We start from the raw sequence: 123,059 nt of genomic DNA on the forward strand, positions 1-123,059 counted from the left end.
CCCAGAGTTAAACAGGTCTTTAAATGTACGTGTTCAGTTCAGCCTCGATCCAGCAAAATGTTTATGCTTGCAACCTGCTATAGGCTCATTAGTTTCAACGGGGCTGTTTGCAAGTCTCTGCCTGCTTGGCAGCCTCGGGACCATTGTTTAATGCTGTGTTTTGGCTTTACCTACTTAGAAATGAACCAGCTCATGAAAACAATACTCTCTATGCCATCCGTATAAATATATAACCTCCCATTTCAAAACACTTGCACTTAATTCTTTAGCATACACACTAAAATATTACTGCTGCTATTTTTATGACATGAGCGTACCCACCGAAGGCATACCCAGCTCCATTTTCATCTGCAATGCTATGGAATAATAAGTCCTTCCTCCTTAGGGTTTCTCTCCTTACTTTAACTATCTGGAAAGCCAGTTTAGTCCTTGGAAGAATTTTATACACTAACAATCTTTGTCTCAGCTGTTTTGGAAGCTCACAAAGAAATCATTTTTTGAAACATTTCACTGTCTCTACGACTTGGTTTTCTAACTCATCATTTCCAAACATTTCCATACATATCCACCTGTTTGGTAATTAAAAAAGAAAATTTGCTACTAGCAATTTGTTAGACTTCTTTAAGTCTGTAAGAATTTGTTTAATGCAATAGCTTAACTGTTACAGTGCAATAATTCCCATTAGAGAATAAATATTTATATGATACATATACTTTTAAAATCTTAACATTTTTGTTATATAAATTCCAGATAAATAATTCTGACCCTATGAGAAATCAAAATGTTGCAAACTATTGTTTTCCTTTCCTGTGCAATTTCATTAGTTTATTTAGCCGGTGGGTGTTTTCATAGAACAACAGCAAACATAATCTCCCTTATAAAGATAACAGTATTGTATATAAATAAAAATAGGCGAGGAAGTTAGACAAAACGATGCAGAGAAGCTTTTTTTCACTTTCATTAAGCAAGTAGTTTAAAACGTTAGCACGCATACACACACAGGCTTTTTCAAAGAGATTTTTATCAGTGTCTTGAAGCAGATCCTATTATGCTTGTTTTAACTCTAACTTCAGTAATTATATAATTACCCTCACAACCCAATACATAATTTGACTCCAAAAGCACTATACTAAAGCAACATGACAGATAATCCTTTAACTGTAGAAGAATCACTGAATTCTTTATCTGGCCTATGGAATACTCTTAGAGTGTTCTATCACTCTCAACTTATTGCATTCATTTCTGTGTGTGCATCAAAGAGGAGCCACACACACCAGAAACATCTTCTCACTGCAGTCCAGGCACCAGAGAGCAGAAGAAACAAAAGGCTAAAAGGGCATTCATATAATTTGGTGAATATTAAAGCAAGATTTTTTTTTCCTATTTACAGGTTTATACAAAAGGAAATAAGGACTCATTTGTGTTCTCCTGAGTACACATTCTCTAGATCAAATCACAATGTCTGATCACTGCCGGTAACTGTACTTCATACACCAAACTCGGGCCCTGTGGACAACAACTCCCAAGCACAGTGCTTAGGTGAGCCCTGAGAGTGAGCATTTGAGCATAGTGAGTGCAGTTCGGCTTAAGAAATACGTCCAAAAATTGAAAAAACATCTTTCCATCTTTCCATCTTTCCTTCTTTCCTTCTTTCTTTCTTTCTTTCTTTCTTTCTTTCTTTCTTTCTTTCTTTCTTTCTTTCTTTCTTTCTTTCTTTCTTTCTTTCTTTCTTTCTTTCTCTTTCTTTCTTTCTTTCTTTCTTTCTTTCTTTCTTTCTTTCTTCTTTCTTTCTTTCTTTCTTTCTTTCTTTCTTTCTTTCTTTCCTTCCTTCCTTCCTTCCTTTCTTTCTTTCTTTCTTTCTTTCTTTCTTTCTTTCTTTCCTTCCTTCCTTTCTTTCTTTCTTTCTTTCCTTCTTTCTTTCTTTCCTTCTTTCCTTCTTTCTTTCTTTCTTTCCTTCTTTCTTTCTTTCCTTCTTTCCTTCTTTCCTTCTTTCCTTCTTTCTTTCCTTCTTTCTTTCTTTCTTTCTTTCTTTCTTTCTTTCTTTCTTTCTTTCCTTCTTTCCTTCTTTCCTTCTTTCCTTCTTTCCTTCTTTCCTTCTTTCTTTCCTTCTTTCTTTCTTTCTTTCTTTCTTTCCTTCTTTCTTTCTTTCTTTCTTTCCTTCTTTCTTTCTTTCCTTCTTTCTTTCCTTCTTTCTTTCTTTCCTTCTTTCTTTCTTTCCTTCTTTCTTTCTTTCTTTCTTTCTTTCCTTCTTTCTTTCTTTCCTTCTTTCTTTCTTTCTTTCTTTCTTTCTTTCTTTCTTTCTTTCTTTCTTTCTTTCTTTCTTTCTTTCTTTCTTTCTTTCTTTCTTTCTTTCTTTATATGAGGATATAAGTGATGAAAATACATATCTAAGAATGAATTATGAGGAAGAAGGGAATGACTAACAGCATAGGTGACTATGCAGAGGGTAGGCAAGTGATGAGCTGAGATGATAAGCTATTATGCCAAACATATGTTGTCCTCAAAACACCCACTTCACCAGCTTTGTTTACTTCTTGCATCATACCCTTGGATTATTGATTCTCTAGAGACATTTTGATTAGCTTTTATTTTTGTTGCAAGTACACCCAGATCAACTACCGGTCTGTAATCCACAAGGTCAAAGTATCGTAATTAACTGGTATATTAGAAAGACCATCAATCAAAAGAGTATATTAAAATATTAATATGAACAAAAACAATAACTAACTACCCCGTACTGAATTATTCTTATTATTAATAAGGATAATTAAGCCAATGTGGAATGCGAATGCAACACAGGATCTTGTGAATGCAACACGGACACCAGTACAGGCTGGGGACCAACCTTCTGGAGAGCAGCTCTGCAGAGAAAGACCTGGGTGTCATGGTGGACAACAAGTTGACCATGAGGCAGCAGGGTGCCTTCATGGTCAAGAAGGCCAATGGGATCCTGGGGTGTATTAAAAAAAAGTGTCTCCAGCAAGTCGAGGGAGGTGATCCTGCCCCTCTACTCAGCCCGCGAGAGGCCACATCTGGAGTGTTGTGTCCAGTTCTGGGCTCCACAGTACAAGAGGGATGTGGAGCTGCTGGAGAGAGTCCAGCGCAGGGCTACGAGGATGATCAGGGGCCTGGAACATCTGCCCTGTGAAGAGAGGCTGAGGGAGCTGGGCCTGTTCAGCCTGGAGAAGAGAAGGCTGAGAGGGTCTAATCAGTGTACATAAGCACCTCAAGGGAGGCAGTGAAGAGGATGGGGCCGGCCTCTTTTCAGTGGTGGCCACCGACAAAACTAGAGGTAATGGTCACAAACTGAAACACCAAAACACAGGAACTTAAGGAAAAATTTCTTGACAGTGAGGGTGACAGAGCACTGGAACAGGCTGCCCAGAGAACTTGTGGAATGTCCTTCTCTGGAGATCTTCAAAATCTATTTGGATGCAGTCCTGTGCCACGTGCTCTAGGTGACCCTGCATGTGCAGGGGGTTGGACTAGATGACCTCTAGAGATCCTTTCCAACCTTAACGATTCTGTGATCCTGTTTGAATGCAATGCGTTCTAGGGTGTTTTCAGCCTTCATGAAGTGAAGGAGTCCTTAATGCAGTCCCTTCCTAGGGGAAGTTGATATGAAAGTTCAGGCTAATCAGCCATTTTATGGTCTCAGTTAAGAAATTAAAGATTAACGAGCACCTGTTTCATAGAAAGCATGCATTAAATCACACATAAAACTAAGGCTGAACTTCTCCCGTGAGGACAACCAACCACGTTCTCAGCTATTGAAAAAAAAAATAAAGCAGCCCAAATAATTTATAACACAGTCCTGGATAAAGAGATTATTGGTATATCTTACTGCCTGCAACCAGCCAACTCTTTCCTTCCACTTTCCAGCATTCACCCTTATCACAACTAGCAATCAGATTATAAGCTGTGGAGCAGAAGCTCAGCCCTCATCTTTTCATGGGAAGGAAACTGGCAGCATCCTTGGGATTTAAATCTATTTGTTGTGACTTGAATGATGGTCTTTGTTTTCCAAATTGTTATTACATCAGTACTTGGTACTTGCTTTTTTTCTGATCATTACTGAGCACAAAGTACTGAGATTTCCTGGAACATCTATAATTCCAAGGTCTCTTTCAAGAACTGCAATAATGGGCCAAGGGCCTGTTATTCTGTCTAAACATTTAGGCTTCCTTATCTCATGTATCAACACTAATTAGTCCTTTTACTGCTGTACCATGTGAATTCTGAGGTCCTTTGGCACTGCACATTTTTTATTAGCCTGAATAATTCATCAATATTTTTTGCTGCACCACAATCCATTTTCCTTTCCAGAGCATTTCTGAATATGTTGACCAGCCCCGACCTTTGCACAAATTCCTGTGCAGCCCAATAGGTTCGGCCATGTCATTGAAAAAAAGAAATAGTTAATTCCAACCTTCTATTCCTGTCTTTTCACCAGGTGTTTATTCATCTGAAGATTTTAACTGTTATCCCATGGCAATTTAGTCTTTCAAGAGACTATGATGAAAACTGTTAGAGCTCAAAAGCCTTTTGGCATCAATCAGGCTTTCCTTGTCTGCATGGTCATCTAGGTCCTCCAAAAGATTTCAGGTCCTATCATGATGACTTTTCTCCCATCTATCATCTTTATGTATGTTCCACTCACACCAGTCTTCATTCTCCTTTCCACTTGTTTCTTCAACACATGCATGAAACCTACTGGTTTTCAGTTCTGCAGATTCATCATGGAACCATTTAAATTTCTGTCCAATTTCTCAGTCCTCCAGCACCAAACCCGCCTTAAGCAAGTGGTTACACATCATAGTCAGCAGTTTACCCAATTCCTAAATTCCTCTACGATCCTTGAATAAAGGCCATCAGATATTGCTACTGATTATTTTCTATCACAACTTCTGATTTGAGATAGCTCTTCCAACACGTTTCTCAGGAACAGTGGCATTGCGGCATGACCATCGACCACCCGGAGCTCATCCTTGACCAACACGGGTGCAGAAGCCTCATTTCTTCTCCATGGTATACCCTTATTCACCAGAGCGCGGGTCACACCTGAGCATTTCCTAGACACGGAGCCTCTGGCCGATGTTGATTTGTTCCAGAAAGGATTTACTGTCCAGAAAGGATTTATTGCGAGCTCATCCACAAAATCGTTTATTTTGGGGGAGATGCTTTTACACTCCCCACTCCCCGCGTACATCTCGATTTCCCCCCTTGGGGCTCCCCTTCCTCCCTCCGCCTCGCTTAGCCCGTTCCAAGCCCGGGAATTCCAGGGGCACCCCCGGGCCGATCCCCACAGCGGGGGCCACCCCCGCCGCCCCGGGCGGCTCGGGGGGCACCGGGCGGCCGCGGGCTGAGGCGGCCCCGGGCCCGCCCCGCGCGTGGCCCGGGCGGAAGCGGCGGCGGCGCCCGCCCTGCTCCTCCTCCTCCTCGTCCTCCTCCTCCGCCTCCTGCCGCCGCGGCCTCGCTGCCGCTTCCGCCGGGCTGCGGCGGGCGTTGCTGCCGTTCCTCGCTGCCGGGAGGTACGTGGCGACGCGGGGTGTCCCCGCTGCAGCGCGGCCGCGGGCGGGCCCGGGGGGGCAGCCCTGGGACGCCGTGGGGAGCCCGCGGCGGGGCGGGAAGGGTTCCCGCGCGCGGGGGCCGCTGTCGCTCCCGTCGGTCCCCAAAGCAGCGTCGCTGTCGGTCACGTAGGCGCGAGGGTGGCTGGTGGGGAAGAGGGGTGTCCGCGGCAGGTCCGGGGAGCGGGGAAAGGGGCGACATGGGAACGTGGAAGGAAATGAAGAGGGTGATGGTGATGATGAAGCGGTGCTGGGGCATGGCAGCTCTGGAGGGCTTCTGTCCTGCCAATGTTGCTGTGGCAGTAATGAAACAGCTTCTTTGGCGTCTTCAGTGCAAGGTGGAAGCTACATCCCTGAAAGGCTTCAGCTGCTCAAGCCTCGTTCCCCGAGGTGCAACACGGTTCTGGCCCTCGGGAACTTCATGATGTGCAATTAAGGGCTCGGAGACCGTTTGTGGACCTCTTGAAGGGTCCAGATGTGCATTTGTGCCTTGTGTGGCTGGAGGCTTATAAAGCTTTCAATTATTAAGATTATTGCAGTTCCTTGTTGTCACAGTGTTATTTTTTTGAGGTGCTTGCTCATGGTGCCAGTGAAGGAAATGCATACTTAAAAAAGTTGCTAAGTCATAGCACTAATACTTAGTGTTTTCCGTCACAGAATTACTGCAAATGATGTATAAAAGCAATCAAACTAGAGGTCTGCCAACAATCTCACTTTGGGCAGTGCCCTAAGCAGGTGTTTATGAAAGAGGCAAACACGTGTGTTCTACTTCACCCAATCCCATGCCATAAGTGTTCGTTCAGCATCCAGTCACCAACCTAGGATCTTTCTGGAACAGATGTACTAAACACATCGCATTTCCCAGTAGATTTCCTCTCCATTAATGAGTTCTTGCTTTGCAAAATGTCACCAGTGTTCATGGCATTCAGTGTCACGCAGCCCTGTGGGTCAAACACCCACTGAATAAGGAGGTGCCACGTTTTGCTCTGAACTCACCTCCTGTTCGTTGTATCTGGTGCTTTCTGTTTACATTGAAGAGACGCTGATCTACTCCACGTGATGCATGAAGGCAATTAGAAAAAAAATATAAGCATGCAGTTAGTAGTGGTAGGACTACATTCTTTTGTGCTCTTGATAATCTGCTGTATAATATTGTGAATTTTCATTAAAATGCTTGACCAAATTTGCTTCCAGTTTGGACTTTGAGCGATGATGTTTAGATGTGGAGCTGGGTTCATAAACAGGTTATGGCGGGGGAAGTACATGAGAGATTTTAAGACAGGCCATGGTGTTATACGTTTGTTTTGCCCTTCATTTCCCAAAACATTGATACTGTGTCCAACATGATTGATACAGAAATAAGCATTTAAACAAATTACAGATTTTGGAGACTGTCATCTTTGTGATTTTTTTTTTATCATGTTATTCACTCCCAAAAATAATTTGTTTCCCTTTGGTCTGCTGTGATAGAATTTTTGCTTGATTTGCTTGCAGGCAGCTGGGAAAGCTCATTTACAACATGCTCTTGACATAAGTCTGCTGCTTCTGTAAAATTTTCTTCTCAGATGAGACCTGGCATAGTTTCCTCCCTAGAAACCTTCTCTACCATGAAGACTTTGCGCTTCAGCTCCAGCATTTTACATTCTGTCATATAGAAATACTGTCTTTACTTGACTGATTTTTTTTTTTTTTTGCTAAGACTGCAGGCTAATCCCAGATCATATATCTAACATGCATTTGCTATGTCCACCTGTTATTTGTCTCTCTACCTTCTGTGTATTCCTTAGTGGGATTTCAGTTTTAAAAGTCAGGATTTTCTTTTGAATCCAGAACACTCTTAATGCAGTGTTCAAAGGGAATGATGCCTTTAAAAGTGGCTTTATCTGTCCAGTAGATCTCAAAATTGCATTCAAGGTAATGACTGCTTCTTCCTTTAGGATTAAATCTAAAAGCCTTCCATTTTTCAGAAATCTCATTTTCTATTCTGGAAAATGACCCATATTGCACTTTGCAAATTAAAGCATTAGTTCTTTAAGCAACTAGTTTATTGGTTGTCTGTTTTATTAGCTTTAGCATCAGGTTAAAATCTTGCATATTAACTGGGATTTGGGGGAGTTTTTAGGGGTCTAGCTACAGCTTTCTTGTAATCTTTGAGGTTTCTGCCCCATAATCATGCTTATAAAGTAAATTCATCTATTTTTTAATTAAAAAAAAAAAGATTTTGTGATGCTTTGTCTCTTCTGAAAAGGTACTATTGTATGGAAGCTACCAGATGGGTATGATTTAACAAACTGATAGAGCATCACGTGTAGGACCTCTTCCACCATAAATGTGGGAATTTTTGTGGTCCCCTGTACAGAAATGAGAACCGCTTCCAGTTTTCATTCTGTATTTCCTTAGTTTTGTTAAATCATTACAGTCCTAGCTGTGAATAACTTGCAGTCTGTACCCCATTTCCACATGTCAGAGGTGCCTTTGCTGTCACCTGTAAAACTCTAGCTGTTTTACTGCTCAGAGGAGGGGACAGGAGCAGAAGAGATTGAAAGCATCGGATTGCTAGAAGACTGAGCCATCCCTCAGTACAAGGCCTTATAGTTATTTATTTTAGATGAACACAACCTACTGCTTAGAGCTGCCTGAGGTATGCCAGGTTGATTTTTATTGCATTTTAAAGGGCATTTCATGTTACTACATTTCTTCATTTGGTTTTTGTACAGTGTTAGTGTAGGCTTGTGTGTTTTTACAATAATGCTTCATAGGTTTTGTTTAATGTTTCTGGCCTAGCACAAAATGGACTAGTATGTTCTTTCCATCATACGCCTTTGACTTGGGTTTGTAGTTTAGAGCATGAAGAAACATTTTTATTTTATCTACTAATGGCTGCTTTTCTCCTGCAGAATTGTTCAAGGTTTGTGACTAGTGTCACAACAGCCTGCAGATTCCTTGGCCTACTTTTTCTGTTTTTCTGTGAGAAATCTGGCTTCAACTGTTTGTTGTTTGTCCCAAAGAAACCTTTGATGCCATCTAGGTATTACTTCCCTCCTCACTCCCCCTTATTCATCTTTGCAGCTTTTCTATCAAGTCAGTCAGTCTCTTCCTTCTATTTTCCTGTTCTTAGCTTTGAGCAGATTAGTTCCAGTCTGCAAATCAGAGAGCTTTGCAGGTCTGGATGATTCTGTTCAGAAGAAAATGTTTCAGAAATTGTTAGAGCCCAGTATCCAGCAGTTAGCTGGAGGAATATCACTTCATATATATATATGTGTATGTGTGTACATACATATGTAAGTATATCTCCAGTTACTTTTTTGCACTGATCACATTCCTTTTCTGACCTGTGTAGTTATTGTTATCTGCTCTGATCCCAAGGACATTTGCTGTCTTTGCTAAGATACTGGAAAAATTGGCTGAAATCCTTTTTGCACCTCGCCTTTGATCCTTTCTGGTATTTAGGCGCATAAGAATTGCAAAATGTTGGTTGCAGAGACCTAAAGAAACTCTAGAGGAAACTTAGTCCAACCTTCTGCTCAGACCAGAGCTACTGCTTTGTCCAGCTGAGCCTTGAAAACCTCTAACAACATCAATTCACCAGTTCTACGATTTGTATTCCAGAGCTGCTTTATTTGTTTTCCAAAGCTAGCAAAGAAGTTTTTTGTGAAGTTGGAAAACTTTTCACAATGTCCCTTTCAAGGGACAACTTGCCTCTTACTTTACCATCTGAAACTACAGAAAAAAAGTTTGGTTCTGATATCTTTGGTTCTCCTTCAAGTGGTTGCATGTTACTGTTAGATTACTCCTCTTTGCCAAAGAAAAAAGGGCAATTCCTTCAGCTTTTCCTCAGAGGTCATTTTTTTCTAGGCTGATGACAATCTTGGCAGTCCTCTGCTTGGCCATCTCTGTTTTCCCAGTGTCTTGCTTCAAGTGCACTTGAAGGTTGGGTGCAAAGGCTGCAACAGTGGAATGATGAGGACTCCTTCAGCTTTTTTCACATATTTTGACAACTCTGTTCATCAGGAGACCCACGGATTCTGTAAACATTCTTTTGCTTATAGCAGAAAGTGTAGGATCCTTTTTTGTTACTGTCTGTGGCCTTAGGTATTTGCTCCAGCTGGGCTTTGCCTCTAATCTTCCTCCCTAATGAGGAGAGTAACAGAACTGCTCATATACTTTGCCTGCGCTTGCTTCTGCATTTTATATGCTCTCTTGTATTTAGCTGATTAAATTGATCTAGCCCAGCAGGGTTCCTGCTGATTTTCATGATCTTCCAGCCCAACAACATGGTTTCTTCTTGATGATTCAGTACTATTTCTTTAAAGATCAACCAGCTCTCCTAGGTACCATTTATTCTCTGGCAGCTTCCCAGGGTTTTTTTTTTTTTTTTTTTAACAAGCTAGAGTCCATGAATGTGACTGCTGCTTGTCATTCAAGCCTTCTTCTGAATTCTGAACTTGATTATCTGATGGCTTTTACCCAAGTTGTCCTTTATGATATTTCCACCAAGTTTCACAGCATAATTATCTTTTCCTGGAAAGGTCGTGTTGTGTCCAAGAGGGGAAAAAATACAGAAACTTTATTAAATCATTATGTCTGTCTTTCACCATCTCCTTGTACATTGCCCTGAATAGATATTGTAAATCATACCAGAGAACTCAAGTGAGTGGAGATTGCATTAGAGATTTGTAATTGCTAGGTGGCACTTAAGATCTAGGCTGGAAAGGATCCCTGGAGGACATTCAGCCCAACCCCTTGCTCAACTAGTCGGGTTGCAGAAGATGCTGTTCATCCAAGTCTTCTCTTCTCTTAAACCTGAACTAAATGCTGCACCTGCAACCTCTCCACATACATCACATGCTCCAGCATCCCCATCATCTCCTGGACTCTCTCCAGTATGTCTTGTTTGTACTGGGGAGCCTGAAACTGCACGCATATATTTCAGATACAATCCCTCAAATGCTGCACAGAGGGGAATAACCACGTCCTTCAAGTCACTGCTCCAAACCTTGCCTTTCAATTTCATGGGTTCCTGCAAGCCTGTTTTTCCAGTTTTATCAAAATCCATTTGAATGGCAGCCCTGCCCTCCTGTGTTTCTTCCTCCCCCTCACAAGTTGGTATCATGCACAAATCTGCTGAGGGTGCACTGTGTCCCGTTGTCCAGGCTTTTACTAATATGACATAATATTGATCCATGAGGAACACTGATAGTAAGTTAGAATATTGCTTTTTCTTGAGAAATTTCTGGTGGCAACCCTCCGAGCCCACTGGTCCTCTCAATTTTCCACCCACTATAGTCAATTTACATAATCCACCTCTCAGTAGTCAAAGTCTTGTTCAAATTAGGTTAAATGGCCTCTGGTGTTTCTTCATCCATGGAGCCATTCGTTTCCTTGTAGCAGGCAGTAAGGTTATTCTAGCATGATGTGCCCTTGGTGAATCTGTGCTGGTGCCCCTGGCCTTTTCGTGTGTGGGGGTGAAACTTCCAGGAGTTTTTTCTTCAGTACCTTCTTGGGAACTGAGATGAAGCTGACTGATCTATAGCTTGTTGTGTCCTCTGTCTTGAACATGTCACAGAATCAAGAATGGTTGAGGTTGGACACGACCTCTAGAGATCATCTAGACCAACCCCTCTGCCACCTAGAGCATGGACACCTAGAGCATGTGGTACAGGTGCTCCCGGTGGGTTTCGAAGATCTCCAGAGAAGGAGACTCCACAACCTCTCTGTGCAGCCTGTTCCAAAGCTCTGCCACGCTCACAGTAAAGAAGTTCTTCCTCGCATGGAGGTGGAACTTCCTGTGTTTCAGCTTATACTCTTTACCCCATGTCCTGTCACTGGCCACCACGGAGAAGAGCCTGTCCCCATCCTCCCTACAATCATCCCTCAGGTACTTGTACATGTTAATCAAATCTCCTCTCAACCTTCTCTTCTCCAGGGTAAACAGGCCCAGCTTGCTTAGTCTTTCCGCATACAATAGATGCTCCAGTCCCTTAATTATCTTCATGGCTCTATGCTAGATCCTCTCTAGAAGCTCCATGTCCCTCTTGCACTGGGGAGCCCAGAACTGCACCCAATACTCCAGGTGCGGCCTCACCAGAGCTGAGCAGAGGGGCAGGATCCCCTCCCTCGACCTGCTGGCAACGCTCCTCCTGATGCAGCCAGGATCCCATTGGCCTTCTTGGCCACGAGGGCACCTTGCTGCCTCATGGGTAACTTGTTGTTGACCAGGACTCCCAAATCCCTCTCTGTGGAGCTGCTTTCCAGCAGGTCAACTCCTAATCTATACTATAATGTGCACAATAGTTGCCTTTTTGCAGCTTTCAGGCACTGTCCCAACTGTGCACCTTGCCAGGTGCTCCAACCTGCTTGTCCTGTCTTGCGTTGGATTGTTTGTAGGCCAGGTGTTAATCCAGCATCTGGAAAGTGTGCCCAGAGCAGCAGCGTAAACACCTCTCTCCATATACACTCTGCAGTGTTAACTAAGTTTGGGATAATCCTTTCGTGGCATAAGGATTATTGAGATAATCCTTTCACAGCATAACAATGCTGTGATTTCCAGATGATGTCTCCAGTTAAGCTTTAATCCCAAGCAGTGCTGTAGGACGGAGGAGATGATGTGTTGTTGGTGCTGTAGGACGGAGGAGATGATGTGTTATCAGGTGTGCTGCACACATGAGGAAGCCCCCTGTGTGCCAGGAAGATTGACTTTACTGTTACTTTGGAGCAGTCTGAAACAAGGATGTACAGAAGTAATCTACTCCTTATGGATAACTTTTTCTGAAATATTGTCATATGAAACAGTGACAGTAAGTGCAATCCAGATCATCCACAAGACACCTAAATATCGATGTTGGTCTGTAAATGCCTGCATGTGGGAGTGTGTGTCTGAGTGCTCACTGTAAGCTTTGTTAGTAGAGATTTGGCTCATCTTGAGGTTGAAACCTAGAGGCCGACACCGTGGTCTGCCCCTACTAATCAGGCCACAGATACAGATCTCTGTATCCAGAGCAGGAGCTTGCCTTTAGGTAGACACCTACGTTAAGGGTGTGTTAATTCAGGGCTAAAACCCTAACCAGTGATCTATGTTTGTGCACTACAGCACAACTCTGAGCCATGTTGTTCTTTACCAGGCCTTTCTTTTAATATTATTTTCATTGTTTAATGAATTTATGGAGAGAAGGGGGAAAATATTCCATGGGATATAAAGGGGCCTGGTTTCCTACAGTCACATTTTTAGCTTTTTTCCATTCCCCACCCCCTGGTCATGTCTTCACTGTCTTCTCTCCCCATTTTTCTCTATTTGTGTTGCCAGAGGCAAAAAATACAAATAATCTCGTTGCAGCAGATAAATAAATAAAACACCCTTTCTATTGCATAGATGTGCTATCAGGAAACCTTGAGGATTATATCAAGAGGGTGATTGCTTTCAAAAATTTAGTAGACCTCTTTGCAGGCTTTTTAACTGTTCAGCATTTTCTTTTCTAGTGTGCAGTCTTGCTCCCAGGCATTGCAATATCTTGCAAGTGTTACTTAAGCATCAAGAATTGTCAGTGGGATTTTGCAATCACTCTCAAATGAAACTTTGTAATTGATTTTGTTAGTCTGTGATCAGAAGCTTCGAATGAAACCTACTTTCGTAAGTAAGGACATAAAAAAAAAAAATGCTTTCCGCAATGTAAACATCTCAGAAAAGGCCCGACAGACTGAATGTGTACATTGGTAGTTGGCATAACTTTTTTTTTTTTTTGTCGGAGATGCTCTTGACTTCTTTCAGGTTAAGTAATGAGGAGCTAAATAAGGAATGATACATTGCGAAACTGACCTTATTACATTACAGTTTGACAACCTTTGCTTCAATTGTTTATATTCTAGGCACTGTAAGTTAGAAAGGTAACGCGGAGAATAATGAAGCAATAAAGATGTCTCCCTTGCAGATAAAAGAAGTGGGGAAAAAAAAGCCTCATCCAGAGAATTATGCTGTGATTGAAGGCATTAAAGTCCCTTCTCCCCAGAAACGGGGATTTCCCCGTTTCCCCAGGGATTTGATTTGTTTTAATGATCAGAACCTGGCTCCTCTGTATGGGCTGCTGTTCGGCTCCGACCTTTCCAAACTTCACGTGTGAGCTGAGGGAAGAAAGGAACTCTTGTTTCTTCGAGTGCTCCTCTTGTGTAGTTGAGCATCATTGCCCACAGCTTCACTTCAGCTCTGCTCCTGTAGCACTGACAATCTTCCAGTATCACTGCCCTCCTCCCGTAGCTGGTCCTGGAAACCTTGTCTGCTTCGCTTTAAATTTCTTTGTTTCCTAAATAGATGCTTTTCCCCACAAGCAGATGCTTTGAGGATCTCCATTTGGAGTGTAGTGTATCAGTACAGTAGTCAAATGAACTTATCAGCAATGCTTTGTACCACTGTTAAATTTTGAGGCCCAAAACTTCACAAAGAGATTAGGAAATAGTACTCAGAAATGAATGCCCCCCCCCCTTTTTTTTTTCCACTTGGCAAGGAGATTTGAAAGGGTTAATGTTATCCTTAATTAAGTATGTTTGATATTTTAAAGTTTATAATGGCACACAGAATTATTATCCACTTTATTGCAATATTATTTTCTGCTGCATGTCATTTGATCATATCCTTATCTTGCTTGAATTCTGTCTCCATGCTTGAATTCTGTCTTCCATGGAGTGATGCATAGGTCCTGTATAAATCATAAACTAAATAGTTATTTTTTGGGCTTGGGAAAGATAACGATCTTATTAAATGACATTCAAGTGCTTGTTACTTCTCTCTGCTCCTTTCAAAATCAGGCTTACTAAAAAGTTTTTCTGCAGCGGCTCCATGCGAAGTCCTTGAGGGACCCTTGAGAATTGCTGCTGTGTGATCTTAGGTGTTTTTGTTTTGTTTTAATGGTTACTTTCTTGTTACGCTTTCATCTTTATATAGCATGTATATTTCAGTCAAGTTTAACGCCTTTACCCAATCCATCCTGAAAATTAAATGCTTTTTATTAGAAACAAGTAGTCAAACTGGCCAGCCTTTTTCACTTGTTCACAAAACTTAACCTTCAGCTCTGCTAGACCTGTTGTTGACAGAAACCTGAACTACAGCTCTTACCAGAATAAAGGTATTTTAGAGACCTTAAAAAAGCCCTGAAGTTCTTGGGAAGGAGCTTGCTGCCTTGCTGAGCACCGTGCTGTGTTGCAAGTGGAGCCCGTGGGTAAGCATGCAGAACCCGGGGCTGCTGCTGCTCCTCCACTTGATAACAGCACCCACGAGCCTTCAGTAAGTGCTTGTTTTGGCAGGGGCTCATGTGTGTCATAGTCATTCTGGTGGCAGGTGAATTCGTGACCAGTCACCTGATTAAGCTTTTTCTCTTTTTGGTGGTGGTGGTGGTGGTTGTTTAAGGCACTGAGCTCCAATAGCTGGGCATGCCCAGCTATTGGGTTTGTATTTGGGGGTAGGAGGCAATTCTAATTATTCTGTGGTTACACTTTGCCAAGTGTAACAGTACAGAGCTAACTTGGTGGTAAACTATAATATTTTCTTACTCTGTCTAGCAGCAAACATGAGGTCAGAAGAGCCAGTTCCATTACATGAAGAATTTATTTACTGTTGTGGAGCTGCTACACACGTCTTAAAGTGTGGCCCCTGGAAGGACCTCTCGAAAGATGAAAGTAAAAATCTACCCAGGCTTTTATTCATGATTATTCCTGGTAAGTGTTGCGAGTTTTTTGTTTTGTTTTGTCTTTTCATATTTTTGTTGTTTTTAAGAATTATGGAAACGCAGTGAAGTGGAATAGCAATGCTCCATTTTAATATGAAAAAAAACAAATAAATCATAGCAATTGGCAGATATGTATGCCTAGAAACCAAGAGCCTTGTCATGATGAAATTATTTTCTTATATTTGATTATTGCTGTTATCTGTACCAGTGCCTTAAGTTAATAAATATGAGAAATTAGGATGTCTTGTTGTTTTCTGTGTGATGTTTTCTCACTAACAGCGTCTTTTTTTCCTTAGTCTCTTTCCTTTATCTCTTGCACATTGAAGTGCTGCTGCAGTGTCAGCCTACTTCAAGTGTGCCTACTTGAAGATGAAAGCAGCAATATTTAAGAGAGAATTTTAGATACAGTGTTTTTTTAAGTGGAGGAAATGTTTTTAACTTAAACTTTCGCCCTTGAATTTCCACAGTAAGCCTCTTTAGACCAGTGCATGTCTCATATAGTTACATTTAAAATTTGTCATCTTAAAATGCAAGTTTTAAACTTTCATGTAGCATAATTAATGGGGCAGTCCTCAACTCATTGAAGCCTGCAGGAGTTCTGATATTAGCCAAAGTAGGCCTGAGCCAAAGCACAGATATCATGACTATTCCAATGGTTTAACAGAGTTTGTAGATTTTTAATGCTTCCTTCTGGTTCGATGTAAAACTTCACATGATGCATTAACTAGATGGATATTCAGAAAGAGATACCAAGATGATGTTCAGAGTGCTTCTCTCCATGTGGTCTGGAACCTTTAATAAACAGCTGATTCATGTTTTTGCTCTTATTTTCAAAATTATCTTGGTGACAAATGGGAAGTTCTCCATTTTGAGAGAAAAAAATCAACAAAACCCTCAATCTGCTACAAAACTGGGTTAGGTGGTGAATGAATGATGGTGAATGAATGATGGTGAGGGTGCTTTCTGGTGGGTCGGAACCACCTAGAGTAGCACTTTCCCTCTAGCACTTAGCAACCATTTAGGTTAAGGGACTAGTAACAGGATGTTGTTGTTGCATAAAACAGAAAGCAGAAAATCAAAGAACTTGTACATGCAAAAGTAATAAATTGAGTGACACTTCTATAAATGGTGTTTTATTTACACTGCTTGTCATCATCTAGCAATTACAGATTGAGTAGAGAATAAACAAGATGTCATTTTAACCCCTCATTGAGTGATTATGTAATAAGTAGGGTTTTATATCTCTTGAGGTGATCATTTAATATTTTTTGATTAGCAGTGCAAATATTGACTGAGGATAAGTTTTCCTTTTCCTTAAGGAGTAATATATATTGATATTGAGGAAAGCAAGGGTGTGATTAGGATTATGCTAATAGAAGGAGAGATTTTTTCCAAGGTACTACTCAACACATTCTGTTTCCCTTTTTCTTGTGCATTTTCCTTCATTTCTTTTCTGCTCTGATCTGTCTTGCCATATCTTAACCTTTATTTTCTGTTCACCTCTTCCTTTTGCTGAACTGTTTAAACTGCTGAACAGTTTATATTTTAATCGTGATTGACTTCTTGCCCTTGCAAGGGTAACCCTGAGGCTGGCCCTGCTTTCCCAAATTCTAGGTGTGCTTTTATTTGTGTCCAAGATTTTTTTTTTTTTTGCATTGAGAGTTAAAAGCTAAAACCTTTTCTTTTAAGGAAAAAGATTTTGCCTCCAAGAGCTGGATTTTCAGGGGGGAAAAAAAAAAAAAAAATAAAGAAATCGCCACCAAATAGTATCAACAACTATTTTTGGCAACATTGCCCTGAAATCTGAAATGCTTTCTGGTACAACTGTAAATACTTACTTTAATGTCATTTCTCCCTTGAAATTGCAGTAATGTGTTCCTGAAGGGTCTGCCGTCCGCTCCAGAATCCATGTTGGTCACCTAAGATTTGCTCTGCATATGATAAATAAGACAAGAACAGACAAAGCATTTGACTTAACTTCTTACCTGTAGAACTTCTTACCTGTAAAACCCGTCAAAGAGAATATAGATTGAGGTTTGGAAAAGACACCACTGTTATTCTGAAGGAAGTTTTCTATTTATTAACCCATGTCATAGAGCTGTTTTAATTTCTGCTTCCTTTTCTGCTGCTTCTCCACTTCCATTTGTTGAAGGTTCTAGGTTTGTTGCTTCACCCTTTAGATATCCAAATTCGTGAGTGAATCTACTTAAAGTGAAGGCCTAAGCTCCTTGCTTTGACTTGCAGGGAGTTAACTGGGAGTTGGCATAAAATAAGGCAGTTTACTTCTAAATCAGGTGCTTGTGCCTCTCCTCTTTTTTTCTGCTTTGGTGTATGCCTTTTTTCTAGGCTTTACGGAAGACTGTTATTGGCAAGATGCCTAAAGTGCTGCCCTAGGAGAGATGCAGACAGATGACCCTGTCTGGCAACATGTTCTTAAACTGTAAGAATTAGATTGCATTTCCCTCGGGCTTTTGTGATTGCCCAAGTGTGGAGCCATGCTGCAGTCCAGCAATTTTTATACTTGAAAGGCATGAGTTCCTGGCCATGGTTCCTTGTGAAATGAAGAAAAGAAGGGCAAAAGGATGGCTCCATACAGGTTGGTGGTAGAAGAACCCAGACTAGGACAACTAGAACAACAACAAAAGGGAGAGTATGGGCAGCCAAGTAGTTGCTGGTCTGAACTGACCATGGTCAGTCCTACTGTATGTCATGGGTTTTCTGCTTACCTAAGGGATCTGGTACATGCTTTCCTATTCATAAGGAAATTCAAGCATGTGATTTTCTTTATGTGTAATCAGATGATTCGGTAGTGATCGGGAGAGTTGGGTATTTCAGGGAAAGGTAATAAAAGTCTTTCCTCTTCCGGGAATGTAATTGTTGCAAGAGATTTGAAAATAAAATCTGCATATTTGCCTTTGCATTGTTTAGTCAAATTTCTTCTTATAAACGAGAGATTTCTTTCTGCTCTTCATAAAATGAAAAAATAAAGTGTTGGAGCAGTGGGGAGGAAACAGTCGCTAAAATTTCTTTGACTCAGAAACTGATGGCAAAATTTGTGTTGACTTTAAGTGAGGCAGGATGCTGCCTCCTGAGAACTGTTAGCTGAGTATGCGTGATGCAACTAAAATACAGAAGGTTCAGCATAGTTTAATCTCATTTAACTATAGCAAGCAAACATTTTATATATGACTGTATATATACTAACAGTAAAATTTTAAAGTCTAACATGCTTTTTTGCTCAGTAAACTGTTTTTTCTTCTGTACGTTATTAGTGTGTTTACTGAATTAATTACTATGTAGAAAGACATGATTTGTCCTCAATCCTGAATACATGTATATACTTGTCTGTATTAATACTAATTCTTTTCTTTTAAAACCAATGAGATTTGCTTATGAGACTAAAATTAAATGTATGCTGGTTGAAGGATCAGATCCATGGTTTTCTGGAAATGTAGGCGTTATGGAAAGGACAGGTATTGCTTTTTTCCCCTTATGTCATAAAGGTTTATTTTTTCCCTTTGCAATGTTTGCTTAGTGTAAAATTAGCAATGAAGTATAAAAACTACTACAGCAATATTTAACACTGCTTGGGTTCACTGGAAACCAGGATCCATGGTGTGTAATGGAATTTTTTGTACTGTTTGAAGAGTATCTGTCTATTTGTGTCTGTGTATTTATGAAACATTTAACTTGATAAATACAGTACAAATTTTAAAACCACTGTGCTGTTTAGCTAAACCATCATGATTTTTTTTCCTGTATTTCGTTGTGCAATACCAATTGACGCAATACCATCCGTCCAGACATTGTAATTTTTGCCTCTACTGCTGTAAAGTTTGCTGTTTTGTTATGGAGTCTTGTATGCAGGAAACTTAGTTCACAGTTGATAATGTTTAATATAAATAACTTCTTTTTTGTAGTAAAATATGCTGCATGACTTTAACTCATTAATACAGGTATTTTTTTTCATTCAGAATTAATTTTTTTGACATGGAGTCAGAGTACTCCCTATGCTTACCAAGTTTCTTGATATGCCTGCTTTCCATTGGGTGGCTGCTGGGTTGTTGGATCATCCATCCAAAGAGTATCTGGTTGGGATACTGTTTTACCACCTCAGGTAGTGACATGGTGTTTCAGTCCCCACAGACTTAAAAAAAAAAAAAAAAAAAAAAAAAAGCATGTGTTTAACTACAAAGATTTAATTAGATTGAATCTAATGAGCTAATCTTCCAAGTCAAGCGTTGCTGATGGCTTCCTGCGCAACTGAAGCTTGTAGGGTGTTGCAGTTGGCTTTGGGACTTGGGTTCTCATCCTCTCCTGGGAGTGGGCACTTGTACTCAGCAGAACTACTGTTCACAAAGACTAAGCAGCTGTCTTTCGACAGGGAAAATGCTGCAAACAGTTTACCCAGGTTATGAGGAGTGTCTTTCATGTATTTTTCCTTCAAGTAAGACTTCCTGCTTGCTTTAAAGTCTGAAGTTCTATTTTTGACTAAAATGTAGGGACTTTGAATTTTTTTGATAGATTATCTGGCTTTTTTTGTTTGTTTGTTTTCCCCCTCCACCTTATGTTTTGATCTTCAACAGTCATCTGCATCAGCATATGGACAAGAAAAGCTGAATCATTGTGCAATATTTTGCATTAAAACGAATTTCGTAGTCCTGAAGCTGAATTCTTTAGTGGAAGGAAAATAAACAAAACACAAAAACAACTTTCCTGAAATTGTTAATCATTACCTCTGCTGAGGAGTCATTGGAATGAATAGTTCAGAGGTCTACTGAAAGAACTACCACCACCACTAAAATTCAGGGGTTTGCTTATTAATAGAAAGATTTATTGCTTCATTCTACAGACCACACAAGGCATACATTTATGCTAATTCTTTCTTAGCATATACTTCAATTTAAACAATTTATATGCTTAAATGTGCTTGCTGATATGTAGCCTCTATGTTCTAGGTACTCATCAGCAAGGACCGCGTTAAACTGGGTAGCAGTGTCCAGCTTCTGGGTACCTCAGCGAGAATGTAACTCCGTATGCTGAATATTGGCACCTAAGGCATGAGCAAACCCACAGGAAGAAAAAAGGAGAAGTCTGTATGTGAAGCAAAGTCTGATTTTGGAATAGAGACCCTTGAGTCTTTTGAGGAAGGTTCCCCCATCCTCTTAGACTCTAGCTTTTTAAAGCAGGTGCCATCATTTCCTCCCCCCAAGGCAGAGCAAAATCCATCATTTGCTTTTAAAATACAACTGGAGGAAGGAGGAACTCTATTGGCAATAAACAGAGAGAGGAAGAGGAGATAAAGACTTTTTACTTTCTAGGCACACGAGTTCTAGCCCCTGTTCTGGTGCTTTATGTGTTTTATGCCAACAGTCATTTGAACAAGCTTTCGAAACAGTTGAATACGCAAAAGTAAGAAGAATCTGTTAAGAACACTGTATTACCCAAATGTATTAGGCAGAGAAAGCTTTAATTGCACAGTGCCAGAGCATCAGCAGTAGAAAGAGTGCCTGTCCAACCTCACATTTACCATTGCCATTTGGCACTGCCCTTGCTTGTGAAAGCTGTGGGGAATTTTTTGAATGGTCCCAGCTGGGTCTGTGTCACCTTCTCTACCAAGAGGCTCTAAGGCCCCATTTCATACAGCTGAATAGTTAGCTAACAGGCTGAAATAAGGAGCATAAACTCCTTAGTGTTTGTGTGATCAGGAGCAAGGGATGGGCACTGCCCCAGGGTGATCCTGCCTGCGGAGCAGTCTGAATCTTGGGCTGGCCTTCCAGGCTTCTTGTCCAGAAGATACAGGGAGGTCCCTGTCCAGACAGAGATTCTGGTCTTGAGTGGTTTTGGGGACCCTCAAAAGGTAATATTAACAGCCCAGACTACATCAGGCTCATGAAGTCAAATGAAAAAGGGCAGCTTAAGTTACAGCTCCTGAAACAGTGGATAGATCTATTCAAGTATTTACCTAAGATCATCTACATGTTAAGTACCATAACAGTGAAATTAGGTTCGAGGTGTCAGTACCAAACAGAAGTAAAAATTGTTAAGGAAGAAATATGGTATTTAAACATAATATGGAAAGAGAATGCCAGAAGATGGAGCTGTTTTAAAGATTAGAGTAAATGTTGGATTGCCTTGGAAAGTTTTTTGCTCTAACAGCCAGCTGTATGATAGGCAGGCTTCAGGTATTGTCTGAATGTATATATAAGCATTGACTATTTCTCTACTGTATGTATATCATGAGAAAATTATAAGGCCTTTCATGTTGCTGAGTGGTTAATTGGTTATTTTGGTTGCTGAGGGGTCATACAAATACTTTTTACTTGTTTTGTGGGAAGTAAATTACAGGAAGTCCAGTTAGAGCAGACAATATAAGGACTGGAATGCTGGGGTCTGTTCCCAACCTTGCTACGGGGTTGCTTTTCAACAGATGCCTTAGCTGTGCTCAGGAATTTTGTACCAAACCACCAGACGGAAATGTTCTTCATTCACTTTTGCAAGATTCATGTATTCTGTTACCCAAGTCTCTAAGCTGGCGTTCAATAGAAATTAACTGACACAAAGTAAATAACAATAAAAGCATAACTCAGTGAAGTGAAACAACAACTACTTCTCCTAGAATGTTTAAATCATTGACCAGCTCTATGTGCAACTATTCATGCTTTTGTGAAATGTTCATGCCAGGATATACATGTTCTTCTGTTCCAGAAGTTCCAGGAAGTTGCAGGCAATTCCATTCACTATGCCCATTTTCACCATAGCTTTCCAAGCAGAGCAGTGCTGCTATTGTCAGACCTCAGTAGAGGAGATAAGGTGGAGAGAAAGAGCAATTTATGATCTTAGAAATTAAGGTGATGTTATCCATTGTACCTGCTGCAGGGGAGCAACTGGAGAGCCTTCTCTTGGTTGTGTCTGCCTTTCAAGGGTAGCCTTTCCTGTATCCCACCAGTTTATGTGAAGATCTTGGGTGACCAGCATAAAACAACCGGATTCTTCTTGGGAAGTTTCTACCATTCCTTGTTATATTAGCAAGTGAGACCGCAAAGTGGCTAAATCTCTGGTGAGGGTCAGTGCTGAGAGCGTGGGCGGCAGGACGGGGACGTTGGCAGAGCTCCTGCCTTCAGGGAACCTGTAGAACAATCAGCTATGCTGTAAAACAGACTTCGCTCAGTCTGGAGCAGTGCGGAAGTCAGAACCTGTAGAGGGCAGATTAAGACCCACCAGGCACTGGAAACTCAAGAGCCCAATGCCTGGAGCAGCTAGAGAACTTCCAAAGGCCATAATTTCACAATGCAAAATGTTTGTCAGCAATACTGGCATAAGGTATTCCCATTCCCAGCACACTGTGCCACTCCACCCCTCAGTTAGGCCAGAACAAGAGTTTGGGGGATCATGCTGTGAATTAAATATATACATTTATTTCTAGGGTTTGGGGTTTTTTTAAGCAGTGCCTTGCAGAGTTGTGCCCATGTAATTCAAGGGTTGGAGAGTCATAGTGGCAGAGTGGGAATGACAGGGAGAAGGTGGGAGTTCCCTCAACTTCACATGTTCAGTCTTGAGGCTTCTCTGGAAGGAGATGCTGCCCAAGCAGTCACAGCAGGGGTAATAATTTGCAGAGATGCTCCTCCCATGTGGCTTCTGCTTTTGTTTATACCACAGCTCCAGATGAAGCTACTAATTCTGTGGATTTTGCCCTGAGTTCTCAGACTCTGACATGGGGAGCTTGTATTTTACATTCTTTTGGCACATTTTTCCCCCCTGCATAAAGAGTTGACAGTGCGAAAGAAGGTTTTCTTACCGTCTGGTTCCAGTTCTATGTGATGAAACAACCATCAATGACAACAGATGTCACGAGATTTCATAGCTCACGTAGTGTAATGATCTAGGTAAAATGCTGTCTGTAAAGAGCAAGTTAACATGTTTTTCCCCTTCCCCACAATAACATATGTATTCTTGCCACCTTATTTGCTTTATTGAGCTTTCTTTTACAGTAAGACGTAAGTAGAGCAGAACACTTGTGGCATATTTCCATGGGGAGTCTATTGCACATGACCATGTATTATAAGTCTGCTGTTGAATAGGAACAAAAAACCTTTCTAATTAGGAACCTTCCACCTTCCTAAGGCTTCCAAAACTCCTTCCAACTTTTCACCCTTATTTATCACTAATGTGAATATTCATGACCGTGGGCTTAATTATGTGGTTAGTCATTGTTTTCAGCAGCCCGGGTGATGTACGTTCTCAGATGGCAGCGTGTATAAGGTGCTGTTTGCTTTCTGTCGTTCTCATTTCACCCAGGCTGTTTTGGCAGACCTCAATAGGTGGAGTTCCTAGTGCTTCGTGATCCTTTAACTTTCATGCATAGATTATTTTGTCTGGTCCTTATTTGTTTTCTCCTTTTTGTAAAATGAGAATAATGAAATCTTCCTGTGTCTAGAGCTTGAGGATTTGTCAATGAGATGTGTTATTTGGACTTGAAGTTGGACTTAACCCAAAGTTCCTACTTATTTCAATGAGCTAAATAGTTTGGCTTCTTGAGAAAATTATTCTTTGGGGATAACTTTGATAGGTATGTGCCTATCAGATTTCTACTTTTAACCCCCATAAAACTTCGAAAACATCACTCAATATTAACAAAATCATTCTGAGAGAAGGAAGACTCAAAGACATTAAAAAAAAAAAAAAAAGAGAGTTTGGATAGAAGATACCCCGATAGAGTTATTTCTGAAGGAAAGATTACAGCTATCCCCTTTTAGAAACTAGAAAAAAATGAAGCTTTTGGGGTACTGGAATCCATTATTTTTGTTGCTTATGAGCTACTTGTTTGTGAGTAATATTTTAAAATACGCTGACAGTGGTTGTGCTTTGTTTACTGGGTCAGCCCACCAGCTTCCATTGTCTTTAGAAAAGAAAAAAAATGTCTCATTAAAAATAAAAACTTCCTCATGCAAAGAGAAGCAGATGCAGACTTGGAATATGCCACTTTTGTTGGATTCCCCAGTGCTCCAGAAGTGCCTCTGGTGGGGGCTTGGCACACTCGAGGCTGTCAAGTTTGAGGAGGCAGAGTAATGACAGGATGGTTGAAGATCCAACTGCGCCTGACAGTATTTCACTCTGCTAAATCTGGGTGGCAGATGTTATACATGAAGTGACTTTCTGAAATTTCTCAATCTGAAGTCTTCGCCCGCTGTCCTCTCCCTGTTAATGAGGTGCTCGTTTTATACTGGGAGAAGTCTTTAGAAACAGCAGTCCTTCTGGCCAAACTAGGCCACACAACATAATCAGAAAATAATCCCTCTTCTGTAAGATTCAAATCTTTAATTATCCTGAATTATGGAAATGTTATGTTCTAGGGCAAGTAGTTTCATTTGCCTTTTCTTTTAAAAAAGGGTACATTTCTCATTACTTGAGGTCTGAGGCAGAAGAGAAGAAGGACCTGCTAAAGGAACTGTCTATGAGAGAAATTCAGTTTTGCTGTATGCATCATAGATAATTCAATTAAAATTTTAAAGCAGTGTATAATATATAAAATGCAGTATATTAAGGTATATACTTTTTTCCTGGTGCTGAAGAAAATGCTTGAGTTAATTGGAATTTGAATTGATATTAAATATTTTGACCTGTTGATCTCCTTAAGGGTTACAAAAAAGTCAATACTTTCAGATCTAGTTAGCATGCAGTCTCATTTGCATCCAGAGAGTAGCCCCTATACATCATTGAAGCTATCCTGGAGATAAATTTGACTAATCACATTCAATATCTAGATTATAACAGAAGTAGCAAAGGCAGAAGTTCAATGAGTCCTACTGCTGGTTTGTTGTTTTCTTGTACATGTGTGCTGTAGGATTTGGGTCATTGTGGTGGTCTCCATTATTGAACAGTACTCTTTAATCATTCTTGATGGTTTGAAAAACTCCCATAATAATAAATAAATAAATTTTTTACGTAATGCCTTTTTACCTTTAAGGTTAAAATATTTAACATCTGTTAATACAGCCTTTTGTGAGGCAGAGGCTCTTTGCAGTAAATCCCAAATGTCTAAACATGCATGTTTGTGAACGGTGACATATTCTTCTGTGCTTGCGAAGGAGAAAACAGTGACTTGAAAAAGACTTCACAGAGCATCTGTTCAGGACCAGTTCTGATATTCTTGTTACCAGTACATTTTCCTCTTTTTTTTTTTTCTGAGTTTTGTGGACTAGTAAATCTTGGATTTACTGCCAGATTTATCCTGTGTTGTTTATCCCATGTTACCATTTCTGAAGACTGATAACAAATACAAAATTACCTTGATCTGTTCCTTTCAAATGTTCCATTCTCTTGATGTTCTTGCACCACACAGTGAAGTTTTTTTTTTTCTTTCATCTGAAAGTTGAAAATGCTTTCAGGCTTTCTTCTGACGTTAACTGTATTCACGTTCTCTGTAGTTTTTTTGCATGTTAATAAAATATTTAATTTTAAAATTTATCTCAAAAATGAGTATCAAACCTATGCTTTTCTTTTTTTCACACCTCTGGCCAATGGTGCGGGGTAGACAGGTCAAATATAGACATAGAGTTGCAACTTTTGATGCATTTTGAATTTGCTTGTTGCCTACTTGTATATTATACAAGAGTGATAGAATCTGCAGAGCTATTTATCTGTGCAAAACAAATAATCTGTGGTTATCTTATTTTGGAATTGTTTATTTTTCTTCTTTGTCTTTCCTGCTGATGTTGTCTCATCAGGGTTTTGTTCTGTTACTCAGATGAGTTTCGAAGGCTTCGCTGTGAACCCGTTTGACACCAAATCCCATGTCCCTCTTCTGCTCGCTTGCACTGTTCTGCTTCGTCTCTTTCCCTAGGAACTTTTTCTCTCTTGGTTCGGTTCTGCTTCTGCTGGACAGCAAATTTCCCCCTGGGTCTCTTTGTGAAGATCACTTGTAGCACCTTGTGGATCAGACAGACTAACCACATCTAGCCTGTTAAAAAGAGTTAAATCTGTTTTTATTTGCATGAGCAGACACTTCAGAGACCTTGCATGTGTGGATGTGCACCATCTAATTAAATGTTTTATTTTTCATCTGCTATGGAGAAAATGGAGCCTTAATCTTAACTCTCTTCCAAGAGCTAGCACTTTATAGGAATATTAAAAATGTATTAATAAAATTGTTATTTATGTATGTGTGTTACCTGGTTGAGACATTAGAGGGCAAATATTGAAATATATATGTGGATTTCATGGTACATTAGCCTACTGCAATGTTAGTTAACCATGTCAAATTGCAGTAGGTTTGCTGTGGGGAAAATCAGAATTTCAGACTTCAGCCTGCCCTGGGTAGAGGCTCTTAATCTTTCATATGAGAAAACAGGTATGTGCTGTCTTGCTGGAAATTTTTGCTCACAGTTCTGCAGCACAGGTGTCCCTTGTCGTAGCTCAGATTGTTAGGCTATCCATGGGATCTCTTTAAAGTTGAATGAGCCTACGTTTGTCCTAAAAGGAGAACAGCATGAGAATAACAGGAAAGATGATTTGCTCTGTAAAATGTATTTAAATAATGTGTATTATAAAATCTTGTATCCATGCCTGATAGTTCTATCAAGACCAAAACCTACATATATAAAGGGAAAAAATGGGAATTTGTTTTTGGAAGAAAAAACACTCTAATAAACGGTATTATGGCAGGCACCTGGTTGAATCCTTCTGAGAATCCCTGTTTTCACAATTCAAGCAAATATATTAAGGCTCTTTCCAGCCAAATTCATTATTCCAAACAGGATCAAACAGAAGTTTAACATATGGTTCTGCATAAGGTCATTATAATTGCTCTTTGGCTGATGTTGCTCCTCTGGTGTGCAACCTATAAACAGAATAGAGCACGAAGGATTTCAGCCCCTGAGATGTGCAGCAGGTGAAAGTTTAATTGACGTGAGTGTATCGTGATCGTTCAAATGCCATTTGCCATGTTTTATTTGAAATTCCTTGACCCTGCAACATCATGGAAACCTGTGTGCTTCCTTTTAAGGCCGAATCCTCAGCTGTGGTGTCAGTTTCTGCAAGCTTTTCCCAAGGGGGAGAACATCATTGTGTCTTGTGCATGCTCCATTTAAATCCTCCTGACATCTGCGTGGGCCACTTTCCATTCATTAGCGGAGGGGAGTTGCATCTTCTTCCATGGTGGCTGGTCAGAAGCCAAAGATGGATTAAGTTTCCTTGAGCAAGGAACTTGTCATGTAGATTGTCCAAGTTGGAGCTGGAAGCTTTGGCAGCTCAGTGATGAGACAGTTAGTGTTGCTGCCACAGAAATGACTTTTTTTTTTTTTTTTTTTTCGTGGTCCTGCTGTGCGCCCCTGGATTTCAAGCTTGATTTATAGCTGCTCATTAAAAAAAAATAATAATTCTGCATTTGGTTTTGTTGCAGATTCTCATGTAAATACCCTTGTATATGTACTTACTAGTGAAACTGTGAATTATTTCTAAAATTGCATTCATGGTAATTGCCAGCATATTTTCCAGTTCCTCAAAGTTCTCCATAAGGCCACTATTGGCTGGGTAGTTCCCTTCTGTTTGTGTGACTCCTTCTGTTCTTGATGGTCCTGCTGAGGTCCCAGAGGAGATGACAAAGGTTGGAGCCAGGTGTGAGGCACCACAGCGACTGCTGCTGCCCATGGTCGGACGGCTCAGACATGGCTGCAGACCCGGGGAAGGGCTCGTGGGATAGTGCTCAACACCCAGCAACTTGATTTGGAAGAAGGTGCAAGAAACCTAAAGTTAGCTGGTGTGAATAGCTAGGTGCATACTTGAACTTCTAGAGAGGTTCCTGCATAGAGTGACCAAGGTGATTAAGGGACTGGAGCATCTATCTTATGAGGAAAGACTAAGCGAACTGGGCCTGTATAGTCTGGAGAAGAGAAGACTGAGAGGAGATCTGTTCAATATGTGTAAGTACCTGAGGGGAGAATGTAAGGAGGATGGGGCCAAACTGTTCTTGATGGTGGCCTCTGACCACCAAGGGGTAACAGGTGCAAGCTGAAACACAGGCAGTTCCATCTCTATATGAGGAAGAACCTCTTTCCTGTGAGGGTGACAGAGCCTTGGAACAGGCTGCCCAGAGAGGTTGTGGAGTCTCCTTCTCTGGAGATCTTCCAAACCCGCCTGGATGCCACCCTGTGCCACGTGCTCTGGGTGTCCCTGCTGGAGCAGGGGGTTGGACTAGATGATCTCTAGAGGTCCCTTCCAACCTCAACCATTCGGTAATTCTGTGCAATTTTATGTTGCTTTGCATTCAGAATTAAGCCGCTAGATGTGTTGCATTGATGGCATCCTGTATTTAAGTTTATATTTTCTGAATGTAGTTTGCTTCTCCTGGAAGCAAGGAAGCTCAGATACTGATATGTAGTTCATTTTAAAATTGACTATGTTAGATCTTATGACACTTTCTAGAGGAAATTGTGAAATTTGGAGAAAAAAAAAGGTTTTATTTATCAGTGGTATCCAGGGGCAGATGCTTATTTTGTACAAATTGTCATCTCTCTTCTGCTATCTGTCTAGATGAAAAACAAGTGGTGGGTGTTTAAAATCTCAATTTAATGCAGGAAGCCCTAACAAGAAGCTATTTGAAAATGAAAACTAGGCAAGTTGGTGTTAATAAGTCATGTTCCCACTTTTAACTGTGCGAGTGATTAACCTCTTGAACAGACCAGTAAAGGAAGAAACGGATTTCCATTTTTGAAGATCTTCACACAAAAAAGCAGAATGACTTTGGGCTTAATGCAGAAAAAAATGGCACAAAGTGGCCTGTGCTCTTGGGAAAGAGCAGAGAAGATGAAAGGAGCCCTCTGGATAGGGGAGTGCCTAAATACAGCAAATCAAGTGCTCCGGTGCATTTGCAGGATGCACTGCAGGATTTTCATTGTCCGAGTAACTTAGCCATACGAAATGCTTAGAAATCTTCTGCATATTAAGATAATATGCAGTTTATTGTATTTGTCTTTGGGGTCTTTCCATTACATTCTCTCCTTACAGCTTTTGTTAAAAGATTCCAGGACTACCTAAGCATGCTTGTGTTTAAGCTGTGTTTGAGGGTAGCTGCCTCAGATGTGCTGCGTGGTTCAGATGGCTCCCTGCAACTTGAGACGTGCTGCTCGGCATGAGTGGTTCAGGTGCCGGGATAGCTCTGGTGTTCAGTAACAGAAGTAGCTCGAAGGTTAACCTCGCATTTTGTCATGGTTTCCAGTTTTTGACAGGAGGGGAAGAGTTTTGCCTTGTTGTTCTGGGAAGCCCTTAAAAGCACAAAGCAGCACTGCGGTGGCTCAAGGCCTCTATGGTGAATCTGCTAGTTCTTTTCCTTTAAAAATAAAATAATATTGTTAAGTTGAAAAATATTTTGTTTGCAATAGACAAGCCCAAAATATTGTTGATCATAGAGCACAGGACATATTAAAATTCAAGTAACTCCATTAGTTATTATTGTAATGGTAGAGGAAGAAGAATCCTTTTTTTTTCTTCATTATCTTTTAGTAGATGACAGCTGAACTAACACCATAAAAGGCAACTAAATTTGCAGATATAAGTTTGACCTGTATTAGTGGGTAAACTTTTTTCATATTCTTTCTACGTATTGGTAAATGCCTGCTGTTAAATATAGAATATGTATTGTTAAATACATAATATTTAACATAGGTAAACATGGGTATTTAAAAATGTTACAATAATAGGTATTATTGTAATATAATATAAGTATATGCATATTGTAAATGCATATTATTTTTTAAAAAAAGATTGAAAATAAATCCAGAAAAAATGTGGAGAAAAAAGCTGTTTGTAAGATTAATATGAATCTCTTGATCTCAGAACACCTAATTTCAGTGTGTTTTCAGGACTTAGTATTGTGATAACACATCATGATCAGATATACTGCCCAAGATGTGCTTTTGGGTCACTGCTACTTCCATCTTAATAGGTTGCTGAAAGGCAGGCTTTCTTGAAGCATCACCTCAAGGAGCTTGACAGATGACGTCTGGAGTTTATTTTCCTGTCTGATCTGAATATGATATATTTTGATGGTGCATTTTTTGATGTCTACATGATTACTGAGAAATCAGTAGGATTTTTTTCCTTAAAAAAGAAAAAAAAAGAAAAAAGAAGAAATAAATTGTTTTATACGCATGGATTTTTTAAGCATCTTGAGAGAATCAGGAACCAAAGTTAGCTGCATCTTCATTGGAATTTATTCTCCAAGTCCTTCGGTGTTTTGCCCCTGCTGATACCCTAAGGACAAAAATAAAAGGACAGAGATTGAATGTTTTCTTGGAAAGCTTGGAATTCCTGACATGTATATATTTTGATCTTTAATCTCTGCCGTATTATTTCAGTGGTGGCACCTGACTATAAATATTATAGTGCTGCTACATAATGCATTTATAGTGAATTGCCCAACTCTTTCAGGGCAAACCAACTTTGTAGAGATACCGGCCTCTGCGCTGAGATGCCTGGCTCAAGTGGGGTACATAATATTCTTTTTGATAGTTTTATAAAATTTGTGTCTTTATATAGGAGTAATTTTCTCTCATTGAGAATGTTCGGATGGAATAGATAAGCTTGAGCTTTAATAGGAAAAGAGTTTTTCTTGTTACAGGGCTTCAGTTTTAGCTTCTGTAATTTCAAAGTATTGCTACCCTATCGTTGTCATTGGTGCTGTTGATAAATGGAATTAAAGCAGGTCAGCAGTACATCCTCTAGAATTGGGAGAATAAAAATTAAAAGCAAATTAGAGAAAAATAAATTGAACAAATTTATGAATAATGCTGCTTAGTTTGCTTTGAACTGTATTGCTTCCTGTTGAAAACTTAATATTGACTGTGCTTATATTTTTCTTTTGGCAGGTAACCCTGGATTGGCAGGTTACTACAGGACTTTTATACAGGCCCTATATTGTGGACTAAATCAGCAGTACCCAGTTTGGGTTGTGAGCCATGCCGGACACTGTAAGCCTCCTAGTGGTATGGAGATGATAGAAGGTACAATATTGTAACTCTCAAATATTTGTAAAACCGCTGTTTTCTTAAGCAGAAATTTTGACTGTTAAAAACAGAATGTCATATTTATTAGTTCCTACAAATATTTCCACAAAAAAAAAAAAAAAGAGAGAGGGGTGGGGAGAAAGCAGGGAAGGTAGTAAGGAAAAGAGCATTTTTAGGTACATTAGATTTGCTAGTCAAATAAGGCCATAAGAGCAGTATGAGAACAGGTGAGATTGCTAATGGGGATCTTGAGAGACAAATTATAAAGAAGGTCCTCTAGACTTTGTCAAGTGGTGGAGATTAGTGCAGTGCCTTAAGTGCAGAAGATTCAGAAATGTGGAGCAACCCAAACATTTTTAGAAAGAAACCTGTAGCTGTTCAGCATAATTCTTCTTCCACAGACCTTTGCACTTGAGCTCTCCGTTGTCATATTGGTTTGTTTGATTTCAAGGTTGAAACTGAAACATGAAACTTGTATTTTTGGGGTCAAAGTCCTGTCAGTCATTGTAGTGTCAAATGGCCCAATGCTCCCACTTTTTCCCTGAGACATGAGAAATCTCTAGGCTTGTAATTTTTGGTACAGTTTTGAACACAGGATGCAGGTAGAAATCCAGCAACTGAGGTGAGCTGCTTCATCCATTGCTCAGAAAGCAATTAATTTTCTGCCCTGGGATCATGTCTGTATGTGTTTTTTTCAGTGCAAAGTTCTCCTCTTGGTGAGTAATGTGCAGTGACTGAAGCAGAGTAGATAAGTAAAATGGACACATTTATAGAGGAAGCAAACAGGGATGTTATAGAAAAGTCCCATTTCCCCTGTGTTGGAAACTGTTGTGCTCAGGAGAGTATTATTCAGGGGGAAGAAGGGCTGCTAGGGAATGATGTGAAGTCGAAGCCATTTCTCCAGCTGGCTTTATGGTGTCCCTTCTCACTGAGAGATCATTCTCGGGGATGGTTCACTTATTAAACACATATACATCTGGGTGAGATTCCTTGAAGACTGCGTGTCGTATCAGTGGTAAGGCAGCAAACCTCACAAATGCATGAAGGATGTGGATCCAGTAGTCCTAGTAAAAACCTCAAGAAATAAAGCAACAACAGCAAAATCCCCAAACAGTCCAAAAGGTAAGAATTCTCCAAATAGCACAGACCTTGTTTAAAATAATAATAATAATAAACTTGTATTAAAAGCACATGTAATATGTTTGCCGCAATCTGAAGGAAATCCAGCTTGTCAAAGCCAAACCAAAATGTACATGGCTCAATAGAAATCTAGGAGACCCATATAGGACAAAACTGAAAACTACATGAGAAAAATGGAAAAGCTCCTAAAAACAGTATATCAAATTTGCACAAGACATTAAGAGCTAATTTGAAAAGTTATTTGGAAAGACAGTTCTTCAAAAACAACCAAATCTTGGAATCACTGGTATCAATTCATAACAAAAACATAGACATTGCATTTACAATCACAAGGCCATATTAAACCCAACATATTAGTAAAAAAGCTCATCAGATAGCTAAAGCCCAATAAATTCTTTGCATGGCAGGGTATTTTGAGGTGATTTCCTTACGCAGTGTCTACTTTTTGGTGGATAGGTCAAAAGATTCACATCATTTTAAAGTAAATATATAGGAAGTGTTTGTGAGTCTGACCTCCAGTCTTGGTACACTGATAAGGTGATGAGAAAGATCAAGCACATGAATAAACACAGCCTCTTGGGAGAGAGTTGCCTCTGCCAAGAGAAATCTGGAGATCTATAAGACTGTCAGTAAGAAGATGGATAAGGGTTTCAGGGAACATACACTATTTTGAGTTTCAGAAAGCTTTTGAAAAGGATCCTCACCAAAAGCTATTGAAAAAATAAATGGTTGTGAGACTAATTAATAATAATAATTATTATTTTAATTGAAAGATGATTAGAGGTAAAGAGCAATGCTTAATAGTAGTGTTTTAGAATGGCGAAATGATTTAATTACTGGAAAAATGTTGGACAGCAAGGAGCTCCAGAAGCACCTCAGAAAACAGAATGAGTGGGCAGAAAGGTGACAAGTGAATGTCAGTATAAATAAACATGAGTTAATGCATCTGACAAAAAAAAAAAGATCTCCTGAAGCTATGTCTCCTTGATCCTGAACTTGGAATTTCCTCTTAAAATTTAGGAAAGACCTTGATATCATCACTAACGTTATCTCTTATTGCACAGTTGCATACAAAATATCAACAAAATGTTAGACCTAATCAGTGTTATAAATAAGATGTAAGTTACTTTATTATTATATAAAGCTGTGGCGGATCCACATTTTGAATATTATAATTTAGTTTTAGTATTAGTGTATCTGAAATTTTGAATGCAGTTTCAAAGAGAACATTTCAGAAGTGGAATTAATGCATGTATGGAGAAAGGCAGCTAAAACCAAGGAGATGAATTAGGATCCTTACCAAAAGAGATTAAAATGGTTGGGACTTTTCTGTTCAGATGGCAGAATACTGCGAATGAGCATAACTAAGATTTATAAAATCATGAAGACACTAGAAAAGGTAGATGAAGAGTGCATCAGATTTTGTAACAAAACTAATGGTCACTCAATAGTTGTAGTTGGTTTAAGCCAGGCAAAGTGTTTCTATGCAGCAAGTAACAAACTTTCGGAACTTGCTGCCAGAGTTTTATAGGCAGATAGTCTAAGTAGACTTAAAGCAATTAAATTCATGGACAATTGGTCCATAAACAGCTGCTGAAGACCTAGGCTCTTAGTTTTGTAGATCCCTTGCCCTTTTCACTTTGCATGCACAGACTGTCCACATTTGCTGCTTCTGGTCCCGGTGCCATCTCATTGACCTGGGAGGTTCAATGCAAGGGGAATAGAAAGTGGATGTTTCTTGTGTTTCCAGGATCTGTACTTGCTGGTGTATCATGAGCAAAGAAAAGCATTGCAAGTCACTGATGGATAGTTTAAAAATTAATGAATGAACATTTATGAGATCTTTTCATATTTATAGGGAGCACAGGTGCAGAAAATCCACATCCTGCCATTACTATATCTGTAGAGAGCATTTTAAAATACTCTGTATAGAGCCTTTATCAAAACTCTTTATCAGAGTCTTGTAGCAAGCCGAGAAGTTTAATGACCTTTGAAAAAAGGCTGAAAATAATGCTGCAGTGGCTATGGGTAATGTTGTGCAGTAGTTTTGAATATAGCAAAAGACATATAGTTCACGTGATATAAATTCAAGGGAAGCCACAGTGTGGCTAGAAGTCTTCACATTATGCCACTTTATCATCATATAAGTTGTATGCAGTTGGAGATTAGGTTTTGGGTAATTCATATTTGCTGTGACGCAAAGTAAACGAAAAGGAAATTTTAGATATCAGAAGCTGATTCCCTTATTTATGTATGGACCAAAACAGTTTTCATAAATTAACTGTAAAAGTGTGATCAGAATCACCAAACCAAAACAAGACTATCATTTGCAAATTACCAAGTGATTGACTGGAAGGAATAGGGAACCCTGGACCAGTGTTCATGTTCTCCCGTGGCTCCAGCTTTCCACAGGAAACTTAGCTTACTCTTTGTAGCATTATAGCAAATAAAAATCCTCAAGACCAGCAGTACATGCACGGGGACAAAGAATGCTGCTTTTGCATTTCTTCATTGCATCCTAGTTTTGAATTCCTAAGGCGAAGTGCCCGTGTCAAGGACCACAGCACAGGATGGCCAAAACCAGGTCGTGATTAATGTGCTGCGCGGAACTGAAGTATTTTATTTCTGATGAGCATTTCATAAGCCTTTATTTGCAATAGTTTTATGTAAATCCTTGGAGGAAGTTCAGTATTTCTTCATAAGAGAGTTGAAGACACAAATCTCTGACATCATTGATTCCTGAGGTTTTTCTGATTGGAGCCTAGCAAATCAAAAATAGAGAAAAAAAGTTGAAGGAAAAATCTACTACAAAGAATTTATATTATTAATTTAGCATATGCAAGTATTTAAATAGTATTCTCGACAAATAAAAGTTGCTTTCTGTGAAGTAATAAGTGGCTTAGGGGCTTATAATTTACTATGTCAAATATATGATTTTATTACTATAAACCTTTTTAAGGTGCAAGTATTGGTACGTCACTTGACTAATTTCAGCCTTAAAGACACATTCATAAGAACAAATAGGAAAATATATGGATAAAAATAGATCTTAACTGAAATATAGCAGTTTATTCCTTTAATGTAAAAAAGCATGTATCCCTATAGTTGATTTATTTTTCTACATTTCTGCAGCTCCTTTTAATGTGTCACTCTTTAGAAGAATTTGCATTACTCTTCCTTGAGATTTCAGGTCACATCTGATCAGAATAATGTCATGCATCAAGCTATAAAGTATTTTATACATTGAGAGAGGCTTTTTATGGTATAATTTATCATTTCTTACATGAATGTATTAAAAGTACACTGTAGCTTAGTGCTATGCTTGTCAAAACAGAGTCTACTGCCTGAAAAACAGTATTTATAATTTAGTATTTATAATTTTCCTAGGAATTAAATGAGAGGTCTTTTGACTTAGTCACAAGACTAAAAGCGAGCCATATTTTTATTTTCATGGTATCTAAACCCTGTTGAACATTTAATGTTCTAGAATATAAAATCAATAGCAAAAGAAAATAAATTGTATCTTGTTGCCTTCTCTTTTAATGCATGATTTCCTTTGAACAGCAGTCAAGAACATTTGAAAAGAAAAGCGTACTTTGATACTTTTTTAGAGAAATTGAAGTAACAACGGTGATTTTAATCTTCAATACTTTTTAAATTCTTGACTTAGAAAAAAATCTAAGGGTAAAACTAGAAAACACAATTCACATGAGAAGTGCTCTGTTTATTCAAAGCCCCGTCATTCAATGTAAGTGCAGGTATAGCTGCTCAGCCAAGGATGCACTATAGCAAGTTATGAGTGGTGAATACTTATGCTATAAGCTTTATATTATAAAATCCAATTGAGTAGAAATGCTTGCATACTGCTAAAGACAAAAGAGCGGGGTTTAGGAATAGTTCCCCATGTGGTGCTGAGTCAATAGCATAAATCAGGCGCCTGGAAACTTCTCAACAATCTTGCAACTTCTTTTGACAGAAAGAAAAATGCTCGTTAAAACTAGCACTTGCATATCAGCAATTCCTGAATTATTTAGTGTTAATTTTATATTAATTCCTAGTTCAGTGCTTTGTTATGAATATACTATTTTACAATAAGGTCTGAAAGTCTGGATTTTGCCCTGAATTTCTTTCATCTGCTCTGCTGGTAGGAAAGAAGCTAAAATAGTAGCCTGAGCAAGACATGGAACGTGGTGTGCTATAATAAGAGGTTATGAGTTATTTAGAACCAAGCTGTGGTCTGTGGGCCACTAGTGGTTCCCAGGACACTTGCCTGTGGCTGGTGAGATGAGCTGGCTCTCTCGCTAGTTTCCACTTGCTAAGCTGAATTAATAACAGCTAAGAATACTTTTCTAATAATATGTTTTTATGTTAGCATTCGCTATGGTGGTCTTAGATTTTACCACCATGAGTGGGTGGTGATGGGGGAATGGGGTCATGGTCTGCATGGCAGCAAGCAGGAGAAGAGGAGGTTATTGTGCAAGGTAAATTCTTTTAAGAACTGGAGCCCCAAAAGCAGTGGCTTGTCTCTAGTTTATGGCTTTTGTCCTCAATATTGTGTATGAGCAGAAGAGAGGTTTGCACAAAGGTTTGGGGACTCAATATGCATTTGAGAGTTAGTTTTAATGATCTTGTTGCTCTCGTTCATTCTGAATAGTAGAGATTTTTAATGATTGCTGGTTTTGAAGAATGCCTATACTGCTTTAAGGTAAATGAGAACTATTGGCAATCTGATCAGGCAATATTACTTCAACATTAGTGTCTTCACTCATGTGTTACCTGGGCTCTTCCATTATATATCACCTGGGCTTCAGCATTGGCTTTGATAATACTATTATCAAACAGTATTATCAAAGAATATTAATATGTAATATAAAGAGTATTAATATAGTGATATTAAGTGTCTATACAGATTTAGAAGTTGAAACAAAGTGTTTTAAGGTACACAGTGATAAATGCTGTGCCTAAAGGGTGTTTGCATCTTCTATTAGGCAAACAAAGCAAAAGTAGAGGAAAGGCAGCTGAAATGGCCTCTTAATAGCCTCTGTCATGGGGGTAGAATGAAGCCAGCTGCGTGTTAATTGTGGTTTTGAAATCTATAAGGAAGGCAGTTTGCACGTTTAGGTAAACAGAAGTTACGATGAGACATTAGTATTGGTGGTGTTTTTATCTTTACGTGGTAAGGTCTGTGTTTCACTGTGTGGTTTTATTGCTGGGTGTCTATTTTAAGCAAATAAATGAGTGTTTCTTGTTGTGATCCCACTGGAATGTTTTATATCTAAATGTGTGAAAAGCAAATAGTGCTAGAGATGCTGCAGTCTTCTGATTACTGTAACTCTTCTTTTCTTGGAGCCACATTTAGTTAATTATTCATGGAGGCCCCATGATCATGCAAATAGAGCCTTTGAGTGCAATCTTGCCATATGCTGTTGAGTTTATTAGTACTATTTGAATTTAAGTATGTTTAAAAATCATGTTCAGCTCAAAATCAAAAGGAAGAAAATAAAATTCTGCACTAAAATAAAATTTGTGAAGTATGATACTATGATTTCTAAGTTGCCTTATTATTTCTTTTCTCGTCATCCAAAACTTTAGCAATTCTAACAGCTCATAGCCACAAATTTATTGATAAGATACACTTAAACACTATTAAACTGATTCCAGTACCACTTAATGCTGAGCTGTATATTCCGTTGTCTTCAGTGGAGTTAGACCAGCTTGTGCTGATGTTACCAAGAATATGATTTTGTATTTATTTTTGTTATGGTGTCTGAAAAATATGTTCCCTATATTTTCTTTCCCTCAAAGATTTTCACTTTCATCAGATATATAGGCATATTATGAGCAAATGCCCATCAATAGCTTTCTAATCCATTCTACTACTTATTTGACTATTTCCCTTGTTAAAAGAAAGAGCATTTTTAATTTCAGTTTATATATAATGTTTATAGAATTCTATTTTTAAAAATATCTTTTAAAGTAAGAACTTTTGAAATGTGATAAAGACTTCTGGGTCATTATCCAGAAAATGAGAGATTAAAAAAAAAAAAAAAAGACATTTGTTCATTGGAGAGTATAATGTATTTGCTGCCTGCATTCCAGGAAATTTTGGTTAGGTTTTAAGATCGTTTATGGATCATTTTCCACCTTTCACCCCATGACATAGGTATGTTCTCCAACTGATACCATCACTTCTAATTAGATGCAGATGGCTGTTATTAAAGAGAAAAGTGTTCAAGAATTTGAACCTTATGAAAAGGTAACATTTATATCTTTTGGTGTCTTGACCTAGAAGGGCTGCTGCAGTTGACTGAGATGAGCAGAACTCTGGTGTTTCAGTATAACTTGTTTGAATGTTTACCATACTATTGCATGGAAAGTAAAACTGAAATAATTTAATAATCAAAATATTGAAATGATTCTGATTATTTTCTCCAGGGAAAATGTTCAAGAATCTTTTTAATCCAAGTCAGTTTGAGGGGAAAAAGTAAATTGCTTCTGCTACAGAATGGAAAGAGAGTACCTCCATAGCAGGGAATAATCCCTAGTGTCCAGAGCTGTAACGGGTCTGCTTTTGTTTTTGGTGCTTGAATCAAAAGGTTTATTCACTGTATAGGTCAACTGTAGGAAGAAAAATTATCAATACATTTTATTTATTAATAGTAATTTATTTTTGATCTAGACCTTAGATGGCTTAATTTTGATGTCAATAAAGCATACAAGAAATGGTACAGATCAGTTCAAATGTGTTCAACAGTGGGACTGTTTTTGATTCATTGTGATCTACAGTCATAAGACTGACAAACCATTAGCTATGTGCAGCAAAATTCCAGATTCTAAAAATAATCTGGTTTGGAACATGCCACCCTTTTATTTGCTTTGTTTTTAGTAGTTTCCCTTTCTTTAAGGGACAATATGGGCATATCAAATGTAAAAAGAAATACAAATATGCAGGAAGAAATAGCTACGAGTGGGCTCGCTTGAATACTATCAATCACATTAGTGAATTGCTCTTCTCTCTAGTGCATCCAGCAAGATCTCTGAAAATTAGGATTATCTTCTTTGAAACATGATATAGGATAAATGGTAACAGTGATATGGGCTCAGGCTGAATGAAGGAGTTTCATTACTGCTTGTTGGATGAAGGGATTTTTCCTTTTTCCTCCTTGTATTCCATAGAACTATTTGTTAGATTTGTTAGAGATATTCTTTCTGAAGGTTTTGTTTTGTACTTTTAAAGGTTCATTAAACTGACTGTAGTTACAAGCTATTAAATGACTTCTAATGCTAGATGACTCTGCATAGCTGACAAGTTAACCTGTTGACTTAAATGATAGAACAGACTATACTAGTAAATTCACTGGAAGTGCCATTATAGGGTCTTTTTTTTTCAGAATAAAACTGTATTTTTGAATATATTACCATTGAGTCTTTGCTGTCTGAGAATCCATTGAATTCTGTAACAGTGTTTAGATGTTTTGGAGGAAAAAGTTTGATCCTGCTGCAATCAGGGATGAAGAGAGCAACATCACTATTCCTAAAAGAAGTTTAGGCTATTTTAAATTCTACCTGATCATATTTGAATCTTTCTATTTGAGGGCACATTACATTCAGTTGTTGTTTTTTTCTAACATAAATTGTACTTTTAAGCCACAGGCAGTTTCCAAAAGTTTGTAGTGAGTTAAGACCTGGATGTGGGTATGATAAATGAAAAAAATCTGCTGTTGCCTGGCTGTGACCCTAGGACTGTTTCTGATTCACAGGTAAAATGAAGACCAAAAAAAAAAAAAAAAACCTTATTAATCTATAAGGAAAAATCAGCTTTTGCAACAGTAGCACTTTCCGTCTCTATTTCAGCTATAGCGCAAAACTCCAAGAAAAATAAATCCAGCACAGGATCTTTGGCAATTTGCCATACCTGCTATGCTATATCGTTCAGCAGGATGAATAAGAATGGAGCTTTCAGCATGTTCTTTGTGAAAGTTAAGAATGAAACTGCAGTCTTGATAACAGGGAAAAAGAAAAAGTCCAGTTAGTTTTTAAATAACAGAATGGTGTAGATGACAAGATATAAACCTTAGATGGTTAATTTGAGAACAGTGTTTTTCTTCTCCAAGGGGATGCAGTTCGCACTATTAAGTGCATGCAACTGGTAGTTGATGCTTTTGTAATAATGCTATAAATAGACCTATAGTATATAAAGAAAACAAAAGATAAAATTATGGTCCCTTTCCATAGTTTTGTCCCTGACTTTATTAAATTTAGACTCACGATGCTCTGTTCCATTCTATTCTGCCTTATGCTGTGTGTTGGGGCAAGTAATGAAGAACGGAATATGAAATGCTCCTAAAGCCAAATGCTGGTCTTTCCCACCGATTTTTGCAAAAGTGCAGGTGCTGGCAAAGCGTGAAACTCAGTGAAGAGTGTCAGACCAGGGACCCGGATTCTCCCCTCTGCTGAACTCGCTTTACGGCGTGTGAGCCGGCAGCAAAGCCCCTGGTGCTGGGACACCCAGCGCGGGCACCTCTGCGTCACGACGGGTGACGTTTGCTGTCAGTTTGCACTGGGTGTGCAAAGAGCAGAGCAGACAGGGTCTTACAATCAGGCTTTCCAGAAAAGGAGTGATTAGATCTGTGGATTAATTGTGCTTAGCATGGGTACCACTGCAGTACAAAATATATTGCATAAATTTACGCAGGAATAAACTGCTGTAACGTTTATGAAAAAAGCTGTCGTGGCACCCGTTTACAGCACCAGGAAACCCAAGATGTATTTTTGAAAACTTTTTAGAATCAGTCAGTTTTGAAGGATAGAGATTAAGGATGAAAAATGTTAGGTTTGCATATGTGAGTTGTTTACTCCAGGAAAAAGAAAAGGATACTAGACGCTATTACGTAATTTGAATTTGTTTACTGCAGGTAGTTTTTCTAGATAGGAAATTTGACATTTTTGTGGGCAAATGAAGATACAAACCTACTCTTTTCTATGCAGTTCTTTTAACATATATTAATAGTCCCATATCAATATTTAGGAGAGTAAAGAAAAAAAGCCTTAAGTTGTATTGAATACTATACTAGTGCCACTGTAGTACCTAGTTAAGTAGGAAATGCCTTCATGTTTCTTAAGTATTACTCTAACACGTTTGCACTTATTTTAACATTTCAGACTTTGTCTGTACCAAAGCTCTAAATATAATTTGGAGCGTTATTTTCAACAGAAATCAGCACTGTTCTAACAAATTAAAAGTTTTAGCCAGAATTCAGTAGAAGCAATTCAAAAAGTGTCACCCATGGTTCTGTCCAGCTATCTTCCTGTTTATGGCTAAAGAGCACATTATCCTGTTACCTACTTATCCTGTTATCTACTCTTCTCGGCGGTGGCCAGTGACAGGACAAGGGGTAATGGGTACAAGTTGAAACACAGGAAGTTCCTTCTCCATGTGAGGAAGAACTTCTTTCCTGTGAGGGTGACAGAGCCCTGGCATAGACTGCCCAGAGAGGTTGTGGAGTCTCCTTCTCTGGAGATCTTCCAAACCCGCCTGGATGTCACCCTGTGTCACGTGCTCTGGGTGTCCCTGCTGGAGCAGGGGGTTGGACTAGATGATCTCTAGAGGTCCCTTCCAACCTCAACCATTCTGGGATTCTGTACTTGTGGTACTGTATACCTGCTCATCCAGATGCCCTGTGAGCAGCCCTCCCTCCACCCCGCTCTGTGCCACTCTCCTTGCCTTTTTCTCCCACTGTTTATTATGCTAGTTTTTACTCACTGTCTGTGGAATAACATGGGTTGTCTTCCTCGGCCCACTGTCGTTATTCCCATCGAATCTGTGCTCTCCTTTATTTGCTCTCTGGACGTCTCTATCTCTCTTTGCATTTGTTTAAACTTGTCAAGGTTGGGAGGTGCTGTTTTCAATAGGTGAGACAGCCTTGCCTGCTGTGGCGTGGTGCCGTCTGTAACATACAGCTACCGAATCAGTGCCTCTGAAATTACATTCACAGTTTTCATTTGAACACATATAGAATTGCCACTGCCATCCCTTTACCTCTTAATGCCATCTGCCCGGGCTTGATTATGTGCAGTGCATCATAATTTTGTTTTCCTGGTATAATTAAACTGGCCAAACACAAGTGTTTGTTAAAATGGGCTATTCGCTAAGTTGCTCTTTTGCTACTTCATTCAGTAAGAAAGTCTTGTACCTTAGTTTCAAGGCTGAAATTTCCCTTTGTTCAATTGGGAGATTATTATCTGGCCAAGTACAGAGAGATGCTTATACACATTCTTTGCACTGAAGAATTACGTTAAGGAACAATATACTGTGTGCATGGGTCCTGGCCAGAGTCATACATTATGTGCCTCAAACTCTGATAAAGATAATTTAAATACTGGAGAATGTATTTGCCCTTGTGAAGCTGGGTGTTGTTATTTAGGACCATATGTGAAATGAGTATTCCTACAAGAAGCTCACAACGTGGAATGTGCAAAGGTGCCACCTGCCAGTCACACAAATCAAGGGAAATACATTTTGGGACAGTCAATGGGAGAGTTCACAGACCCACATTCCATGTTGCAGCCTACCCTTTCTGTGGAATAAGTGATCAAATCAGCAAGATAGTGGAAACTGCAAGATTTTCTGTGTGTTGGCTGGATCTGCATTATTGGTACCATGAGCTACAGGCTCAGGCCCTTTTGTGTATAAATATAAACATAGTAGTAGACTGCTTTTTTCCTGAAAATCTTATCATTTACTTCATTTTGTCAACCACCATATTTTCAAGTATATGAGCTCCTCTTTATATCATTGGTTGTAAAGTCCATGCCACTGCAAGGCAGTGGCCCTCATGGCTTTCTTCCAAATCTCTCTTTTTACCTTTTTTTTTTTCCTTCTGCAAAAATCCTAAGTGCCTTTCGCTGCAGCATCTGGCGTGGAAACACTCAAACCTGTTAAGTTGATGGCTTTTGTCCTGGCAAATATTTGCTACAGAGTTATCCTGGAAACTCCAGAGGTCTAAGCACCATAAAAAGGACAGTATGTTCTGCAGTTTCCAGCAGTATCACTGTTTTGTGAATTCACTAGAATTGAGAGTACCCAGAAAACAAGAAACTTGCAGGAACACTCAGGTGGTCAGTGGCTCAGACCTCTCAGCTTCCACTCCTGGGGGTGATTCTACAATGGAAATTCACATCTGTTTCTCCAGGGTGGTGGTTCTTTAACCCATCCCCAGTCAAGTTTTTTTCATTATTATTGTTCTGTATTACTTTGCTTTTTTGTTACGTTATTTTAATTGAAAAATTTTGAAACCTGTACTTTCTGTAGTCAGAGCTTATTTACTGTGAAATGCAATCATCCATGTATGGTAAAATTTTATACCTGTGTTACGTAAAACACCCATATTGGGTTTATTTTATGCATATAAAAGTGATTAGACTGCGTATAGATTGGCATAAAACTGCACCATAAAATCACTGCCTAATGGTGCTTGCCATGCCATAACTGGGTACAACTGCAAAATTTTATCTCAAAGCTCACCCTGTTGTCTTATTATACCTTGTAAATAGTTGCCCTTATCTGTTAGCAGGAAGCAGGATTGGGAATGTGGAGTAAAGTCTCTCTCAAAGGTCCTGATTCAATAAGTTCAGTGTGCTCTTGTATGTTTTTAATCAACAGTTGTTTTTTAGTATTTGTCATGTTTATTAGTTCATTCAGTCAGATTATGCCAGTAATGATTTAACTATAGTACAGCTTCCTTTGAAAAACAGATTAGGTGTTAAATAAGTGTCCCAGAAATAGGAGCATATATAGCAAAGGAAATCAGTATTTTAATTTGTAAATTAAGCTCTCATGTTAGTTTTCTAATAAAGAAAATAATGCGTATGACTGCTTCAGTTTCGGGAGTAAATGGTAATTTATTTGTGGAGGATACCTTTACAAAAAGTAATTACTCCAATAAACACTAATGAGTGGTGTGTTTATCTTAAAAGTTGTGTGAACAGTTCCTGAGGGTACCAGGGCCAGATTAAGGTCTAAGGGTTAATCTAAAACACAGTCTTTAAGACCTGGTTCCTGGTGTCAGTAGGAGTTCTTCAGTATTTATTGAACATTCTTTCGTGGCTTCCATCCCCATTACTTTGGCATTTTATTGCTTGCTGATACAAATTATCCAGGGCTCAATAACCAAATCAAAGTTCGGGTGAAGGCTTTAAGCCTTAAGCAGTATATCTTTAGGAGCTGTATTTTCTGAAAGATTTATCTATCTTAGACTTGCAAACCTGAAAGCTTAGGTTTTAATTTTATAGTTCTGTTCAAACATTTTCATTTGGCATCATTCAGTGATATGGAATTACTGTATTTGTTCATAGAACAAAAACAATTATTGGATTACTTAATTTACGGATTTAAACTTCTGATTCTGTGATGTAGTTTAAGTAATTTAGTTATAGTGCTGCTTTCAGCCTACAGCTATGTGAATGCAAAGATTAAACTTGATTTAAATTAAGCAGAGATGGCCTCATATAGACAGCAGTTACTCAATCACCATTGCTGCTTCTCCCTCCAGTGTTGTAAACAGTATAGTAGAAAAGGAAGAGGGGGCATTAAGTCAGTTGGCCCTGTATGCTGGATGCACTTAAGGTCTTTGGTGAGGGCATATAACACTTTACATGACCTTGGATTAGCTCTCTTGGACTATTCAGTTGGTCTTACTCGAACTTATTCTCGTGCCTTACCCACACCCCCTATACACACATATACACTGTGACTTTCAGTATCTTCCCCAATTTTGCTTTTGATTTTGATCCAATTTCCTTTTGATACTTTCTTGTGATGTCAATAGATTTTCATCTGTTTTCATCTTTCCTTACTCTTACCATAAAGGAGTATGGTGGTGTTATCATGCAGCTGAAATGAGTGGCATGTTGAGAGGAAGAGACTTGTCTTTATCTTGCACAGAATTCAGTTCTGAAAATTTCTTATCACAAGATTTGTATGTTAGGTTTATTAGAGTGCAACTTTTGATCTCCTGGCACTACCTCCTCAAAATAAATGATCCAATGAAGAAGAAAATATAGCACAGGTAACTTAGTGGGTTTTTGTTTTTATTTGGCACATAATGGCATATGGCATGTAATTACAAGTCATTTTTTCACACCGATCATGATGGTGTTCACATTTTTGATATTGTCAGTTTCATGTCTAAAGATCACGTAAAACAATTTGCTCCTGTAATAGGGATTTTTCTGTTTGGTAGAATTGCTTCTTTCATTGTAGACCACAAATCTAGCAGACCTTAATTCCGGATCCTGGGATCCTGTCATGACCGAGCTGTGAGCCTTGTGATTACTCACAAAAATCCATGAAGGTTTATCTTAGTAGTAAAGAAGTTTCTTGTCTTTATTTAAGGTATGCCACTGCTCATTTTTGTGATCTGCAATGTATTATTAAAGAGTCTAGCCGGCAATAGAGTTCTGGCATATGGGTTCCATGGTCACAGGCTACATGTCTCATTCAATATAATATATCCACAGAAACCAAGAAAAAGACTTATTTTTTCAGCAATTTACTGCCAACTGCTTGCTAGCACTCACTGAAACATTAGCATCTCCATTTCTAGATGTTTTCAGTTGCTGTTTCTGAGCAAAATGGAGACTTATGGTCATTATAAAAGTCCAATGCACAAATTCTCAGTCATCTCACTCTTTAATCCTGCATCTGCATAGCTGCTGTGGTCTGTTAGTGATGCCATTTAGAAACTTTAGTAACTTTCCTATGGAAATCATTTATCTCTTGTCCCTTAAAGGTGGTCAGGACAACAATTCCCTCTTTGTCTATCAAAATAAAGATCTGAAGTCCATCTTATGCCTTTTTTTGAGAGATCTTGAAAATCCTAGTTTCCTAGGGCAGAAACATTTAACAACTGAATTGATTTGTCTGCTGTCTTGCAAAAGATAGTGGGTAACTCTATCTGTTAAGTTCATTATGGCCAAAGTCATATTAACTGACTTGTGTGTTGCATATCTTTTTACATATTCCCAGTATACCCTGCAATCAGATACCTGCCACAATGTGACTCTTTTTCTTTCCCTTTCCTTTCTTCTCTCTCTTTTTCTTTCTCACTCTTTCTTTTACTCTTTCTCTCTCTTTCTGTCTCTCCTGTGGTATTTTGTTAATGACATAAAGACCACCATAGCTCATCTGTTATTAGATGGGAACTAACCCATTCGATTTGATTGGAAAAGTGATGAGACCGCTTTAAATTCCCATCTTTGTGCAAGTGCTTTGACAGTGGTTAAACCTAAGCCAAGAAGACAGGGAAAGGAGAGATAATTCTCTACTTTCAGTTCCTATGCGTGAATTTTCATATTCCATTCCTACACATTAGCACCTTAGTATTAAGTTGAGAGAACTTCTGCCCCTTTCTTCTGAGATATTAAAGCCGTAACACATAGACAGTTTTTTCAGTTAATATCGCATCTCCAGTTCTGGAAACTTGTGGCCTCACAGATATCCAGATAAGATCCTTGAGACTTTGTCTGTGCACCTCTTCCCTTTCTGTCTTTGACCTTTCCTTTTTCATCTTTGAAAACTTTCAGCTTTCACTAAAATCCAATTCCCTATTTCAAAATGTCTAATACAGTAATATCACCACTTTTGATTCTCTGCCTCTCTGGCCCTCTGGCCTCTTTCACCTTCTCCTCATTCCTAAAAAAAAAAAAAAAAAAAGCAATTTTCTTAACCCTTTATGACAGTTTTGCCTGTAATCAGGGTTAATTTCAAGAGACAGAGGTGGGTGGGCTTTGCATTTATTTATACAATTGACTGGAATTGGAGGAATTGGACTCCTAAGGTACCCTATTCATTTAACATCCTGAAGATTACATTCCAGGACCTTTGATTCATTAGGGACTTCATGATGTACTGGGACAAGTCCACTCCTAATCTGAATTTATTGTTTTAGACTTTATTTTACAGGACTAGTTTGCTTCAAAGTGGCAAAGGTAAAACAGTCAAACATCTTAGTTTCCTCTCTCTTGATAGGTTAAATAAATTTTGGAAAGAGCAACGCAACTATTCTTAGTGCAGCTTATGTATGTTTAGCTGAGCTCCTGCCTTCTCCAGAACGTATTGTAAAGCCTCTAAAGATGCTTCTGATGTGATTCCTCCTTGAATATATCAATTTAGTTATAGAAATTATAAAATTTATATAACTTTTTAATGTGTACGGTTGTTTTATATACAATATATATTGAAACATATTGTCATCACATTTTTATATCCTTTTATAACATGAGGGTATGATCTTTTGCTATCTTTCAGAGTACTGTATTTCTTCCTAACTCAAGAACACTCTGCAGCGTCTGCAGAACAGATTTTGTAACTACTTGGCATACATGTATGGGATATCCTCAAGGGATACCCCTCATGGGAGCCAAGCTCTTGCACTGTAATGGGCCTGGACTATTATAAAGGGAAGCACTGGGCTGTCTTCAGTACTTGGCATAAATCCTGCCATTTTGTCCTGTTTTCATCCATTCCAGTTATCATCCATTCTGTGATTGATGTGTTATATAAAAGCAAAGCCACGCAAGTTAAAACTTCTTTTGTGCTTGATTTTGAAGGTAAGGAAGGGACATGCCAGTGAGGTGAAATGATCTGTGAATCAGATAGTTTTGCAGATTCGCAATAACCCAATAAAATGAATTAGATTGATTATTTCAAATATAATTTTGCCTGTAATTTATTTGTAATTAGTTTATTCAGTTTGTTTTAAACAGGGAAGATGTTCTTTCCTAAAGAAACTGCCTGTAGCAGTCCATGTTTATAGTAAGCCCGTGTTTCTTTATCATGCCACAAGAGAACTTTAAATAAACACATTTTTGCTGAAGATAAAAAAAACATTGTTTTCTTTTTTTTTTTTTGTCTTTTCTGCTCCATAGCTCGAAACTTGATTGGCCTTCTCCCTTTACTTACAAAGGAAACCCGGACTATCTTGTACATGGCATGTTCATGACTAATTTTTAGGCCTTGGAGCGTTCCTGCATAAAGCAGTGTGTGAGCGGGTGTCCTGGGACAGACTTTTTCCGTAGTAAAAGCCCGGGTGTCTCTGTGTATCAGGCTCCCATGTCCAGTCGCCCGCAGGGCGCGGGGAGGCCGTGCACACAGCGCTCCTGTGCAGCTGGGGGAGGACAGAGACGTGCAGGGATTAGATGCACAAATCGAAGTAGTATTGCCAGATCTTACCCCTGCCCCCAGGATCTTTTGGAATTATCCAGCTAAAAGGGTTCTGTGTTTTTTGTAGAATTTTAGTGAAAGGCCACATCTTCCTTAGTCTAATGTCTGTGCATAACTGATGGTTCTTTTTTTTCTACCAAAGAATTTCACTTGCGTACACACGAGGGAAAAAAAAATAAGTTTCTCTGTTATTTCCGTAAAAAACAGGGTCTCTTTCCTAGCAAGATTAACATATTGACTAATCTTAGAGCAAACACTTTATTTTAATCTATCATTGTTTTCTCACTGTGGGTTTAGCAGAGGTCAGAAAAAGAGATTCATTAAAGTGATTGCACATTTGTTTTTCTAAAAGCACATCAGAAGATTAATGCTTTGCCAAAGAAAATACAGAAATACAGTATTTCTTTTAATAAACTTCAGCTAAATACAGTCTTAAAATCACACGCCCGGGTCCAGATGGGGTGTTTGCAGCATAAGGTACAACTCATATAATTTCTACTATCTGAAAACTGCTTAAATGAGCTCTATTTCAGCCATGCCATTTATTCCACACCTGAGGTGGAGTAACTCACCCTCTGCTCCCTTCTCTGATGTAGAGCCATTGGAGAGCTAACTGCCAGTGTGTTTGTGCAAGTCTATTTGCTTATATAAAGGTCTCATTTAAGCTCCTCCACCCAAGAAATTCATGTTGATTTTGGACAATCCCTGGACGATTTTATTCCATAAAATAAATAAATAAATATTTCAAACCTGTGACACAGCCTTGCTCTCACATATTTTGGACTATTCCAAGTGTACTATTTGCGCTGGGGAGACGTGAACTAACAGGAGACATGGACAATTTTGTATTTGTCCAGAAACAAAGTAGAATATACATTTCTATACAGAGTACTATGATGTAGGAGTTTCACTTGACCGTAAAGTATGGATCAATCTGTGAGGAATAGAAAGCGTAGGGATCCCCAAATGCTCCACCACTTGCTTATCTTCCACTGTGGCTTTTCCAGAAGAATAACCAATGTGATTTGGTTTGGCCACATACCAGCATTTGAGAAAGAAAGAAAAAGTTGCATTAAACTGCTGAAACAATTCTCTTGGGTCAGCATTCACTGTCAGGAATTGCTTTAAATTGGAGAGAGATTATATGTGTATGTAAAATAAATCAGTAGACTTGGGAATCCGAATAGCTGAACATTTTATGCACAATCCTGCTCAGCATTGTGGTTTGACCCAGTGCAGTTGAACTGGTGTCCGTAATCATAATCAATCATAACAAAACTGGCTCTTTGAAAAACATTTCCTGCAAACTCTTTTCTCGCTAGAGGTGGACAATGCCTGAAAAATAAAGTATGGAAATGATAGCAAATATTTACAAAGGAGAATTGATCTGTTCAGCAGAATATGTGATAACATACAAATGCTTAACGTGACCTGCCCTGTCACTTGTTGCTGTACCCACATGCCCATCATATTTCTAGTATTCTTTGTTTTATATATATGCTGAATATATATACACTGAATTAGACTTGTGATTTAGATAGCCCACTCCTGCATGACGTTAAACTGCTTTACAAATAAATACAATGTAGGAAAGACAGGTTTTTCTAAAAATAAACACTTAAATAAAAGATTAAAAAACATGTTTTGGCCTTAGGCCCTTGTTTAGAAAAATTTGGGGAAACGGAACAAGTTTTTTATTTTCCACTACCTGTGGAAAGCCTAATAGGCAAACTGTTACTTCCCATCTCATTTTGCATTCCTTGAGTGTGTTTTAATAAGCTCTTGATCATTTAAAGTGAACTGCTGCAAATTACACTGTAGTGTGATCATCAGTGCTTTTAGTAGAAATATTGGATTGTTTTTTTAAAAAAAAAATCTTTTTGTTGTGACTTCTGTGATAATTGCTTAAGTTTCAGGAAAAAAAAGTTCCTACTGGTCTGTAGGACCAGAGCTTAGCAATGAGCATTCCCCATCAGATGTCTGACTCTTGTTGCCAGGAGATTTGGCTCATTCCAGACTAAAGTTTCATTGGAAGTTGTCATGTAAGGAGTGTTTGAGTATGAAAATGAAGCCTGAGATAACAGTATGGATTTAAGGGCCCAAATGATATTTAATACCTTTACATCTCTCTAAAGTAAGTAGAAGGAGTATGTAGCTTTGCGCTTGCTGTCTGTCTTCTTTCATTCTTTTTTTCAGCATGTCTTCTTCAAGTCTTTTCCATACAGTGGTCCCCCTTAAAAAGGAGGAATGGTGTATGCTAGGTAAAGCTTTGAGTTTAGTTAATAGAGCACTTTCCAAGGAGATGAAAGAAGAACTCTTACACTGAGGAACTTTAAAGCCATGTCACTCGCCTAATTAGCTGAAGATCCCCAACTTGTGCTTCAGTCACCTGGTTATCCTTGGAGGGAATGGTGAAGTTCTCAACAGAAGTTATTTGCCCAAGTTTCTTTAGGAGGTGCTAGCAAAGCAGGAATGAGGTTGCACAGTAACATGGAACCCTGAAGATCTAACCTGATCTTGCTCTTTATGTTAGTGCTTCATATTGACATATCTGGTCTTCATATTTTATCTCACTCTATGGAACTTTTGTGTGTGTCTTTATTTTAAGACAAGAAATTTTGGGTATATAAAGGTTCTTAGTGCACGAGGACATGGGCGATGGTTTGTCTTCAATGAAGGATCTCTTGTTCCTGTGTAACATCGCTGGTCCTGATCTCCCAAGGTAAAGTTGCCTGTTTTGAAGAGCCTGGATTGGTTTAAGTTGATCAAATGCCTTGAGTATGGTCTTGTGTTGAATGAAAGAGAACATAATGCAGAATGGCATACTGTCAAACACCATCTGTTTCTGTATCTTTCCCTGCTTCCCAATTAAACTTAAGTCATTACATCCTAAGCAGGTGATTCATCAGTCTGTGTTTACCAGTGGTGCTAACATAAAATTAAATTGTTAGGTCTTTATTTATTTATATATTTATTTCTAGAGTTTTCCAAATAAGTGAAGAAAGATGAGGTACTTGAAATTTCTAATGTTAAAACAAAGGACCTTTTTTCTTTTATGTTTCAGACACAGATATTAAGGAGCTAGAGGATGTTTTTGGACTTAACGGACAAGTAGAGCATAAGCTGAACTTCCTCAAAAAGAATGTGTCAAAAAATATAAAGCTGGTACTGATTGCTCATTCTATTGGTTGCTACATCACACTGGAGATGATGAAGCGAGCATCAGAACTTCAGGTACATCAACCTTTCAGCCTGAAAGTTGCGTTAATAGCGAAGCAGAGTACGTGCTCAGCCTTTGGATAATGCCATGTCTTTCCTGTGGGTGCTATACACAGCATTTTAGTTCCTGTTTTCCTTAAAGTAAAATTTTAAAAAAGAATGACTAACCCTAATAAAATATAGAAAAGTAGTCTGGGGTAAAATTCTTATGTTGAATTTGAACATACAAATGCCATCGCAGTATAAAAGATTAATAATGGCTAAATATACTTAGGACTTTCTTATTGCTTTCTCATCTTTAAAAAATTTATAAACAGATCGCTAGATATTTGGTGATTATGTTATTACACCAGAAGTTAAGTCTTACTGTGATTTTAATAACATCTTACCTCATGGCAAGCAGATTATTAACTATATAAGGGGAAATATATGGAAAAGAACAGTAATACAAATTGTGAAGAGTAGTGGTATGAAGGATATTGGTTTTAAAATTTAATACATATGCATATATTTTTGCTTCTGCAGATCTGTCTTGGTTTGTGTAGTTTGAAGAGAATGGGAGGTGTTATTTCATGTTCTTGTTGCATCAACATTTTTCTTTCCTCCATGAAGCAATACGAAGGCTGAGGCAGGGCAGTGTCCCTGCAACTCTGGAGATAAGCACCAAACTCTTAGTGCTCAGTAACAATTCACTGTGGTAGTGGATGATGAAAGAAGAATATTAAATGGTTGTTGTTATTTCATATTACCTCCTCCTATATCACTGCCCCTTCTGTTACATTATACAATCTTTGGTGGAAGGAAGTGCAGTGTTAGGGTAAGGTCTGTATTTAATATATCCCTGAGTAGGTTCTTCCACTCCTTCATAACCATTTCTGCTGCCTGTCTTAACTTTTTCTTTCCTTTAAAGGAAACAGCAACTAAAAAAGTGATACATGAGGATAATCTGATACATTACCACACTCTTATTTCATTTTGTGATTATAAACAACAGCCTTTTTGAGAGTGATTTTATTATTGCTTTATCATTGCAATACGGAAGGTTCTATAAAATATCGTACACAAGAATTTGTCCAAAAATACCAACTTTTCTTTGGTCAGCATCCTTATAATCTTTATTACACAGAAGTTTTTATCTGCTTTCAATTAAACTACAAATTGTTGTGTAATTCTTTTACACATGGTCCCCTTGATGCTGGCAGCATAATATTTATCTGCGTGTTGAAATTTAGGTATCTTTGGGACACTCTTAATCGGCCTGGTGCACTGTGCGCATGAAGTTACCATATGACACGCCACATTTAAGATGCATTTAACAATAGAAAATATTTGTGCAAGCCAATGTGTTGTGCAACCTTTGTCCCTTTGCCAAAAATAAGTTAACTGTTAGGCTTTATAACATATGAAGTGTGATAATAAGAAACTTGTGTTTCCATCCCTTGCTTTATTTTTACTGGAATATTTGATTCCCGCAAGATTTTGAGCACATGCGTGTATTTTAGTAGCTAGATCATTTGATTTTATTTTTGAATAGTTCTTATGTGATATTCTTTTATTATATGAGTTTTGGTTTTGGTCTTAAATTCTCTGCTTTTAAGAGCCTCTCACTGCTTACAGTTTATTATTCTGAGCTAGAGGTTAATGTGATGTATTTATTGTTCAAATAATTCAGTAAATGTTTATACTTTGGAGTTTATGTTTAGCAGATTTGATTTTTGGTACGTAGTATAAAGCCTTTTCATAATCTAACCAAGTATAGACTCGATTGTCCCTCTCATGGGCAGTGGTGAAGGAACCTGATAAACTAGGACTGCAGGCATGAACCAGAGAAAGTGCAATGTCCCCTCTGTCCTTCTTGGTTGCTCCTCAGCTGTTATTTTGGATGCTGCAAATTTCTTGGGCTCTACTGTCTTCTGCAGGATAACTATCTTCTGCATTTTGTTTTCTTTTTCTTAAGGTTTGTTTGCTACCCTTCTGTTAAATACTGTTTTATTCTTTTATTATAACAGAAATGAAACTGGAATTGCCACTATACCCCTGGGATAAATTCAATTTTGGACCTTGTCCCTATTTTCTTGCTGACTTTTCAGGAGGCATCTGTTAATGGTTTCCACAGGAGAGCCCTTAACACAAACTTAGTGTTTCATGTTGCCACCTTTAATTAAGTCTAATCAGAAGTGCCACATCGGATTACCTGTATACTCTTAACTAACTGGGGCTACAGCATAAGTTTTAATACTGGGAAGCAGCCAAGTATATGGTTAAACTCTCAGACTAGTCTCTAAGACCCAGGGAGCTGCTCTTAGCCAACATCCTGGCATAGTTCCGGATTTGGCAGAGCCAAGGACCATTCCCAATGGTTGTCCTGGGTGGAAACAAGCTCTTTGGAAAGGGGCAGGTGTTATGAAGGGGCCACATGGATACAGGCCATCCTGTGCTGTTCTGCTTTAATCTTGGGACCAGAAAATAGTCCCAGGCCATTCTGTTTGCTGGTATGGATGTAACCTTGGTGAGTTTTTCTGTGGTGGGTATCAAACCTAATTATATTTGCCTCTTCGTGGGACGTGAAGCATCCCGAGTTTGTCAGAGAACTAAAAATTTTCTCCCTGGGAGACAGAAAAATGCAAAGAGTACTCTTCAGCTTACTTGATACTTGTTCTTGACCTCATAATCCTTTTTTGCTATTTATTCAGCTGGTAGAACTGAGAAATGAAGCTAACTGACACAATGATTTTCTCAGTTTTTGGAGCTGATGCCTAGATCATAAATAGGCTGGATCGTCTAGTCACTGTCTTCCAAAATACGAACACCTGCCTGGAGCCTTTCTGAGCGCATTGCTGGGGACACCACTGTGTGCTTCCTAAAGGGCCCAGTTTCATAATTAATTTAACAAGAAGAGTGGCATGTTACCTGGCTAATGAGATTCTATATATTACAACATTCAGTTGTGCTGGTGCTTTTGAAATGCCAGCACCTTTGTGGGCATCCCAGTTCACACTTGTTAATAAACCCACCCATAGTTTTTGTAAGTCTCATGGATGGGTAAGAGCGTAAAACCTCTGAGTTTAAGCAAATAACATTTTTATAATACGTGATTCAAAGCCATGCATATGCATTGTACCTATGGCTCAGTAATACCAAAGAATACTGGATATTGGCAGAACTTGGCTGATTTTAAACATAATAGCCAACAATTTATGTGTTGGAATAGTTGTAAAGACAAATTAGCATCTTGGAAAGCTCACCACATCATTTTTGTGCTTTGATCTTTTACATCTACCATGTCTTTCTATCACCATGTTCTCTCTCTCTCTAGCAGAATTCCTTTTGGTCTATGCCTTTCCTGTGAGAGATATGAGCATAAAGAAATGCCATAGTTCACATTTAATGATTCCAGAAGTGTATATAGTGCCTTAGCCTATATTCTTTTTTTTTTTTTTTTCTTTTGGCTGTCTACAAATTGCATTCAGTCTTTCTCTTGAGGAGCTAGTTTTTTTTCAGGATTTGGTGACATACTTGGCTTAGAAGGAATTTCAGTGTGACTTCTTCATAATTCAGTAGACTTTCAACTAATATTTCTGATATTAGTTTGAAAAGCAGGAATATGTTTTAAAAATCTCTATTAAATTTAACTGATTCTTGTGTAGTCTTTTTGTCCTGTCCTTCCAAAGTTTTTGTTGTCGCGTTGTTAATAATATGCTCTTTCATTGCCCTCCTTGCTCCCCTAAGTCATACCTTTGCTTTGACATATGCAGTCCTCATTTTCTGGTTGCGTGCCTGAACCAAAGGACCAGGTTCCATCTGTTGTGGACAGCTTGCTTAGAAACCTTAATGGCCTACAGATACACAACAGAATGACAGATGTCCCAACCCTGTTAGCCCCTGGTCTAAGAGCCTCCTTCCTCGTGATTACCTGCAGCCTTTGCAGCACATCTCAGTGGAAGGAGACATCTCTGCATGTGACACTTGGCTGGGATATAAGGTTTCAGAAGCTCTCTGCTCTTTGCCTTTGCTCAACCAGGACGTTTCTTTTTGTTCAGGATGTGTGAGAAATTATCTGTGTGTCAGGTAGGGTTTATTTAAACCGTAAAAATGACAGAACAAAATAGTTTGCGCTGCGATGTACATTTGCATGCTGTGTAAAATACAATAAATAATTATTTGGTTACGGAAGAAAAGAAAGGAATATTTAGACTGTGTTAAAAATGCTGTCCATTGTCATCAGGATGTGGAGGATCTTACTAGTTTGCAGTTAGATGGTAAGTGCAGTGTAAAGCAAAATAGCTGTTACCACATAAGTCATCTAAAAGTCCTCTAGTTCTGAACTCAATGCCTCATTCTGGTATAGCTGGACCTATTTTCAAAATGTATGAAGGTAGTGGTTTTAAATATATTCTAGATTCACTCTGGACTAGAGTATTCAGACGTGGAGATATTGTGTAGTATTTCTATGTTTAGATATTCTTTACTCAGGTTTTCATTTATGAAGTCTCTTGATCAATACCGATTCTGCAAATTACTAAAGTTTTTTTTCCAGCTTATCAGAAAAGATACTTCTTTGCAGTTAAAGTTCGCAGAAGACAAAAGCTTTGAGTAGATTTTTTTTTTTTTTGAGATTTAGTTCTCCTAAGAGCAGAGCTGGGCAAAGAGAGGTTATTTTGCTGATACAGGCAAATACAGAATTTGTTATCATAGCAAATCTATGCCACCTGTTAAATGATTTCTTTTCACATGGTTTTGGGTTGGTTAGAATATTAACTTGCAGGGGAGAGAAGAGAGAGAATGTAAATGATTTTGCAGTGGTTTAAATTCTCACTTGGACAAGTATAAGAATCAAAGCTACCTCTATCTTATGTCTCAAATGGAGTTGCAGCTTTTGTGTCTAGTTAATACCCAGGTCCTTTCTGTTGAAGTACTTGGAAAACTTCTCCTAGCTTTAGTGAAAATAGGACTGGGCCAAAAGAGAGACAAATATGTCAGAATTTCCCTGCCAAGTGATTTATTTTGATACAAAATTCATTCCAGTGACCCTTTTAGATTAATAATTTAGTTTCAGTTGTTTTGAAAGCTTGATCGTGATTTTGAGAAACACTTTTTCATGACAGGAAAAAGAGAAGTCACTTTAATTTTAAACAAGGGTCCCCTACAAGAAAACAAAATTCTTTAGTATAGAATTACTGGAAGTCCACAGAGACTACGAGATCAAAAGGGGGAGATTTATTAACAGCACAAGAACTGCTAGAACTGTCCCTAAGCAGGTCTGACATTTGAGATGATAAGAAATGTTTTCAGCAGCTTGAACAGATGAGGGAAGAGACTGCATGGAAGCCATGACGTTTGTACAGTCTCTGTTTTGCTGAGATTAGTACCTACACACATTAATCAAGACAGGTGTCATCATTACAGAAAACATGTTTTGAGTGGACACTAATTTGTCACAGTTGGAAATGTTTAAAAGCTACAATGCATTTTGGAAATGGATAGTAAATGAAATTCAAAGAGCACCTGAGATAAACAGAAATAAAGATTTTGATTCTTTTTTGAGGCTTTCATTTAGCATAGTATCATCTAATGCAAATGTTGATTATAATTTACTTAAATTACCTCTCAGAGTACTTTGAGCAAGCTCACTTGATGTTGCTGCTGTCTTGGTAAGACCCCTTTCGATGATTGCCTGGTTGACTGTTTTAAAGTTGCTCAGTGAACAAGTGCATTTTTCCCTCCTTGCACTTTTTCTCTTACAACAGTATCTTAAATCCTTTGAAGAGCACAATGAGACTTCATAAAATCAGAAAAATACCCAGGGATTTCTGAGGAGAGACGGCATGTAGTTTCACATAGAGGAGTAAGCTTTGTAGACCTGTGTGCCCATCCATGTTTGGGGTAGCCAGTGGTGCAGTAGAAGTCCTTGGCTTGTGCAGCCTTGTTTTGATTTGTCCACGCTGGAAACTTCTTGTTCTCAGGTCCTCAGTGGATTGCATGGATGGGTGGGATACGGATAGGTTGTTATGTTTAGCAGTCGTGATCTGGAGGAGCAGAATAGAAATACAGTGTTTTAATATAAACTTTATGTTGCTTGCTTAAATGGTAAAGCACAAAAAGAAAATCAAAAGAAAAGGAAATATTAAAAGTCTTATTATGGTAGCACAAGCCCAATGGCAACATGCACCAAATTATTATGGAGGGAAAAATATGCAGGGTTATACTTAGCCTACCTTAAAGGAATTGGTATCCATTTCAGATAAATATGTATCTTATGAAGAAAGCTGTGAATTGTTAGACTATAATGTAAACCTACAGTGAGTGTGTTTTTTTTTTTCTCCAGTCTATCCATTCCAGGTAACTGAAATTTATATTTAAAAGAACAGTAAGCAACTTAGTGTTCAGCTAGTATATACCCCTTCTACAACTGAGGCAGTAAAACAACAAGAAATCTAATACAGTTTTGCAAAGATTTAAACAGGAGTCTATTCCATCGTGTTCACTGAGACTTACATGCTAATTTAACTTTACACATGTCTTAACCTGGTCACTGAATTAGACTCTTTCTATAATACATATTTTTGGCAGTTCTATTTATCAGTTCTTATAAAAGCAGAGCTTTGGGAGTATGTAACAGGAGGTGCAGGTGGTCCAAGTCAGCAATTAGCCATAGGTTTGCTTTAGCTGGCAGTATGCACATTGCAGGGGCTGCATAATCCACTTTGTGGCAGATGACAAAGTTCTGCAGAGCGTCTTCTCTCAGCAAAGCCTCGGGCAATACCAGTAAACCTGGTGGAACAGCCAATAAAGCAAGCAACAGGAGCTTGGTGCATATGCCCTAGCATATGCAGGTCTGTCGTTTGGAAAAAAGCAAGAAATAACACAGATGATTTGTTAAACCTGACCAAATAAAATAAATAAGACAGTGTCTTTGAGGCATCCAGGGAGATTTTACAAAGATTTTTGGAGAGATTTGGGGAAAAAAAAAAAAAGAAAGAAAAAGAAATAAGGGAAAACAATCTTCATATGAAAATCTAAGATAAATATAAAACCTCTCTTCGGGGTGGGGGTGGGATGCAAGACAAAGAGCAAGAATGGGCGAGTCCATGGCAAACAAAGATTTGTTAGAGAGATACTAACTTTTGGCTTGGAGACACTCCTAAAAGCCCCCGATCCTGAGATAAAAGCTCAACAAAACTTCAGACCTTTATCAGTGCGAGGTCAGTAACTGTGTAACTGCGTTGAGAGCATCAGCTCACTCGAGGGACCCCAGCAACCATTATTTTCACTGGCTTGCTGACAAACTCCATAATCCTAATGGTCTTGCTCATATTCTTTTCTACCTCTCCCCGCCAAAAAAAAAAGCTTTAAAAAATGTAAACTCTAAGAAAATGCAGCAATCGACAGGCAGACAGGATTTCATATAACCCTCACTGGACACCACCTTTGCGAGCAGGAGCAGATGTTGTCTAGATTGTCAGGTGTTGTGTGTGAGTCTGCCTCAAATTACTCTTTTCTTCACAGACAAAGAAAGAAGCAATTTGGAAGACAAACGAATGTGAATTGTCTCACGTACAAAAAAAGTCCAGGAGACTTAAAATGACATATCTTTGAATGTCTTTGAATGCCTAAGGGAACAGGTATATACAGCTTTCTTTTCAGTGAGAATACAGTTTCTGTAATGGAAAATTGGCTTAATTATCAGCAAATGACTAAAGCTGTCAAGAATTTCAGAATAGGTTTAAGTCATACTCTGTGAAGGTAATGAACATTGCATTGTGTCTGCTTTTTTACTATCATCTTTTAAGCAGAGTAAATAGGTTTTATTCCTACATTGTGCAGTCTCTTACATATGCTGCCAGCTTCTTAATCTTGTGTTGACCAAATAAATCATGTTCAACAGGGCAGTTAAGGTTTCTTTGTTAGAAATGGTTTAATGCTAAAAAGAAAGAAAAAAGAAATAAATAATAAAAAAGAGGAGGGGGCAGAGGGTGAGAGTGATTTATTATTTCAGGTTTTCGGTTTTAGCAAACTATAGATTGGAGGCTTTCAAAAAAAAAAATCTCCTTTTCATTTAGTCAAACACTTAGTTACTGTTTGTGGACTTGTCTTCTCTAAGCGGTTGTTTCCAGAGAGAACTACTAAGTAGCATCATCTACCTGCTTCTGGAGAAAGGAATTTGCAAGTTTTTGTCTTTTAATGTTCCCCTTATTAATATATTCTCTCATTCTCTCTCTTTTAATTTAGTTAAAGAGCATATATGCTCTTTTAATCTTCTTCCAAAGAAAATTAAAATTGATATCTGGTGCAATTGAAAGACTAGCTTGGCAAATCCAGCAGCAGTATGTCCATTACTTAGCATATGAATATACATTTCTGTTTAATGTTGATCACATTTTTAAGAGAGCAGATTCAGAGTGAACTCTATCTTTGCTTTAGGGTTTGTTCATTTAGATCATAAGTCTGTGATTAGGGACTCTGAAGATAAAAGGAAAAATTTGGTTTCTAAGGAAAATCGCATTTAGTTCATAGTGTTCACTAAAACTTAAAACTTCTGTCACTTCCTTAATGAGTTTCTTTTACTGTTTAATTGAATATAGTGGTTTACTGGTTACTTAAACATAGAACCAAATTTTTTATCTCTGGTGGTTCAAAGTAGGGAAACATAAGGACACTAATTTTGATTTGAAGAGGCTCTTGAATTTTTAAAAAGCATTTGTGTTTATATCGTTACTAATGAAACATTTGATTTCTTTTCAAGTGTATGCAGTCAGCATTCAAATAAACCTATAAAAATTATTTTTTCTAGGAAGTTAAAAGACACTAAAGTAGCCAAATGCACAAACAGAAAGGAATAAAAATAAACTGAAACCAGAATCTGTGATCATTCATCAAGAATCCAAAGTAAAACATGAGAATGAAGAGGAAATGAAGCACTAAAAATAAAAAGATGGCTATAATGGTAAATGACAGAATAGCAGGATTTATTAAGTACTGTGGACTTTTACAGATTTGTTCATAAAACTTTGTTATTTTGCATCTCAAAAAATTTGGATTCATATCGTAACAGCTAAATTAAATGATTCTATAAAAAATGAGAGAATCATAAACACATAGCATAACAAGAAGTGAATTTCAAAAACAATTAGGATTTATAGCTGATATTTTCAAAAGAGCTCAACACCCTTTTGAAAGCCAGATTTCCCGAAGAACTTTTTATGCTGGGTGGCGGAGTCTTTTGAAAGTCTGGCTGCAGATGTGTACCTGGGGAAATACTTGAAAGTATTCTCAGCTCCTTTGAAGAGTTGGACTAACTGATCAAAATTCAGTATCAAGGTACGTTGAACATACATTGGCCTTGTTTATTTTTGTCTCCTGTGTTTAATATGCTGCTACAATAGAGCTAGAAATCAACAGTTTTCACGCTAATTTAAAATTGGAGGAATGTAGTAAGTCGAGGCATTAAAGAAGTGTTCTTGAAGGGAGCATGTGAAGAGATTTTGTGGAGACCTTTAACTCAGACTTTACAAATGTGCGGGTAAACTCTGAGTATGGTGAGTGTCTCTGATAGCCAGAGTTTGTACCTAGAAGCTCTAGGTTGAACTACAGTTCCTCCTGCAATCCTGAGCCCTTAGCAAAGGAAGGGAACTCCTGCTTCAGCTCTTGCATTTCGTTGTATGTGATAACAGGTATTGAAGCTGTGGAGAAGAACTGGGTTTGCATCATCTGGTTAGAAGAAATTGCACAGGGTGGAGATAGTATTATATTTTTAAAATATTTCCTACTGTGCTCTACTGTTAGTCTTCTTCATTGTTCACAGTTTATAATGAAGTTTCAGGATGCTTACTTTAAAAGCCAAAGAGAAAGTGGAAGAATATATTCCTTTGCCTAAGCCTTTATTTATTGAGAAAGTTGCATCCTGTTTGGAAAGTTTAGTGCAGGAGTAAAGGGAATCATAAACAAAAATAATATTTATAGAAATCAGTTACAAGGTTTCTGAGCTAGATACACTAGCTATATTCTTTCTTTGTTTTCTTAGTTGTCTCTTCTATAACTGATTGTCTTAGGGGAGTTTTGCCAGTGCCTGAGCAGAGGTTTGGTGCCGTTTGAGTCCTGCTGTGTTATCTGAGACAGTCAAATCTGTCAGACGTGGCAACAGAACCTGCAGAAGACACATGCCCTTCTGGAGCAACAGCAGAAGGCCAGGCAAGATGACACTGGATGACAAAATGACATTGGACACTGACAACACGACTGAGTCCTGCCCCAATTCTTCCTTGCCCTAATGGGAGCTTAACTACCTACATGCTTGAAGTAGAAGTCTCTGAAGCTGAGTCCAACCCTTGTTTTTCTTCCCCTTGCTTCTTGAGCCCAGTGTTTCTCAAAGGATTAGAGGGAAGAAGTACAATATGGGGCTGAGGTGCCTGGGTTTGTGGAGGAGCTGTGAATCAGTGGGGTGTTGAGTGTAGGCTCTGTAAGGGAAGTCATCTGGGATTGCAGCTGTGACACTCCTGGAGCAGGCAAAGGAAAACATCCAAGTGGCTGGTGTTTTTTAGGAATGTCCTGTTAGTTCATTATGTTCCTTTGCGATTCCTAGGCATTTTTATCAATAAAATTAAGTAGTAAGTGAGATTCTTCTAATTGAAATGCAATATAGTCCATTTCCCTTTCCAGTAGTTTCAGTCTGTAAATATTTCAAATCTTGATTTCTTTTGTTTAGATGCAAGTATACTGAACCGTGACATTTTGAAAAAAAAATCCCTAGAGTTTGCCCTTTTATGTGGAATTCAGTGTTAAATATACATTTAAGTGGAAATCCAGAAACCACAAATGTATTTAATGAACTTGTTACCTTTGGAGTCTTGAAAGAAAGTTCAATTAATGTTAATGAAAATGTGCTTCTAATAACTTAGTTGCAATACTTCTAGTCAGTGGAAAATTGTAAGAACAATCCACTCTGTTTCAGCTTCCAAGATGCAGAATAATTTTTAATAATAAATAGAATTCACTGAGGCCTAAGTGTTCTTGAAAACGCCAGAATGAATTTTTCTTTCTCTGGTATTTTTTAAAGAGCCATATGGCTACTGTAAGTATATTTTACTGAAATGAAAAATACAAATCCAAATCTGAATAAATATAATTTGAAATGCAACCTTTTTAATGGCAGCTTGCAGAGTTTTGACTTTTTATCTGGCATTGGCAATTGGAAGATATTCTTCAAATTCATGTTCTCAGTTGCATTAAGATACCTTCTATTTACTAACCAGTTTTATTTGTATGAAAAATTAAGTATGATGTGTTTGCTCTCTCGGCATATTCCTACTCATATGCCACGTGTCAGGAGTATTCTGTAACATGAAGTAATGAAGTTTACATTTTACATATTTACATATTTACAACCATGTTTACATATTATTTAAAAATCCTGTTGTTCTAGGAAAATCAATCATAAGATGGAAAAAGTAGTCGACTAAAGAATTAATTTTTCCTTCCTCTGTCTTTTCCTCTACAATACAGTGGCAGTACATTGAGACGTATGTTCTGTCTAGATCCTCAAACATACCTTATTTCTTTTTTTCTTTTGATGAAAATACAAAGTAGAGGCTTTCTACTTGGTTCTGCTTTCTGTTTTTTTTTCTTACCTGTGCATGGTTCCTGGCTCACCTGTACTGTTTTTCCTTCCAGTCCTTTTCCTTCCTTCCAGTCAGGTCCAGTGAGACCTCACCTCAGTGCTGAGGGAAGGGTAGCTCTCCAGAGTTCCCCAAGTGCAGCTAAAACCCCGCAGTCCAAAAATCTTGAGGGGCTTTGGGAAAATGATGGCCTTCCTCTCTCATCAGCAGAATTAAATTAAAAGTGTGAGACTAGTTTCTCATTCACTTTGTTGATCTGCTCTTTCTTAAACTGAATATGCTGAGATTTATTAATAGGTGTTGCTCTATACTGGTGCCTGTGAAAGCGGTTGGTTCAAGACAACAGGTAAACTAGCTCTTAACATTTTTATTATGTTGAGCCATCTCTCCAATACACACGTTAAGGGCACATTTTTGGTTCATCATTGGTGATAAGTCTCCAAGATAGGGTCACAAGGATCAAATTTACCATTCCACGAGCTGTCAGGGTCCCTGCAGATGCAAGGCAGTGATCTCATGGGAGATCACTTGCTGAAAAAAATCCCACCCTATATTTCCAGAGTGAAAGTGGAAAGAATTTGTCCTGGAAAATGGCAGTTGCTTTCTGACATACATGTAATGGGAGCAACTGAAAGCTTTATGGTGTGTAACTGTGACACTGCATTCCAACATAAGCTTCTCCCGGCCCTTCTTCCAACCAATGAACTATTCTTCCTCTCTTTTCACTCTCGCCCCTCCTAATCTTTTTCTGTTTATATGCTTTAATCATAATAGCAACAAATCCATCACTGCCAGTATTATCACACTCTTGCAAATTTTGGCTGTCTCCTTTGGCACTTACCTTGTAGATGGAATGATACTGCCCACTTTGATGGGACTTAATTGTCAATGTAAAATACTGCTCTGTCAATGAACATTCTCTCTCTTAAACTATTTTCAGTCCAACAATAAGATACAGATTTTTGGGAGAACAGTTTTCTCATTATTACCTTAGCTCATAAAAAAAAGCTTTTCCTTTTTAAAGAAGAAAAAACATTTTGGGCAAGTCTTCAGTTACCCAAATATTTGTAGTACAGAATAATTTGCATTTCAATCCTGTGAGACTTGTAAATGTAATGAACAGTCTGTGTGTTTAATATTTTTAATAATTCACAAATAGTTCAGTATGTAGAGCTGACCAGTAAAGAATTATGTAGTGTCTGTAGAGTACAATTCTGAGTTCCAGTCTTTTCTATGTATAGAAGAATTCTGGACCTCGTGTGGAAAAAATTGAGGAGTGCTTTTTTTTGGACAATAGATTATTTCTTCCTGCGCCATGACCCATTGTAAGGATTTTAAGGTGTTGTAAGGATACAATGACAGTGTTGTCATTAGACAGGTTTTAATGTTGTAAGACTGGTGTTACAAAAGGTACTGACAACCGCTTGAAAGGGATCTGCAACCAAGAAATCATGATATAATTGAAAACCTGTTGATTTCAAAGGGATTCATCAAATTCTCAATTTACTTCTCCGTCCAAGAAGATATTCTAGAACTACTGTGACAAGCGTATGAGAGTTTTGGTCTTGATCTATCCCTTCAGAATATGTGAGGGAAGCTTAGTCTCTAGAGCTGAGATTGTTGTGCCTTTGATGAAATCTACACGGACTGTAAAGTTTTAACGCATGATAAACAATCACTTGTTTAATTAGAATTTGTTTGTAGGGCAGAATTGAGGCTCATTACATTGATGAACATTGTGGGAACACACAGGACCAGAAGCGTTCAGTAGTCTATAAGATATGCTGTACCCTTTAGGGCTGCTCTTTTCATCTGTGACCAGACACACTGTGGTAATATCATGATTTCCAGTCTTCTTTCTTTCTTCCATCCAAAAGATGCATCATGAGTTATTTTCATTCCATTCTAGATCTTCTGTTAATTAAACTCTGCAAAACAGGGATAAGTGTACTTTTAATAACAGTGAACAGGTTCAAATTTATTACCGTGTAAGCCTGATGCTGATTCATGTTTTAAAAGGACTCTTCATATGGCTGGTGCAATGAGTTGAATCTCAGGATTCCAGTACAGAGGACCCAGATTTATACCAAGTCAGTGAAAAGTGGCCTTAAAGCAGACGTAAATTTAGTCACACCTTGGTGCAAATGAGACTCAGACCTACATACATTAAGATGTAATCATTGGTCGCAGTGCTATACTCATCATTGCACTGAAGACTCTGAAAACTATGGTTTGAAATACAAATATATTTAAAAAAATGCTGGTCCTTGGATTCTGTTTCCGTCCAGGTGGAACTGCCAGGAAGAACTTGAGGCATAAAAGACATACTTCAAATAAAATTGAATAATGTATGTTAAATAAAGAGGGTGCCAGAATGTGGAAAGCCTTATGATTGCTGTAGAGCATTTTAAGCAGATGAGAATATTGCCTGCTATTTATATCAGGTAAATTCTGGAAGGAAATGGTTCAAAAATAAACTCCAGTTTAGCATTCGTTGGAAAAGTGTGCACATTGTATGTATTTGAACATAGTGGGTCAAATTCAGATGTTGAAGGTAGTGTAGTAATTACAATGTAATGCTGGATATTTGAGTGTAAGGGAGTAAAAGTTAGTATGAGTAATGCATTGAAGAAAGGAGAGAAAATTTAAATTTAAAATAGGTATGGAACAGGTACATTAACTCTGATTTTTCAAGGCATCCTACTAATTGCTTTTTCTGACTAATTGTTCTCTTTTTAGCACATAGAGTCGAACATAAGTTATGCTAGATACACAACAGAAATAGGGAGAATCTCTGCTGTTGACAAAGAAGTTATAATAGCCCTGTTGATTTATAGGAAACTGACATTTTCCATCAGCTGGGAAGTTGAATTTGTCCATTGTTGAAGTCAATAGCAAAGTTTAACGTAACTCATACCTTAAATTGCTCCTGCCTGCCTTTTCCAGGAGAGTGTGCAAAAATACATTGCAGGTCAGCTGCCTATACGTGCTACTCTATGGTATATTCATTTTGATCTGTATTTCGCTGCTAAGAGTAGGATGGTTATTCTTAGCTATTGTTTATGATGCAGATGAAGGAATGCTTTAGGCTAACTTCTTCCAGAAATTGTGACGTACCTTAGCAAAGAATATACCGGGGATGCAATATAAAACCTGTTCATGCTCTTTAAGTTTTTTCTAATAATATTTCTTGGATTAAATCATGCAAAGTTAGGAAAAGTCTTGGCGTAGCAAATCAGACTGAAGGGTGGGGAAAGGGAGAAATGGCTTTGTGTAATCTGTTGCATTACGTTTGACAGCTTGAGGAGGAAGGTTCAAGAAATCTGATGGTTCAGAAAATCATGGGAAAAGCATTCTCAAAAGGGAAGTTTCCTCCCTAAATCTCATTAATGTGTTCCTTGGATCAGATATGTCAACAAGTACTCCATTTACGAACAGCGATGTGGTCTAATATCTCTGAGGACGTTATCCATATAAATGTTCAATCTTTGCTTCTCTGCTTAAAAATAATAATAATAATAATAATAATAATAATAATAATAATAATAATAATAATAGTATGCCCCTATATTGTACAACAGTTAATTTAGGAAGACGGTGAAGTTGTGAGGATTGTGCATGACGTTACAAGACACATATTAAAGTGTCCTGTGTCTTTTCCTAGCCTGTCTCCTGGAGGAAGTTAATTCTGGTGGGATATTTGAAAATGATGTGTTTTGCGTTTTTCAGAAAGATTGGTATGCACACAGTTTCTCAGAGAAACCTTCCAGGGAATGTGTAGGTATACTATTTCCCAAAGAAATTCCACACAGCTTGTATTTCAACAAGTATATGTTGAAGTAGACTTTGCTAAAAAACTTTGGGTATATACTTGTTTGAGTTTATATTACCTTTAATTCAGCCCATTGTAATGATAAGTTCTCAGGACAAAATTCCCCAGAGTTAGGAAGTCTCACTTCTGTAATTCAACACGGTGGAGACATATCTGACCCAAGCCAACCAGCTCCCTGAAGGTCCGTGTGGTGTGAAGTTCTGCAGAGGCGAGAAGGGGACTGCACAGGTTGTACGTGTGCTTGTAGAGAGACGGGGCTGATTCTCATTTTGCCTGTTCTGTTCAAATGCAGAATAGTAAGCTAATCTATTAGACTATGATAAAAATAATTTTAACTGTAAAAACATGACATTAAGTATGAACAAAGGAGAATATATCCGATGCCAAGAAGCAGAGACACCCCTGACATCAGATAATCGGAAAACTGCACTCAAATAGGAAACAGCCCTTGTCACCCAGCCAACCTGAGCTTAGGATGTGATGCAACACAATATGAGAGCAGTGTTGTTTTGTCAAAATATGCTATGAATTTCTACTTGCCTTGCTTTGGAGATCTCCGGAGGAGACGTTGATTGGAGCTTGGCCACCACTTCTCCCCTGCTCCAGGTCTTGCTGACTGTGCTCTAGTTTGGCCTTCAAGTGACAGTCTGGCCAAGGAACAAGCGCTGTGACAACAACCATGTCAAACTAGTCTGTTGTACACATATTACAAAAAAACAAAACAATTCTGTATTAGTAGGTAATTCTTAGCCAACAATTCTTAAAAAAAAAAAAAAAGAAAAAAGAAAAAAAGGAATTCAGACTGAAACAACTAGACAGAAAGCCTGGGCAATTAATGAGCAATGAAAACTAGGGGAAAAGCTTAGGATATTTTGGTTCACTGAAGCTTATGAAGCAGAGAATGGATGTGCAAAGTCCTTTTATTTAAAGGTTTAAAGGTACTCTTTAAAGGTTACAGAGAGCAAATACCAGAGAAAAGAAATAGAATGGTTTGGCTTAAAAGTCAGTACTTGTGCAAGATCAGCTGAGTATAAATACGTTTAGACAGAAGTTAGAAACCAGTTGCAAGACCTGAAAAAAAAGTCTGGAATAATCCTCCAGATAAGTAGGAACAAGGAAACTGCATTGCTTCTAGTGAATTTGAGGAGTGCATGGAGTGGACTGCAAAAAATATAAGACTGCAAGAAGTATGTTTGAAAGACTTGCTATAGTTTTTACCTATGTATAATATAATTGTATGTATGCACATATATATATATATATAATATTTTACATTTTGTATGTATTTTATATATGAAATTTAATTGTTAGTACATAATATTTCTTACTTACATTGGTTACCTAATACATTTTATATACCCAGGCCCTTGTTTGGGGACTTTCCCATTGTCCAAGGAATGTTTCTTTCCCTAACATAAGGTTTAACTTCTGCAGCCTTGATCACCTTTTTCTGAAGCAGTAAATATTGACTGTGGGTAGATATGGGACACTGGCAATGTAGGGAGTGTTCTGCCTAATACTGAAAACCTTATAGGAAGCCACTGGGGTCTCCTGCTTACATGCTCCCAATTAAATCAATAGTTTTGAAACTGGGAAGGAATTCACCACCTCTCTCTTTGGTTTTGGCAGTGTTTTCTGGTAGCTGAAAAAAAATATTTCCTAAGCTTTTTGGGAACATTTTAATTTAATAAATTTTCTATCAGAAGAGAAAACCACTGTCATTGGCAGTGCTGCCATGGGGGTCTGCCATGTTCTCATCCCATGCTGCTTTGGAGAATTTGGATCTTCTTCCTGTGTATCACAAGTGTGTCATAGGGTGCTGGATGTTTCCTTATGGATTGATGGGGGGAAGCATGAGTGGAGGTTGTGGAATGGCTTTAGTGATCCTAGTCTTGTGCTCTTTCAAAAGCTCACTCTGGTAATAGAATTCTTTGAATTAGAACATTTTTTTTTCCTGCAGTATTCTTAGATAATAGCATCCTTAGGTGTTTCTTGCTATAGTTACTAACATCCTTACGTGTTTTTTACAGGCTGAGTTTACTGTACAATCCACAGATAAAAAGTGGCAGGAAGCGCACTAATGGTGAACACTATATAATAACATGACATTTAATGTGTCGGTTTTGGCCATCATCATAGAATCATAGAATCTTAGAATCATAGAATGTTAAGGTTGGAAGGGACCTCTAGAGGTCATCTAGTCCAACCTGGGTCACCTAGACCTCATGGCACAGAACAGCATCCAAGCGGGTTTTAAAGATCTCCAGAGAAGGAGACTCCACAACCATTCTGGGCAGCCTGTTCCAGTGCTCTGTCACCCTCACTGTTAAAAAAGTTTTCCTTAAGTTCATGTGGAACTTTTGGTGCTTCAGTTTGTGGCCATTACCTCTAGTTCTGTTGGTGGCCACCACTGAAAAGAGACCAGCACCATCCTCTTCACTCCCTCCCTTGAGGTACTTATAGACACTGATTAGATCCCCTCTCAGCCTTCTCTTCTCCAGGCTGAACAGGCCCAGCTCCCTCAGCCTCTCCTCATAGGGCAGATGTTCCAGGCCCTGATCATCCTTGTGGCCCTGCACTGGACTCTCTCCAGTAGATCCACATCCCTCTTGTCCTGTGGAGCCCAGAACTGGACACAATACTCCAGATGTGGCCTCACCAGGGCTGAGTAGAGGGGCAGGATCACCTCCCTTGACCTGCTGGAGACTCTCTTCTTAATGCACCCCAGGATCCCATTGGCCTTCTTGGCCACAAGAGCACACTGCTGCCTCATGGGCAACTTATCATCCACCATGACACCCAGGTCTTTCTCCGCAGAGCTGCTCTCCAGAAGGTCAGTCCCCAGCCTGTACTGGTGTCTGGGGTTATTCTTCCCCAGGTGCAGAACCTTGCACTTGGCCTTGTTGAATTGCATGAAGTTTTTCACCGCCCAGTTGTCCAGTCTGTCCAGGTCCCCCTGGATGGCAGCGCAGCCCTCTGGGGTATCAGCTACTCCTCCCAGCTTGGTATCATCAGCAAACTTGCTGAGGGAGCACTCTGTGCCTTCATCCAGGTCATTGATGAATAAATTGAACAGGACTGGACCAAGGACTGACCCCTGGGGGACACTGCTAGCTACAGGCCTCCAACTAGACTCGGCACTGCTGATCACCACTTTCTGAGCTCTGCCATCCAGCCAGTTCCTAATCCACCTCACTGTCCACTCATCTATGCCACACTTCCGGAGCTTGCCCAGGAGGATGTTGTGAGGGACGGTGTCAAAAGCCTTGGTGAAGTCGAGACAGACGACATCCACCGCTCTCCCCTCATCTATCCAGCTGGTTATTCCATCATAGAAGGCTATCAGGTTAGTTAAGCAAGATTTCCCCTTGGTGAATCCATGCTGACTACTCTTGAGCACCTTCTTGTCCTCCATGTGCCTGTTGACAACGGCCAGTATGAGCCGTTCCATCACTTTTCCGGGGACGGAGGTGAGGCTCACTGGCCTGTAGTTGCCTGGGTCCTCCTTCTTGCCTTTTTTGAAGACTGGCGTGACATTGGCCTTCTTCCAGTCTTCCGGCACCTCCTCCGTTCTCCAGGATCTATCAAAGATGATGGAGAGTGGCTTAGCTATGACCTCTGCCAGCTCACGCAGCACTCTGGGGTGCATCCCATCAGGGCCCATGGATTTGTGGGTATCGAGGTTCCTTAGGTGCTCTCTGACCCAATCTTCCTCTACCCAGGGCAAGTCTTCCTCTCCCCTGGATTCTTCTCTTGTCCCTAGGGCCTGGGGCTCTAATGGACTGCCCTTGGTAAACACCGAAGCAAAGAAGGCATTGAGCAACTCTGCTTTTTCTGTGTTATTTGTAACCAGGGTGCCCATCCCGTCCGCCAGCGGACCCACGTTTTCCCTGATCTTCCTTTTGTTCTTAATATATTTGAAGAAGTTTTTCTTGTTATTTTTAACATGCTTATCATGCTGAAAAGATTCTGACAGCTTGCTGTTTAACAGAAGCATGTTTTAAAAATATAATTTATGTGGTAGCCTTTTACACCAAAGGAGGGAAGAAAGAAAAAAAAAACCATTTTAAGTCAACACATTTACTTCTCATTCTTCTTCCCATATTTGTCGAGTCAATGTATGTAGTGCACTCTTGTCCCAGGACAACAGAGTTCACAGGAAGTCAATGTATAAATAATATTATCACTTTATGTTAACTTTTTCTACAGTCCACTATAGAAAAAGAAATTTGCAAAACTGTTCTGGTTTTGCAAATCAGAGACTTCTCTGTCACATCCATATCAAAGTGTGAAGGTGGCATCTTCTTCTCTTGCACCGTTCCTATCGACGAGGAGTTTGCAGCTTGAACCCGATAGTTTTGTGCATTGTAAAAGTTAACATCAGCACAAAATTCGGATGCCTGGTTTAAGACTTGATGTTTTTATTTCTTTTTGTCACATATATTTATATCGCTTGTCCCACCCAAAATAGCATTTCTCATCCTTCACTTTACACTCTTTAAATATTTGTGTAGTTATAGTTCTCCACCCTATTCCCTCCTTGCTTCTTTTTTGCCAAGCTATCCATATTCCTCATATATATATATATAAATTTCTTCACGAATTTAGTCATGTAAACCCTTCATTAACTTTATACTTCATTTATGGTTGGCTTTTGTTTGAAACTTTCATTTTAAGATGTACAGAATAGAATGCAATCTCCTTAGTCTCCTAGGGAGACAGAAATTCCTTTGGAATTTGCTATGTGTTTCCTTCATATATGTAACATTAACTTGCAGAACTTTTGCTTGCTCTCTCCACTATATCTTATTGCAGACTTGTATATCATTTACTGTTCACGGTTACCCATGGGTCCTTTCATTTGTATTACTTTCCATTTTTTTTCCCCACTCATTCATACTTTAGTTTTCCTGGGCATGTTTAAGAATGGTAGCAGCTTCTGAGGTGATTCCATGGGCTGAATGTTTGAAATAACACATTTAACTTAACAAAACCTCACTATGGTACTGCTCTGCTCGAGTTTTCTGGTGTACTTCCTCTTGGGAAAATTGCCTTAACTTGCCTTGAAGCAGATACCCAGGCTGGATCCCAGAAAGCTGGTTTGGCATTTACTGAAACACTACATTTGTTGGAAACTGAAATCTGCATGTACAAAAGAGACATAGTGACAGTCATTATGAAATGCTTCTGTCTTCTGTTCTTCTATTCCCTATCTGTAGTTTGCAGATCATGTCTGCAAACGTCGACCAAATGCACCGTATGTTTCTGAATTTTAAACAGACCAATGTCAATGTCCTTGGCTGTAAATGCATGCTTAACTTGACAAAAATGAGAAAAGCAGTGCACAACTTTTTCCACATTTGACAGTGAAGTGATGATTTAGCAGCTCTTTTTCAGCAGCAGAAGTAGCCTGGAGCTGAGAGACTACATAGAAGTTGAAATGAAATGTAATAAAGTTGCACTGCTGTTAATAGTACGAACCTGCATGCGTTCCTCACATACTGTGTAAGAAATTCTGCCTTTGGGGATCTGTGCATTCACCATTTGCCTTTAGAGCTGTTTATGTGTCCATTCACTTGAAGAACTTAATCTTCAGCAGTATCCTGAGTGTGACTATGAAAACTCTACTGGAAGGCCCTCTGATTAAGAATATTGATACAGTCTATTCCCAAATTGTTAAAACTTGAATGCTCTCTACTAAAACGCAGCTGGCAAACATCGTTGTGATGCTGGTAACGGCACTCAGAAAGTTTGCTTTTTCTATGGAGTGAGAATTCCTTGAGTCCATGAGAAGAAATCAAAGTGTATCTTTTACAATTTCAACAGCACACTCCCAGAGAGCTGCTTACACTAGCTGCACTTTTGTTGGGAAACAAATTATGCTCTGCAGGGAGCAAACTATGCTTCTTATATTCCAAGGGTTTTCTTAGAAAATTCAAACAAAATCCTTCATTCTCTCACTTAGTCATTCACAAAGAGTACATGTAACACAATCAGAGATCTGGAAGAAAAGAAATAGAAAAAAAATGAAATGGAGCTGGTGCCAAAATGGAAATTTGGGTAGTAACCAATAAAAATTGCAGAAAACTCAGACTGAAAGTATGAAATCAAGTTCATCGCATGAGAAGCACCACAGCCCCATGATAGTGTCTTAGAAGGGGCTGTGTGTGGTAATAGGAGGCTCTTTGGAAGCAAGCAGCTGTAAGCCACCATGGCACTTCATGTTGAAGAAAATACAGAATCTTCTACCAAAGCAGGGTCATCTGCACACAGTAAGTTTTGGTTAAAGCTGAACAAGTTGCGACATAGTTGTTTTACGTCATCTTATTTACAAATATTTATGTGGACTCATTTAACTTTCTGAATTTTAGTTCATTCACCCATAAAATAAGCATAGCAAGGCTTCTCTGTGGGCCTTAGATTTTATAAAGCACCTCAAAATTTTCAGTGAAGAGATTCTCCATTAACTGTGTTTGGCGTTTGAGCTGTTTGCTCTGTTGCGGGTACAATCATCTTTAAAACCAAAACACTCATTCAGGGTCACAGAAGATCCATATGAGAAAAAAAAAAAAAAAAAGTGCACACATCCTATGATATTCCTGCACACTAGCAGTATAGGATTTTTTTGTAACTTAAGGTTCATTCTTTAGTTCTTTTCCTGTTACAAAATCTTCCAGTTTTGCATATTGAGTTGTGGTAGGCAACTAGCAATAGGGCAAACAAAATAAGTTCTCGCAATGTACAGCTGAGGAGAAAAACATAGACTTTAAAATATACTTCATTATTGATAGTTACTGTGTACAGACAAAAAAAACCCTGAATTTTGGAGTGTGTTTAGCATAGTGACAAAGCAAACAAACGGCAAGTCTAGGAAGTCTTGCTTTGGTGAGAGGAAAGCATAAGCAAATGCTGTGTGTTTTGTCATGTGCGTTTTCTTGGAAAACTTCTCAGCACAGCTGTGTTAATAAACCAGGGTATACTTGCATGACCCTAGTTGTTTTGCCTGCAGGTTTCTACATACTGAGTAAAAGAAACTGTGATTAATGTGGCACTCTGTGTCAAGGGTAGACTGTAGATTACCATTAAGTGCATCATTATGTTATCTTTGAAAAATTTACTAGGTTTCACCTGACAGATAATGGCTTTTCCTCTGCCAACACAGCAGACAAATAATAAACTAATATATGGGATGAACTGAAATATATCAATATAAGTGTTACTTCTGACAGAAAAACACCATTCGCTTTTCAGAGGTTTTTGAAGGAATCATAAGCAGTCTATTTAAAATAGACCTTCCTCATTCTTTTTCTTTCCAACCCTGAGTTTTGAAATCATCTTCCCACATCCTGGTGGTGTTGATATGGATCTAGGATGAGTGTCCTGCAAGGATCTACATGGGAGTTTTAGAATTGCGCTTGGATACTTCTTTGCTTAACACGGGTCAGTGTAAGGGATTGGCTATAAAAAAGTAATAGATGGCTTCCTGCTTGTGCCAGCTGATTCGATCTCTGGAGCTCGTTGTGACGTGTGGGTTATGTAACTGGTGTGGAATCCAGCTCTTACATGCTTTCTGGTGGCGTTTATTTTGTTAACCATTTGTACACCTCCAATGATTAAGACCAGATTATTCCACAAGAGGGAATGCTTTCCAAAACACTTCCCACTCCTAAGTGGAGGTGACCCTTTGGCAGCCGTTGACTCTATCACCAGAGCAACCTTTTTGTTTTCCTTAGTAAAGTGTCATTATATACTAAGAGCAAGCCACGAAGTGCCACAGCTGCTGTCCCCCATTTGAAATGGTGATGTAATTTCAGGAAATTATACCTGAGGTGCCTGAATTTCTTATCTGTAATCAAAATTCCTGATTTCAAAAGTTTTGTACTTCTGTAGTCCTCCTTGGCGTCACAAGCGCTAACACCTCTGAAGATCATGTCACCCTTTTGAAGGCTTCTTGTAAGTGGCAGCTGAGTTTGTGTGTGTGCTGTTAATATCCTCAGTGTTATAGTTTATCACTCACTAAAACAAGTAGCAATACCCACACAAACTTCAAATTGTAGCTGATAAACATTTTCAATTCTTCCCATGGAAGGCATTAGTTAATATGAGTGGGTTTTTGTCTTGATTTGATTTTCATTCTTTTATGGGTTTGATGTATCAATTGTATAAACAAAAATCCTTTGCTAATGTGGTTGTGCTTAATAAATTTTGCAGTGACAGTTTGCTATGAATGAAATTGGCTTTTTGTTTTTGTGTCTCTGTTTAATCAAAACAAAATATTTCAGCTGCTTCTACAAATCCAAAAACATGTTGAAATAGCAATTATCCTTTCACGTATTCGGTTGTCACTATAGGCCCTGCTTTGGGCAGGAGTGCCCTGAACTTCTGGAGATCATGACCCAAGTTTCTGCTCTGGATTCCATGAGGGAAAATGAATGAATCTAAAAGAAAATGTTCAGAGTCAGTTACCTAAATGTGGGTCTCAGCCAATGCCGCAAGCACCCAACTCTACAGTGCGAAAAAATCTGCATGTGGGATTTTTTTTTTCTGATTTAGAAATGTATGGTGGAATTTCAGATGGTTATTGTAGCAAAGTAGAAGAAAGTAGGTATCCTCTGTGATAACTGTTAGATTTCATACTACCATTACCTTTTTATTCGATTAAAATGGATAGAAAGCCAAGCAATATATGCATTCCTTATATATGTAGTTTGCAGGAGGCATTTGTTTATTCTTTAGTATTTCTATGAAGCAGTGATCCCATGAAGTGAGTCTTAACAATTATAGTGCCTAAACGAAGCTCCTTGCCCAGTGCTGTGCTTCCAGGGAATGGGCATTTCATATTGTTTGCTTTCGGCACCTACTCTTTCTCTTAACTAAGTAGTTTTTCTTCTCTCTGCCTTGTAAAATTTATTGAGATTATCATAAATACCTGAAGTTGATGAATTGATGGCTCTAGACACCAAACCACATAAACAGTGACAACCAAAACTCTAAAGGTTCCCACACCTCCCTGATTGATAGTGCGTTTACTGAAGGCATAAATCGTGGAATATATTTGGGATGGAGGCCAATTTCTTCTTTGGGCACATGCTAAGGAAGTCCAGCATCCTGCTAGTCTTTTTGGTGTTATGGAACTGCGTGAGCTGCCCTGAGATCAGAACTGTGTTGATAATATTAGCTTTTAGCTAATCATAGGTAATATTAGCTTTTTGTTGTTATGAGGGTCCTAAAACACTAAAATGTGAAAGACTGCATCCTATTACAGTCACTGAACTGTTCAATTCGTGAACGCTGTGTAATTTAAAAAGTTAAAGGTTTATGATTGAAATGCAAGACGCTGTCCTTGTGACAAAATAAGAGAGAAGGTACACCTCGTACATTGAACTTTAATTGCAAATGTATCATCTTGAGTGTTGAAATCCAAGCATATTAATTAAATAACTGTGAAATTTCTTAAAGAAATGGCTATTTTACAAGTATTGCTAATTGTCACGACAGTTCACTATAATGTCAGCATGTTCATGCTGTTCTTTGTCACATTGAAATTTAGCCCAGAAAGAATAAGTGGTATGACCTGAAACACTCAGCCCATCATTAGCACAGGCCAAGTTTGCCTGAAGTAGATTCACTGGCCAACATTCGGAAGTCCACAAATCCTCTTAAAATCTCTGCAACTAGTATTTTTATCTTGCCATCTCTCTGCCCTCCTGTGTGCTTAACTAATAAAAATCACTAGGCTTTAAATTAGGAGTAATTCAGGTGAATCTGGATATGATATTTTGGGTTTTGATTGCTTGTTATCACAAGAAATTTCTATCAGAAAGTGTTGGAAGGATTTCCATACCCAAAGGGGTAATTAGCTTTTATTACTTAATAATATATACAGTGGCATGCATAATGGTAACAATATCTAGTGCTTTATAATATGTAATGCTATCTGTTTTCAAACTGACTGATTTTAATTAGATTTCTATAAGTTATGGTCCAAATACATTTCTGGATCATCTAAGTGACTTCAGCTAATGTAAACTGTATTTAGACGAGGCCTTGGCATGCAACAAGCCCAAAAATATTGACCAATAGTAGCTATGTAAATCTCATTGATTTCCTTTGTTATACCTGTGTGTTTCCAATTCACTTGTTTCAAAGCATAAATACGACATGCTACATGTTCATTAGAACATGTGTATCGTTCTACTAAAATACTTAAAATCTGCTGTATCCACAATGGCATTGCAAAGACGTGAAACTACATCTTTAAGCAATTCTGCAGGCAAATACACATTTCAAAATCCTGGCTCTGCAATTCAGCAGTAAACTAAAAAATAGTTGCTGAATGTTTGAAAAATGTGTTTTACATTTCTCTTTTATTGTCTGCAAGAGATTAAATGAAGAAATTAAACAAAATTATCCTCCATTTTACCACCATCTTTTAAACTCGTGTGTCATGAAGTTTAAAAAAAAATGCAGGAATGTAAGGGACATTAAAACAGCTTTCTTGGTTTGTCCTTCTTTTGCCTTCAAGGTTTAGCAACTTCCCCAGTGGTTAGTGCAGCTCTCCAAGCAACTAATCCTGTATCTATAAACTGTAATGTCAAAGGATTAATGTGTGCCTGGGAACGCAGGTCAAATCTGCTTTAGATCACAAGAGTTTGAGTTCAGCTCCTAGCTGAAATATCACAAAACTACCATATAATTTAGTAGAAGTCTTGCATTCCTATACTTCAGCTGGTGGTTGCCTTTAATAAAAAGAGGCCCAGGACTGATTACTCTTTGAATGAATTTCTCTTTGTCTAAAATCAAAGTAGTATCAGCTGGAAAGTGGAGGGATTTCTTAAAATAGTTCTGTCTTTGATATAAATAGCACTTTCAAAGTCTACTTTTAAAATATTGTAGAAAATACAGTATGGCAAGTTACTGATGTTTCCTGAATTTCTTCTGTGTGCTACATTATAATGCCCGGAGCTCGAAAGCATCTGGTGCTGGCATGCCAGTTTTCACCTGCGTACCCTTGGATGCAGGGCATTTGCTTGACTCTATCTTGATAATAAAGACAATCATTTATAATTTCTAAAAAGAATTTATTAATCTAATTTAGACAATATGCTGAATAACATGTGCAGTAAGCAGCAACTGTAACTATCTCTTTTTCCTTTATGCTGAGTTGTCAACAAATCATAGCAATTTGCGCCTCACGATCCGCAAATGTGAAATCCAGCGTCTGTGTCTCTTGCTTAGTTTTATCGGTCCTTGCAGGATCCGAGGAATGCGGTGACATTCCTGCACACTGCCCTCTGGTGGGATCCCCAGCTCCGAGCCGCGCGCCGTGCTGGGCATCCCTTTCCCAAGCTGGTGCCGGACTCGTAGAGCGCGGCGTTTTGTTACCAGCTTCCTACCACCTCCCTCTTTTAAAAAAATAAAGTAACTGCTCTTGTGACCTCGCAGGTTCTTCGCTCGGTGCTGCTCTTCCCAACCATCGAGCGTATGGCCCAGTCACCCCAAGGAAAGCTCATGACGCCCTTGCTCTGCAAGCTCCGCTACGTTCTCTACATGCCCGTCTACCTGCTGTCCTTCCTGCCCGAGGGAGTCAAAGCTTCCCTGGTGCGGTTTGCCCTACGAGGAATGAAGACCTATGACGAGTCCTCCATAACGACCTCCATAAATCTCTTCAGTGTGGACTGCATTGGTGAGAGCTTTTTATTATTATTGTTATTAGGCCAACTTTAGTATTTTTCATTTGCTAAATGTTGATGTGCTTTTGTTGATGGAATCTTAATACTAAAGCATGGATGCATTCCTAAGGAGAACAGGTTTAGTGTTTTCTCAAACTAAGACAATATACACAAGACAAGGTAAAATCAATCAGTCTCTTAAAAAAAAAATCTTAGTGGGAAAATAACAGCCGAAATATTTTTTCCAAAGAATATATATTTGTTAACAAAACTCTGACCTGTACTACTAATGGTGACTCATATGATTAAAACAGTGCTTTACAGTCTAGTTTGTGTCACTTAGGTTTGTTTACTTTTTGCATTTCAATCATATTGGATAATGGAAATACATCAGTTGTTAGTTTCACAGAGCATTCTTCACATCTTTGCTAGTTTTCTTTATTTCTGTGATTCAGCTAGCCACGTAGATTTCATAAGACTGGAATGGAATTTGAATATTGATGCATTTTGAAAAGGGCCAGCTGCCTACAGAGGCAATTCCTCTGTTCCTTTATGCACAGAAGAATCTTCAGTAGCTCTTTAGGCATACGAAGAAAAGCAGAAGATTGAAGTTCTTCCAGTGCTAAGGCATACTGTATGCTTATTTTGCATGTGCTAGCAACAGAAGCAGCTGTAAGAGAGGGAATTATTTCGGATAAATTTTACTAGATTTAAAAGGAGAACCAGAAGAGGCATTTTGCCTCTAGGATTTGACTAAGTTAGCAGTCAAAAACAGTGTGGGATACAAAATTGACATGCTAGCACAGTAGCATTGACATGCTAGCACAGTAATAACAACAAGAAGGAAGTCTCGATTGCACTAAAAGTAATAAAAACACATTCCTGGATTTCCAGTTGTGTTCTCTCTTCTCTCAGTTAATTCTACCTGCCCATCATCCAGGCAGATGTGCCACAGTAGACTGCAGCGAGTTCCTTCAGCTTCAGGAGATATCTGTGAATATGTTGGCCCAGAGAGCAGACTCATTTGTAAGACTGCAGAGGCTGTAGGCAGGATAGGCAGTGAGTGTTTATACTGTCAGACCTAGACAGCGCTTCGTATATTGTACACACTCACCATAATACTAGTGTTTTCATTGCAGTATTCTGTACGCAGACAAAATCATGTTCCTGGTTGATAGTTTAAACATCTAATACAAATCATGTTGTCTGCTGCTTGAGTTTCTATTGATTTATTGTAGTTTTCGGATACTGTGTACTACTTTCTTCTTACTGGGGAGAAAAAAGCCATACTTTGACAATTTAATCTTGAAGAAGGCTGTGTGAAGATCTCTAAGGTCATGTCTGTACAACCCAAGAATCCTGCTTTGGTCCACAAATATAAGCTCTTCTCAAAACAGGTTAACCACGTCCTGGCCTGTACTGGAAGTGGTCTTCAGCCTGTATCACAAGAATACTTCAGCACATGGATTGCGTGTTCCCAGGGCTTCAACCTGTTCTTGTAGTCCCCTTGTGTGGATACATCTTTCTGGCCTGTGTGTCAGCCTGTTGTAATTTTCTCTGTGTGCCAGTGTCTGTTCTGTGGCCAAGATGTTAACTGAACTGAAGCAAGAAACCAGGCTGTAGCATCTTGTATGATGTGATCTCTGTCTACATTCAGTTTATTGACTGAATTCATTATACAAGAATGAAAATCTCCATGAGTCTGTCTTGTAAAACTTTCATCAGTAGGGCTTACTGGTTCCTCTGGGCTTGTAATACCATCTGTCTTGAGCAGAATTCTTCTTCGGTTTCATCTTTGGAAACTGGTGATATTTTACAGCCTCAGTGACTCAGGACCACATGCATGGATTAATAATCTTACAGCTTTCCGGATATTGCCTGTTAACCTTCTCTTCTATTCTTTGTAGACAATAGAATATGCAACCATTCAGCAAAAATTTCTAAATCTAGCACAGCAACAGAGGCTGTTTTATTGAACTGCTCATCTGTGAGTTAGAGGAGCCTCGGCTTTTGTGGTAAATGTCATTCTGGTGGAGTTCTTGTCCTATAATAAACTGCTAGCTATGGATCAGAAATGTTGAGCAAATGAAGTTGTTCCTCCTCTCCAGGAAGGTTGCATGTCAACCCATTAAAAATACACGTATTGCCTTTGGCATGTACATCTGTTGCATTGCTGTAATTGTAATAAAAGCTGTGATTAAGGGCAGAAAGGATGGTAAAAGTTTCCTTAAAACTAACACGTCCGTTAAAACAGACCAACCTGCCAGGGATTTGTTACCACATCCAAAGCTTAGTCACAACAATATGTTTTTTCTCCATTGAAAGGAAATGAGATTTGAAAACTTAATTATAATGGGTCTGTAAGACCTAGTGCTACTCCCATTGAAATCAAAAAGCTGCACTCAGTGGGAGCAGAATCAGGCCTTTAATGAGGAGAGGTTAGTGTGCTGTGCTGGAAGAGTTATACTACTTCTCTGTCCCACTTCAAATTTTGTTTGTTCCTGCTAATTACCCAAGGTAATTCTTCCATTGTCCTAACATTATAACTGCTGCTTGGTGGGAGCCCCAGTCAAGCAGCAGAACCTGTTGTGGTGACATTGTCCTAAAAGGTCACAATATGAAATCCTGCCCCTGAGGGGAAGTAACACAGAAGCCTGAAGAGAAGCAGCAAGGACTAAAGAAAACAGAGCATATGAAAGATCAGGAATCACAAGAAGACTTTCTCTTTTTAAAAAAAGTGGGGGGTGATCTGGAGAGGATTTCATTAGCTGGTTTGACTTATAGCAAAAGTATTACAGATAGCAAACTGGTATTTGGATACTCATACTCATGAACCTATGAGGTGAATAGGTAGCCAAATGAGACATTGGTGACCTTGGATTGTCTAAACCGCAGTCATTCTGTTTATTCAGGCCATCGAGAAAAAGATATTTGCATCTAGTACAATAATGGTTATCATAAAAATTGTGTATATTTCGTCAATAGGTGAATACTTTGGCACTCCAGCATGTTGAAATCTGTAAACATTTCTTCAATGACCGATGCCAGGAGCAACCTTGCAGTGACAGTAAACCATTCCATCTACATGGAACAGGATTTATTGTCCACCAGTTTGACTGGCAAACTTCCTCCATTTGTTTCTGTAAAATTTCCACAAAAGCACAGACATGACATAATAGTTAAACACCGCAAGGCTTTTTCGAGAGGCGGGCTCATAGGTCAGAGGTTAACGTCTGGATGACAGTGAAGATACAGATAAGCACAATAGCAAGAAAAACCTCCAACTGGCCCAACTGCGGCCGTCCTTTGTGGTCTTGAACCTGTGACTTCCCTTGAGGAATCTCCCTGTTTGTTTAACCTCTTCACAGAGCAGGGGACTGCTGAGGTCTTGGGGGGCCAGGGGAGGTCTGTGCTGCGGAATGTAGACAGGTTGGGAAGGGGAGAAGGCAAAAACTGGACTTTAAAACATCACACAGATGAAAACTAGAGACAGTAGACTTCCTTTATATTTTAAGAGTCCAAGAGATGTTATAAGAAAACAAGGACATAAGCCTGAACTTCAGAACTTGGATTCAAATTTTATCTTGTTCTTATTGTGAAGGCATTTCCATGTTTAGATTTCACTCATTTTGCACAAAAATGGTATTAAGACTATTTTAGACATTCTACTGTGCTGCTTAAATTAGTAGTTGTATACAGTCCACAACACTGCATAGGACAAGATAAATTCCCAAATGAGGTATTGAGGATTGTTTTCCAGCTGTAGCTGCCTCTCTCCATTGGCTGTATGTGATGTCAGACTTAATGCCTGAAGTGACAAAGAGAAATAGCTTCATCATAGGAAAAAAAAAATCAGAAGTATAAAATAGCATTTGGGAAACTATTGTATTAACAGTTGCTGAAACTTATTCTTCAGTGTCTGCTGCCCACTTTGAAGATGGCCCATAAAGTTTTGTGTTACCTAAGTTGTTTTAAAATTTTATCTCCAGGGAGAAAGCTGAAAAATTTCATCTATATTTGAATTTTCCCAGCCTTGGGAGTTGTCATGTCCTGAGATGTCTTTCTGTTCCAGTTCTCTCTTCTTGAACAAAGAGATATTAAATATGACATGATGGGTGGTCTTCATCTGACCACATGCAGACATCGTACTATCCAAATTGTTGGCATCTAAAGCAGGTCAGATGAATCACACTCTGCAGATGACTCTGTCTCTCTCCTGACCACAAAGGGAGACTATCTTTACTAGATATCTAAAATTAGTGGAGTTAAATCCCACTCTGTTTATCTGCTGGCAGGCCATTGTGCTGCAGACATCAGAAAGCAATTTGAACCTGAATTGTCCATGCAGTCATGTTGCTTGCTGCTAGAACAGACAGAATATCCTGTACTTGGAGTGGATTACAATTTACAACTGCTGGTTTCTATAGATTTGCCTGTCTCTTGTTTCCTATTTATTTGAAAATTCATTGCACATCTCCCCTTCTGTTTCCTGATGAGGAAAATGGGAAATTGGGAGGAATTCCTTTTTGGGACTAACACGCTGTAGACATAACCATCTATCTAAAATGCTCAGATTAGGACAGTGCACAGTGCTGTTTCCAAGGCAGCCAAGAGCTGCCCCTCATGTTTGACTGATATTTTTTGAACTTTAATTTTTCTTTTAAATATTAAATAAGAAATTCATAAAGAAATCTATCTGAAATGCTGAAGTAAGTGTGCTTTGACCTCCTGAAGAATACTTTAGGAAGCTGTATAACCACATAGCTAAAATTTAGTTTACTTTTGTTTAATTAAAATGGTGTTCCTTTCTTTCACTGAAATTAAAATCTAGCTCCACAAGGTAGGCTATGAAGAGCATCTCTAATTTCAGCACAGAAGATAAAGCTCTTTCCGTATTAGTTGCATGGAAGTGAAGCCCTCCACTAATGCAAATCAGGTTAAAGAGACACTGCACATTATATTATGATGATATATTTTCAAAGTGATCAAGGAACAGTGTTTTTATTTATTATTAGTTTCTGCAATAGTATATCAATTTATTTACTTGCATTACATAAGTCTGTCGGTCCTGCTCCAGGTCCTATTGGTTCAAGCACTATATTAGCTCAGTTTAAACAAAGCAAAAAAAAACACTTAATGTTCAAGGCTAGCAGTGAGGAGAGGGTACAAAACCTACTGGCATAGAACATGACAGAACTGTACGTGGAACATCCCAGAGCAAGAGTTTATCTATTTAAACTGCTCAATGAATACTTTAGCCTTGTATAATATGTGTTTTAGGCAGGAGCACCTTCCACAAACCATGGTTAGACAGGCTGAAGTATAGGTAGAGCATTTTTAAGTAGAGACAGAAACTGATACCACTGAGGATTTCAAGTTGTGCTTTGCCAACCTATACCTACATTTTTCATAGAGCACATGGGAACAAAAGCTACCCTTCTGGACAGCTGTACAGTTGTCTGAACCTAGACTAGTAAGTTTTTAAACTGATTTTCCAAGCTCACACAAATCAAAGCTCTGGAAATTAAAGCTGATTTGCTTTATTTCTTCTGATGATAAGTATACTGTTTTAAAAAACTTCTGGCTTTTATGCAGAAATTATTCCAAAAGTATTTTTCTACCTTTATAACTAATGATACAGGATTTCAGAGATGATGTTTAGCTAGACAAAATGACATGGAAAAAAGAAATCAATGGTATGCTTACTCATTTACAGAAACTTAACAGTATTAAATGTAGACAGTACAGTGACATTTATCACAGGTAGGCAAAGACGATGAAGCACAGCAGATCTCCTCTCTTTTTCCTGTGTGCCTTCTTTGATGCTCAAGAATGTATTGGTACATGTATTGACTTGTTGCACTACTCGAGACTAAGGAAGACGTAAAGAGGACAAAATGATCCAGCATCAAATCTCCCTCTCTGTCACCAGCATCTGCTACTCCTCACTAGCATCTAGCCAATTTCAAAAGAAAAAAAATATATTTTCTGAAATCATGGAAACTCTATAGCTGTCTTTTGCAAGATGATTTTTGCCTATCTGCAAACTTGCTACTGCCAGATATTGCCAACAACGCCGGGTAGCCTGCTGGTGGGACTGACTGTGCTGAGTCACAGAACTGCAGAATCACAGAATGGTTGAGGTTGGAAGGAACCTCTAGAGATCATCCAGTCCAACCCCCCTGCTCAAACAGAGACACCCAGAGCACGTGGCACAGGGTCACATCCAGGCAGGTTTTGAAGATCTCCAGAGAAAGAGACTCCACAACCTCCCTGGGCAGCCTGTGCCAGGGCTCGATCACCCTCACAGGAAAGAAGTTCTTCCTCACATGGAGATGGAACTTTCAGTGTTTTAATTTATACCTATTACCCTTGTCCTGTCACTAGCAGCCACCGAGAAGAGTTTGGCCCCATCCTCCCTATATTCTCCCCTCAGGTACTTGTACATATTGGTCAGATCCCCTCTCAGCCTCCTCTCCAGGCTAAACAGGCCCAGCTTGCTTAGTCTTTCCTCATACGACAAAAGCTCCAGTCCCTTAATCATTTTCGTCGCTCTCCGCTGGAGCCTCTCTAGAAGCTCAGTGTCCCTCTTGTACTGGGGAGCCCAGAACTGCACCCAATACTCCAGGTGCGGCCTCACCAGAGCTGAGCAGAGGGGCAGGATCCCCTCCCTCGCCCTGCTGGCAACGCTCCTCCTGATGCAGCCAGGATCCCATTGGCCTTCTTGGCCACGAGGGCACATTGCTGCCTCATGGTTAACCTGTTGTCAACCAGGACTCCCAAATCTCTCTCTGTGGAGCTGCTTTCCAGCAAGTCAACCCCCTAGTCTGTACTGGTGCCTGGGATTATTCCTCTCCAGGTGCAGAACCCTGCACTTGTGCTTGTTGAACTTCATAAGGTTCCTCTCTGCCCAACTCTCCACCCTGTCCAGGTGCCTCTGCGTGGCAGCGCAGCCCTCGGGAGTGTCGGCCACTCCAGCCAGTTTGGTATCAATCATCCACAAACTTGCTCAGGGTGCACTCTGTCCCCTTGTCCAGGTCGCTGATGAACAAGTTGAACAGCACTGGGCCCAGTACTGACCCCTGGGGTTCACCACTGGCCACAGGCCTCTAAATGGGCTCGGCCCCATTTATCACCACCCTCTGGGCTCTGCCATCCAGCCAGTTCTCAATCCACTTCACTGTCCACTCATCTAACCCACACTTCCACTTCGTCAGCTTCCCCATGCAGATGTTATGGGAGATGGTGTCGAAAGCCTTGCTGAAACCTTGCTGAAATCCTCGCCTGCTGCAGAGCTTTGCCACTTCTGACATTTTAAATAATGATGGCAATATGTATTTCTGCAAAGTGTTTAAGAGAGTGTTTCCTTACCTGTGGAAATACAGTAATATTTTATCACCTGCCTTGCAGAAAAAGGGGCCAAAGAATAACAGCCTTTAATATTTTCATGTTTCCCTGGCTACTGTTTATTTTCCTGTGTGATGCCTGACTAAAATGTTTGTTTAATGTTGTCGGACAACTCACCTTACAAAGGCAGCACTTTAACTGATGGAAAAAAAACCTTACGTCTGCTTTATTCTTTTTTTTTCTGAATGAATTAGTTTTCCTTATTTAAGAGTAGGATGATCATACTAAATTCCTGGAGGAAGGCAATGACATTTATATATTTATGTTCCTGTTTACTTTTCAAAGTCGATTTGCTTCATAATTTACCCCATTTCCAAGAGAAAGAAAAAAGAAAGTTTAACAAGGGCTTTTATTACTTATGAAAGCTTTTACTTTCCTGTGAAAGCCTTGTGAAAATAATATTAATAATGTGGAAATTTCTCAATGAGTTTATTTCTCTTACTTACTCTTTTTCTTTCTCGGGGAAAAACCCAACATAAAAGACTCCCATCATAAATATTACTCATAAGGCGTGAATGTTTTGATAGTGGAATTGCTAATCATTTCCATGAAATGTGAGGCACATTTGGGATTTGTTTGGAAGCAGGAGGAGGGATTTTTATTCACCTCCGCTGGGGTTTCATCTCCAGGGATATGATTTACTCCCACAGACTTGCCATGAGTCTAATGATACACTGCAAATAGCGTGAAAAAGGAAGGAATAACATCAGCAAAGCAGAAAGGATGTGGAAAACAGGTACATGCCAGTTAAATGCTAGCTGCTATAGTTGCACAGCGGGAGCCAGTGTCAGATGTAGTCATCTGCAGAGTGGGATTTTATTTACCCTGGGCCTGGTACAAAGGCCAGTGAATTCAGATTAGCATCACACCTTCTCTCCAAGGGTGTCTGTCTCCACTCCCATAGGAAATATCTCAAGTAGAGCTTGTGGCTCTGCCATGGCTTATGGTCACTGATGGAGACCTTAACTTGATTCATCTAACTCCATTGTCAAATGAACATAGACCCTCTGCAAATATTTTTTTTCCAAGCAGTTCCAGCAAAGCACTTAAGGAAGTGCTATAGCAATACCTGTGGGTTGGCTGCAGGCATTTGTGTGTTGGAGTGAAGTTTTTGGAGAGTAAAATGTACAAAAGTGCTAATAATGCAATCCCTATTGTTCCATATGGCTAGAGGAGCACTAGTCTGGGACATAATACCTGCACTCAACTAAAATGGTATTTCAACCTTTGCTTTGCTGCTGCTGCTTTCATGAAAATTTCCGCCAGTTCCACCATTCTTTTCCAACTAACTCTTTAACCTAATCATATTGATATGGAGAAAAGCCATATATAGTCTTTATGCATCTGCAGAGGATATGCTGGCTTATCTTGAGCAAACCCAGTGATACAAGGAGATTGCTTAGTGCAATGGTCAGGTGTATTTGAACTCAATATTAAAAACGGTGTTTTTATGTTTTCTCAAGGAAATGAGATAAAAAAAATGGGATTATAGCTGTAGAGAATCTAGGAATGGTTTCTGTGATAATGGATGGAGGGAAGTGTAAAGTTCACCTTTTGTGCCAATTAAATGCACGCTGCCTGTGAGGGAATTCACCCCAATCAAAGGAGGGCATTGCTTTCCATCAGGGCTTCTCAAGCAAGGGTCAGCTTTAGGCCCTAATCCAGAAAAGCACTTTTAAGCTGACTTCGGTAAAGCTTAAACACTTGGCCAGAGTAGCACATTAATTTACATCAGAGCTCAGGCAGGAACTGCAATGAGGAGATGCTAAATCACCTGTCGCAGCAAGTCCCCCTGGGCCTGAGCACCATCTCCATCATGACAGACCCTTCCACCCACTCCAGTCAAAGAAGAGAGCAAATGCTTTGTGCTACCAAAACCCTGGACCCTACCAGAACTCCCATCATCATGGCCAACTGCCGGAGTATGCGGAAGTGTAAACCAGAGATGAACTTCTCCAGCTAAAGTCTAACTTTAAGGTCATTTGAAGATAATGGGAGTTCCTTCTGAGTTGGCAGGATTAAGTCAATGGACATTTCAGTTTCTGTCATACACCCCACTTCACCTTTGCATGCTTCAACACAATGTAAAGTAATCTTATTCACTCTTCTCAATAAAGCATTTGTTGTTCATAATGCACCTAGAAATAGCTGTTGAACAACTTTTTCTTACTTTTGTCTTCAGCTCCTAGTATGCAGACAACTGATTTTCACATATAATTCTGATCTTCTGAAACCAACCAAATTGGAGAAGTCCATCATAACAAATGCAGCTATTACTGCCTATTTGCAATGACAATAATTTTATATTAATTAATGTGTTTTCATTCTTATTTCAGATCTAGAAGCAGAACCCAAAGTCAATGTTATATCTTATAAACCCCTGAACATCAACATTTTTACTGGTGCCTATGTGCGTGTGCATAGCCACATGTTCCTACTTTGGACATCCATGGTACTAAACAGTTCCTTCTGTCTGGTGTTTTAAACAATAAGTTAGAAGATATTTCCAAGACTGCTGTTGGCAATAATTACCAATAGAAAATGTATTTTTCCCCATAGGAGATTACTCTGCTGTTTGGTATTATTACTTTTTACCACTGTGTTCTGAGTGTTTCTGAGGAATGACAGTGATTGCTTCCTCAAGGGCAAAGGATAAACTGGAAAAGAAACTCATACACTCCTCTGAAGAACCTTACAATAAGATGGGCAACTTACCAGGAAGAAAATGAGATGATAGTAGATTCCCTGAGGAAAACACATTTTCAAAAACAAAATCTGCTTTTCTCAGGGCAATTCAATTCAACCTGTAAGCTTAAATGGGAAGGGATTAATCACCTTGCAGTTTAAGTAATATAGCTTTAGCAATAAGAGGGCATTTGAAATAAAGTCATATTACAGAATGTTAAAGTACAGCTCTGTGGCTTGTGAAAATAGTAGTTTTTGATAATAATTTTCCCACTGAAATTAAATTATTTTCTTTTTCTTCCCCTCTATCCTCTCCTTACATTGTCCCAAAAGGATGAGCAGAACCATGTTCGCAGATCAGCAACTAGATGTTTCAGTCATAAATTTAGAAATAGATCGTAAAATATGGGGCAGAAAATATGTTTTTCCTCATAGATTGAATAGCCTCTGACATGCCGAAGCCAAACTCCTGACCTTTATACTCCCATACAGTACAACTAATTCTTGGTAACGAAAAAAAAAAAGCAATCAGGCAGTCCGTATGGACTTCTCCTTTTTATTACATTTACCAGCAAATTGTCAATTTACTTGTATATTGTCCAGCTTACCTTTAAGAAGGCCAGGAATGGGAAATAAAACTTGCCAAAGTTTTGAATATTTTAAAATAATTCTCAAGTATTTCATAATATCAGACTGTTGTGAAACTGTTCTGCTTCCAGCCAGTTTACTAAGCACTCTGGGAGTGGGAGATGAAGAATTTGTGCAGTTTCTTTGGGAATGCCTTATAAGACATAAGAAAGCATTATTGCAGGCTTTTGTATGCATAGTATTGCCAGTCCCTGACAAAATATGTCCCCAGTCTTTACTGCAGTCCTTAACCAGCACAAATAATACTCTGGAGTAATAGCTGCAATGGTAATTAAATTACTATTACTAATTAAAATACTAATGGTGCACTAGAGGATGCAGATAGTCTTCCAAAGCAGAGCATCAGAACTACCCTGGAAAACTGCACTGTCAAGGTGAGGCAGAAGGATGCATGGAAATAAACTGCATGGTATGAGAGACCCTGTGTTACAGTTAATAGCAGAGGAATGCGGTTGCTTAAGCAGAATGAGATTGCTTAGATTTGACAGATCATAAGACATGGTTGTTAAAAGCACTCTGCTTCCTCATTAGGATATATCTAAGGATGTACAGAGATCAGATCACTGTCAGTCACTGTCCACATGGGGGCTTTGGCCTCCTAAACGGTGAGAAAATGATTAATGACAAAACACATAGCAAAGAAAACTTGAAGCTGAATCTGTAGAGAAAGATAACAAAATCACCTATGCAATTATAAGATTAAAAGTCCCCTATGAAGGAACTAAAAAAGAGGTATGCAGAAATTTGTAACAGAGGTCAGGGAATTAGTGGAAAAAAGACAGCAGATGAGCTAGATCATGTATATGCAGTATAACATAAATGCCTAAAATACGGAAAACAAAGTGGTGTTGCAAGTCTTTGTAAATTGCCAAAATGGTTAGCTAATATGTTTAACAGGCATGAGGAGGTTAACTGACTAAACTACAATATCCATATGAAGGGTTATAGCTTGTACAGGAAGGAATGGCAAAGAGAAAAGAGGTTGCATGGATTTTCTCTGACATTCAAATGTTAAAGGCAGGGAGACCTGCTGAACATTACGTCTACCAAATGAGGACAGTCCAATTCATGAACTTTTTCTGAGAAACTTCTGAGTCATCCAAAGTATTGTATTAGTTTACTTGATGTCCATTAAGGAAGAAATTGAGCAACATATAGACTTTCCAGGTAGTTCTTGTAATGCATTGCCAGTATTTTATGTTTGATGCAGCAAATGGAGAAAGAATTGGCAGACAGCAGCTTGATACAGAGAATTTGAAGGTGTAATCTGAAGGCACATTGGATTATTATATTCATTAGAAAAGCCTGTATTTGTGCTAACAGAAATACTTTACCTGTCTAGAACATAGATCTCTTCATCTGGACTAATCCTTTTAAAATTCTTTTATATTCAATGAATCTATTTAGTTGACTACTTGAGAGTGAGATGAAAGATACGGTTTCTGCTGACCACAGAGACAGGAAAAATCAGCTTTAGACATCTACATGTAATAAGGTGGATCCCACAATAGAAACCAAGATATAATAGCCTCCAAAGATAAATAAATTACAGTTGTTTGGACTAAAAGAATAGCTGAAGGACATGATCATAGTTTTTCAAGAAATAGAGAATAATTTAGTCTACATGTCTATGGTAGGCAAGATAATGTGTGATGGAGCAGATTCTATCAAAGCTGATTCAGATTAGAGTTTAGGTAATGATAAGAATGGAATTCTTCACTGGATTTCCTGGAAAGATGATGCAACTTTCATTGTCAGAGGTTGTTATGAATAGGATGGACAAGCATTTGCTTAAAAATGACACATTATCATTGATATTCCTTAAGACAAAAAGACCATCAAAGATTACTTCCAGGCCTGTGATTCCATGCATTTTAATTAAAGATTCAAGAGTAAAATCCAGAATTTTGGAATTTTTATGCAGGACAATATTATGCAGAGAGAATCAAGCAAAAGAGCTGAACACAGGATGCAACACATGATGTTGGAGAAAAAATATAGACAAGAATGTCAGGTAATTGTTAAAAGCAGATCCGAAGTACAGAAAATGACTGAATGCAGATTTGACTGCATCTGCCGATCGAGTGTGGGGTACAGAAATACTACTAATAGTAGGAGCTCCCAAATGTAGGTATGGTTACATGTAGCAATATAGTAAATGGGTGCAAGAACCACAAGGTAGTGTTTTCTTGTATGATTTTGGCCTCCCCCAGCTAGCATCCGCGCAGATATTCAAGCATGGTTCAGGAATTAGCGTTGGGAAGATGCCGATGAGCAGTTTGGATAGAGGAATCAAGCTCTGCAAATTCAAGCCTAATGGTGTTCCTGTCAGCCTCTGGGCCAGAAAAATAGTTCCTGGCTCCATTTAGTGTAATGGGGTTGATATACACGTACCTAGTGGAAGTTGGATTATTGGAAAGCATTTGTGAGAAGCAAACTCGCAAATTTGACTTCTGGTTTGTCAAGGAAGAAGATGAGAAGCAGGTCAGACATAGCAAAAGACACTCAACGTCTTAAGCTTTTTACAAAGATACCGTCAGCAAAGAGAAGAAAGGCCCTCAATAGCAAGGCAGCATGGAAGTGTGTTAGTTACAAAGTAGTATTCAGGGAACAGTAGAGGAGAAAAGTGTCCTATGATGTATTCATTCATCTCAGCAGCAGGAGTACAGGGAGTCTCCCAGCCTCACAGTCACTAGGAGATGACAGATCTCCATGAACTACATTATGCTGACATATTTGTTAGTCTACAGACAGAGAGCAACGAACCGATGTAATGAATAAGTGCTTGCAGAAATACCCAACGCATCAGTCTGGTGGGGCATGCTGTTCCAGCAAAACTGCGTGTTCTTCTGAAGTCTTATACACATATACAGACCTCTCCAGTTCTAGCTAAATAAGATTTCTTGGTGAAAGAAAGAAGACACCTTTATGGTAAAACAGTAGGTTTTTTCTGCTCAGTTTGTCTGTTTATGGAGTAGATCAAAATATAACAGAGCAGTGGCATCGGATTTCTAACCAGGAAGAATGATGAAGGTGGACTGTAGTCCTCTTTTCTTCTGAATTTGTCTACTCTGGAAGATCATATGGAATTTCCTTCCAAGATTGCTTTAATGCTATTGAAATAGTGCTGTCTGGACCCTGGTAAAATTTGGCTTGATGTGCCTCCCTGTTCCCATTCCAGTGCATAGCTCCTAGTAACTTACAAAATAGACCAATATTTTCATATGCGGGACTTAATAAATTTGCACCTACAGCCACAATCTTGTCAACATAATCTGAAGCCAGCTGCAGTAGGAAAATGAAATTGGCTCAAGTAACCCTTTGTAGTCTTGTGTTTATTTTAGTCTGAGGAAGAAGCTATTAAAGAATAGTCATCTGTGTTAATGGATCCAAACTTGTGCTGTCTTCAAAACACTCATTTTTCATGAAAAATAAGTTGTTCTGATTATTCGCTTTAATATTTTACTAATGAAATTTGAAAGATTTTTTCTTTGTATTGTCTCTGCTATTTTGCTATTATGATATTTCTGTCTGTCCTTTTCTGTCACAGTAAATTCAACTCCTTAGCCAAGCAAAGAATGCAATATTGCTCCTATGTAGTTAAGCTATGAACTACAGAGCAATACAATGTAGACAAGATCTAGTCTTGGCACTAATATAGTCAAAGGAGAGTTGATTTTGCTCTAATTAAGGACATGAATGTCTCTCAAAACTTAATCAAGGTTAAGTCTGGAATACTTATCCTTTCTACTTTAGGGATATGGGTGACCATGTGTAGGTCACTTTTTTTCTGTCCATGCAGATGTATTTTGAATTCATCTTGAATTTACAGAGACAGCATGATGTGACCCTTCAGTTTCCAGTATGACTTTAGAACTAATCTTGCCTTTCTTTAGTCTTCTTCTTGCAATCAAGCACATGTTCTTTGGATATTTAATAATCAAACAGGTTTAAAGACTTTAGGAAAAGCACATATTTCAGCCCAAGTACAGGAAATCTCTGTATTGCTTCAGGAATCAATTTTAAAGATAAAGTTAAACTGTCTTGAATTAGAATCATGTTCATTCCCTGAAATTAGCACAGCTTTCCAAGTTCCAACATAGATCTGTTGATACCTGTAGAGTCAAATGACAGTATACCAGTTCAGGATTTAGTTCTGCAATCTTTAAAAAGTAATGATAATGCTGCTAGACCTGTCTCTTCCAAAAAAAGGAAATCTTCTATTTCTTATTTTATTTGCTCAGCTTCATTGTGGGTACATCAAAATGCTTGAAATTCAGCTCAGTAGACCCAGGTACTCATCTAGCAACTGGCTAATTGAATGAGTGGTTAAATAACCCTAAGTGCTGAAAAGCTTGATTGATTTCAGTCGTTATTGTTTGTGAAAACTAATAATATTGCTGAAGGATATTAAGTCTTTGCTGTGACACTTTGGGTTAAAGAGCTACCAGTGATATAAAGCAGCCTTTTCTTTTCTGGATCCTTGAGTTGAGCCCAATCAGGCTTCCTCTATCACAAAACCACTGCAAATAAATCAAATGCGTTTTGGCACAGTTTGTCGTCTCTGCTTAACAAATGTATGAGACTAAACTGACACTGATCCTTAATCACCTTTAATCCATGGAGGCGGAATGATTCTACCAGGGCAGGAGAAAGGTCATTAACAGGATCATGGGGAGAACTTACTTGGCAGTTAATATCATAAACATGATCTGGGAATAAATGAAGGGCTTCCATTTTCAGGTTTCTCTATGAATCAATTTACATAAATGACCTACATATAAAAAGTTAGCATATTTTTAAAAGCTATTTATCTGTTAAAAACCTGCTAAATGTGTTTTTTCTCTGTTAAAACTTCATTTTCACTTTTAACTTGTAAGTGCTTACTATTTAGGATAATTCTAGAATAAATAGAATAAACAATGCTTTTTTCCATAACCAAACTCCAGTCAGTTAGTTAGGAATTACAGGGGGTTATCAGCAACTTGAAATGGAGTAAATTGAATTATAAATCATAGGAGGTTCTTCAGTTTTCTCCAGTTACCTTGGCTAGTTTCTGTAGATTTGCAAGCACATTAAATGTTTTTTTTCTTTCTTTTTTATAAGTGATAAGTGTTTTTTCTGAAGCTAGAACTTTTTTATAGTTTCTATGTGATGAAGCCCCATAAGATACTAAGGAGTATCTTATGGGGCCCTAATTCTGGGAAAAATTGATCTTACAATCTTTACATTGTGTGCGTTGGATTATCCAGCTAACACAGGCCAACTCCACTCCAGCATATACATACATATTTTTAAAGCAATCAACCAACCTGCATCATTGTCACAGCAGTGCAAGGGATATATTTAAAATGAGGAAGCTGAGACATACAGATCTTGGAGTTCCACAGTGTCTCAGAGGAATTCAGTGATCATTCAGAAAAACCCCAGGCCTCCTGACCCTTCATCCCACATTCACTCTTTTCTTTCACTTGTAATGGTTTTTAAGAGGGCTAACTTCAATTGTATTTTGCCTATTCTAAACCTTCCAAATTTCTCCCTTCACTGAGCAGTTAGATGTAGTGCTGGATGTCAAACAGATTGGAGGTAGGTATTCCCTCTTCCCTCCTAATTTCAGCATGGACACCAGGGTCACAGCTCCAATGCCTCTTCCGCACACTCCCCAATGGAAACTCGCTTGCTTGCAGTGGGGGATCAGGGCCCTGCAAGCTCCTGGACATCGTTTATTTTGTGGTGGTGTTGATGAGATTGCTACGTCACTCATGACATTAAGCATGTGGGCTCTGTGTTGCGTTTTTGTATTGTACTTGAAATCATGGCAATCCACTAGTGAATGCTGTTCCAGGTTGTAGGGTGCTTGATATTGATATCCCAATTGTGGAAACTTTTTTAGGTGCTCTCAGCTGAAGCAAGCACTAGCACTTGTTTGAAGCCTTTCTGGAGGCTGCAGCACCAAGTAAGCAGCTTCCTCTGCCTAGCCCGGTAGAATATTTCAGTGGCCATTTATTCATTTTGTGTGACTGCTTCTTTTTGCCCAGTTTACAGCTTGAGTTTCAGAGCTGTTGAAATGTTCAACGCAGCAGTCCCTGGGAGCCCATTGACTGTAGCACTTCTAATTATGCACAAAAAAGAAACAAATTCTTTTGAGTTTCTTTCTTTGAAAAAGCAGCTCAGTATTCATGAAATACGGAAATAGAACAGCTTTTTTTTTTTTTTTTGGAAAAGGAAAGAACTAAATATTCAAAAAATGCCAAGGTTACCAAAGTATAGCATTAGGAAATAGCAGAATGATTTCTCCCTGAACTTGTGACTTAGCTTTCGAGAAAAATATTTTCCCTGAAGAAGCCCAGTTTTGGCTTAGCCATAGCAACAAGAGAGAAGAAAGTCACTGTTCCTGGTCTATAATGGCATCTCTTTCCACATAGCTTTCTACATCCCTTAAGCATTTTACAGTGTAATGTAGGTTAAAGTGAAGCAGTAGACTTGGGATTTCTTGACTTTTAAGAAAGATTCTTACACTACATGCCATGATATTCTTATGACAAAGTTTGGGAAATACAACTTACTTGCAATTACTATTGGAGAGAACTGTGTCTTTGGAAAATGTGATTCGGGGAGATTTTTGAAACTAGAAAGATGTAGCTAGTGGGGTTTTACAGCAATCTTATCTTCATTCCTTTACCATTCAATGGTTTTGTTATGAATATGGCAGATAAATACAGTATGTTTTTACTGAGCTTACAGAAAATATCATGCTAGAATATATTGCAAATAGGCTATAGAGGGACAGGATCAGAGTTCAAAATGACTGTTACAAAATAGAGAAATGCATGAGAGAGGCAGGCAGGGAGAGAAGACTGCTCATTCTTCAGAGAGACATATTGTTCTGTACGTAACACTGCTTAAGTGCAGAATGGTAAATAAGTGGTTAAGCAGTTTGAAGAAAATAACATCCTGGGAATATAATACAAGCTGATATGGGTTTAACTGTAGTGTTATAAAGTGACAGATATGATTTTGATATGTATAAAGAGGCATGTGTGACTGATAGCATCAGAGAACAACTCTCTAGTGTAAGCTGAAGTACTGTGTGAGTAAAATTCAAGAAGTATATAAACCACTGGAAGTATTCAGAGGAAACCGAGCAAGAATGGTAGGGGACTTAGAAAACAGTATTTCTGAGGAAGGAATGTTGGGAGTATAAATTATCCGGTCTTCCCAGGTATTTGCTCTAAGATTAATCATATTAACTATTAGGGGAGCTTAGGACAACCTACTTAGAGGTGAATATCTAAACAGCAAATATGTATGCTTATCATTTTCCTGTGGCAATAAAGTTCATAGTTAATTGCATATGACTTTAAAAAGTACTTCATTTCATTGTTTTGCATTTTAATGGATTGTGCTGGAAGATAAATAATGTATTGTAAAGTATCATAAACATGATAGTAGCAGTAGCTCTTTAATCCTATTTCTTGGATTCTTCTCACACCGTTCTTAATTTTGCAATATCCCGGAGATGTTGTGACTCAATACATGCAGTACTTCAGATCTTGTCACATTATGTGATTTATATAACAGCATTTCAGAATTCTTTATTATCACCTCCTGCTCTTTAAGCAATAAGCAACCTGATTTGATTGCATTTTTGACTCAATAGTCACAGTGAGCAACAGCTAGCTTAGGGCTTTCAGGGTTTTTAAGTAATAACCACTTCTCACTCAAGAAGTATTTGTGATGAATCTAAATGTTATTCCTTGCTGTGATGAAAATCAACTAATCTAATGATAATCTATTTTTTTTGTTTACAGACCAGTCGCTAATCCATCACAACTTTTTCTTTCATTTTAAATGTAAACAACAGATTGGTAAAATGTTCCTTTCTTTTGTAAAGTCAATACCAATTAGACAGAATTTCCTGCTCCCAGGCCTGTGGGAGTGATGGTTGTTATGCAATTAGATGGTTATCAACTCAGTAATTCTGTATTAAAGGTTCTTTAAAACTCTTAAAAGTACCTTCTAGTCCAGATTCCTCTGTTATATTCTTTATGCTCCACCAGCACTACTAATTAATACTTTGCTACCTGAAGATAAAAGATAAAGATTTTTATCTCTAGAATAATAAAGCAGAGGGTAGAAGAATGAATACCAAAAAAAAGCTTTCAAACAACGTAATTACCGTATTTCGCTACTCCCTTAGTCCATGACTATCTGTTAGATTCACCAGTTCTAGTGTAGGCCTCTTGCTTCTTGTAAACTTAAAAAATATTTTGTTGTTTATTTTTAAATCTTTTAATGTTTGTTCTTGGAAACTTGCTATTGCTGTCTGCAATTTCCTCTTACTTAACGCCTGCTGAAGTTTAAATTCCTGTTTATTGGCTTCCCTAGGATCATGTTTCCAAAATTTGAAGGATTTCTGTTTGGTTGAAACAGATTCTTGAACCTTGCCATTCATCCGGTTTAGCTTAATCCTGCCTTCCTGATTCTCTTTCTTGCACAGTGCACAGAGGTGGCTCCCTCTAAACTAGCTTCGTTAGTGCCTTCTTCCACACTTTAGGGTTTTTGTGACTAATGTAAGCTTGCTAAATCTGTGAATTGCACTTCATTACTTACTTGGTGCCACAAAAAACACATCAACAACTCCAAGTCTTCCGTAGCCGGTGTAGACCAGATCTGTCACTTGAAAAGACCATCGCTAAAGGTAGCCAGGCTGTTCTCCATGTCCTGCCTTTCCTTCTGACACTACACAGTGCTTTTGACAGCCAGATAGCTTCGTTTATAGGTGGGATTTTTGAGCATCAAAGCCGTACTTTTCATTTTAAAAATGGGAATGGATCTGAAATTGATGCAGTACCTAGAGGACTGTTTTTTACATTTCATGCCTCTCATTTATGCTTTCATAAACAATTTTGAAATGTGTGGTCTTCCTAAAACATGTGTTCCTCATGTATAAGTAGTGCCTGGAGCTGAAGAAAGAGATCAATATGAGGACTTGACGTCAGCAATGCCTCAGATGGACAAACCTCTGCTGGATGCACCACCTGTCCCACAGGATTGGATGACTTGCTTGATAGACACAAAACTGCATGCAGGCCTCTTGGTCTAGTAAAATAGGATCAGACTGGTAGATTTTTGCAGGATTTTTTGAATTGTCCAAATAGTGTCCCATCCACAACCCTTTCTTCTTGTCTAGGAAAGGACGAACCTTGCCCTAACTGGATCTAATATTTAATTGAAAAAGACAGAGCTCAGCAGGCATATGACTAACAGAATCGCATCTTCTTTGACTGTCTTAGAAGTTGATACTACTTTCTAGGATCTTTTTTCACTTGAGAGCACTAGTTTTGTCTTTTAACGTTTGCTATCTGGAGCCATCACTCATCTCTCCAGTGGTGTTCTGTTTCCTTTGAGCATTGCTGGAATTTATCCAACTCCATGTTTTGATCACCATCAAAGACCTGTGTGATTGCCATTTCCTCCTTTATCACACATTGTGAGTGTATTACCATTAGCAATATCAGGTCCAACACTATCTTTAACTCTTTGTGTGCAAAACTTCATTTTTCTCCTATTTTTAGGAGATGAGTCAGTATTTGAATATTTCAGGCAGACTAAAACCTGGAAACTTAAATGGTTTAAGCAAATTACTATTCATGGTCTCTGCTGATTTTACAAATACAGAAGAAAGGAGGCACAGAATATTGTTCTTCATTCACAGGTTATGACTACCTCTGTCATCCAACACAGAGGCTTCAGATTCTGACAACAGGAGAGGCATCATCCTCTTATTCTCACAGTGAGATGACTGGGCAGGCAAGATGAAGAAGGAATTGCTTATTCTTTGGATCTGCATGTTTCTTCATCAAAGCATTGAGGTCAAGAGTGGACGGATGGCCCTTATTAAAACCAGCTAAGCCTGTGAACGCTCTCTAAAGAACCTGTGACAGTCTGTGGACACAGAGCAACATTGATGATCATATTGCAGCTCTTCATTCTGCAGTGGAACCTCTGTGGGCCTCATTCTAGCAGTAATTTACAACCTAATATGTATGTGCTTGTTCAAGGCCAAGTCATAGGCTAGGCACTGAAATTTCTACCTGAACCTCGTTAGGCTTCGCTGTAATGGAAGTCAGGCTAGATGGACACAGTATAATCGTAATGAGTCAAAATATCTAAATTAATGAATATTTAGGCATCCACGCAAAATGACCTCGTTCTTAAATGTGCTTGGTTCCCACTGTTAACATAAGTAGCAGTTGCCAGAGATCAGCACTTCACTTTTAATTAGGTGCCCAAATGTTGGATTCAATCATTTATGTTGGTTCAGGTGATCATTCAGACAAACTGATAATAAATTGCACTGAGCCATTACTATTACATCGCAGTCCAGCAAGGTAAGACACAGCCAATTTCCAATCCTGTTTGGTAATACTATGCAGGTCTGCAGGTCTTCACAAATTGTATTTGCCATTACTTTTACTATTTACCAGGTCATTTGAAATATTTGCATATTAAAATGCCAGTAGTAATTTAATGATTATTTATATATTTTGGCTCACTCTTGTAAACATTTCATGTGTGATTTGCCATCATTATCTTTGCTGTTCTAGAAGTACGTGCTGTAAGGTAATGACTAAAGTTTCTTCTGTAGTCAGTGCTAGAGAGTCAGATGCAGCACCAGGGTCCGATTCAAAAGCTGTGCAAGGTAGACAGATAAAATCATGTTCCAAAGGTGTCTTTCTCTTTTTATAAGCCATGTAAGGAGCATGGGTGACTTGTTTTTGTGTGTCTGACTTTTTGATAAGTAAATTAGATAAGCTTACCATTTCTGCCACTGAGATTCTTTTCAGTAGGATTTAAAGATGATAAGTGCTGTAATTTCATTGCCTGTTTGCAAGAGTAGTCAGTTTGCAAGTTAGTTTGCAAGGTTTGTAAAGGATTGATTGTATACTTACCCTGTTGCATGTTTTTGGTTTTTTTTTCAGCAAATATCTTGTATATGGCAAGCCAAGAAATGATGAAGGTTGTGGAGAGAGACAGTACAACCATAAAGCAAAATTTAAAGAAGGTAACACTATTTAATCTTCAGGGTTTTTCAGAGGAAGCCCCATTACACTGGGGAATATATTACAGTAGCTCTGTGATTGAAGGTGGACTCCGATTCATGATATTTTAAATCTGACATTAGTTAATCATGAGAACCTCATGGTTTGATTTTTCCATGGCATCAAAACATAATAGAGAGGAGTCCACAAGATGATCGTGGTTCCACAGTTTCAGCCATTAGATCCCAGTAGAAGATACACATATAAAAAACATTCCTAGGAGATTGTAGCTGCTACTCTACTGGTGAACTAAACGTCCAGGGCCTTGCTTGTCTATACAGGTTTATAGCTGGAGCAGATCCTGGTACAGTTTTGGTGAGGACCAAGTAGCATTTTCACAACCAGTTCACAGCCGTAGTTCCTGGCCAGGAACCATTCCTAACTGGAAGCTCTGATGTGGTCATCCTGTTTCAGAGCCTGAGAGAATTTAGTAATATAGATATGGTCAAACCTCTCTACATGTCCTAAGACCCAGAAAATGGTCATATTTGTTATGCTACTATTGATGTGTGTAGTCTGTGTGAAAAGACAGTAAGTATAACATGTATAATTCTGCTGTGTTCCCTCCCTCCTCCGTTCTTTGTATCATCCCTGTCATTTTACTGGGATAAATATTCTAACACTTTACACTGGCAGAGATTTTCCTTGGAGAATGGAATTTTTAGGACAGAGGTCTTAGAACTCTGTAAAATTACTTCGTGCCTTTTAAATAGATACTGAACAAAGTTCACTCAATAAATCATTCATTCTTCTTTTGGCTGAAAATAGATTTCTTTTACTTAACCCGTTTGCCTGCTCTGCACTTCTAAAGGTATGTTCAGATGTACCTAGTTTGTGAGGGATTAAAAAAAAATTTAAAAAGCCCTCACTACAAGTAGTTCATGGTGTGAATCTAAGCATAGCCTTGGTGCAAAATAACTTTTTTAAATTTTGTTTTATTGATTCTTCTATGTTCCCGTACTTCTAAAGGGGTAAACATACTCAAGAAAACAAAACGCTGAGACAAGCTTATAAGCAGCTGGGTGACTGAAGAAAAAGCAGATATAAAAGTAAAGTTAAATGGGTCTCTCTTTTCATTCTTCAAGTAATTTCTGGGAATGTAAGAATTAAGGAAAAATTTTTGAGTTGGCATTATGTTAAATTTGAAGTGCATCGATAATAAAAATGGTCTTAGCTTATAAAGGTTGGAAGTTTATGAAAACAGGAACTATAGTCCAAGTTGCTATAGAACTGGCAAATTGTCCTTCAAAAAAATTAGACTGTTTAGTAGTCACTGTGATCATATGCTAAAAGCCAATCTTAACACCTGACTTTGCCAGCTGCTGTGGAATAGAAAAGTTATTTCTGGATCCTATTAGTGTTCTGTGATCTGAAAAGAAGGAAGAAGAGACAGTAAATTATTCCACTTTTTCCACATTCAGGTTTAACTATACTTAGGGAGAACCAGAAATTTCATCTTCAGATCCCAAATTCTTAACGTAACAACGCTAGTTGCTAAGGTTCATATTGAAAGAATGGGAGCTGGAATTAATTGTAATTGTAAGTAAGTAATTAATTGAGGTTTTTCACTTACAGCCTTTTAAATACAGAAGTTATGCACATTAGATAGCAATATAATTATATGAAGAAAAGGGAGACCTACCTTCTGACAAAATAATATAGAGTATTTAAAATAGGACTCTGAAGCTATTCATCTAGATCAAACAGCACAGGAACATGGACTCCTTAATGTAAAAACAGAGAGTAGTGATAAATCACAAAATTAAATAAATAAGGTAGGGATATTGATATAAAACTTAGTCAGCTAATGGTAGTTAATTATCATTAGCTGATTATGTCTAAGCCAGCTGAGGTATGTTCTTTAACTGTAATAACACCAACTCCCTTTCCTAAGAGATACTGGAGGCAAAAATATTACTGCACAGGAAGAAGTTTGTTGTGATTCTTGCACAAAAGGAAGTGGGCGTTATTCAGTGTTCATAAAAGATGGATCAGCATCGAGGATCACAGACAAATGCAATAAAAATAAAAAAGAAAGGGAAAATGGCTGTTTCTAGGCCTTCACTAGCATGGCCATGGTGGACAGTGATATTTCCATATAGTAGCTTCATTCAGTATTTACCTTTTGAAGTCTGTGTCATGCCACATTCATTGCTTTATTTTAGGGATTGGCTTTACTGACTTCTGTTGTGATAAAAAGACTCTTGCATTAAAGGCTAAAACAACAATAACAACAACAAATCCCTTGGATTATGTGTTTACTGCAATGCACTTTGTCCATTGCTTCATGTATAATACATAGTAGTCCCATTTTTAAATGTAGGATCTGCTCCAAAGCCCATCTAAATCAATGGGAAAGCTCCCATAGCCCCCAGCAAGGCTTGGGTTTATTTCACAGTGAACTCTCTGTAGTTCTTCATAATTTCTTAACGCCATAAATCACCCCCTCCAGAGAGAGAAAATCACTACTCTTTTGGTTAGCGTGTTAGAAGAAACAAAAAAATGTAATTTAATATCTTTCTTCAACTTAGTTTTATCACTGATGTTGTATAGCAGGTACATTGACCGTGTAAGAAAAATGGTAGGAAATAGCTGAAGTAAAGACACAAAGATGAAGAATACCTGTTACCTGAGAAGCAAGGTTTTTAACCAAATGGGGAAAAAATACATGCTGGAAGCTTTATGAAACTATCTGCTTCTCAATTTTGGAATTATTTACTGCAGGTGACCAGGGCTGTAGATGATTGGGTGTGGAAGAAACTCGCGTTCTAAACATTTTAAATTAATGAGCTTAATTTACCTTCTCCTGCTTATATCAGTGATTAATTTAGAATTTAAAACAATGTAAGTTTAAGTCTTGGCATTAATACCATAGAAAATGTGTTATCCCATAGCATCACATAAACAATGATGCAATTGTATTCAGAATAAAAATGGCAGAAATAACTTTTTTCACAGAAAATGAAGTGCTAGGTTTTTCTTTTTAGAAATTGTTGTCTTTACTAAAGAAAACTTAAAAATCTGAGCAAACAAAACTCTTTTGACCCTTGAAACAGCTGTTTTGATGCTGCCCAGTTTGTTTTTGTTTGTTTGTTTTTGGCAGTATTTATCGACATTCATGGGGGTTTAGGAATTATTCCTGATGAGAAGAGCATGATCTGAAGATAGCATGGTTAAAAGAGTACTACAAGTACTGCCCACAGCCGGAGTGGCTTACTTGCCTACATTTGTGGAAAAGCTTCCAAACACTCTTTCTGAATAGGTGCAAAGTGCTCTCCTGAGCCAAGAACACCTCTTTTTTTGGCTGGCCTCACATCCTTTTTGGCCTTCGCTCCCTGGAGGTGCAGAGTTGAAGTTAGGGAAGTTATACGAGTGCTTGGGGATTTTGGTGTATGTGTCATTTAACCGCAAAGAAAACAACTTTCTCTTTGAAGCACCCAGAATCCCTAATCAGGCATTAGCTGTTTCTCTCCGCAGTGGAATAGGATCCAGCGAACGCTCCAGCGGGTCCCATGGACCCCATGCACTCTGCTACGATGCTTCACTCATCGTGTGGTTGTGAGGAGCTCCTCTTGCCGTGGCCATGCTGTGTGGTACTCCACTCAAGAAGCGTGGATTTCCAGGGTGTTCTGGAGGGGATAAGATGTGTGCTGCTCAAAACGAACAAAAATAGCAATATTTCTGTACCATACTAAAGAATGGTTCTGAAGGAAGTTACCATCCAGCCCTGCCTACCCCTCACTCACCTATCCCTTGGTTACTGAGGGAGATGCTAAGCTGCTCTCTTACCCTCCTTGCTGCACTGAATCAAGCAGACACCAGGCAGACCCCGACCACGTCGTTGCAAGAGGGACCTGTCTGATTCGCCTTAGATAGATAAAGCTCCACCGGGAGCAGAGAGTCTCAGGCTCATTTTCAGTGGGCAATACTATTTGCAGTAAATAACAGAATCTCCTAAATGGCATTTTCAGGTCTGTCTGTATTTACTTGGATATTTGCACAGACTTCTGAAATACTCGTGTCGCTGACATTTCTATATATATACCCTCAAAATAGTTTTAACTCTTTAAAAGTGACATAGATCATATAAATAGGTTAACCTCCTTGATACATAAGTACGTCTTGTGCATCTTTTTTAAAAGCACATTTTTACCTTGCATTGAGTTTAACCCTCTGTTGTCAGTGAGAAAGTGAAAATAAAAGTGGCCTTGTTCAGTGTCTGCAGTGGACGTGCAGTGCAGGCAGAAGTTATGCATGTGGGCAAACTGAAGCAAAGTAAAAGGGAATCCCTTTTGCTACAGGTAAACAATTTTAAAAAATGCATTATAAACCCCACATTGCCCACTGTCTCCTCTCATAAAAGCCCAACAGGAAAGGCTGGGCTCTGTGCTATGCTCCGAAAGCACAGAAATGCCGGTTTTGGTGAAACAGGCCCAGAAAAAGTTCCAGAGCCCTTGCCATCGAGCAGGCTGCTCTCAACCTCGGCAGGGTCACCGGGGCAGAGACGACATCTCCAAGAACGGGTCCCAAACCATGAAGGGCTTCAGCAGGCACAGCCAGCGCTGAATTCTTCCCAGGAGCCGATTTGTGAAGCCAAAGCACAACTGAAACATATCCAAAAACAAAGTGCGTCCCGAACCAGTCTGCTCCCATGTCATTTATACTATTCTTTTGGCAGGATAAGGTAGAGGCACTTTCATAATTCCAGATAATTTAAGTCTTTTTGTTTCATATATAAATCTTCATTGAAACTAAAACTGCTTGTAGGCTAATGCCTTTTAAACCAGTTTTCATCCAAGAGCAAACAAAACTGTTTGCTAGTTACTGTGGAGAGATCTTACCCGGAGAGCAGCACTGGCTCATCCAGTGAAGGCAAGTGGGAGTAATAACGAGAAAAGTCAGTGTTTCTGACGCAAGTGTTTCAGCAAGGACACTGGCGCAAACTTGCTTGCTGGTGCACGAGTGCCGTGAGTTTGTGTCAACCCTTCGCTCTTTGCCATCAGCTGGAGTGGCGCCTACCTAAGTAATGAGATCCTGAAGTTGTTATAACATGTACCAAATTCCAGAGAGATAGAGGAAACTCAATTCATATTTTCTAGCTTTTCAGATTTGTTTTTCAGTGTTGACCTATGGCAGCCTCAGAAGAGGCATAAAAGAAATCTCGCTGTAATTTATATTTCTGTGAACTGTCATACACACTAAACCGAGTGCCAATGGAGTCAACTGCAGGAAATCTTTATTATTTTCTTAGAAGCCCTTTAAAATGTAAACATCCTGTTGATACGAATCTCAGATTCTTCTGCTGTTTACACAGCAGCTGCCATCGTTGTGCAGTGTCTGAATACACACACCATATTACAGGGTACACGAGCTGACAGTGCTGTACTCTGGCTTGTACTTTCTTCTAGAGAAGCTAAGGCAGAAAATACTTCTGAGTGTTGAATTTAATTGTAAACCATTTTATGAGAATATTATGAGAACCTTATGAGAATATTTTTGCTATTTTAAAACTGTTTGAAACTTGGGAGTTGCGTAATTGTTTAAAACACAGTGTTGAAAGGGAGAGTAAAGATAACCCACATCACCTTTACTCTGCCCCTTAGTCAGATCCTGAAAGACTGAGCATTTAGTCACTCATAACAAACAGGATATCACATGAAAGGTAATACAGAGTCTGTGTCATGCCCGGTGGTTGTAGGTGGTTGTAGGTGTTTTTCTTTTGAGTCAAGAGTACCTGGAAGTCTCTGTTTTCAGTATGGCAAAAGAATAAAAAGTAATCTTCTCACTCTCATTGCTGAGCAGTTAAAAATGCAAATCTTTAAAAGTTCAAACTAGAAGACAAATGAAAAGAACCTTCTATTTACCATCTTGTAAATGTGATTATTTTTACACCAGCTGCATTATTTTGGGGACCCGACTCATCATTTTTGAATGCTTAGGTTGGCCACGGTTTTTCATTGCTGGTACGGTGGTTCTGCTGACTCAGGATGTCTTTATGGCCATGCAGAGTCCACAGGAAAATATGTGCTTTACAGACCATGCAAATCATGCGGTGAATGCCAGTGTTTCCTACTCTTAATGAAGATTCCATGTGCCTCTGTTCGCCCGTGGTTCGTTAATTGTGTCTGCCAATGGCCTGCAACAGCAAGCTACCAAGGTTAAAACGAGGATGAGAACGTGAGCATTCTGGATACGCATTTTTGTTTAAATATGTTTAAAATGAATAATCTCTTCATATGTTAGGAAAATAGGTAACATCCTAACATCTGTAGATTGCTTGGCTTTGTTAGGTGCAGGCAAAGACTATGGATGTTTTGTCATTCAAAGAAAGACTTAATGCCAAAAATGTCACCTAAGTATCTGTCAATTTTCATAGGCATTTTACCACCATCTGGATCACTGAAAATTTCCACCCTAATTGCTGTCCTGCTTTTAGATTTTATAGCACAGTCATTAATAGGGAAGCATTTTCAAAAGAATTCTGATTTTTTGGGCAGTTTCTATTTAAGAAACATATATACATATGCTTAAGTTTCAGATTTGCAGGCACACACGCATATATACACATAATACGCAGACTACTGCACACAGAATAAGCAGACAATTAATCGCAGCAGCAAATAAAGTTCCCAAATGCTTCCTTTTCCAAGACTGTCCTTAGTTTGTTGGTTGTAATATACCAAAACTTTAACTACACACAGGTTGCATAAGTGCTTCCTATAGTCATTATTTACTTTTTTAATTCACTACAAGAGACTTTACAGTAAAGCCTAGAGAAAAATATATTTTCTTATGCAAAAAAAAACTTGGCTTGGGGAAGGAAGCTGATAATTCCAGTGTGGAGAAGTGTGTGCAGTGCTAGTATTGAGGAAACTACTGAGTGAGGGGGTAAAGAAATGAGGAGGAAATGGGAAGAAAAGAAGGATCATATGGCCAAAATGTAGCCGCCTAGTGCTATCCGAAATGGTGTATCTGAGATACCCGTGCGAGACCAGCAGATGTGACACAGGAGCTTTGTGCAGCAGCAGCTGGAGGCCAGACGGGTCGTCCTAGCTGTGACACATCCAGAAGTGCATGAGCCACTGGTGTGCAGGCACCTGAATCCAGCCTTAGGAGCTCGCATGTAGGAATCTGGAGTTGCGGTAAGTATCAAAGATGACCCCAATTATAGTCAATAGCAATCTGGTAAAGAAGTCAAGCTGGGATTCAGTTGCCTTAAACAAAGACATCTGGTATCATTTTGGGCACTGTGGAATATCCCCATCTGGCCTCCAGCTGCTCTTCCAGAAGGGAGCAGGTCCCCTCTGGACCTCACTGTGAAAGCTGTGCTGTGCCTGCCAGTCTCATGCAGATGTCTCAGATATCTAGAGCATCTCACAAGGCGCTAAGTACCGACATGTAGACAAGTGATTTCAGCCCTCGGTGGAACCTGGAGTGCTCCTGTGCCCATTTTACAGTAGACACCTGCTGTTTCAGTTGAAGAGCTTTCTAAGCACTGTTAAATTTATTCAGTTTATCTTCCCTGTTTGTGATGGAATTTAGAAACCTAGTGCATGTAAACATCTGAATTTAGATGTTTTTATCTTAAACTGAACTCCCATCCTGAGACTAAGTTAAAGACTTAACTCCTTACTTCCTCCTTACTAGAGGAAAAAAAATATATGTGGAAATGAGACTCAGAATGAGTTGGAGAGACCAGAAGACTAAAATTTGGACTTGCAGGACAAGAATTTGGGGCTGGAATAAGAAGCTGAGGTTGTGAAAATTGGAATTGGCCACATAAGGAGAACAGAACCGTGAGAATGAGTGAGTCAAAGAGGGGTAGAGCAATCCTGAGTCTAGGAAGATTGGATGGTACAAAACAGAAGAAGTCATACTTGGAAAGGCTGGATTAAAGACTGGAAAACACAGCCTGTAGTTGGTAAATATACTATTCTTCTTGGAATAGGACATAAGTTTCCAAAATCCTACCAGTCCTTTGTTCTCAGCAGATGTCTTTGACTATGTTTACATTAAAAACAGGAGGAACACAATAGAAAAGAATTTGTAGAGCAGAAGAGTAATTTCAAACTCCTGTTGTAGGAATCTCAGTGGATTATTGCTTCAGCCTAGGATTTTCTGGTCCTGTGCAGGTGGGATACTTGGAAACATCTTTTCACTTGTTTTCAACAGAAGGAGTTCAATTCATGCACTCCGAAGACTACACTACAATATGAATCAAGTATGGTAGATGAGGACAGGGGAGAGAATTGCTTTGAAAGCACAAGGTGGACCCAAAATAAATCACTGACTTCTGAGTTTGAGACACGCTGTGTGACACCCAGTAGGAAGCAGTCCCACGATCCTCTTCTCCACTGGAGTCTCTCAGTGCTACCTCTTTCAGTTAACACTGTTTCTTCAAAGGATAGAGACCTAAGGCAGCAGACGTAGAAGTGCTAATACTACTGCCAGCACATTTAGAGTCCACATGTAAAATATCTGCTTTTCAGTTTAACTTTTTGGATTCCAGGAGATTTTATACAAAGACTCTACAAGAAGAGTTTATATCGCAAGCATTAACAAGCATTTCAGTTAGGAAGAGCCAATCTTAATTCAGCCTTACTATGTGTATGCATTGACATGGTCTTTCTCTGTAAATGGCTTTTCCACTTTTCCGCAAAATGCCTGACACTGTGATTAACCAAAAGAGTTGTGTAATGAAGGAGAAAGCTGTCTGCAGAACTCCCAACTCATTTGTAGCACAAACTGTAAAAAGTGTGGTGAAGGAAACAGGAAATGCTTTCATGGTTTAAGCACTTGAATCTTCCAAGAATGGACTATCAAAGAAGTCATTTATATTTTTAAAGATAATCACAGTTTGTATGTTCTCACATTTCTAAATACCCATTTTAAGATCTTGATATCTCTTTTACAGACAATATTTTTTTTTAGCACCTACAAAAGAAGATTTAGGGGTCTATCCTTTAAACATAGTGAATGTTACATAATCCTATAAATTGCTATGCACAATGGAAAATAGTTCTTATGTGCTTCACATGACACCTTCTATTTCATATATGTAGCTTGACATCAATCTCACTGCTTTCCACCTGCAAAGTGGAGATAAAAATGGTTCACTAAGGTGTTGCAAAAATAAATATGAGCATCTAAATACCACAGTGGTGCATGCCAGAGGAATGCACATAAAATTCTGTCTGTAAACTATGAAACATATAGTAAATAAATCCTCAGACCACACACAGAATTTAAAAAGAAAATAAACATACCAAATAGCAGCTCATCAACTGAAAGTCATCCGTTCAGTAGATTGAATGAGTCAAGTATCGTTCAGATCATGTAAGGAAAGATTAAACCATCATGCAGATACACCAGAGGCAAGTTGAAAATGCACATAAGTTTTTTGTTTAGTCATTTCTAAATACACTGGTTCTCAAGTTCACAGTCCTACCTGGAAAATAGCCCATTCTGCAGTTCATGCAAACCAAACCAAGCATTTTATCCACCTTTTAAAGTGTAAATGACTCTTCATCTTTTTCTAAGCGATCATCAGAGGAGATCCTAGGACAAGTCTGCCTCATCATTTAAAGGACATTAAAGGACTATTCCATTAAACTAGAGTTAATCCAATTTCTTTTCCTTGTTCTTTTCTTTATATTTCGTATTAGTTAGTAACTGACCTCAGTGATAAACATAATGGTGTTGAATGGCTTCCAAAAGACCTAAATTCAGCTGGCTATTTTATACTGACCTTTTTGAACAATTTTTCATAATGTGATATCCTGTGATTTATGTGTAGTCACAATCTAAGGAAAAATCAAAGTAAAAATTCTGATAAAGCAACCTAATACCTTATTTCCAGCAACTAGTGATAACCAAACAGTAATTATATTCACATAAATTAGTCTATCTTCTGTGCATAGGTTAGTTTATGTCCAATTGAGATGTCACAATTTACATAGAGTCAATATTCAAATAATGTCCAAGATGTGGGTGTGCTACAGTAAAACAAAAGTAAGTACGACAGAAACTTGTAACATTTTGTGAAATGCAGTCTGGGCTCTTAGCCTACCCCTACCCCAGTGGACGAGCAGCGTGCATTTATTTATATTTCACATGGCTACAAAAATGAATGGAATTGAAGACTTTTGTGGTGAAAGGAGAATTTCTTCTCTCCTAATTTATATTAGTGTTGCTGAATTATGCACTGAAATTCAGAAATGAAATATGAAACAAATGAGTGTAATGGAATTGGACCAAGCTGTATGTGTGTCATATGTTGAGCAATCCTTCTGGTACCTGCATTCAAACATTTTAGCTTAAAAATCTTCATTAATCTTGCTCCTGGATAGTTTTAAATCTGTAGGTTTTAACTTTCTCCCAGACAACCATCCTACCTTGAATTACAATACAAAAACTGAAGAAATATAGCTACAGCCCACAAATTTGACATGAAAATGGGACAGAATGATGATTCAAGTAAGAGATGTTCATTATCCCTAACAGGGAGAAAAGTCATTTCATTGATTATGACATTAGTCTGGGCCTTGGGACTTTTATGTTTAAGCAGGTCCTGTAGCACCTCCTTTATGTGAACAAGGCGGTTAGGGCAAGATATGAGAAAAGGACTGTGATAGATTTTTAGTTCCACGTTACAACCCAGAAGAAATTTGCTCATTCGTCTGTAGCACATTCTTATGCTAAACCTTTGTGCAGCAGAAACTTTGCAAAGGCAAAATTCTCTGAGCAAGCTCAGCATTGATTTTGAGAGTGACTGTAACTGCCATTTGTTCGGAGGAGAAAAAAATAAAGAGGAGTGATTCAGCTGTAGTTTGCATCTAACACTGAGGTTAAGAAAATAGGTGTTCCTCCACCTAAGGTGCCAACCAGGCAAGTGTTTTGAGATCACACCTAACATATGCCAATTAAACGAAGCTGCTCAGAAATGCAGAGAAAATCTTCTGCTTTCTTTCAACTTATGTGCAGAAAAAAAAAAAAGAGCAGCATAATGGTTGCTCAATTCAGCTAGAATATAGCGTCCAGTTAAGTGGTAATTTTATTACTTGAGAGCTAACATACAGAACATAAGGAATAGATAGTGAGACACAGCAGCCTGCCTGGGGAAGGGAGGACTCCATGGACAACCACATGTTTTGTTCTGTAATAATACATTACTTAAGACAGTTGGATTTTTCATCAGACAATCTATGTTTACAGAGATAGGCCTTTATTGTGCTCTGCTATTTTACAGCTGAGAACACTAAGTAAGCAAGCATTTAATTGATTTACCATAATTGCAGACTTGGGAACGACCCAGATCTACCAACTTGCTCTTCCTTGTGGTATATGTTGGCTCCTGAAGCATAAGCCAATCCAGTCTTGTAGACATATTGGTGGCTTCATCAGTAGTCTTTCAAATTAACGATTTTCTATGCTTTGATTTCTAGCTGATTTTTTACTATGGGATTGGAGACAGCTGGTGTCCACAGAACTACTACGATGAGATCAAAATGGATTTTCCAGATGGGGACATTCGACTTTGTGAGAAAGGGCTCCGCCATGCCTTTGTGCTAGATGCCAGCAAGGAGATGGCTTCCATGATTGCAGACTGGCTGCAGGATGATTTGACCAAATTATAAACAATGATTCAGTGATTAACTGAATGATGTAATTATTTTGTGAACGTGTAATTTTTTTGTGAGAGAGTCTGTCCTACTTTTCTCCATTGATTATAGATTATGGCTTGTTTTCTACTAAGAGGTTTTAGAGAAAGTTAAAGAGAGACTGGCTGGTCCAAAGTATAGTTTTATCAATTTAATGGTTATGTACCTGCATGCTGTGTCTTCAGGACTCTGCAGGACTTGGCAAGTATGGAACATTGTCTTGTAGCACTCTAGACTACACCAATACTAGATTCACTGGCTACAGGTGCACCTGAGCTTAGTTAGTACCACATCACTTATATGCTGAAGGGATCCTTTGGGTGCAGCCCAACTGGTCTGCCTTAGAGAGAAGTATCAAGCTATTCTATATGATATGGTTAAAATCCCACTGTGGCAATGGATCCTGGTCTTTTGAGAAAGGCATGACCTTCTCCTCTTGTCTCATGTGTCCAGGTCGCCCTGTCACATGAGTAATGTACAGCCAACAGCCCAAGTAGCCCTGGTGTTGTCAGCGACAGGTCAGATGGCTTTTGGAGGTCAGGTTGAGTTCAGGCGTTTTACAACGGAAATGTGAACATGAAAACATGAAGTATGCAGTTTCCCTAAGTCTCAGGAGTTCAGGGTACCGCGTAGCAAGCATAGAGTAAGGTAAGTGTGGCTACTCACCTACTGAATACATTTGGAGCACGTATCTGGAACATGATCAAGTGTTTCATTTTCAGATTCACTGTAGAGAAGTTAAAGAGTCCCAGTCAAAAGTGCCAATATTAAAAGGTTAAAAAACGATAGCAGAATCCGTATTTAACTACCTATAAGTGCCCTATCACTCCAAGCTCAGATTCTCTTAAAAGCCCAGGGGAACACTGTTTGCTCAGCAGCTTTGAAGAATTAAACCAGTTTTAATACTTGCCTAAATTTCAGTTTCTTTTTGTAGGGACTGAAGTATGAAATTTTGTGCCAAGACACAACTTAGATAACTCTGTTGTAAGAAAATGGCTATCACTTCTACCGTGGTTGCACCCATGAGTTGCATGAAATAGCAGCATTTAGAGCTTTGCTAACAAGTATGCTGCTTCTCACAGTTGTTCATCCTTCTCCATTTTAGATAGCAAAAAAACAGCAGAAAGAAACATCCTACCAGTTGTGATAACGGAAGAACTTACAGCCTAAAGCTAGAAATGAAAATAATGCAAGTAAGGGGAATAGAGCCAAGTGTAATCAGGAAAAGCTTTCTAGCCATGAACCTGTGAAGCAATCTCCCAGTGGAGACATTTATAAATAAACAAAACGCTACATAATATAGTCAGGGGCAGCTCTGTCCTAGCAAGCAGATTAATTTAGCTGATGCATTAGGCAGCTAACTTAAATAATTTAATAGTTGAGGTACTACTCAGAATGATATTGGAGAAAGTTCTCTGTGAGGCAGAAAGACTGAATAAGTAACCATTTCCTCACTTTTCTTACATGGTTATATAGCACTTTTCACTTCTCTCTAAATCCTCCTTTAATCGTTCCCTGGTATTTAAAGCAATTTGTAATAGCATTCAGTTTCTGGGTATTTTTTGACTAGTTTGGAACTTGCAGGCAGCAGTTTGGAACCTGAGGGCAGCCAGTGCATTTAAGTGACCTTTTTTTGCACGGTAAACTAGTTTACATTTTGAGAGTAACCAGTGAATTTTCAGATTATACTGCCATATAGGAACAGATAGGCAAAGGAACGGATGATGACGCTTGAGGCAGAAGTGTTGCTGCAGCACAGGGAAGAGACAGATTTGTTCAAAAGAAAGGGACTTTGCCTGTGCAATTAACTGATTTTGTATTGGAGAACCATGGAAACTTCCTTTATTTTCTCCAGGTTCACATTCAGCAGTGATCAGACCAACTGTTGCACTCACTTTTAAAATCCACAGTTGTGTGTTTTGTGTCTGGGTGTGTTCAAACAGCCCCCAGATGTTGATGTGCTGTTACAGTGTGTGGTCTTCTATGGCAGATGCTAAATGCATCCATTGGCCTAGGTGCTCCCTGTGACTGAATAAAGGGTGTGCATATATATATATATATATATATATTTATGTATGTGTGTCTATATATATATATATGCACACACATATGCATGCATGTGTTTGTTAGCAGTGCATAAAAAACACAGTTCAACTGGTCGTTGTGGTTTACACATTGATACAGTTGAATAAAACATGGATTCTTTGAAGTTTATGGAATCAGATAATTGAGCTGGAATCAATCTGCAGAAGTTCAGCTCTTAGAGCGGATCTTCTGGGAACAGAAAAGGTCTTGCATTAACCAAAGACGACAGGCAACTATAAAAGCTGGAAACTGAAATACTTACAGAAGAACCATTGTTTACAGTGCAGTATTCGTATACTTTGTATAAGAAATTAATTTAGCAATACTTGTACTTGACTTGTGTATCCTTTTATACAAGTGTTAATTATAATAGATCCTACCACCTGCATTAAGATTTAAACTGAGATTAGATCTGGCCAGGAATGATCAGATCTACTGCAAGATAATGCCTTACGATTTTCTTAAATAAATTTTCTCTAAAGTTATCAAAAACACAGTGATTCAATTGCTTCCGTCCTTCTAGAAGCTATGACCGTAAGGCTAAGATTTGAAAATCTGCTGCTCTACTCATTGCGGAAAAAAAGAAGAAAAAAAAAAAAAAAGAAAAAAAAATTCACAGCTATATTTCCTAAGAGAGGCAAATCTCACGTGGCAAAAATCTAGATGCTTTGAAGCCAGTAGTGTTAACCATGACCCAAGGCAAAGAGTGTCAAAAGCGCTTATGGTCCAAACATATCGACTTACCATAAAACACACTGTAGTCTTGCTGTTTTAGAGTTCTTGGGAATCCTATTGCAAGTGACTTGACTGTATGCAGTAGCACCTGATCTGTGTCACTCACGTTTGTGCTTGATTCTCACCATGCAAGTAAGTATTCCTGCTAACTTAGTGAGACCTTGGCTCATGCTCAAGTGTTTTGCTAGATCAATACCTTTTATGAAGAAGTGCACAAATACAATAACAAAAATAAAAGCATTTATTGTAAAATGTAATTGGTTGCTTTATTTTGACAGTTTGTTTAGGCTGAATTCACCCTCTTTATTACTTGGTGCATGCAAAATTTTCAAAACCATCTGCTAAAGACCCGAATTTCATATACATCTACTAAGTTCAAAGAAAGTCAGTGGGATATAGGCATCTGACTCACATAGGCATTTTCATCCAAAGTTGCTCCAAAATCAGTGTTTTCTCTTGCTCTCTCCAGCTAAGTGTTCACTTAGCTTTGGTTCATTGGTTTGAATGAGCTATAGAGCTTGTAGATTAGTAAAGTTTGTCCTTACAGGAGGTTCGACAAATATTTGCCCCATGTTTATGGTGGAAAGTTTGAAGTTGGACTGCAAGCTAAACTACTTGTTAAATCATAGGAGACAAATTACATACATGAGATGATAATCTCCTCTCTGCAGTTGAGGTCATTTACCTATTTATTTTGCAGAAAATCAGTTTATATATGCATCCCTCCCCCTCCCTTTCTTTGGTCTAGTTAGTTGCCAACAAAGACTTTGAACAAGAGATGAAATGTTGTCCTTAATATTAAAAAGTTGTTCCAAGTATTACTGGATTTGGATAAACTGGTAGGTCCAAGAGAATGTTATGTTACTCTGTGTCACAGGTCACACTCAGACTCTCAACAACAGTAAGTTCCTGAGGCTCTTTGCTTGTAGGCACACATGCTCTTTTTTGGCACACTTACAAAAGAAGAATCCAGAGAGAGTTGGTGAGTGCGCTATTAAAACAGCATATATTGCTGGAACAGCTGATGGGGCTTTAGTAGAAGCGAGATGCGGCAGTAATGGCACAGTCCAGCTGCCAGGGGTGATCGCTGCTCTCGGTAGCATCACGCAGGTGTTACGAAACAGGACAACACACGTGCTCGGATGGGACAGGAGAGGAGACACTTACCTAGAGACTGTTTTCAAGGGTTAAAGGTGGTTGTAAATGGACTAGGATTTCCCATTCCACATATTGCAGGAGTGTGCATGAAAAAAATTAACAGTTATGGATCCTTATCAGCCAGTTTGCAGAAGCTAATACAATGCAGAATGTTGTTTAAAACATCTAGCTCGCTCTTCAGGGTAGTGTGTGCAAGTCAGGTACTTACAGATATTTTGTCATGGATGCCCCTCATTTTCCCTATTTATGAACATCTTGATCAAGCTCACGTTAAAACCCTCAAGCTCTAAAATACACTATACTTATTTCATTGAGAGAAATCCTTACATATGAAGACCAGATGGCTTTGAATGGAGAAATATGCAGTGCCAGGAGTCACATACCCCTTTTCCTAGCAGGCACCCTTAAAATTTGTTAAGGATCCTGCTGTTCCAGGCTAACATGTTAGGAAAATGAATACCATTTACAGAATAAGCATGTTTTGAAGTGTTAACGTCATCTGCTGTCATCATGCAAGGGGTCCTGAAAGCTACCAGTGTTCCATTTAATGAAGAGCCCATGTTTTTACCCACAAAGGATCAAAATTTTAAGCCTCTGGGGCAAAATGGACTGTATAACTCCAGTTAGAGAGTCTCAAGGAAGTCAGTAGGGTTGCACACATGTTTAGAGGGACCCATCTGATGATTAAACGAGGACAATGCCAGTGGAATTTTGAAATGCTGATCTTGTAGCTTTAGTCATAGCAGACTTGAGCAAAGAGTAAAATGTACAAACTAAAATGTGGCATTGCCCACAAAATGGGAGGGCTTTTTTTAATGCTCATATCCTTGCTGGCTTGTACCAAAATAGGACAGTCCACTGTAGGAGGATTCCTGTGGAACTAGCACTTCGTGATAATGAGGGTAGAAGCTTTTGTAGGAAGGAAAACATGCCCACATAATAGGCAGTTACTGAAAATGAGCTGGAATTGTACTCGGGGACTACAGCTGAGACTCACAGCAAATGCCTGTCCCAGTGACAGGCCCCAGGCATCTTGTGAAATGTACTGCATTACATGCAGGTGCATGGGACATCATGCAAGGCACTTCAGCTAAGTCTCTGGCATATACTACAGACCCTCCTGAAGTTGAAGTGTGCATTAAAATTAACTAACTTCCCTGGACTTTGGATCAGGCCCAAAAAGGCAGACCTAGCTCTCCTAACTCACCTCCAATTAATGAAGTAATGCTTTTAAAATAAATGCCTAATACCCTGTCTAATCTAACTTACATATCTGAACTTTGGGGTACCAGATCCTCCCTTTACACATCCTCCTCTGGAGGTCCTGGCAGCTACCAGCTTCCTTTTTGTCCAGGTAACGGACTCGGGCATTTACGTTAGGGTAAATATGTGGGTGCCCAAGTCACACTACATGCCACTTTAGGAATGGGCTACACGCTCTTCTACTGTATCCCTGTGTGACTTCAGACATCTTACCTGTCTTTGCTGTCCTTTTAATTTCTCTCAACTACGAACCGACCATCACAGTGCTTGGTTTTCAGAGTATCTATGAGGATTAATTAGTTAATGTTGTAAATCACCTGAGTAGTCTGCAGCGCTAAGTTAGTACTACAGACTAAAAGGAAACCCTGCCTCCACTGGGAATCCCACGTGTCTCAGGAAGACCATTGCCGTGGGCTCCCCCTGTCACTAGTGAAGGGAGCCAGGTAGCCCCACAGGCCATCAGACACAAAGGGCTTCGGTCCAGGCATCTGAATACAGCTTGAAAGTGGAATTTCCAAAAGTGCTGATGGGCACTGGATGCCCAGCTCTAACTGCATTCCGGCCCTTCTCATCCTTTCCTCCACCTTTATCCAACCAGTGAAGAGCACAACAGCCCACCTGAAAAAAAACAGCCTATGCTCAAGGCAAAACCATCAGGCAGGCTGTGTATGATGGTAATCATGACTCAAGCAATATGCTTCACCCCAGCTCTTGTATTTACCCATTGAATTTAGTGTTTCTATATTTGCTCCTCAGCGTTATGGTTTCTGAGCCTCTAAGATCTCCTGCTCAAGTCAAGGGAGAGAATCCTGTTTAGTTACCGCAGCTAGAGAGCTAAAACTCAAGGCAGGTTTGCTACTAACTACAGCACATTCAGAAACAGAAGAAAAGATGTCGTTCTTGCTGCTAATTCCATGGCAAACAGCTACTGTTCTGTAGCCTGTTTTCATGGGGGAAAAAAATGAGGTTGTCAAGGAAGGCTGTGTAAAATGATTTTTTTTTTTTTCAATTTTTGCTTTTAACTTCCTAGGTAAATGTACATATGACTTATGAAAGATGCTCTGAACTGGGCTGTTTTTGATATACATGCACAAGTTTTCAGAAGAAAAATCTGTGGAGAACAATTTATCAATAAAATATTTAATAAACTTATCTGTACAAAATATTAAAAAGGTTATTGAAGAGTATACAAGAATACTTATTTAACAAATATATACTGCTATATAATATATTCAAGAAAATATAGATTGCTGTTTACAGTTCATTTACAATCCAATATGTACAATCTATTTAAACTTTAGAATACATACAAACAATGCATTTACACCATCACTTACAGAGCTATCTTCTTTAGAGATATTTCACACACTCAGAACTGAAAAAGCTGAACAAATACATGGATAGTTAAAAGGCACACACAGGAATACAAGTATTGCTTTAAAAATTTAACTATTAGAGATACGCTTATTGGAAACATGAGTTGCTTTGATATTTTCCTTTCTGATCAAAGAAAAGAACACATAAATAAAACCATGACTGACCAGCAGAGAGGCTCATTTTGCTAAGAGAGCTCCAAAGAGCCTTGACTTGACTTCACAAAAAGAACAAGCGATGACAGGATGTGGAGCAACGTACCAAACCACCAAAGCGAACAGAATGGGTGCTGACTGCACTGAAAAGGGGGAGCCCCGAGAATGGAGCCAGTGCCACCAGCACAGAAATAGGTCCAACTCTTGTAAGCTTTTCCAGCAAGTGCCCACCATGCAACACGTGGCCAATGACTCCAGATGGACAAGGCTCAAGTCAATACCCCTGAACCTCTTCAATGCTGGTAGGAGCTGCGTGTTCAAAGGCACGTGCACACTCATGGCCTTGAGACTCATGGGAGCATGAGTTTCTCAGCTCTTCAGAAACTCAGACCCTTGTTTTGAAGTGCTATTTAAAAGCCCACAGATTGATCTAATCGCAGTAGATGAGGTGAATGTAAGCAGTGTGATCCCATAGGCATCAGCCTCTGACAAAGGACGGCACTGCAGTGAACCTAAAAGAAAAAGGAGAGCCATCCCCCTGGGCTGCTCAGCCTCCTCCTCACAACACCCAGCCCATGATAGGAAGAACTGCCCACAACTTTGGCTTTTTTTCCTCCTGCACCTCTCCTCTCCTCCTTTTTTAAACTGTGACAGAGAAAGTGAATGAAACACCTTAGAGACCACCATCCCCTTTCCATAGAGACCAAAGCCAATGCCATGGCTCCCAGGAAGGCTGGGCTGCACCCATGCTTTCATGTTCTTCATTTTCTGTTTGTAGAGACCTGGACAACACTAGGATAGATTTATACTACCATTAAGCAGAGGGGAGGTCAGAGCCAAATACACCAAACTTCAATGAATCCTTCACTCCTATTGTCTTCAAGCTAGTTACGGATATTCCATGGAGTTGGCTGCTTGAGGCCGCAGACAGCACCCTGGACTCACACTGCTCGGACTCAACATTTCATTCCTCTTGCCCTTCCTGCCTCATCAAATGCCATGAGAGTCTGAATACTCCCTATCGTGAAAACTTGTAATGTAGACACAAATATAAAAGCATAAAAAAGAACTCACAAAACCTAAAAATGAAATTATAAGTAGTGAAGAGGGAAAAAAAAAAAAAAAGGAGAGCAAACCCGAGACACAGAAAATATCTAGTTTTCATTTCAGGCCATTTCTGAGATTAAGCTTTGGTTTAAGGTTTTCAATACCATCTACTCGAAGATGCTCTCCTATCCAACACTGCGCCTGATCTTTTCCACTCAGCCAGAAGTTAAATGTAAGTACATACAGCGAGTGTGACCATGATTTCTTCCCACCACCAGGTAAATCAGACTCCTCTCCAGTACAATAAATTAAGGAGAATTGCTATCATACCAGTGCCAGTAAAAGGAAAAAGCGCTCTCTCAATCTACACGTCTTGAGGTGCAAGGCTGTAAAATATCCTTAGAGATGTAGGGCTGGACCCTTGGCTGGTGATTTACACAAGTAGAAGTTCTAAATTTTGGTCTTTTTTGTAAGGTCCAGGACACTTAGTGAAACATCATCACTGAATATCAGAGATATCCATGCATTTCTGTGTACGTAGCAACACGCTCTGCTGAGTAAAGCGCATTAAGAGACTGAATGCAGCTGGTTTGTCGGGAAGACAAGAGCTCATGACAAATTCTGAAGTGTCGCACATAGCAATTCACTAAAATAGCCTATTCTCCTAATACTGACGATTAATTTAAAGATAGGAAGGCCAGAAGAATGTGCCCCCACCACCCTTGCTCACTGGCTCCCACCCACCAGCAACATCCCATCCATGAGAGATTTAGTCCCCAATTCTCCTATGCTTCGGTTTGCCCAAGAACCAATGGGCAAGTAGGGACGATGCTGCAAGTGCTTCCCTAGGGAGCTGCTCTGCCTGACAACCCTGGGACATTTGTGGCCTCTTCACCTTTTCCATCTTGCAGAACTAAATAAAAACAGCACAACTCTCACTGTGTGAAGCTCAGTTTTGCCCACCAAGGCTGGAGGGGCCCATACCCCTTGCTAGAGAGTGGTGTGCTACTGAAGAGGGAGAAACTCACACAGCAACTGGGACACTCATGCCAGAGGGTACAGATGATAGCACATAATTTGGTGGCCATTCAAAGCCTGTGTGATAGTCCTTGGCATCCAGCAGGCTTTCAAATCCAGCCTGTGCACAGCGTAGTGCAAAGTGCTGGTTTAGCATGTATTTGACAGCATGGCCCCCTTTAGAGTAAGGCTCCAAGGTGACTGCTGTGTGACCATCACCATCGCGCTCATCCCACACACTGTCCTTTTTCTCAACACATGGCCATGCTGCCCCCAGGGCAGACAAAATAGGCCCCAGTATTACAGGGCTGTCAACGTGCTTGGCAGGGAGCCAGTGCGTTTCCCACGGGGTTCACTCCAACATGAGGCTACATTAGTTAGCTTGTCAGCGGATCGGTATTTCTGACATATGCGTATTTTTTTTTGCAATGATATGGATAACTGTAGATGCTGTTGATGCACATAACAAGCAGGTCAATCTGAAGCGCTCAACAAAACGCCTGCTGAGCTTGCAAAGTGAGGCCACGTGCATCCCCATGGTGTTCCGGGCTGCCAGGCACCATGGCATGTGTAGATCCACCAGTGCTGAGAGGCAGTAAGGCCATGAAGGTGGATGCTGCTACGTGGGGTGAACCTGCTGCAAGGCTGAAGCGACCCTTTGTCCCCACGAGCATCAATCTCTGTGCCAGGGAACAAGCATTTCCTTTCTGCCACTGGATTTGAAGTCTTGGCTTAAAAGCTGGTGGTGAGGGGGAGTTTTGACCCTCCTATTTTAAGAGAATTAAAAAAGAATAAGAAAATGATATCTCTGCTTCTGATGAACTAGGTTTTGAGAAGGAGGGGCAGAAATCAACATGGACACTAGTTAAACTGGGTCCAAACCCATTTTGCTTTCGGCTGTCCCTGATGTGGGATGCCCCAGGACAGGGGCCACCAGGCCATGGCGCAAGTGGTGGCTGCATGACAGAATCACAGAATCACAAAATGGTTAAGGTTGGAAGAGACTTCTAGAGACCATCTAGTCCAAACCCCCTGCTCAAGCAGGAACACCCTGAGCACGTGGCATAGGGTGGCATCCAGGCAGGTCTGGAAGATCTCCAGAGAAGGAGGGTCCACAACCTCTCTGGGCACTCCAGGAAACAGGCTTCACATGCTTCAGTTCTATAGACCTCTGTAAACGTAAGGCAAGGCACCTGTGTCCGCATAGTCGTGGGGTGCCCGTGACCCCCAAGGGCAGCCCCAGTCTGTTCAAAGCGGGGGCGCTCAGTGCAAGTCTCCGACTCCTCGGACCTCCTCCATGCAAGAGAGGATGGAGCTTGCTCAGCGCAAACACAGCCCTTTTCAGACACTTCATACTCCTTGCTGCACTGTAATTATATCCTGCAGATAAAAATGGTGCTGAAGGTCTAACAAATCCTCCAGGAGAACGTTCTCTGCATGGAAACTTTTTTTTTTTTTTTTTTACTGGAAAGGTTGTATAAATACTGCAGATGGAGAACCTGTAATTATCCATTAAAATCATTCTGAATCTACTGAATTCACATTTGTCCACTGCTGACCTCCAGTCTCCTATTTATAATGCTTGAAGGTGCCCAAGAATCAGCCCAGGCGAGAGGCGGATGGTCAGAAGGATACTTTGGGGACTGTTCCTGCAGCTTTGGACGGTGCTGCAGGAAGGTCCTGGCAATTTAGTCTCCCTGCCTCTCTGCGCTGTGACTGAGATGCAGGACAAGCAGAGCTAC

At 39.0% G+C, this 123,059-nt stretch overlaps 1 protein-coding gene across 1 annotated transcript; it reads left to right on the forward strand.

The window, feature by feature from the left end:
• Positions 1-15,118: 15,118 nt before the first annotated feature.
• Positions 15,119-112,845, forward strand: LDAH (lipid droplet associated hydrolase). The gene is made up of 6 exons (XM_088519627.1): positions 15,119-15,269; positions 31,144-31,278; positions 51,708-51,877; positions 78,752-78,992; positions 100,704-100,786; positions 112,268-112,845. The coding sequence occupies exons 1-6, from the start codon at positions 15,122-15,124 to the stop codon at positions 112,457-112,459; spliced, it is 969 nt and encodes a 322-aa protein (XP_088375753.1). The 5' UTR covers positions 15,119-15,121; the 3' UTR covers positions 112,460-112,845.
• The last annotated feature ends 10,214 nt before the right edge of the window (positions 112,846-123,059 follow it).

The sequence above is a fragment of the Tinamus guttatus genome, unplaced genomic scaffold (assembly GCF_059628265.1).
Source record: "Tinamus guttatus ecotype Peru unplaced genomic scaffold, ASM5962826v1 Tinamus_guttatus_pri_ptg000065l, whole genome shotgun sequence".
Lineage (NCBI taxonomy): Eukaryota > Metazoa > Chordata > Aves > Tinamiformes > Tinamidae > Tinamus > Tinamus guttatus.

Excerpts from the sequence above, each read along its gene's own strand:
- LDAH (XM_088519627.1), top strand. The coding sequence starts at position 15,122 with ATGAGGTCAGAAGAGCCAGTTCCATTACATGAAGAATTTATTTACTGT. Across the intron at positions 15,270-31,143 it reads TTTATTCATGATTATTCCTG|GTAACCCTGGATTGGCAGGT; the intron begins GTAAGTGTTGCG and ends TTCTTTTGGCAG. Across the intron at positions 31,279-51,707 it reads TGGTATGGAGATGATAGAAG|ACACAGATATTAAGGAGCTA; the intron begins GTACAATATTGT and ends TTTATGTTTCAG.